The sequence below is a fragment of the Leptodactylus fuscus genome, chromosome 3 (genome assembly GCF_031893055.1).
Source record: "Leptodactylus fuscus isolate aLepFus1 chromosome 3, aLepFus1.hap2, whole genome shotgun sequence".
NCBI classification, from domain to species: domain Eukaryota; kingdom Metazoa; phylum Chordata; class Amphibia; order Anura; family Leptodactylidae; genus Leptodactylus; species Leptodactylus fuscus.
Window position 1 is genome coordinate 90,385,755 of NC_134267.1, and position 144,179 is coordinate 90,529,933.

The 144,179-nt window shown below is 42.0% G+C and overlaps 2 protein-coding genes across 3 annotated transcripts; both read left to right on the top strand.

The window, feature by feature from the left end:
• Nucleotides 1-16,422: 16,422 nt before the first annotated feature.
• Nucleotides 16,423-83,292, top strand: HBS1L (HBS1 like translational GTPase). 2 transcript variants are annotated; one of them, XM_075267936.1, is made up of 18 exons: nt 16,423-16,607; nt 20,199-20,264; nt 21,987-22,118; nt 22,219-22,413; nt 55,019-55,121; nt 60,352-60,602; nt 61,289-61,454; nt 62,464-62,581; nt 65,313-65,459; nt 66,204-66,278; nt 66,371-66,488; nt 66,743-66,811; nt 68,009-68,113; nt 73,338-73,428; nt 78,445-78,553; nt 78,689-78,789; nt 81,084-81,228; nt 82,694-83,292. In XM_075267936.1, exons 1-18 carry the CDS (start codon nt 16,565-16,567, stop codon nt 82,703-82,705), a joined length of 2,046 nt encoding a protein of 681 aa, XP_075124037.1. In that variant the 5' UTR covers nt 16,423-16,564; the 3' UTR covers nt 82,706-83,292. The 2 variants fall into 2 exon arrangements, with proteins under 2 accessions (XP_075124037.1, XP_075124038.1); XM_075267937.1 differs by lacking the exons at nt 55,019-55,121; nt 60,352-60,602; nt 61,289-61,454; ... (9 more) ...; nt 81,084-81,228; nt 82,694-83,292 and adding an exon at nt 23,402-24,734.
• Nucleotides 83,293-100,481: 17,189 nt separating this feature from the next.
• On the top strand, nt 100,482-114,047 carry ALDH8A1 (aldehyde dehydrogenase 8 family member A1). Its single transcript, XM_075267951.1, has 7 exons — nt 100,482-100,619; nt 102,715-102,862; nt 105,202-105,357; nt 105,438-105,587; nt 107,221-107,477; nt 112,610-112,771; nt 113,595-114,047. Exons 1-7 carry the CDS (start codon nt 100,482-100,484, stop codon nt 114,045-114,047), a joined length of 1,464 nt encoding a protein of 487 aa, XP_075124052.1.
• The last annotated feature ends 30,132 nt before the right edge of the window (nt 114,048-144,179 follow it).

The window sequence follows — 144,179 nt, forward strand, 5'->3', positions numbered from 1 at the left end:
CTAGAGTGAGCTATGGTATTCCTGATGGCTTTGGGTAGCAACTCTAGTCCAGGTATGGACCGGTCAACTTCCAGGCTGTCAAGTTGAACCTGTTGAGATCTTGGCATACTCTGGCACCCTGAGTGACCAGGTTGTGCCGTGGGGGGAGCCTCCAATATATCCCTCGACTCATCTGAATGAGCTGGGTAAACCATGCCCTCTTTGGCCAAAATTGAATTATTGCAATCACAGATGCCTGCTCCTGTCTGACTTTCATCAATACCCTTGGTATAATGGAAAGCGGAGGGAAGATGTACACCAGCCTGAACCTCCATGGAATTGACAGGGCACCCACTGCCAAGGGATTGTCCTCCAGATAGAGGGAGCAGAATTTCTCTACCTTGGCATTGTATCTGGTGGCCATCAGGTCCACTTCCGGAATTCCCCACATCTCGGTTATTTGGTGAAATACCTCTTTGTTCAGGGACCACTCGCCTGACACCGTCAGACCCCGGCTCAACTGGTCCGCTATCACATTCAAGGCTCCCTTGATGTGAACTGCTATGAGATGGGTAACATTCTTTTCTGCCCAGGAGAAAATGAGCTCTGTCTCTCTCAGAAGGGCGAGTGACCGGGTACCTCCCTGCTTGTTCAGGTAGAGGACTGCGGTTGAATTGTCTGAATGTATCTTCACTGCCTTGCCCCAAAGGGAGGGGGCAAAATGTAGAAGTGCTAGGTAGATGGCTCTGATTTCATGCCAATTGGAAGACCTGGTCCTTTCTGACCGATTCCAAACCCCTCTTGCATACATCTCGCCTAGATGGGCTCCCCAACCGGTAAGAGATGCATCTGTTGTCAACAGGATCCAGACCGGCTGAATCGTGGACCTTCCATCTTTCAGATGGGCCCACCACCTGAGTGACTGACTGGTATTGAGGGATAGATGGATACGTGAATCCAGACTCAGAGGGCTGTGGTTCCACTTCTTGAGGACCTCTGAAGAGGGCGCATATGCCACATTGCCCATGCAACTGCCTCCGCAGAGGCGGACATAAGACCCAGCACTGTCATGGCCGTTTGGATCGACACCTGGCGTCTCTGATAGGTCTGACAGCTACTCTGATCTTCTCCTTCCTCTGGTGAGGAAGAGATACTGTCATCTGGACAGAATCCAACACGAACCCCAGAAAATTTTTCTTTGTAGAGGGTTCCACGTTTGACTTGCCCCAATTTATTATCCAGCCGAGGCTTTGTAAGAGGCCGGTGGTGACGTGCAGGTGACTTCTTAGCAACTCCTCTGAGTGCGCCTTTAGCAGCCAATCGTCCAAGTACGGGACTATAAACAGCCCTTGGAGCCTGAGACAGGCGGCGATCGGAGCTATGACCTTCGTGAAGATATAGGGTGCCGTGGTGATACCGAACGGTAGAGTCGCAAACTGGAAGTGACACAGTCGACCGTACATTAAAACGGCTATCCTCAGATATTTCTTGTGAGCCTGAGTGGCTGCTTCGATACAGAGCTCCAAGCTGGGAGCAACCTTTATCTTTCCTTTTCACTCTTTTTGTCTGTATCTTCAAGAATCCTCTAACTAAGCAAACTAGCACTATAAATTAGCAACTATAAATTGAATGGAAGCCACTGTGGAGTATTTTGTTCCTTTTGTTAAAGCAAGGACAATGACTCAAGACCTGGAGTTTTCCTGTGTGCACATGTGCCTGTTACCATCCCCCCAGAGCTAAGGACAGCATGTCTCACCATGCGGCATGGAGGAGAGACCTGCAGGAAAGTGTGGACTTCTTCTTTCAAGGAGATGATTTTTGGTGTCTGTTTCTGATGCAGGCATCTACTCACAATGGCTAGGTGCTAGTAGGTGTTGAACCCCCTAATTGAGCTATCTCCATACAATTGTATTTACTTGTCCAGGCTGCCGTTTTATCAGTGTCTGTTCACATTAGTCAACCTGATTTGCAGACATGTACTCACAATGGCTAGGTGCTAACAGGTTCAACCCCCTAATTAAGCTATCTCGATACAATTGTATTTACTTGTTCCAGACTGCCGTTTTCTCAGTGTGTGTTCACACTAGTCAACCTGATCTGCAGAAAACTACTCACAATGGCTAGGTGCTAGTAGGTGTTCAACTCAGTTAGGGAGTTGAACACCTACTAGCACCTAGCCATTGTGAGTAGATGCCTGCAGATTAGGTCGACTAATGTGAACACACACTGATAAGATGGCAGTCTGGAACAAGTAAATACAATTGTGCTAAGCTACCCTGTCCTATGCAAACTAGCTCTGGCAGTGAATCCCTATGGTAACTGTTATTGACTAAATATCATGGAGTAAGAGTTAGTAGTTGATACAAAGAAGCCTTATAGTTATACAAGCACTCTGTGAAGGAAGCAGAGTCTCCTATGAGTCTATAGCATGATAAATTGAGTTCCAAGTGGCTTTGAAGGTATTTTAATGTACCACTGGCGCTAATGTTTTGAGCACCACTGATATAAATGACAAATCAGATGGTGGGAAACTTGATATTTTAGGATAAACTGTAGAGTGGGAAAAACCTGGGACAATTGAAGAATAAACAAAAATAATAAAGTACCCAATGAATACATTTCATACGTGCCCACAAAAATTTATCCATGACACATTACACTTATTTTAAAGTGATATTTATTAAAAGTTATGTTTTAGCTCACACACCTTATTTATTCTGAAATTGTGCAACCAGTGAGAGCAAACACTATCATCTTTCTGAAATTTACTAAGATACCGAACTATCAGCTGTGAGCATGAGATCTCACTACCTACCAAAGGAACTGCCACATGTTATCATGATAGCTGCATATGTCCCCCACCTCTGCAAAAAACATTTTTTTTGCCTGTTATATCTACATGCTGTGACCCCCCTCCTCATGTCTTCCAACCACATTTGGCTGTATTATTAACATCACTTCACACAGAGAACTAAATGATCCTGCAGTGTGTCTGTGTTTCTTTCTTTTTTAGTTGCTATGATTCCTAGGATTTCTCTATCTGCCATGAGCTTGTATGTGTTTCTCTCCTGTTATATACTACTGTACCATCTATGAAACTGTATCACTGAAATTTCCCCATTGTGGGACTATTAAAGGATTATTTTATCTTATCTTAAGCATCCTTGAGGTCCAAAGTGGCGAGAACGTCGCCGGACTGGAGAAAGGAGATCACAGACTTTATCGTTTCCATCCGGAAGTGCAGGTTGCGGATAAACTGGTTCAGAAACCTGAGGTTGATTATCATCCTCCAGCCTCCTGATGCTATTGGCACCAGGAAGACTGGAGAATATACGCCTGTGCCTCTCTCTTCCATCGGGACTGGTTCCAGGGCCACTTTGTCCAGATATTCTTGAATCATTCCTTCCAGACTTGCTTGCTTTTGCCTTGAAAAAGAGCAGGTTGCGATATACCTGGCAGGGGGGAACAGACAAGAAATCTATGTGATAACCGTGTTGAATTAGTTGTAGGACCAAAGGGTCCTGGATGTTTTGACGCCAGGCTGGAAGGAACTTTTGTACGTGCCCTCCAACAGGTGGGGATCTCTCCCTTGGAGGGATACCATAATTGTCAAAAGGAGGGCTTCTTTGGCCCCTCCTTGGAAAAACGGCGGCCAGATGCTCTGGACTGAAAGCCTGACCTTCTATATTGTGGCCTGGATGATGATTGGCGCTGGGAGCCTCTGCCACTGGATGATGTTCCTGGTCTGCTTCCATAAGACTGCGGAAGGGATTTCCCCTTACTGTCCGCCAGCCCATCCATAATTTCATCCAGCTGTTTCCCAAACAGTCTTCCTGGTTCAAAAGGGAGGGCACAGATGTTGTACTTGGAAGCATTATCGACCTTCCACAGTTTTAGCCAGAGAGGTCTTCTGGCAGCTGCCGATAAGGTTATCCCTTTTGTGGCCGCCTTCACCTGGTAAGTGGCTGCCTCAGCCAGGAACTTAGAAGCCAGAGATGAAAAAGATTTCAGGAAGTCATCCCTAGGAACTCCGTCATCAATGTCTCGCTGTAACCTCGCCAGATTTGCTTGCAGTTGGTTACAGACCTCAGAGGAGGCTATGCCAATGGAAGTCTGCAAGGCCGCGACTGTGTGAATGCGCCTCAGGATGCATTCGGCGCGTCTGTCCATGGTGTCCGGCAGATTTGATCCATCCTCCGATGGAACTACAGTGTGTCGGGAAAGCTTGGCTACTGCGAAATCAACCTTCGGCTGGTTTGGGCACTTCCCTCCAGGGGAAACATTTGCTTAAATCTTTTTGATTGAAAAAACGCCTTTTGAGGACGCTTCCATTCAGCTTTCATAGCTTTGGCCAGGGCGGGCTCCACTTGGAAGGTCCTGGACTTTCTATAGGTGGAGTCTGAGGCTTCCCCCTCGTCAACATCACGCCCGCCTGGGTGGATGGACCTGAGGAGTTTAGGCAATTTTTTCCACAGGAAAAGCGGTTCTGGGAATGTCAGAATCTTCGTCAGAAGAGGCATCCACGGTATTAGAACCTTCCCTCGAAGGATATGAAAAGGCCTGACAAAGGCCTCCTTCATCTCCAGCATGGAGTCAGTGACGAATTCTTTTACCCAAGAGACCATGTCGCGGAGAGCAGGTTCTTCAGGCGGAGGGGCACGACACTGGCGACATCTGTTGAACTCGTACCCATCAGGCAGTGGGATGTCGCAATCCCTGCAAGCAAGATGCCTGCGTTTAGATGACCCTTTACGCCTGGGAGGCTCATCCTCTTTGGGAGAGGAAGACATCTGCAAAAAAGAAGAAATAAACTAAGTATTTCCGGAAAAACCACCATAGCCTAGCTAGGGTTAATAGTACCGTAGTGAATAAGCGCTAGTCCTTAGAACAAGGGAACAAGGCAACACACAAGGATGCTAGAAGCAGCGGAGCTTGGTCCGACCAAGCAGAGCAAGCATTGTAACCTTGAGCTGTCAAGGTTTATATACCTTAGGTGGAAGAGGAGGGACCACAAACTCCTCCCACCCTTCCTCCTCAAACTTTTTTTTTTTTCTCCCCAAGGGGAGAGCTCAACCCCCTCTGGGGTCTTTAAAATTCTTTAGTTCCCTTGTTCCCCTCTCCAGGAGGGAGAGGGTTAAGTGTTTGGCCGGGAGCAAGAAAGGCCGAACAGCCGGAATCCCCGCTGTCTACTGCGCATGCGTCAAGCAGAGAAGCCGCGCATGCGCAGAGGGGGAAGACACCGGCCGGAGACGCGAGTCTACAGGAGTGCCGGCAGGAGAAGCGCAGGAGGGAAGCGCCGCACCGACCGGCCTGAGCAAGAGCGAAGAACAGGTAGGGACGCTCCTAACCACAGAAAAGGAGAGCAAGGAGGTAAGAGCAACCTCCTTCCATCTGTCCTGCACACAGGACAGAAAAAAACACAAGGGGAGGAGGTTCCTATTACCTTCTTATAGGAGGGGGTCAGTGTGAATTTAATTAATTAATTAAAAATCCACCTGTCCTAAACCACGCACAGGGGTAGGAATACCGCATCTGTTGTGCCGCGGTTTGGATGTGGGGGAACCAGTTATTTCTGGAAGTGTTCCTGAGCCCATGCAGTGATTAGTATTACTGATTCATGTCTGTTTTTAAGGCAGTGACACCTGAGGGTCTGTAGATCACAATCATCTTTTGATGACATTATGTACTGTAGGTGGTGGGAAAATTTTTCTGAAACTATTCCAAAATTTCGTATAAACAGTTTTTCACAGATTGGCGAACATATGACCATGTTAGTTGAGTTCAGTCTGGGAAATTCAGCCCATACACTGACCATTTTCCATGAACGGAACTCAGTTGTGTGAAAGAGCCCTAAGACTATATAGTCCAGGGGTCAGAACCTTTGTCACGCCAGCTGCTGTGAAACTACAACTCCCGACATGCTCTATTCACTTCCATGGGAGTTCCAAGAACAACAGAGCAAGTATGCATGCTGGGTATTGTAGCTGTACAACAGCTGGAGTGCTGAAGGTTGCCTACCCCTGATCTAGTCTAAGATTAGATTAACTATTAGGCGGGGGCCCCACGAGCCGAATATGCCGCAATTTGTCTGCAGTGGAAACATTGCAGGAAAAATCACATCATTTTACAGTAACTGCAAAATGGATGGGATTCGCGGTAAAAACAGGGGTGCGGACATGCTGCGATTTCCAAAGCCTGCGCGGTTTTGGAAATCGTAGCATGAAAATTATATCTATGGAAACACCGACGGCTTCCCCATAGATATAATTGTAACAGAAAGTTTGCAGAGGAAAATCCCGCAGACTTTCTGTTTAAAGTGCTGCGGGAAGAACAGCGATGCGTTCCTGCCACGGTTTTTCCCGAAGCGCTTTATAGATGCGGGTTGTCCCGTGGGGCCTTAGATTAAAGCTGTATTCACACATGAGTATTTTGGTTAGTGATTTGAATCTGTGATTGTGTGTCAAATCCAAGAGTGGAGACGATATAGAGAAAAGAAATGCACCTTTTCTGTAATTCTGACCCTTACCTGGCTATAACTTACAATTATTGATACAAATGACTGACAAGCTGAAGAATGAATAAGGCCTCATAGATGATCTTAGTGCTTCAATGTTTTGGGGGTTTTAGAAAAAAAAAGGTAAATTTTTTTCATTTGTAACATTTCTTGTAGTGTTTAGTGGCTTGCTTTTTTGTGAGTCAGTGGCTCAACATGAGTATGGCATTTTTCTCTGCCTTTTTATTCAGCAGGCTCCTCTATAGAACATGAAATACACCAGGAAAAGGTGTCTTATAAATGTTTAAAAAAATAAACAGTACCAAGAACGTTTAACAAAACACAATAAGAAATGCGTTTCTTAACATGTCGTTTGTTTTTTAATTCAAAGAAGCCTAGCACACTCTATAAACATTGCCAAGAGTGACCTGAAAAGAATGACAAGGCAAATTGCATGTAAAAACATTAAAGCAGGGGCCCCACATGGGGTAAACGCCACAGAAAAAAGTGCAGTGTTTTACAGGCACAGCAAAGTGGATGAGATTCCAGCGAATCCCATCCACACTTTAAAAAAAAAAAAAAAATGCAGTATGTCAATTATGCCTACGGAAACGTTTCCCTATAGGTATAATTGAAACTTAAAGTCCACAGAGGAAACCTTTGTGACTTTTCTGTGAAAAGCACTGTGGGAAAAAATGTAAAGTGTTTTCGCCACGGTTTTTCCTGCAGTCCGCTATGTGATTTGCAGTTTCCCCCTACAGCAATTTTACATACTGTTCACACCTAGCTTTGAGGTGCTGGCCACTTTTGTCCATGCATCTTTGCCACAATCAAAGTGAGTAAATGTTATTAGAACTCCCCGCTACAACTTTTTTAACTTGCTGTTACTTGGTGTGAATTGGCCTAAAAGTGACTGTATACATTAGATCAGCGGTCCTCAAACTATGGCCCGCGGGCCACATGCGGCCCGCCGAGGACATTTATCCAGCCCGCCGCATGTGGCCCGTGCTGTCGTCTGGATCGCTCACTAACGGGGAATCCAATTCCCCGTTAGTGAGCGGATCGCCGCTTTCAGTTGTATGTGCATTTGCACATACAACTGAAAGCTGTCAGGGGCCACCCGACCGCGGCCTACACTGATGGCTGATGGCAGAGAGTGACCTCTGCCCCCGACGCAGGCGCGATGACGTCATCGCTCCTGCAGCCTGGAAGGAGGAGGACGCACCGTGGCGGCTCTTCATGGGTAAGTAGGACAGTGTGGGTGTGATTGTACTGATGAGCATATAATACGGGGGGGAGGGTACTCCCCCCACTGTATTATATGCTCATCAGTACCCCCCCCCCCCCTGTATTATATGCTCATCAGTACCCTCCCCCCACTGTATTATATGCTCATTAGTACCCTCCCCCCACTGTATTATATGCTCATCAGTACCCTCCCCCCACTGTATTATATGCTCATCAGTACCCTCCCCCCCACTGTATTATATGCTCATCAGTACCCTCCCCCCACTGTATTATATGCTCATCAGTACCCTCCCCCCCACTGTATTATATGCTCATCAGGCTGCATATGCACATGCAGCCTGTGTGTGGGCAAGAGGAGTATATCGGGTGTAGAGTTTGTGACGGGGGAATGTGGTGTTCAGCCTCTGATGGGGGAGAGCGGAGAACCAAATTTCAGCAACATCCATTCAGCCATTTCAAACACAGAAGCTGCTCAAACACCCACATAACCAAACCCCTGTAATCCAAATTGTCGGATGTAGCAGAGCTTAGGCAGTGCTGCAAAGATGTACATACAGCTGGGTATGCTGCGCATATGCAGCGATGTAGCAAAGCCGAGATGCGAGAGCAGGCGGATCGGACTGTGGCAAATTTCAGCAACATCCGTTCAGCCGTTTCTAACACAGAAGCTGCTCAGACACTGACATAAGAACACCACTGTAATCCAAATGGCCAGCTGTAGCAGAGCTTAGGCCACATTGTAGCACAGCTGAGTAGGCTCTCCATTTTTTTTTTTTTTTTTTGGCGCCGCCCCCCTGAGGGGCTTGGCTGCCTTGATGCAGTGCTCCAAGCTGGGAGCAAACTTTTTCTTTTTCACTCTTTTTCTCTGTATATTCAAGAATCCGGTAACCAAGCAATCTAGCACTATGAATTAGCAACTATAAATCGAATGGAAGACCCTGTGGAGTATTTTGTTCCTTTTGTTTTACATTGTAAAGCATGGACAATGACAAGACCTGGTTCAGCTGGTTTCCACATGTGCCTGTTACCATCCCCCCAGCTAGGACAGCATGGCTCACCATGCGGCATGGAGGAAAACCTACATGGAAGTGTGGACTTCTTCTTCAAGGAGATGATTTTTGGCGTCAATTGCTGATGTGTGAAGATGCTACAGCTGACTGGTATTTCTTTCTTTTTATTACTGTGGACACGTGGGACTCTGTTACAGCCTGGGAACCTACAATCACCCACCTACCCCAGGAGTTATGGAAGCTTGGCAAGAGAGCAGCACCATGTATACCTGGATGGTCTCTGACTTCCTTGGGGCAGTAGAACACAGTGGTAAGGAGGAGGAGGAGGGCTTGTGACAAAGGACATTTGGGGCATTTTTTTTTTTGTGGTTAAAAGGACAATAGTGCTGATACAAGATACCGAACTATCAGCTGTGAGCATGAGATCTCACTACCTACCAAGAACTACCACATGTTATCATAATAGCTGACTATGTCCCCCACCTCTGCAAAAATTTCTGCTTGTTATATCTACATGCTGTGACCCCCCCTCCTCGTGTCCTACAACCAAGTCGGCTGTATTATTATTATTAACATCAATCCGCACAGAGAACTAAATGATCCTGCAGTGTGTCTGTGTTTCTTTCTTTTTTAGTTGCTCTGATTCCTAGGATTTCTCTACCATGAGCTTGTATGTGTTGCTCTCCTGTTATATACTACTGTACCATCTATGAAACTGTATCACTGAAATTTCCCCATTGTGGGACTATTAAAGGAATATCTTATCTTATATGCAGAGATGTACATACAGCTGGGTATGCTGCGCATATGTAGCAGAGCTGAAACGCAGGACAAGGCAGATCATCAACAACAGCAATTGGCTAAATATAAGCGGCTCACCATCAACAAGTACACGAAGTCGCAGGCAGATGCTAATCTAATATATATATGGGGGTGCCCCACCTCCCCTTTAGTAATGTGGCACCATTCATCCCTCATACAATAATGTCAACTGCAATCTACATCAGCCTGAAAGAATTATGATCTCTGCGCATGTATTTATGGTGGAGAATTGGCCATAGACATTCACACATGCTGTTTTTGCTGTTGCTATTTTTAGTAGTTTTAGATTCTTTTTTAGAATACTGTAGAAAAATTACATAAAGACACAACAAAAATCTGCTAAAATCAGAACTGTTTCTGTGGAATATTCCATTCTGATAAGTACAAAAGGTGTGCATGTGTGTTGCAAACGCATTGTCTTTTGTGCTAGCTGTTTAACCATAAAGCTCAACATAGTATTTCAGTAACAAGTTATAAAAATTAATTTCCAGTAACATACATATATAGACTATCAATGAAAATCATTCTGATTGTTCCGGAGATATTAACCGTTACAACGTACAGCACAGATGGGTTAAACTCGCATATCACACTGCACTACTGTGATGCTAACATTGGATGGACACACAATCAGAACTGCAAGTGCTCCAGATCTACAAACACAGATTTTTTCAACTTTTTTATGCTGTTTTTTGCAAGCATTAATTTTTTTAAATTTTGTAACATTTATGTTTTTTTTTTTTTGAAGTTCTATAGAGAAGCATAGTGTGTTTTCTCACAAATGACACAAACCTTTAAACTTTACAAAACAAAAATCAGAAAATGTACTTATTTATTTAGCTTACAAAGTGCCATCATATTCCACAACACTTTACAGAGATACAGTATTGTCAACTCTGTCCCAAGTAGGGCTCACAATCTAAATGTGCTATTAGTATGTCTTTGGAGTGTTGGAAGAAATCAGAGTACCCAGAGGAAACATGCGAAGAACATACAATACCTGAGCCCACGCGGCTTCCGGCTGAAGATAGGGCAGGTCGCTTCTTTTCTCCGCTAGCAGCAGCCCGCCGCTAGCGGAAAAAAGAAGCCTGGCGGTCTGCATAGACCACCATTGTAAAGGGGCGGATTTTAAAGCGAAATCCGCTGTCAAAATCCGCCCCTTTGCTCACGTGTGAACTAGCCCTTAAATGGACAGCAGAAAACCAGTTGAAAAAAAACATGCATTTATGCCAAGCATGTAGCTCTACGTCCTCCCAGGGTGGCAATTGTCTAGCTGAGGACGTATCTACTACGTCCTTACTTCTAATGTGGATATCTCTGCACTCGTTTGGGCTATGACAGAAAATTTTAGATTCATTTTAAAGATGAGAATCTCATCTTTAAAATGATACCAAGTTCTTCATAATAACTCTTAGTATAAAGGGGTCCGTGTGCTTGGCGCATGGTCTCCGCAGGGAACATCCGGAGAGGAAAGTAGATTGGGCGCCAAGCACATGGACCCCATTACAGTCTATGGCTCCGTGTACTTTAACTGCACAGCACTTGCATTGGTATTCTGTTCGGGGAAGTTCTCATGTGGACTCCCCCGGACGGAATCCAAACACTAATGTGAACCAGGTGTAAAGGCTTTTTATTTGTGGGACAAGTTGTACTTTTAATTGGTACCAATGTTTAGAATGCATGAGATTTTTAACTACATTTATTGCCATTTTTTGGGGAAAATGAGGTGACCAAAATACATTATTTTGGGCATTGGGGTGGATGCATTTTTTTTTGGAGGCATTCACAGTATGAGATAAATAATAGAGATGAGCGAACAGTGTTCTATCGAACACATGTTCGATCGGATATCAGGGTGTTCGCCATGTTCGAATCGAATCGAACACCGCGTGGTAAAGTGCGCCAAAATTCGATTCCCCTCCCACCTTCCCTGGCGCCTTTTTTGCACCAATAACAGCGCAGGGGAGGTGGGACAGGAACTACGACACCGGGGGCATTGAAAAAAATTGGAAAAAGTCATTGGCTGCCGAAATCAGGTGACCTCCATTTTAGACGAATAGTGGATTTCAAATCCGGGTCATATGAGAATGTGAACTTTGTGACTATGAGACAGGGATAGCTGTACAGGCAGGGATAGCTAGGGATAACCTTTATTTAGGGGGGAATGTTATTAAAAATAACTTTTTGGGGCTCTATCGGGTGTGTAATTGTGATTTTTGTGAGATAAACTTTTTCCCATAGGGATGCATTGGCCAGCGCTGATTGGCCGAATTCCGTACTCTGGCCAATCAGTGCTGGCCAATGCATTCTATTAGCTTGATGAAGCAGAGTGTGCACAAGGGTTCAAGCGCACCCTCGGCTCTGATGTAGCAGAGCCGAGGCTGCACAAGGGTTCAAGCGCACCCTCGGCTCTGATGTAGGAGAGCCGAGGGTGCACTTGAACCCTTGTGCACCCTCAGCTCTGCTACATCAGAGCCGAGGGTGCGCTTGAACCCTTGTGCACACTCTGCTTCATCAAGCTAATAGAATGCATTGGCCAGCGCTGATTGGCCAATGTATTCTATTAGCCTGATGAAGTAGAGCTGAATGTGTGTGCTAAGCACACACATTCAGCACTGCTTCATCACGCCAATACAATGCATTAGCCAGTGCTGATTGGCCAGAGTACGGAATTCGGCCAATCAGCGCTGGCTCTGCTGGAGGAGGCGGAGTCTAAGGTCGGACCTGAATGGAGACTGGTGTGGAGCGATCTTAGACTCCGCCTCCTCCAGCAGAGCCAGCGCTGATTGGCCGAATTCCGTACTCTGGCCAATCAGCACTGGCTAATGCATTGTATTGGCGTGATGAAGCAGTGCTGAATGTGTGTGCTTAGCACACACATTCAGCTCTACTTCATCGGGCTAATAGAATGCATTGGCCAGCGCTGATTGGCCGAATTCCGTACTCTGGCCAATCAGCACTGGCTAATGCATTGTATTGGCGTGATGAAGCAGTGCTGAATGTGTGTGCTTAGCACACACATTCAGCTCTACTTCATCGGGCTAATAGAATGCATTGGCCAGCGCTGATTGGCCAGAGTACGGAATTCGGCCAATCAGCGCTGGCTTTGCTGGAGGAGGCGGAGTCTAAGATCGCTCCACACCAGTCTCCATTCAGGTCCGACCTTAGACTCCGCCTCCTCCAGCAGAGCCAGCGCTGATTGGCCGAATTCCGTACTCTGGCCAATCAGCACTGGCTAATGCATTGTATTGGCGTGATGAAGCAGTGCTGAATGAGTGTGCTTAACACACACATTCAGCTCTACTTCATCGGGCTAATAGAATGCATTGGCCAATCAGCGCTGGCCAATGCATTCTATTAGCGTGAACTGAGTTTGCACAGGGGTTCTAGTGCACCCTCGGCTCTGCTACATCAGATTGCTACATCTGATGTAGCAGTGCCGAGTGTGCATCAGATGTGTAGTTGAGCAAAACTGACTCAGCACTGCTAAGTCTCTGCATTCGCATAGGAATGCATTGGCCAGCCTTCGGCCAATCAGCGCTGGCTCTGCCGGAGGAGGCGGAGTCTAAGGTCGGACCTGAATGGAGACTGGTGTGGAGCGATCTTAGACTCCGCCTCCTCCAGCAGAGCCAGCGCTGATTGGTCGAGTTCCGTACTCTGGCCAATCAGCACTGGCCAATGCATTTCTATGGGGAAAGTTAGCTTGCGAAAATCGCAAACTGACAGGGATTTCCATGAAATAAAGTGACTTTTATGCCCCCAGACATGCTTCCCCTGCTGTCCCAGTGTCATTCCAGGGTGTTGGTATCATTTCCTGGGGTGTCATAGTGGACTTGGTGACCCTCCAGACACGAATTTGGGTTTCCCCCTTAACGAGTTTATGTTCCCCATAGACTATAATGGGGTTCGAAACCCATTCGAACACTCGAACAGTGAGCGGCTGTTCGAATCGAATTTCGAACCTCGAACATTTTAGGGCTAGTTCACACGTGAGTATAAGGGGAGGTTTTTGACAGCGGAATTCGCGTCCAAAACCTCCCCTTATAATGGTGGTCTATGGAGACCGCCGGGCTTCTGTTCTCCGCTAGCGGCGAGCTGCTGCTAGCAGAGAAAAGAAAGGACATGTCCTTTCTTCAGGCGGAAGCCGCGCAGTCTCAGCCGCGCGGCTTCCGCCCCCGGCAGCTCCCTCCTATGTCGGCTCATTCATTTGAGCCGACAGCAGAGGGTTAAGCCGCGACAGCGATGGTCGCGGCGGGCGGGTTTTTGACAAGAGAGAGACGCGGCTCGCCGCGTCTCTCTCTGTGTCAAAACCCGCGCGGGCAGTTCACGTGTGAACTAGCCCTTAGTGTTCGCTCATCTCTAATAAATAACACTATTTCCCTATACGCACATGGAGATACTGAACATGTTTGTTTATTTTATTTTTTTATGTAAAGGTGTTTTTAATTTTATATTGTTTATTTTTATACTTTGTTTTAAACTTTTTTTTCTTTATAATTTTTACTGTTCCACAAAGAGAATTGAACCTAGGATCTCTGATTGTCATTGCAAAGTACTCATCACAAATATTTTTTCAATGACTTTTCATTGGTTTTTGTTTTCTTCAGTGATAAGTTATCACACTGCAGCAGTTCGGGTAAACTCTGCTACAACAGTATATGAAACAGTATTGTGAAACCAGCATAACAGTAAAAAAAAAAAAAAAATAAGAAAAACTCGTGAAATTCATGGTTTTTGTGTTCTGTAGTCGCTTCAGGGTCTTCCATGCAGCTAATCCATTCTATTTGCTGCAGGACAGTAAATGATTTCAGTGCAAACTATAAGTTATAAGGTCCACCATAAAGCAACTCCTTTATAGATGTCTCACTGCTAGACTAACTCGAACAGAGTTACTGAAGGGAGATTCAGTTTCAGTGCATTCTGTAGTTGTTACATATAGGTCCTCCGTACAGTAACCCCATTCTAGACTGTAGTTGTATAAATTGGTCTTGCATACAGCAATTCTATCTATCTTCAAGAATTTCAGTCCATAACAGTCTGGAACAGTTAGTGCACACCTTCTCTAGAGTGGTGGGATCTGTGAGGGAGGGGGATGCTCAGGAGACCAGGGGGCCGTAGTTGTGGAGGTTATGGCAGACACACAGTCAGGTCGCCAATGGTAGAATTTGGCATTGTGCATGGCCAATGGGACTGAGCAGGATGACTTGCCATTGGATTTTGACAAGATGGACCAAAGAGTGAAAGGGACTCCAGCTGCAAAACATCCTGCCAGATGGGTGCACCAACAGGCTGAGGGAGCTGGGGCAGGTATGCTTGACCAGGAGAGAAGACTGTGAAAATAACAGTCCAGATACAATGTTTGGGAAGAGCCCAGAAATTTGTGGTACAGAAGCACAGCCATTGGCTGGAGAAGAATTAGAAGTCTAAGGCGTCTGATAGGCTAAGGGAAGAGAAACAAGTGAAACCTCTGCCCAGCATCCAGTCACATGTAGTAGGACACAGAGGCTGGGGAGTAAGGCTGTATGGCTTTGTGACAATATGGCACAGACAACAAATGGATGTATTTGTCCTCTACACACCCACGCATTTCTTTTAATGGGCCTGGACCACAAAACATACAGAAATAAGTTCCTGTCCAGACCTGTTCCGGGTTTTGTCCCCCAGCTTTCAGTCCCCACATTCACCTAGGATAACACTCAGTCGTGTGTAAGGGGCCATAAGAAAATATATCAGTGTACTCTCTCATAAAAACTGGATAGCACATGTAGCCACCTGTGTGAAAGGGTGCTATGGGGGCAGGGAAGATGGCAGCGGTGTCTGTGTATGCATTAGGCAGGCATAGGGAGGCTAGAGAGCCCCCTTGTTGACAAGGTGGCGGCCAAAATAACCAAAGGTGGCAAGTAAGGGGAAGAAAGGGATAAAGTCCTGAGAAGGTGCCACAGCCCTCAATAAAAAAGAGGATACTTTTCCTACAGATTCCCTTCATATTTCCTTAAGGAATAGGCAGCATCACTCCTTCAGAAACTACCATGGAGTTGTGGGAGTATGGTGACAAGGATACAAGCGGGCACGAAGATGAGGGCTACCACATGGCTGGTGGGCAACAGAGGACCAGGTGCAAACTTTGTCCCACTCAAGATGTAGAAAAGAATAGACTAAAGGGCCCCTTCACACGGAGTATACACTTGATGATTCTGAACGTGTAAATGTCCGAATCTGCGGCGTTAAAACAGATCCCATTGCTTTTTATGGGAGCCGGCATACGTGCGCTCCCCATAGAAATGAATGGGCTGCTTTTTTCTCTATAGCTTTCAATGTGATATGCGCGTATGCCGGCATCCATAGAAATCAATGTGATCTGTTTTAGCGCCGCTGATACGGAACATGTTACACGTTCAGAATCAGCGAGCGTATACTCCATATGAAGGGGCCCTAAAACTAATCTAAGAAAAAATCCCTGGGGTAGGTGTGTGGTGTGCCCCCTACAGGCACCAAAGTGGATCTGCCCATTGATACTTTTTGGCCTAGTGTCGCCTTCTAGTGGTAGCAGCTATACCATATGGTCTCCAAGTCCCCCAATGACACAAGAACTCACTCCCTTCAGCCTCCACTAACACACAGCCCCATCCAAATGCATTCTCATATAAACAACTTCTTCCTTCAGTCCCATCCAAGTGCATTCTCATGTACACATCATCCTTTCCCTTCAGTCCCACACAAAACACACGAGTCCTGTCGATTCACACCTATCTACCGTGCAATCCCATACACACACATACACGTCCATAGTTCCTACTTCCTGTATCTCGCACATAGCTGTCCTGCAGGATATCCCGCCCTCCTGTGACAGGCTCCGCCCCTTCCCGTGGCATCATCCATAGTAGGAACAACTCCATTCTAGGCACGAGTGTACGGTGACGTTGCTGCAGTGTTAGGGTTTCGGCGCCGGCGCGGTAGATTAAGAAAATGTGGAGGTGGTGAGGGCACGAAAGGAGAGCGAGCAGCACCCGCCATGGCCAGGCATCGCAACGTGCGCGGGTACAACTATGACGACGGTGAGAGACTGAGCGGCCTTTAAGTGGGAGGAGCTAAGGGCAGACCGATAAGCTCCCGGTGCCGTGTGTGCTGCGGCCGGACATATGTCACTGAGCTGTAGGGCTTGTGCTGGGCTTGCCGGGTGCTCGGAGCATAGGATGAGCCTGCTTAGTGACTACTGTGTGTACGTGGACCTGTATTATAGGTGTGACCTGACACTAGTAACTTTACTCAGCTTTCTTACCACAGAACACAGCGGGCGCGTTAAAGTTCTGCAATGCCCGTCCAAAACTCAGTGTGTGTCTATGGTAAAGATAGCAGCTGGTCGTTGGGGTTCCTGGTGTCAGACCCCATTGATCTGACAGCCATGGAGCATAGGCCAGCCATTCAGCAACCTATTTAGGCTTTGACCCCATATTGGGGAAAATCTGCATTTTGTTGTGAGTTTCACAGTTTGGTTTTAAGCCAAAGCCAGGAGTGAATTTAGCAGATGGGAGAAGCACAGGCCTTATTCACCTGCCGTATGTCCATCAATATGGGCAAAGATAGAGCATGTCTGTTTTTGACATTTTTTTTTTCTGTCCAAATAAAATGGAGATGTGAATACACCCGTTCAGTCTTATCATAGTTAGAGATGAGCGAGTACTGTTTGGATCAGCCGATCCGAACAGCACGCTCCATAGAAATGAATGGATGCACCTGGTACTTCCGCTTTGACGGCTGCTGGCCGCTTAACCCCCCGCATGCCGGCTACGTCCATTCATTTCTATGCGATCCGAACACTACTCGCTCATCTCTAACCATATTTAAAATGACTGTTCAATAAATGGTTGTCGCATAGCTGCTTTTCACTATCACGTGAATAAGGCTGGATTCACACAAGCAATCACACTCCGTTCCGGGATTCCGTCCCCGATTACCCTTGAAAAATATGGTACCCTTGAAAAATATGGAGAGAAATGTCCTGTAAGCAAGGACTTTTCTCTCCCCATTTTTCGGTGGAAACCTAGTGGACCCCATTATAATCTATTGGGCTCACGGGTTTCCTCAAGTAACTGCTTTCTAAGTAGACTGGAATACCAAGCAGATCTGATGAACATAAATCCGAACATTAGTGTGGACCTAGCGATAGGCTTAAAGGGCTATTCCCATGACCATAATCATATCTATATTTGTAGATAATTAAAAGCTAAGCATTTTTGCAAATCTAAGTAGTTAAAAATTCTGCAGAGTTTTAAAGATTTTCTTTAACTTTCAAAGCGGTGAGAGTCTGTTGTCTTGATCGGTTTGCCAATGGATATGACCACAAATGCAGAAACTTCTTATGGTCGGGGACTTGACAGGAGCTCCGCCATGACTTTCTTATTGTAGCTGGATCATCAGATCATACACTACATGTATCAGAAGATATTCCGGCCACAATAAGGAAATCATGGCTGATTTTATGACCTTAGAAAGTTTTTGCTTTCATGGTCGTATCCACTGGCATCAATTTGCGACCACAAAATGTTTACTTATATTTTCAAAAATGTTTAACTTTTAATTCTCTACAAACTTTAAAAATTATTATGTTTGTGGGAGTACCCCTTTAAAGAGGACCTTTCATGGTTTGGGGCACCGGCAGTTCTATATACTGCTGGAAAGCCGACAGTGCGCTGAATTCAGCGCACTATCGGCTTTCCCGATCTGTGCCCTGGGTGAAGAGCTATCGGTACCTTAGCGCTTTACAGTCAGAAGGGCGTTCCTGACAGTCAGCCAGGAACGTCCTTCTCCACAGCAGCGCCTATCGCGTTGTACAGCGTGAGCGGGGAGGAACGCCTCCCTCCCCTCTTGATAATACTCGTCTATGGACGAGCACTGTGAGCATAGGGAGGAGGCTTTCCTCTCCGCTCGCACTGTACAGCGCGATAGGCGCTGCTGTGGAGAAGGATGTTCTTGACAGACTGTCAGGAACGCCCTTCTGACTGTAAAGAGGACCGGGACCGATAGCGCTTTACCTGGGGCACAGATCGGGAAAGCCAACAGTGCGCTGAATTCAGCGCACTGTCAGCTTTCCGGCAGTATATAGAACTGCCTGAATGGTCCTCTTTAAGTGCTATTTCCCATTCCTTTTGACATAACTCTTGGCTTTGCCTCAAACATAAAAAAACACAGCAAAATCTGCAATAAAAAATACAGCTTTTCCAGCCTTAGGATAACCCAAGTAATGAAACCTTGCCGCAGAAAACTTAACCGCGGTGGCTCAGTGGTTACTGGGGTCCATATTTTCAAATCCAGCCAAGGACAAAATCTGTGAGTTTATGTTCTCCTCTTGTTTGCATGGGTTTCCTCCTATACTCTAAAGACACACTGATAGGGAATTTAGATTATGAGCCCTACTTGGGACAGTGTTGACAATATCTCTAAAGCATTGCAGAATATGATGGCGCCATATAAGTAGAATAACATGCTGTCATTTGCATAATTGAATGTGCGTTCTGCAAATTTTCTTTCCTGCAATATGTGGATGAGAAATTAAATCTTTCACTTTACTTGTATTGTGAAATGCAGTGGTTTTTTCCCCAAAAAAATGCTGCATTTCCACAACGTGGGGCTTTAGTATTGAAGGGACTTTCTGGGACTAAAATATTCACAAGATTTCTTTAGAATATGTTCTTCAAATTAGATTTACACCTGGGACCTCTGCTGATCAGCAGAGCATTTGCCATGCTTGAGAGAGCCTCATGGCCTGTTTCCATCTTATTAAAGTGAGCAGGACTGGGCTGTTGTGCTTCGTAAGCAGTGGATCCCTTCTATCTTCTATGGTTGAGCTATCCTTATTAACCCTGAAAAACCCCTTTAGGCCGGGGGGCCCACGGACAGGAAACGCCGTAGGGAAAATCGTGGCGTTTTACAGTACTTGCAAAGTGGATAGGACTCATGCGAATCCCATGCTCACTTTGCAGAAAAAATCGCAGCGTGGACACGGACCGATGCGGTTTTGAAAATAGCAGCATGTCAATTATATGTACGGAAACGCCAGCGGCTTTCCCATAGATATAATTGTAACAAAGTCTGCGGAGGAAAACTCTGTGAACTTTCTGTCTAAAGCGCTGCAGGAAGAACCGCAATGCGTCACGCCACGATTGTTCCTGCAGCGATTTAGCGCATTTTCATGTTGTGAAAATGCAGCATTTTTGCTTTGGCAGTAACACTGCAACAAAAATCACTGCATTTTACAGTACCTGAAAAGTGAATGGGGTTCTGACTAATCCCATCCACACATTGCAGGAAAAAAATCTGCAGTTGAAAAGCTGTGTTTTCAAAAATACAGGCGTTTTTGTAAATCTCACCATGTCAATTGTAATAATGAGGGGAAAAAGTCTGCAGAGGAAAACTGTCAAAATGCAGTGAAAACTGCTGAATGAAAAACCGTGCTGCATTTTACCGTGTTTTTTTGCTGCACTTTGCTACGTGGGGCCTTAGACTTAATCAATCTGAAATGGTAAAATCTCCCAATGTAGAAATGTGTTTGAGATTCTGCCGTACTAACACTACACTAGGTAAATATGTTTTTAACATTAACTTCTGATTTCACTAAATTTTTCCTGACTTTTTTTTCTTTGTTACAGATTTTGATGATGATGATATGTATGGACAGTCTGTAGAGGATGACTACTGTATCTCACCAGCAACAGGTATACTTCAGCATTGTGAAAGGCTTTACAAGTTGTTTGGTAATCCAGTTTATAACAGATATTTTCCTTCGACAATGTTGCTCATGTAGCATAATCTGGGAATAATTGTGATGGTATCACAACAGGCGAATGGTGGTAATTGGGGCTGGATGATTATGACCTAAATCAAAATCATGATTAATTGATCATTTTACGTGGATTACAATTAGTGGCGATTTTTATTTTTTTAGGTCACACCCCTTTTAAACCATGTCCCTTTCACAGTCCTGGGTGAACTAAACTGCTAAGTTCACTTAGCAGTTTAGTTCTGATCGAATGCGGCCAAACCAAAATTGCTATTATTAAAATGTGAGGATTATATGCGGAGGGTGAGTAGAATTGAGAAAACATTAAAAAAAAAAAAAAAATGTGCTGCTCACCTCCCCTGGGCTCCGCCCCACTCCCTACACTCTTTGGCGCTTCTGGCTAACGCCAGGGACCACTGATTGGGTGTTGCGATGTAAGAGCACATTTCATGGACTGAATATGGACCCATTCTAATCAGTTAAGCGATCCTCACATTTGCTTTCTTCATACTCACTAAATCGTAGTATTCACTGCTTTGATCCGTTTTGCATCCTAGACTCGTTCTGTCACTTTTACGGGGGCGAAAAATTAGACAAAAATAGAATGCGAATGAACACTATCCATGTGCCGTCTGTTATTCGGATCTCTTTGGTGACAAGAAAGCTACTAACAAAGCAGGAATTTCACACAAAGTTGTTTGCCAATCCTTAACTAATGTAGATTGTTTGTAGGGATGTGTTGTCATTAATATTTATTACTTATTCAGTGTACTGTTGCTGCATATTAACTATGTGTTGTGAAGGGTTTATAGACTGGAGTTTGGTTAAAAAACAGATTGTTAAAAATGCAATGCTGGATGATCTTTAGTCTTAAGAAAGAACAATTGGGGGCCATTATCCCTGTCAGTGTTGTAGAGATTAAGGCAGTGCCTGCTAGGCTAAGGCCCCACGTTGCGGTAAAGCAGCTTTTTTATGTTGCAGATTGTGCTGAGTTTTTTTGAGCCAAACCTAGGAGTGGCTACAAAAGGAATGGGAAATGTATAGGAAGCATTTATAGTTCTCTTTTCTGCTCAACCCACTCCTGGCCTTAGCTCAAAAAACTGCAGCAAAATCTGCAACAAGAAAAGCTGCGTTTCTGCAACATGGGGCCTTAGCCTTAAAGGGGTTGTTCTGGAATCCAGGAATTGGAGGGAGCTGGAGAAGGTGGAGAAGCATACTAGCTTGTCCATGGTGCTCCGTTGTCTGGATGTCGCAAGTTCTGTGCCTCATGTGACTGCTGAAACCAATCGGTGGCAGACTTCGCTGCTCCCCCTCCACCGACCACTGAGGCATTCAGGGACTAGCGAGTGTGCTTTTTTAATTTGACACATTCCCCTTTCGTCCAATTCTTTAATGGATACAAAGGTGTGGGAGTGGCAAAAGGTCCCCTTTAAATGTTTCCGAAGCAGTGTGATTTTCAGGTGACATTGCTACAGTGAATTCCCATAAGAATAAGCTAATGGTAGTAATAAGATGCAGGAGTTACTTGGGCTTATGATGTCAAATCTCTTGTTCTTTTCCACTTATTTGTGAAATAATTCTTATTAATATACTGTGACCACAGTAGAACTTTGTGTAATGTGAGAGAAATTTTAGTTTACCGTGTTCTTATTTGCAGCTGCTCAGTTCATATATTCTAAACGGGGCAGACATCAAAGCTTTTCTGAGCCTTTGGAAGAGGAGGAAGATGAATATGAAGATGACGACAAATTTAAAGCTTCCTGTACTTCCCTGAGTTCTGTTGACCAAGGTACTATACAATCATTTCTCAGATCCTTCATTTACAATATTTGGGAAGCATTTGACATATTTCTTCTATTTTTTATTTTATTTTATATTTTTTTTTTTAGCTCGCTTGTATTCCTGCCTTGATCAAATGAGAGAAGTTTTAGGAGAATCAGTATCAGAGCAAACAATGATTGATGCAGTATTGCAGTGCAGCTTTGATGTGGCGAAGGCTCTAGACCAAGTCTTCAAGCAGGACAGCAACACCAGCAAGAAGCCTGTTACCCAAGATGCTCCCTCAACTGAAAGACCAGGAAAAGGTAGGCTCATTTTATACTTGTTCTCTTATATTCATGACATCATGATTTTACAACCTTACCTCATCGGTGTTGAATAAGGTCAGAAGCTTTGGGGTTATGGAGCTTTAAAGTGTTGTTTTTTTGTTTTTTTTTTGTTTTTTTTTTATATGGGCCAAATAACATGTTGCATCAATAGCTGTGTTGTTTTGTTTGCAAGCTCACTACTCATCGCTTTTGAGAAATGCAGGCAGCAAACCAAACCTTACAGCAGCACAGGCCCCCCACTTGCCCCTGGAAGCCACTAATGAGTTATTTATTGCCTGCTCAGTTATGCTGCATGGGCTGAAGAAGTGAGACACAAGACAGACCCTACAGCAGGGTGGAAATTTGTTCACAGGGGAAAAGGTACACAGAGTGAGAGCAGGCAGATGAATTTATGGGAAATGTAGTCTGTCTATAGTTTTGTGTAAATAAGGCTAGGTTCACACTTGCATTTTGTGACTATTGATTGATTCTGTCCCCCATTGTGCTTGAAATTTGTGTCCACTATGTTTTGCACTTTATGGGAAGAAACCTGGTGGACTACATTGTAGTCTATGGGGTCCATGTCTAAATACTTTTTTAATCGGATTGTGTTTCCGTTTTCTGGTCCCCAAGTGGATCCGAGGAACACAAACCCCAATGCAGATGTGAACCTAGCCTTAGAGTTATACAAGGATCAGTTAGTAAAATACAGCCAAGCTGGACAAGGGAACAGTGAGTATTTAGCACTACACCCCTTTAATAAATATAGTTAGAATTCATAATAGAAGACTGAATTCATTTTATGTGTTCAAGAAATGTTTTTGACAAATCTTTTATAAAATCATTTTATTCTGACATTTAGCAAATAAATGCCTTTTCGTGTCTTTTTTTTTTCTTTTTCATTTTTGCATTGTTCCTACTGACTTCACGTATGGATTCTGCCTTTTTTAAACAACCTGAATATTATTGGCCACGGTAAGGTAAGAAGCCTTATTTACTTCTTTACAGCACTTAACCAACAATCAGTCTTTGTTACTTCCAAACCATACAAAATGTACTGACAGTTCAGAGTTGGGCTTTAATAACCCAGCCAATAGACAGCCAGCAAGTAACCTTTCGTCTAGTGATTCCTTAGCTGGTAGGGAGAACATTGTACCCGATTTCACTCCTAGTTTGTCTTTATCTGCTCTCATAAATGAAAGCTCACAAAAGAACTTGGGTAATGAACAGCCTGTTGCACTGTCTACAATGAGTCTACTGGATTTAATGAATCCTTCGACTGCTGCCTTCAGTACCTTGAATGACTTGGATCCGTCTGCACCTATGAATTGCTCAAATCATTTAGCCCAGATTCCCGATTTGATGCAGATAGGTACATCTGCAAGTGTAGAAGGGTCTAAAGATATGTCTATTAGTGGCCTACGTGGTTCTCAAGTAATTTCATTTCCAAAAAAGAGAGAACCAGAAAATCACATCTTGCGTGAAAAGGCCACTTTATTTGGAAGCCTAAGTTCAGTCTTGCAATCAGAGGATAGTATGTCCTCTGATGGAGAAAATTTGTCTTTACCAAAGTATGGAAGTCCATCGCTAGCTGATCTAATCCAGGAGCACAAAGAGAGGAACCCTTCACAGAACCTCATGATTGATTCTCCTCAGAAGAATCTGTGTAATACAGACTTGCAGACTGGATCTGGGTCTAATGCAGCTTTTGATTTACCCTCACTGACAACATCTCTGTCATCCCTTGCTGTTTCTCAAAGCACCGATCAGAGAGACTTTCAAGTTTCCTTGTCTGATCTTATTGCTGAAACCAGTAACAAACCTCATGATAACCTTCACAATTTGTTTCAGTCCAGTGGGGTTACCTTGAACGAGACCAATAGCAACATTGATCTCCGCTTTCTCATCAGTGAGCCTCTTGGTGGTCATAGTCCTTTAACTCTTGATGTCAAGCCTACTGCCCTTGACCACTTAGAACTCAAACCCTCCAGTGACAGACGTTTAGTTTCTGAGAAATTGCTAGTTTCTAAACATCGCAAGAAATCCAGCCATTGGGTTAAGTCATTGAAAGCCAAACCTTCTACATTTGCTTTAAGTTTATGTTTTGCCTACATTCCAAAAGCACGCAGAAAATCTTTATTGCTATCTCAACTACCAGGCTCTCAAATCAATGAATTAAAGCTGAATAATCCCATGGGCCACCCAGATATCGTACCATTTGATTTCCAGACTCCCTCCCCCGATGACATTGTAAAAGAGAGCCAGAAGAAGGCTTTTATGAGATAAAGTAGAACTTTTTCTGCATCCTATTATGTATAGTTGGCATAAATGACGCTATATATTTAGTTGTATTTTAGAAAAAATTTTATTTTTATATTTCATTAGATAGACTGAGGATTTTTAATACTTTTAGATTCCAGCAGTATCTTATTTCCCTTGACAGTATTTTTGACCGTGAAGTATGGGTTTAAGTGGTCTCTCAATTCTTAAAACTTCACTCATCTAGGAGATAAAGGAGTGTGCACTAACTTTTAACTTCAAATTAAATTTCTTTTTTAAATTAGTAATGTTATAAATGACTCTTTTGGTGACTACAACACTTTTTTTTTTTATACTTTATATTAATTTATTATTGTTTGTATCAAATGCTTTTTCCTACAAATGAATTGCTACCGAAAGCTAGCATGTTACACAATGACTTTTTTTTTTTTTTTTTTTACCCTTCTTGAGCTAATTCTTCATTTTTCTAAATGCTATTAATCTCTCAGGATTACTTATAACACATAGGCTTGCAAATATGAAGTTTGTTAGGTATATCATTTACGAATGTGGATTGGTTATTACTACTTTATAGAAATTTTCTTTATGGGAAGATATTAGGGCATGTGGAAGATTTGTTGCAAAATATGTAAAATCTGACCCACGCATTTGACTGAACACGTTCGTAGATTTCTACATGCGACGTTTAAAATGTCGGCAATTGTAGACATTTCCTTAAGGCTGAGGCCTCACATTGCGGAAAAGCAGCTACTTTTGTTGCAGATTTTGCTGCGTTTTTTTTGACCCAAACCTAAGGGTGCATGCACACTACGGAACGCCGGGCGTGTATGAGAGCCGTACACGCCGGCGTTACAGCAGGGCTGCCGAACACTTCCCATTCACTTCAATTGGAGCGCTCGTAAACGCCGCTGTTACGAGCGCTCCCATTGAAGTGAATGGGAAGTGTTCGGCAGTCTGCTGTAATGCCGGCGTGTACGGCTCTCATACACGCCCGGCGTTACTCAGTGTGCATGCACCCTAAGAGTGGCGACAAACTGAATGGGAAATATATAGGAAGTTCTCATACTTCTACCTTCTTCTACATTCGGCTCAATCCACTCCTGACTTTGGCTCAAAAGAACGCAACAATATCTGCAACAAAAAAAGCTGTGTTTCCGCAACGTGGGGCTTCAGCCTAAAGGAGTTATTTTGTTTTTGTTTATGTAGATTGTGAACCCCACATAGAGCTCACAATGTACATTTTTTCCCTATCAGTATGTCTTTTTGGAATATGGGATGGAAATCCATGCAAACACGGGGAGAACATACAGACTCCTTGCTGATGGTTTTTTTGCCCTTGGCGGGATTTGAACACCAGGACTCCAGCACTGCAAGGCTGCAGTGCTAACCACTGAGCCACCGTGTGGCCCCCCCCCATCCCCCCCGAGTTATCCCGTTTCTATCAATGATGGCCTATCCTAAGGATATTAGATCTGCGTGGTCAGACTGCACAGCTCTCAGTATGGTTTACATACCGCGAGCCATGCTTCTCACTTGCCATACAAACTGTAGCAGTGAGTGCAGGTTTAGAATAGCTGTCCCATTGAAATCTATGTTAAAAACCATATATCCCCTTATCAAATCTGATGCCTGAATGTACCTTTTGGGTATGTTCACACACCAGCTTTTGGAGAGGATTTTGTCTTCTGACTAATATTACTCTCCCAACTTGCCCTGTCTAACTGGCAGCAGAGAGCAGAAGCTGAGCCCTCTTTCTTTTTCTTTTATCATATTGAAAAAAGAAGCATCTGTCACTGCGTCCTATTGAAAATAATGAGATGCAGAATAGGTAGCGTTTATGGAGAGGATTTTTAGGCAGAAGATCATCTCATTGCTCTCTCTAGAAGCTGCTGTGTGAACATACCCTTAAGGGTGTTGTACAAGGATAAGAAATTCATGTCTGTTTTACTCTAGAAACAATGCCACTTGTTGAAGAGTTGTCTGGTATTGCAGATGAATCTATTCCACTGTTTCTGTTATAAAGCAGCCATGAATTTCTTACCCTGATACTACTTTATTGCTTAAATTAAGTTGACGCACTTGAAATTTTTTTTCTTAGTAAATGTATATAATGACATGTACAGGGTCTAATTGTGTCAGACGATCTTTCTGTTCAGGTCAATTTTTTTTTTTTCTATTATTATAAAACATTTTAAACATTGAGAGGGTAGTGGGTTTTTTTCTTTTTTTTTTTTTTTTTTATTTTTTTTTTAGGTAGCGTATTGTTGCTTGTATATGATATACTGTAGATAGATGTATAATAAAGGAGAAAACTGGGAAACCCTTGCTTATCTGTCTGCAAATTACCTTATTTATCATGTCTAGTGTGTATTTTTTATTTACATATTGTTGCATTTCCGGCATGGATTTTTTTTTTTTTAAATTCTTTTTGGTTTTATATATTTTTTTGCTATATAGCACTTTTTTTTTTGCGATGGGGGCATTAAGGAGCATTGTGCTGTGTAGAAAGCACTAAAAAGGAATTACCGTATATTCTCGAGTATAAGCCGACTTTTTCAGCACATTTTTCATGCTGAAAAAGCTCTCCTCGGCTTATACACGAGTCAGGGTCCACGGAGCACAGAAAACTGGAAGGCAGAGGTCCTTTAGTGCTACTGCTCTGTGATTGGCTTATCATGAGGTCACGTGACTGTGATGTCATCAAAGGTCCTGTAGCCACTGGTATGTAACATCTGCAGATAAGGTTGAGTCTAAATCCTAGTAGCTCCGCCCACACCAGATTCTGATCACATGGTCATAACGTCATCAGAGGTCCTTTAGCACACTAGGATTTAGCATCTACCCTGCAGATGAGTGGCCAGGATTCATTGTGTCTTATGGAAGATGTCTGTTGTATGGAGGAGAGGAAGCTACAGTAAAGTGACACACACAGGTACCTTCCTTTAGTTACTCTGCCTATTAATGTCAGGCATTTGGGGTTATTAATTTAGTTTCAGTAACTCCATGTGTCTCACATTAATAACAGTTAACCCCATCATATCCCTCATTTTAACCCGTGTGCCCCATATAAGGGTTACTATTATGTGAACACATGAGGGTACTAATGAAGGACCTTAATTATGAAAATACCTAATTATTACCTCCATATGTCCCACACATCAGTAACTCTTATGTGAGTCACACAGGGGGTTAATGTGAGGGACATGATGGGGCTAAACACCCCCCCCCCCCCCCCCCCCCTCGGCTTATACTCGAGTCAATAAGATTTCACAGTTTTTTGTGGTAAAATTAGGGGCCTCGGCTTATATTCGGGTCGGCTTATATTCGGGTCGGCTTATACTCGAGTATATACGATATACTGTGTGTTGGGGCCATTAAAGAGCATTATATTGTGTTGGCCTCTTTGAACTTTAACACACAGACTTTTTAGTAAGGTTTTTCCTTGCTAAAAAGTGCGTCTTAGAGTCCGAAAAATACAGTAAATTCAACACTTTCAGGACCCAGCGTCATTGATGTCCCAATGCTCAGGCCAAATTTAACACTTTGGTATGCATTGCTTTACACTACAATATCTCTTTAATGGATTTGCATATGTCAATTATTTTTTACCATGTATTTTTCAGGACACGACACATAAGGCTTAAAATAAGTAGTATTTATTTGTTAACCAAGTTGATTTTTTTTTTCTCTAGAAGTGGAAGAATGTTATAAAATGTGAAAAAATGGAAATTTTTCTTTTTACCTAAAACAAAATAGATTTTATATATACTATTGCATATAAACATATTCAAATTAGACTTAGTAATTCTTCTCATCACAGGGGCTACACATTTATATAGTTTTTCAACAAAAAATTAGGTTTTATATGGTTTTATGTTCAGCATGACTTATTTTCTGGACCCCTGGTCCATGTCTAAATTAGTCAGTAGTTCAGTATAGTAGAGGGCTGTAAACTGCTTGTGTTATTTCTAGCTAGGCTCCCTGATGAGGCAGAGCAAATATCCAGGAAGGTGATGGTGGGGGCTGGAAGATCTGCACACACAATGTGAATGCAAAGACAGTTACATTTTACAGTGATCACTATAAAGGGTTAAACTTAGTTGCTTAAAGTGATAATAAAAGTCCTAAAAGCTTTTCCGTCTTTATGCAAATGAATCATCTTCTTGCCTGGTTTTCAGTCTTCTACGCATGCGCAGTCGGCTCTGCCAGCAGGCCTCTGGCAGAGCTGACTGCACCTGCGCGCAACCATTTTTTTGTGGCCACTTCCTACAAGAGCTTGGTTTCATGAAAATGGAGCTGCAATGCTGAAGAAGAAAGACATCTCTGGGAAGTGTAGAAGCAGCTCTACAAGGTAGTGTCTTTAGTTATTATCAAATTTCCTGCTGACAGACTCCCTTTAGATGATGTCCTCCTTATAGTAATGAAGGTTATATACATTTATGCTATATGTTATAGTTGTGACAACCAACAATATATCACAAAATATCATATAAAATATACTACATGTTATAGCACTGTATACAACAGTGTGCGATTATCCCATTAAATACTGTGGGTAAAACAGTTGACAGTGGAGCTGACAAATGTTCTGGTTAGGTTCAGGGGGTGATGAGATGTACCGCTGCTCAGCCCTTTAACTATGACTGCAGGAGAACATATATAGTCTCTGGTTAGTATGGTTGGGTGGATGGCTTGGCAAACGTTCATGTATGACGGCCCATACTCACCAGTGCAGTAATGACAGATGCTGCGCAAAAGTATTATGTAATAGGTAATGAGACGCCTCAGAAAGTATGTGTTTTGTTTTTTGTTTTGTTTTTTAGCCCCTTCTTCCCGCAGATTCTGCCTTTTATGGACTTTTGCTGTTTAACACCGGTAGTACAAATTATCTAGCAATGTAAAAGCTTGTGGAAGAATTACCTACTGTGAAACTTTCACATAGTATAGTGTAGTACATTTACTTTTATTCTGCACACTATCCAAACTGGTATGGCGACAATGGGGTTCATGTTAGGTTTGTGCCAGTGCAAATGCTTCCCCACAGTGGTGTTTTGCTTCGTATCCTTCGGTACAAAGGATGTGGCTTCTATTACAACAAAACATGGTGCGAAAAGTGAACAGTTCAAACACATCAATTTTATTGTATTTTATTTTTTGTTTTACCTGCACGCCCACACTGGAAAGTCTGAGACTCTCCAGCTTTTTTTCATGGTTTTCTTTCATGTAAACATGTATAACTATATTGAGTAGCCCATAAGTGAATGCTGGTTAATTGACAAACATCTGCTGATCAATATCTCTCTTCTCTTGTAGCTGTTTTCCATGTAATGCAGTTTGCTGTATTCTATCATTTTGTGATCCTTGTCTATACTATTGCCTCCATATATGCATGCATTTCTTAATATTGTAGTAAGAGCACTAGACACTCATTTCTGTTGGTATCTTCTTGCATTTTTCCATAGACCAGCAAAAATGCCTATATGTGTATTTTAGGTCTCGTTCACGTCTACGTTGGCAATCTGTTTGGGGTAGTCCGCATGAGGAGCCCCCCCCCCCCGATCAGACTACCGAACTCATTTGCAAGTGGTGTGCAGTGAAAGCACATGGACCCCATCGACTATAATAGGGTCCATATGCTTGCCGAGAGATGCATGCGGAGAGGAAAGTAGATTGTGAAGTACTTTCTTGTCCGAATGTTCCCTGTGGAGATCTGGTGGCGACCACAGGGACCCCATTTCACTGCACACCGCTTGCAAATACGTTCGGTATTCTGTTCCCATGCGGACTCCCCTGAATGGATTACCGACGCAGATGTGAACGAGGCCTTAGAGACAGGCTGCTTAATCAGATCACTTCTATGAGAAAACCCAGTGCTAGAGATGCTTGTCTGAAGCTAAATATAAGAGTATGGAGTTAGAAGGCTCACCATTAGACAACTATTAAATAAAGTCATTTATTGATCCTAGTCGCCCTCATGCTAGATGCATCTGAACATGGTGCCTGCACAAATACTGTACATCTTTAAGACTGAATTTACATGCTGCTTTTCTTCATCAAGAAATGCATGTAGTTTGTATTGGCAGTAATGGATCACACATTGCCATACCTTTCATCTGTATGCTACTGGCCATTAAATAGAGAACCTCTGGCCTACTGGCACAGTAGCAATGTACCACTCATAACTGCTAAGCAGCCTAATATAGCACTAATATGAGTAAGGCATTGCTTTCAGAAGTGTACTTGTTACTATTTCTGAGATGGTGATTAATAATGAATCCTTATGTGCTTGAAATGGATCTGAAAGATGCCCTTTAGGCATCTGTTACTTATAGTTTTCAAAGTAGATATAACAATTTTGTATGAGGGTGACTCAGGCAGATAACATTAGTCAGTTAAAAATCACCAAATCTAAAATATATGCTTAGAGAGAAAAAAAAAAAAAAAGCATTTAGATGTAACAGTGAAAATAATTACATGGTACTTGGCAAAGGGTGGTGTTAAGTGTACACATTTGCAAAGGTTGTCTTGTGAGGATACGTTTTCACAAGTAGACAACTTCTCTAAATCTGGCTTGATATATAAGATGGGTGTCAACTGAGTAAATGCGATCTGATCTCTTCATATGCATGCATGCTCAGCTTGACCGAGGAGAGCAAGTGTACTGAACAGTAGAAGAGAGAAGCTGCCAGTCTCTTCTGGTAGAAGCTCATCTCACTGAAAACAAATGGATCAGGCAGTTGAATTCACCAACATTTCACACTGAGAGAGTCGGAAGGACCCTATACCCGTTAGATTGTCAGCTGCTCTTGTTTGAAATAGGTGGGTTCAGCCAACACTCTTCTAAGGGTCCGTTCACACGATGTAATGCGCCGTTGATTCTGACACGTAAACTCGTGTCAGAGTCAGCGCCGCAAAACAAAATCCCATTGACTTCAATGGGTTTCGTTTTGCGCTCGTAACACATTGAAATCAATGGGTTAAAAAGCCTCCCATTGATTTGAATGTGTTACGCGCGCTAAACGGAGCTTACGTGTCAGAATCAACGGCGCGTTACATCGTGTGAATGGACCCTAACATGCATGGCTAGCTTCACACCAAAAGATCAGCTGTTACCACCATTTTCCAAAGGGACCTATTCTCATCATTAGCCTTAATCTGTTTGCTTCTTATCGGCAACTTATTTTAATCTAAATCTTCATACCATCCTTTGGTTAACCACTATCTTAGTTTTTTTCTTTGTTTAATCATAATGTTTACAATTCACTGTTGGTTGTATGTTTTAAACATTAGGGCTAGTTCACACGTGAACTGCGCGCGCGGGTTTTGACACCGAGAGAGACGCGGCTCGCCGCGTCTCTCTCTGGTCAAAACCTTCCTGCCGCGACCATCACGGTCGCGGCTTTCCCCTCCACTGTCGGCTCAAATGAATGAGCCGACATAGGAGGGTGCTGCCGGGAGCAGAAGCCGCGCGGCTTCCGCCTGAAGATAGGGCAGGTTGCTTCTTTTCTCCGCTAGCAGCAGCCCGCCGCTAGTGGAAAAAAGAAGCCTGGCGGTCTGCATAGACCACCATTGTAAGGGGAGGTTTTTGACGCGAAATCCACTGTCAAAAACCTCCCCTGGGTTCACGTGTGAACGAGCCCTTAGAGTAGTTGTGTCTGCATTGTTAGAGGTCAGTTTCACATACTGAGGTATACCTAATAATGTATTCACTCTCCCGGATTATTCCCTGTATCCAACCTTAAAATGGCTCCCTTGGCTGGGCATGTTATTAGCAGACTGATCAACTGGTGGTCCCTGTTTTCTTAAAGGGGTTGTCCCTATCTATACTAGCAGCTTATATAAACTGAAGACTTTTCCTGAATATATTGCTTTAGAAATTCTGCTTTGTTCTCCTGCTATGTGACCTTATTCTTCCCATTGTTTATACAGTGTTGCTACAACCATGAACCTATAGGACAAGTGACGTCACTCAATCACTGCTCTTACCGGCAGTACTATCAGCTCAACTAATTGCAGTTTGCTGATAAAGCCTGGTCTCTTATCTCTCTATGTAAACACACAGAAAACACGGATTCCATTCTGTACAAGCATCTGCATATTATCTGATCTGTATAAGTGTTGTGTGTCCTGTTCAGCAGGGGGGAGGGAGAGAAATGCAGGAAGTCAGCAGAAGACACTGCAGGTAGACTGCTGAAACACTGAGATGGAAAAACCCCTTTAACGTCTTAACAATGACACTCACTAGAAGGATTCCTACAGGAGACTGTTTTGCATTAGGTTCCCAGTTCCTTGTCCCTCTCTCTTGCATTGTATGTGTGCAGATGTACATAGTTGTCTCTACATAGTCTCTCATGTGTTTCTTAAGTCATATCCTACATGCACGTTTCTTTATAAAATCTATTAAAAACTGATACTGTGCTACATCTAGTGTAAGGTGGTGGACGACAGTGGGATCTAAGGATAACCAAAGAGGGTATATCTGCCAAGTACCACTCGTTTTAAATTGGATGAATTGTCTGTTTTCTTCTTTATTATCAGGGTATAATAGAAGGACATGTTACCTTGGTTTTGCATTATTGAGGGCATGCAGCAATACTATTCAATCAGCATTTATGTATACATGTAATATGCAAGTGACAAGATTAAGGGAGACCCCTTGTATTTCTGTTTTTGGGTCCTGGGACAACCTCTTTGAATGTTTTTAGCTTAAATAGTGAGTCCTTTTTTGTTTCACATCCATTTTAATACACTAAAAAAAGAACCTGCTTCAAACTCCCAGACTACAAAAGGTTATCTTACATACCCTTTACATCCACTAGTTAGAAGTAGACCAGTTTACATGTGATGGCTTCACTCTCTCCCCTACTAAATTTCGATAGTATGAAGAGTTTTGAGTTGAAAAATGGGTTAAACCCAGCCACTAAAATTTTCTTTTTAATCTAAAGGACTGGAAATGACAGTGGTTATTCATGGGATAGTGAGTGGGCTACGTGGAAATCACTGACCGCTAAAATCTAGATTATATTCCTAAGTATTTAAACCCATATGTACAACTATGTAATCATAAACCAGAATAGAGTTCCTCACATTATCAGTGTTTATTTCACAATAACCAGGGCAAAAAGAGTGTATGCCATGACCAAATAGTGGCCAGCAAGTTCAAAAGGGAGAATGTAGGTCTTATTATGTGGGGTTATTTCCATTTATGTGACGGGATATATGATTAATGGCGATCCGACTTCTGGAACATTCACTTATTGTTATAAAAATAAGGCAGCGTATATCGACATGGAAACCTTGAATTTGCTCTAGAGGTTAGGTTTAATTATCTACAGTCCCTGACAAAAGTTCTGTTGCTTATCCATGTTGTGGAATCAAAATCTTATATTGGTTTTAGAAATGGCTCATATGAAAGCTGAAGCCCTCCCAAATGTTTTTTTTGTTAAGAAAATAAATTTATTTATTTATTTATTGATCATTTAATTAATGAACACAGGTCAGATTTTGGCAAGACAAAAGTTTTGTCACTCACATAAAGTAATGGGAAAATCACACCAATAATTCAGTTCAAATACAAAGATATGTTTCATAACATTGGTGAATGAAGTTGTGGTGCTATTAGAGCCATATTTAATATTTTTTGTGGCTTCCATGAGCTTAAAGGACTACATCCATGTAATTCATACAATTTATTGTTGATTCTTTGGTTTTGTCTGCCAAGCTTCCTCAATGATGTTCATGTCTGGTGACTGGGCTGACCAGTCCTGGAGCACCTTCATCTTCTTTGCCTTCAGGAGCTTTAATGTAGAGATGGATGTATGAGATGGAGCTCCAGCCTGCAAACTGTTCTAGTTGACACAGGGACTTGAGGTGACAGGCCTGTTGGAGCTCTTCTGCAGTGGAAGAGGGGCTGGTTTTGATTTTCTAACCAACAAACGTTCCTCCTGAGCAGTTGTCTTGCGGGGTCTGCCGGACCTGGGCTTGTTAAAAACATCTCCAGTCTGTTCAAATCTTTTTTTTAATTCTTTGTACTTGACGCTGAGACACATTAAAGGTGCAGCCACCTCTGCAGTGGATCTGGTCTTCAGCTTCTTGATACTCAAGGCTTTGGTCGCAGGGTTGATTTTTGGCATGTTGTCAGAGGTGAAGTTGCAGTTGAACTGAAGGTCCTGGGGCGCTGGAGTTCTTCTTATACACCCCCACTAATTAACCGATCAATTAGTGAGCACTGGGGAGGCTGTACACTAGGATTGGGGGCATTATATGACAAGGCGACAAAACTTTTGTCTTGCCAAATCTGACCTTTCTGTGTTCATTAAATGATCAATATTTCGCCATTGAAGCCAATTTATTTTCTTAATAAAGAACACATTTGGGAGGTTTTCAGCTTTCATAGGAGTCATTTCTTAAACCAATAGATGAATTTATAGTCAGGTTATAAGGTTTTGATTCCACAACATGGATAAGCGACAGAACTTTAGTCAGGGACTGTACTTTGCTTCTACCTTACATTATATCTCACATGATGAGATGGTCAGTGTGTGCATAATTTTCCTGAAGACCAATTTGCTTTTGCTAACTATTTTAATACTATTGTCTTACAGTAAATACTTCTATAAACATCCAATAATATAATTTATGGTTTCTTTATGAGTTTTCTGTTTTAGCCATCCTCAAGTCTGTGCATATATATATATATATATATATATATATATATATATATATATATGTATATATTTTGTACAGTGCATAGATCTGGTGTACCCCACTTACCAACCACTTTATTCTGCTTTATACTGTATGTATATCTTTGCATTTGAGTTTTTAACATGTGCGAATAAAAGACGGCACCTTGTTTTAGTAACAGGGATACTAGATCTAGTTTAGGATACCACTGACCATGGCTTGACTTTATATGACCTTCCATTTCTATAATTTTCAATGATAGCCTTATTACTTGTATACACTGAAAAGTTTGTAAAAAAAAACCCCAAAAAAAACAACCGTATTTTTCGGACTATAAGACGCACCCAGGTTTTAGAGGAGAAAAATAGGGAAAAAAAATTTTCAGGCAAAAAATGGTAAAATATTTAATATATGGGAGTTGTAGTTTTGGAACAGCTGCAAGGCCACATTGACAGGTGACCCTGCAGCTGTACGGGGATGTATAGGGCGTTTTTTTTGTGGGGCCAGGTGTAGACCGGGCATTTTCAGACACAGGGATACCTAATGTATATGTTTCACAGTAATGTTATACTTTTATATATGTATTCTAGGGAAAGGAGGTGAACTTTTATTTATTTTATTTTTTATTATATTTTTAAGTGGTTTTTTTTTTTTATTTTTTTTTTTACTATTTTAATATCCCCCGCCTAGGGGGCTTGAACCTGCAATCATTTGATTGCAAGTCCCATAGACGGCAATACAACCTGCGGAGGAGCAGTGGGTTTGCAGCATGGCCGCGCTACTGCCACCGCTGGTTTTCTTCAGCGGCAGTAGCGCGGCAATCCGCAGGCCCCGGCAGCTAAGACAGTCCCCGGCATCTGCTGTAATAGACCGGCGGATGCCGGGGAGTGTCTTAGCTGCCGGGGCCTGCAGTATTGTCACACTCCTGCCGCTGAAGAAAACCAGCGGTGGCAGTAGCGCGGCAATCTGCAGGCCCCGGCAGCTAAGACACTCCCCGGCATCCGCCGGTCTATTACAGCAGATGCCGGGGACTGTCTTAGCTGCCGGGGCCTGCGGATTGCCGCGCTACTGCCGCTGAAGAAAACCAGCGGTGGCAGTAGGGCGGCCATGCTTCAAACCCACATTCAGACTATAAGACGCACCCTCATTTTCCTCCGAAATTTTGGGGAAAAAAAAGTGCGTCTTATAGTCCGAAAAATACGGTATGTGAATTTTTAAGCCCACTAGCTCCCTCACCTGGTAAATATTATTCACTTGTACTTTTAAAGAAAACAAGAAAAAACACAGGAAAGACTGCGTAGTCTTTAGTTTTTCACATGTTTATTGTCACTATCAATATAGAAGACAACATACCGTATTTTCCGGACTATAAGGCGCACATAAAAACCTACGATTTCCTCAGAAATCGTAAGTGCGGCTTATAGTCCGGTGCGCCTTATATATGGATGGAAGCGGCGGCAAAGTCTGCGTGCCGCTTCCATACATACATAAAAGGCACCGTAAGGGTGCATTCACAGTACGGAACGCCAGCGTGTATCACAGCAGTACACGCCGGCGTTACAGCAGGGCTGCCGGACACTTCCTATTCATTTCTATGGGAGCCGGCATGCGAGCGCTCCCCATAGAAATGAATGGACAGACACTTCCCATTCATTTCTATGGGAGCCGGCATGCGAGCGCTCTATGAATGGAAAAAAGCAGTCCATTCATTTCTATGGGGAGCGCTGGCATGCCGGCTCCCATAGAAATGAATGGGAAGTGTCCGGCAACCCTGCTGTCACGCTGAAACAGAACGTGAAACTTACCGAGCGGTGCAGGGCGGGCGGGCGGGCATTCAGGCCTCCTATTCCTCTGATGTTCCGTCCTTCTCCGGCGCTCGCTGATAATGGCCGGGGCGCATGCGCAATATCATAAGGCTTCTACTACTGCGCATGCGCCCAGGCCATTATCAGCGAGCGGCGGAGGAGGAGGACGGAACATCGGAGGAAGAGGAGGCCTGAATGCCCGCCCACCCTGCACCGCTCGGTTTGTTTCACAACATTACGGTTGGGCTCTATCAGCATGATTTTGCTGATAGAGCCCCTCCTTGCCTGCCGAGCGCTTCCAATAGAAGCGGCTGGCACGCGGGGGGTTAAGCGGCCGCTGGCAAAGTCTGCCTGCCGCCGCTTTCAAGAACATATAATGCGCACCGGACTGCGGCTTATAGTCCGGTGCGCCTTATATATGAACCGAGACGGACTATAAGGCGCTCATGGGCAATGCGGCTTATAGTCCAGTGCGCCTTATAGTCCGTAAAATACGGTAATGGTAAAAGTGCCATTATAGATACTCGGCCAATGCACAGGATGTCCTTTTTGCGCCATATCTTACTCATACCGTTAGTTTTATTCATACATTCATTGTTAGTTATGTTTATCCTCCTTTAACTTTCAATCCAGTTTCAGCACTCTTGCCTTTAAACCTGTTAAATAACAAATTGTATAAAATGTTGCAAATTGATAGTAAAAAGAATCTTCTGTACAATTTTAACAGTGAGCCTAATATAATGGGAAGAAGTTAACGCTTTGTCTTGTGTTTTCATTCAAGCTACCAAAGGATCCCAAGATCTCATCTCTAGATCAGAGCCAGTACATGTGGCAGAAGTAGTGCGTCTGTCTCTCTGGCCAAGAATGTGTAAAATCTTTACTTGAGCATTACTCTATGTTTATACCAACAAGTTCATGTAAGAGTAGAACACAGACTGGCAGTGGATGTGCCTGTTTCATTACAGGGTTTGTGTCACGCCATGAATCTGGGGAATCCTTTGTTGTCACAGAATTATAAAGCCCGGCGTCTAGTGATACAAAGAAGCAAGCAGGAGTTTGGGCAAACTTGACTGTAAGGGCTAGTTCACACGTAGGCAAAGGGGCGGATTTTGACAGCGGATTTTGCTTCAAAATCCGCCCCTTTACAATGGTGGTCTATGTAGACCACCGGGCTTTTTTTTTCCGCTAGCGGCGGGCTGCCGCTAGCGGAGAAAAGAAAGGACATGCCCTTTCTTCATGCGGAAGCCGCGCGGCTTCCGCCCCCGGCAGCTCCCTCCTATGTCAGCTCATTCATTTGAGCCGACAGCGGAGGGGAAAGCCGCGACCGCGATGGTCGCGGCAGGCGGGTTTTGACAAGAGAGAGACGCGGCTCACCGCGTCTCTCTCAGTGTCAAAACCCGCGCAGGCAGTTCACGTGTGAACTGACCCTAACTGTGAGTGAAATTACAGGCGCAGTTAGGGAGTGAGGAGACTGATGTGGGGAAACTTACCAGTCACATCCACAAGTGCAAAATAACTGGCTGCCTGCATGACTAGCAAGCTGAAATGCCCACCCACCATGACTAGTTCAGGTCAGTTTGTATATGCCAAAGAAGTTTTAAAAGGTTATAACTGTTTTTTGCAATCTGAAAACTGTCTTAGGCACTGAAGTGCTGTGGGAAGAACCGCTGCGTGAACGCATTGCGGTTCTTTCCGCAGCGCTTTTAAAAGAAAGTTCACAGATTTTTCCTCTGCGGACTTTCTCTTAACATTATATCTATGGGAAAGCCGCCGACGTTTCCGTAGATATAATTGACATGCTGCAATTTGCAAAGCCGCAACGGCTTTGCAAATCACAGCGTGTCTGCGCTGCGATGTTTTCCGCAAAGTGGGGATGGGATTTGCATGAATCGCGGCGTTTCCGGACCGTGGGGCCCCGGCCTTAAAGACATGTTGAGAATGTGCAGAACGTGATGCAGCAGCTGCTGATGTTGTGGTTGAGAAAGGATTGACAAGTTCCCTTTAATTACCTATCCTATAGGTCATCCATAGTAGATCAGTGGGCTTCCGATTCCTGGAACCTCTACAACTAGCTGATTTCAGAGACTGCTACACCTTGGAACCATATAGAATTCCTTAAATATTGTAATGGCTAAAAGCACAGCCCTGTACACTATGTAGTGGCTGCATCTGGTTACTACTGCACAGTGAGTGGGAGAGAGCTGCAATAACTAACATGGTCACTACGGGGTTTATGGTCCTGTATTTCCAGCTAGTACACTTTGTAACTGGCTTAAGTGTGTTATGGGCCATCAGTGGACGTCCATCTTCCAGCAACCTCACGGATCTTACAAGCTATTAGTTGCATATCCTTATAGTGAGTTCCTGGAAAATCCCTTTACTGAGGTTATTTCGGAATCAGCAAAAAATGACTTTACTTGAATAGGACCAAGCTGCAGTGTTACACATAGCCCATTTGCAAGGGTGGCGCTATCTAATCCTGGTCAGTCCCAATAAAGTAACTAGTTTGTTATAATCTCAATATCTTTTTTTATTGGTATCTGTCGGCTTTTGCATTTGCTTTATGAAAACTTTCACCGCGCTTGTAAGTGGGCTTGTTTTTTAACTAGTGAATATTTGTTTTGTGTATGGTGAGCTTTCTTCTTTGAAAAACCCAGATGTTCTTTGAATATGTATGTAGAAGTATTCTGAGTATCGTGTACAGACAGACTGAAACCGTTTGCAAGTAAATGTGCAGTGTGTCAGGAAAGCCCCAGTCGGGGTACCTTAATAACATTAGCTTTTCTGTATCACAACTGTAATTAACGTGTATGGCAATTTATACCCAAAGACCTACTCGGACCCATGTTCATGCTCTTCCATTATCTTTATTCCCCAATAGTTATGAAGATATACCTCATAGTGCAGCATGACAACGATAGTAGAAATTTAAAATCTGCAGACCCATCAGATTCTCTCCTTGCCAGGGGTTTACCCAAATATGTGTTTTATGAATTGTTGAAGTGGGGATCTATTCTTATAAGGCCCCCTGTACATGGTTAAATATGGTCCATAAAATTCAGACCATATCGCGTGCATTTTTTGATAGTGTATGCCTCCTCGCTCTACTATCCTTTACCATATACAGTATGGAATAGAGAAATTGTGGGGAGGCAGGGATGTCCAGCATCACACATCACTATCATGCTTGGATTCCGGGTCCCCAGACTGGATTTTGCAGGCTGTATTTACCCATCTGCGTGAGTCCTTACACCTGTAGAAATCTTGAGAATAGGCTGCTATTCTTACTGTCCAGGGATAGGTGGTTGCACAAGCATGGTTTATTCAATGAATACTGAGCATGCTAGCACATTCCAAGCTACACAACCACCTTATAGTAGTAGGAGTAGTTTCACAAAGTGAATGGGGTTGAGCTGCAGTACCAATCACAGCCTGTGTACGGGTGTGGCACTGTTTTGTGAAGAAAACAGCCATGTTTTCTAAGTTTCAACCATGTTAAACACATGATTTCATCAATTAAAAAAAAAAAGTTGCTTAATTATATATTATTAAAAAATGTTGCTTAATTATATATAAATAATTAGGGCATAGCTTGTTGCAATCTTAATTTCATAGGAATTCAAGCAATGTCAGTCTTTTCATCCTTTTTGCTGATTTTTATGATGTTGCTCTGTGTCTTCATGATTAGAAGGGTTCATCCTCCCTTTCTGTAAGGCATGTCCTGCATGCTCAAAAGCAGCCCAATATTGCCACCTGCTTTTCATGCTGTTTAGGGGACAGCGACAACCTACAGCAAGATTCTTGTGGTTATTGCTCGTCTGACAGTTGAAATCGAACATTGGTAATCTTTGGTTCCTTTGCTTGTCTACCACCAGGATGAAAGTCTGGGGGCTTCCTGTAATACATTAGATTGGGTGCAGGTTCTTCCATTGGTTATCTAAGACCCCTATTACACCTGTGGACGCAGGCAGAGAACAAGTGCAGATTAAGGGCGGGTTCACACCTGCACCCGGTCTCCGCGTTAGACAGTCTGACGGGTTTCCATCTTCTGCCTAGAGAAACTGGACAGGGGACGGAAACCTGGTGGTCAGTTTTCAAACCTATTCACTTGAATTGGTTTGCAAAGTGACCGCCCCTGTGCGTCTTCTGCCTCTCTGCAGTGAAACTGTTTTTTTTAGCTGGACACAATGTCGGACATGCAGGACTTTTTTTATGAGTATCAAAAATATAATAAAATAGATTTTGTTAAAAAATTGATTGTATAGTCACAAAACTTCAGATAAAATCTGGGGCGGTGTATATCACCTGTGTGTGAGAATGAATCATATAAACTCAAAACAACTAAACCTACCCTTCTTTCCCAGATAACTGTGACTGTACCCAAATTGTAAGCGTATATCCCACTGGGATACTAATATATATTCTGTTTAAATTTGGCACAGTTAATTAGATTTATTTTCAGGTCATTGACCTCAGCTGTGACGTTTAATTTGCAAGTTCACTATCTCTCCCTGTGAGCAGTTCAGCCAGCGATTCTAGCGAAGCCCATCCCCAAGTTGGGGTAAAATACATGCAGCGGACACGCAGCAGTTTCCGAAACCTTTGTGGTCTTGGAAATCGCAACATGTAAATTTTACCTATAGAAATGCTGGTAGTTTCCCTATAAGTATAATTGAAGCAGAAAGGTCGCAGAGGTTTCTTTTGCGGACTTTCTGTTCACAGAGCTGTGGGAAGAACCACAATCGGTTGAAGAGGACTTTTCACAACTTCCTCCAAGTCCAAGCCTTTGTATCATTTAATAGTCACTGCCACACTGATTCCAGTGCAGTTGAAATTTTTGCTTTAGCCTCAACTGTTCCTGATCAAAAAATGTTGTTGGTTTTGGTGCTCGAACTGCTATTTAGATTCTATACTGTCAGGGGGGCGGTGTCGGGCAGGAGCAAGCAAGGAGTTTGATTCTGACCTCTGACACTGGCTGCCTCTTATTGGAGCTCAGAATCACAATCCAGAGGTTTGCTCTGTTTTACATGTGTTTTACTATTATATCAAAATCTGTGTGTTCTGCGTTCCAATGTATACCTCTATAGCTGGATATGTTGCAGTCTTCTGTTAAAGCAGAAAATCTTTACTCTGCAGATTACCAGTAGGTGTCAGTCAACTAATGTTATGTATTGGCATTCACTGTGTACAATACATTCAGATGCTAGTGCCACCATTGTCTAGTATTATTGGTGTGGGTTCATAAACGCTTGTGTATTTTCTTACTGACTGGGCCACGATGCTTTACTGAAAAACCAAAACACCTTTTCTTTCTCTGAGCAGAGTTGGAGAGCTCAGTGGAAATAGCTGAATGTTAAAACGTGTCCGTATGCAAACTGCTTTAGAAATACCATCCAAATTAATAGGGAACAACCCCTGGTAAATTGGACTCTTTACGTTAGGAAAAGTACATGATGTCTTTAGTGTGGAATCCCAGCCAGAAAGCAAGCCAGTCATTATGTAATAGCACTTCGCTATACCATTAGCTGTTACTATGAAGCCCCAAAGTATCTTAAAAAGAATACTGATCAGTCTGGAAAAGCTTACATGGTCATTTGGTACAGTTTAGAACAGGGGTCAACAACCTTTGGTTCTCCAGCTGCTGTGAAACTACAACTCCCAACATGTTCCATTCACTTACATGGGAGTACCAAGAACAGCAGAGCAAGTGTGCATGCTGGGAGTTGTCGTTTTACAACAGCTGGAGTGTCTGGTGAAGGTCGGACATTACAGAAACGGAAATTGCTGCTGCTAATAAATCTATATAACTTCAATTTTCCAAGGTGTGTGAGGTTCTTTCTCTATTGCATAACTGGTTGGAACCCTACCTCAGCACCTTGACCACAGGAGTGCTGAGGTAGGGTTGCTGAGGTTTTAAAGATTTTCTGAGGTCCGGTTCACATCTACGTTCGGTATTACATTTGGGAAGTCTGCATGGGGACTTCCCGAACGAAATACCAAACACATTGACAAGCGGTGAGTAAAGAAAGCATATGGACCCCATAGACTATAATGGGGTCTGTGTGTTTTTCAAACCATGTCTGCACGAATCATGCAAAGAGGAAAGTAGTGCCTGAAGGGCTTTTCTCTCCGCATGACTCGTGCAGACACCACGCGGAAAGCACAAGGACCCCATTATAGTCTATGGGGGGGGTCGTGTACTTTCATTGCTCACTGCTTGTCAGCGCATTTGGTATTCCGTTCGGAGAATACTGAATGCAGATGTGAACCAGGCCTTACTCTATCCATTTTATGGTGCACTTTTTTCTTGTATTCTTATTCTATACTATTTTATATAGTCAGTGGGTGATATATAATAATGTGCATAAAATTGTGCTTTATATGTAGAATACAGTATAGAGGCTAGTTCACACAGTTTTTTGCCTGCGGATTTTGATGCAGAATCCGCCTCAAAATCCGCTTGCAAAACCGCCTCCCATTCATTTCAATGGGAGCCGCTAGCTTTTTTTTTTTTTCCACTAGCATTTTTTTTAAGCTAGCGGGAAAAAAAAAGCGACATGACCTATCTTCAGGCAGATTCCGCCTGGAAAAAAACATTAAAGTCAATGGGAGGTGAAAAAACCGCGATGCGGTTTTTGCAAAAACCGCTGGCGTTTTTCAAAGAGAAGTTTCCAGGTCCATATACTGTGCTGGAGCTAAAAACTAAAAAATGCCCTAAAAAAAAAAAAAAAGCGTCAAAAATCCATTTCCTAATTCCAGAAGCAGATTTTTTCCGCTGCCAAAAATCTCTGTGTGGACATACCCTAAGCAAGCCATAGCCACTCGCTGACAGAGTATGAAGGAGTGCAGGGTTGTGACTTCCATTATACATCTAAAAAACCTAAATCTGACATGTTAGGTGAGATAAGGGAAGAGAATGATCAGCTACAGGGGATTATGCAGACATAATCACTTACAGCTTCAATTTAGACCCAATATAAGCATGCGAACACTCCTGTTCAGTAACTGACAGCCTTCACTGTATAACACAATGCACATTATCATATTTCCACATTATCCATATGCTAATGATAACATTTGGGCTCATTCATTTGTACGGCCCTATGCACACATCTGGGTCATAAGACTGAGCCAAAAAATATTGAGCTGTCCATTATTGTGGCTCGGCCATGTCTATAGGATCCCTGAAAAATATGGACTGCATATGGACACAATGAAATAGAACCTGCAAAATCTGAACTCGGTAGCATTGGCCTAGTAATAAGTGTTTGCATGTAGCATGTCACTCTTGACAGATGTAGCCCATGTGCGAATTTTAGAGTGTCTAAAATGAGTTTATCACATACCTAAGATGTGGGCCTACATTATTTTAGAGATACTACCTGTGTAAGATGCGATCTATTTTCCACAGACTTGCATGCGAGTACAGTCTTGTGAGTGGGACTTACGACTGTCACGGTCTAGGAGTGGCCACATGACTCCCTAAGCATACAAGGAACAGGGAATTAAATGAATGGAATACAATTGATATTGAATCTTTGCCAACAATCTGCTTGGCTCCTCTTGCTCTATAACATGGTGCCTGCAGATCAGGTGCCATGTTCAATGAGATGAGTTCCCTTTGAATAGAAAATATAGGAACTAAGTGCATTCCAGGCTGACTTTTCAGGAGATGTAGGTTTTATGGCTTCTCTTCGATAGCGTGCTCAATGAATCGTGCACTTATAGTTTATCTATTTTTGCATTAGTCCACTGATAGCAAACTTGTGGTTTGCTGCTTCCTTACCTGAAGCAAGTGTGTAACATCTGTAACCACAGAATGTAACCTAAGCAGCGATTGATAATGTGGTATGTAAATGACACTGGTCTAGTCAAAAAGGACTCCAGATGAATTACATTTTGTTTTATTAGTATTGCCTGTGTCATGTCAATGATTACAATCATTGTCCCTATACAGTATACGGCTATTATATAGAGTTATTTTAGAATGGTTTTCTTAGCTTTTAACTTCATTTGAGAACCTCATTGCAGTATTACTATCTTAGCTAACAAGATGGATGAAAAGCGTATTTTTAGATTTCGTATATTGCAGTACCTGCTATACCTGACATAGTCCTTGGAGCTATGTCACGTTGTTTCCAGAAATACAATTCTATACAACCCCTTTGAATAAAATTTAATCTACCACATATTTGTCCCTGTGCTGTGTAGGGTGATGCATTAATGTTGTAAATATACATTCCCTGTTCTTCAGTTGTACATCATAGCAGAAATAAAAAGCTTTTATCCCCCATGAATATGAGCTAAATGGTGCACCAGGGGTATGCCAGAGTCTCCTTATACATAGGGCATGATTGACTTGCTTTTAAAGAGGACCTTTCATGTCCTCCGGTACATGTGGTTTTATATACAGCTAGAAAGCCGACAGTGTGCTGAATTCAGCACACTGTCGACTTTCCCAGTATGTGCCTCTGGACTGGTGATATTGGTGCCAGTCGTTTCAGCACTGACCTCTGCCCACTCTCAGAAGGGTGTTCTTGACAGTCTTACTGGGCTATGAGGAATGCCCCCTTCCCGACAGTACTCGTCCATAGACTTGCACTTGGGGGGGAGAGGGGCGTTCTTCCCAGCTCAGCGTCATTCTTGGGCGGTAAGGAACGCCCCCTCTAACAGTACAGGGCTACGGAAAGGACTCTCTATATATGAGAAATACCAGCTGTCACAAACTGCCACGCTCCGTTCCGGTGCCAATCGTTACTGTTAACCCTTTAGATGCTGCAAAACGCTACCGCAGCATCTTAAGTGTGCAGGTGACCTCATATGGATTATCACTGTTTGTCCCCCTTATAGAAATGCCATGACAGCTGGAAGCCTATTGAAAGTCCCAGACATGTCATTACTAATAGTTCTATTAGTATTGCAGTGTGTTGTATGAGCTATCGGACCCTCTATAGTTCAAGGTGTCTAGGGCAGTGGTTCTCAACCTTTCTAATGCCGTGACCCCGCAATATAGTTCCTCATGTTGCGGTGACCCCATTCAGTTTGGAACACACGTCCATAACGGCGTGTGTTGCAGCTGAATAGCGCTGCTGCAGACAGTAGCGCGGTTTCTCAGTGGCTAAAGTCATCAGAAATATGTATTTTCTGATGGCTTTAGGCATACCTCGCAACTTTTGAAGATTATAAAGAGGGAGAAAATATGCTGCAAATTTAGCTCCGCCCACTTTTATGTTGACTCCACCCATTCTCATTCATTTTTCATGTGCTCCCACACAGTATAATCCTCCTACAGTCGCCTGTACATTATATGTCCCCCCGCCATCTCTCCCCCAGTTTCATATAACCCCTTCATCTGCCCCCAGTTTCATGTCCCCCTCCATCTCTGCCCCCAGTTTCATGTTCCTCATCTCTTCCCCAGTTTCATGTCCCCCCCCCCCAGTTTCATGTCCCCATATGTTCCCCAGTTTCATGCTCCCCCATCTCTGCCCAGAGCTTCATGTCCCTCCATCTCTGCCCCCAGTGTCATGCCGTCCCCCCTTTCATCTGCCCCTTCATTATGTTCCACCTTAATGTTTAAAACAAACAAAAAAAAACACTCACCTTCCAACGCTCCCCCGCCGCCGGCTCACTCATATAGTTGTAGCCGCGATGTGACGTCATCACATCGCGGCTACACATACAGAAGCCGCAGCACAGCGTTAAAGCAGGAGCTGGCTGTGTCAGCTCCTGCTTTAATCGCCTGTGTTTTCAACTCATCGGCATCCTCCGGGCGGCGATCAGTTGAAACCGGGGCATACCTCCCACCGACTGGGGCGGTTGGGAGGTATGTGGCGACCCCTGTCTTTTGGTCGTTCAACCCCCGCCGGGGTCGTGACCCACAGGTTGAGAATCGCTGGTCTAGGGGGTCTGAAAATAAAAAGCAAAAAAGTATTAAAAACACACGAAATATCAAAATGCAATCTTTTTTTTTTTTTATGCTAAGAACACAGATGAAAATGCTCGAACTATTAAAATATAAAAATATTTATCCCATATGGTGAATACTATAGCAAGAGAGAAAAACTCAAAATGGATGTTTTTTTAAATTACTTAAAGAATAAAAACTAATAAAAAGAGATCAATCAATCAGATACCAAAATGGTATCAATAAATGACATCTTGTCCTACCTAAAAAGATGTTGTATCCGGCTCCATGCACGTAAATATGAAAAAGTTAATTGGCATTGCCATGATCATACTGACCAACAGAATACAGGTAAAGTAATTTTTTACTACATGGGGAATACCGTAAAAATTAAACTCAAGACTGTGGTGCAAATGTGTTTTGTTTTTGTTTTTTTACCTAATTCCACGCGCCGACAGTCAAAGAAGTGGAGGAGCCGTCCTGCAGAAGGAAGACATGGAAGTATGAGGGGGCGGGCTGAGTTACTTGGGAAGGGCATGTAGTGGGCAGGATAGCTAAGGAGACAGGGAGGGGGTGTGAGAGAGGGAGGGAGTGAGAGGGAGGTAGTGTGAGTCAAGCTACAACTACCATGATGCATTTCATTAGCTACGACAGTATGAAGCTACACCTGATAAATGCAGAGAAACCCAGAAATCACTCAAAAATTTTCTAAAGGTATTTAGGTGCACCTATTAAAGGGGTATTCCCACGTCGCATACTCACCAGTCTTCGTTGCTGAAAAATCTTCTGTCTTCTGACTTTGTTGCGTCATTGGTGGGCGGGGTCACATATGCAAAGCCAAGCGGCGAGATGCAGAAGCATAGTGATGTTTCTGGCATCTGTGCTGGCGTCTAACCGTCCCCGGCATCCGCCTCTCTATTACAGTGGATGCTGGGTCTGTATTGGCGGCCCCTTCCCCCCCAAAGGGTAAACTACCCCCCCCCTCTCCAGGCTCGCTCCCGTGCACTTAGCCCCTCCTCCCTCCCCCCTCAGAGCAGCAGATACATCACTTGACTTATGAGCAGATAAATCAAGGGATGTGTCCCAAAAAAATGAATAAAGTAAGATAGTGGACAAACAAAGCAGTTTTGCTGAAGCAATGTATTTAGGAAAAGTCTTACATCCACATTAACAAGCAGTATAGATAGGATCCTTGTGATGGGACAACCCCTTTAACCCATTAATAGCTTTAACAGACCTTTTTATATAAAAAACTTTTTTTGCCCAGAAAACTCCATTAACCCCAGTTACAGGAGGAATGCAGCTTCCTATCACTTATTGCATATCTGATATAAGTCTTCTAGACCCCAACTGCTTGTGCAGTTTCCGGCATATAGTGGTCATGCAACCGCAGGGCTGTAAGTGAAGCCTCATCATGGTGAGCTTGTCTCTAAAACAGTGGTTACCTGTGTACTCCATAGACTATAATGGGGTCCAGTGGGTTTACTCCAGTTTAATACTGAAAGAGTTTGTGCAAGACTTTTCTTTTCAATTTTCGATGGAATTTGTGACTGTCTCTCTTATGAAGACTCCAATCCAAAGTGAATGAAGCCTCAGGGACATTGTCTTAGGCTTCGTTCATACTTGCGCCCGTCAAGTGTTTGCCATTCTGCTGCTTTCCATCCTCAGCCCTGGCGAAAGGGAATGGAAACAATGCGGTCAGCTTTAAAACCCATTCACTTGAATGGGTTTGTAAAGGTGACCGCCGGTGTCCGCATGCGGCCTGTCCAGTTGGTTGGGGAGCTTTTGTTGAAATGAGTACAGCTAGTGTCTGCTATGTTATATCTTAATTTTTTGCAAAGGATGTACTTTGACTTGACATACTCCACTGCTACAGTACATCTTCATTGTGGCCAGACTTTATGAAAAGGTAAAGCTTGTGTGTGAACAGCCAAGCCCCAGACGTTTGTGGTTCAGAAGATAAAAGTTATTAACTAGGCAGTCTTTCTAACCTTAAAACCAATTGTGGTTACAATCACAACTAATATACACAACTGAAATGTTCTCAAGAGAACGAGTATGCCCTCATTTCTGCTACAGACGTCACTTATGGGGGTGCTTTTTTTTTTTTTTTCAACTTTTAAATGATTTTTTTTTAATAAATTGATGAATGTGCAAGTATTATAGATTTACTGTTATTAGGCCCTTCAATAAATGTATTGTTGTGATGTAGGCTTGATTAAAGGGGCTGAATCTAACCCAGGGAAAAAATACTATTAAAGAAAAAAAAATTAAAAATTGTTACCCGGTGAATCCTCTGCCATTTGAGCAGTGCCTCTCTGGTCCTCCCTTCCAGTCTTTTGCAGGCAGATTTTGACGCAGAATCCACCTCAACATCCGCCTGCACAAAAGGCTCCCATTCATTTGAATGGGAATTGCTTGTTTTTTTTTCCCAATACCTAATTTTTTTTTCTGCCAGTGGGAAAAAGAAGCGACATGCCCCTTCTTCCCGCGGATCCTGCGGCTTAGACTCCCTCCAGATTATGCCCATTCATTTGTGCCTAATCAGGATCAGGATGCCACAATGTAATGCCGGTACACAGCACTGGCATCCTGTCACAGCTAGCCGCGTGGAGGGTTCACCTGGCGGAAAAGGTTTCCGCCGTGTGAACATACCCTTAGGGTGCATTCACACTACGGAACGCCAGCGTGTATCACAGCCGTACACGCCGGCGTTACAGCAGGGCTGCCGGACACTTCCCATTCATTTCTATGGGAGCCGGCATGCGAGCGCTCCCCATAGAAATGAATGGAAAAAAGCAGTCCATTCATTTCTATGGGGAGCGCTCGCATGCCGGATCCCATAGAAATGAATGGGAAGTGTCCGGCAGCCCTGCTGTAACTCCGGCATGTACGGCTGTGATACACGCTGGCGTTCCGTAGTGTGAATGCACCCTTAGACTGCGTTCAAAAATGTAGTGTGTGTCTGCTTTAGTAGTGTACCATGTGACCTGTGACTGCCTAATCCTATCAATGGCAGGTGTTTCCGAGGTGGAGATTATATTGTGTCCAGTCTTGGAGAACCCCCTTAACCCCTTCCTTCTGTGCAGTGTACCGCTACATTGGGCTGAGAGTGTTCCTAATGCTCAGTGGACATTTCAGATCTGGAGCGGGCACAGGGGGTGTGCCAGATAGATTGCTTCCTGGTACTACTGTAGTGTGCAGCCGGGACCCGGAAATAGTTGCTTTAGTTGGAAAATGCTCAGACTTTAAAATATTAAATTCTCAGATGCCATGATCAGTAGCGATCACAGCATCTGGGTGGTTATAGGAGGGGGGCGATCCTTCTTTTGAGTGGTTGTCATGGCAGCCAGGATGCCTAATAGACATGGACAATAATGTACTATATTTTGCAAGAATCCCAAGTTTAAGTACACACAAAAAAAAAGTACTATAATATGCAAATGGATGTGTCTTGGTCACCTTTTGGTCACTCGGGGGAAAAAAAGCAATAAATAGTACATCTTGCAAAAAACTGCACTCTGCCAAATCATTTTTTTTGCATTTTGTTTAGGGTAGGTTCAGACTACTGTTATGGGATTCAGTTGCTGTCATCTGTCATAGGATGAGAGCAATAACATTAATGGTTGTAGGGTAATGGAGGCTGCACCAAGTAAACAAATGCAGGAGATACCAGGAGCTCCCAGAGACTCCTTGTCTGCATCTGTTCCAATTGTCTGTAATGCAAAAAAATAAAAAATAGACATTTATTTTTGTAATGGAAGAAAAAGTTTTGCATGTAGGTTTTTTCTTCCCTTTCCAAAGAAAAACCAAGATGGAAGAAAGCTTCTTTAATATACTGTATATATAAAAAAAATTTGTACTTGTTTGTGAATGCACACCATCTGTCATTGTAATGTCTGATGGATAAGAAGAAGGGACTTTACATGATGGTAGTGTGTACCCACCCTTAGTAAAAGTGGTAAAACATAATAAAACCAATAGGCATATGGTATAGCCGCGATTGTAATGACCTGCCGGTCAAAGTTAACATGTGAGTTTTAATGCAGTGTGAATGCCATAAAAGCAAACAAAACACAATTAATATGAATCCCCATATTAATAAAAGCTAGTCAAAATATTGTACGACTTGTCATGCAAAGATTAAAGGGATTCTATCATTGGGAAATCCAATTTCCACTAAAAGCACGTTGAAATAGCCTTTAGAAAGGCTATTATCCTACCTTTATTTTTCTGCTCCACGCCGCCATTTTGGAGAATTTTCTTATTTCTTCTTTAATTTAATGAGTCTCCAGAAAGCACATGGGGTGTCCCTGTGCTGAAAGCACACACTCTTTCGAAGATCCATGCCGCCTCTGTCTTCTTGTGTTGATGCCTCTCTGCAGCGTTGGCACCCGCCGAGTGGCCGACTGGAAATGCACAGTTGGCTCTGTCCAACGCAAAATGGCAGAACCAACTGAGCATGCGTAGGATTTGAATCCTGAACACAGACTCAGTAGGTGCTGATGCTGCGGAGAGGCGTCGGCGCAAGAAGAAAGAGGCGGTGTAGATCTTCGGAAGAGCGAGTGCTTTGAAAGTCCCTGTGCTTTCTGAAGACATTTGAATAAAAATGAGATAAGAAAATTCTCCTAAACGGTGATGCGGAGCAAAAAAGTAAAGGTTGGAGAAGAATAGCCGCGCGCAAAGGGTCTCTTTGCGCACAAAGACGCGCGTTATGCAAAAAAGTAATTAAACTCAATGACTAACTGCATTTTACAAGTGTATTTTTACACGTGTAAAATGGAAAGAATACACAGAGCGGAAACTCTGTGTGAAGGCACCCTAACTCTGTGTCCAGGCACCTTCTGCATCTTAACTGACACGACTGGTGACGGCTCATACAGTCTTATGTTTGTGTAATGATAGTAACCTTTATTACAAAATTGTCTGACCCCTGCATAAGCAATGCTACCTCTAATGCCGCCCCTGCTACCTCTTGTATCACCCCGTCTACCTCATAGATTGTAAGCTCTTGTGAGCAGGGTTCTCAGTCCCATTGTGTGAAGTGACTATTTCTTTGTAATGTATCTTTCTGTCTGCACTTGGACCCTAATTGTACATTGCTGCTGAATGTTGGTGCTATTTAAATACAATGTATTATTATTGTTCCGACAGGCTGTTAGTGACAATAGGGTTTCCCAATCACAGAATCCCTTTAAGTCACCATATGGCAATGTCAATAGAAAAAAGGTTTTTGCATATTGAATGGTGAAGATAATGAAAAAATAGCTAAATTATGTGTCCTTAAAGGGTTAATTACTTATTAAAATGGTATAGAGCAGTGGTTCTCAACTGGTGGTACATGTACCACATGGAGTATGCACCACGGTCCCTGTTACTAACCATGGCTGTGAACCACTGATCCACTCCACCCAGTGTCCACGCCCAAGCATAGCCTATGGTTCCTACATTTCTTTAGGAGCACATTGAGCACTTCCAACAGTACTAAGGAACAGTTACAGGAACCTTGGAGAGTAAGTAGTGAGCGGCATTCATTATTCACTGACATCACAGCAGGCCCTGGAGCAGAGTAGTATTGAAAGCAGCTCGCCATACACTCTGGGGGTGTGAAAGCGTTTATACTACATGTGGGAGCACTGAGGGGGCCATTATACTACATCTGGAGGCACTGAGGGGGCCATTATACTACATGTGGGAGCACTGAGGGGGCCATTATACTACATGTGGGAGCACTGAGGGGGCCATTATACTAAATGTGGAGACACTGATGGAGCCATTATACTACATGTGGGAGCACTGAGGGGGCCATTATACTACATGTGGGAGCACTGAGGGGGCCATTATACTACATGTGGAAGCACTGAGGGGGCCATTATACTACATGTGGGAGCCATTATACTACATGTGGGAGCACTGAGGGGGGCCATTATACTACATGTGGGAGCACTGAGGGGGCCATTATACTACATGTGGGAGCACTGAAGGGGCCATTATACTACATCTGGAGGCACTGAGGGGGCCATTATACTACATGTGGGAGCACTGAGGGGGCCATTATACTACATGTGGAAGCACTGAGGGGGCCATTATACTACATGTGGGAGCCATTATACTACATGTGGGAGCACTGAGGGGGCCATTATACTACATGTGGGAGCACTGAGGGGGCCATTATACTACATGTGGGTGCACTGAGGGGGCCATTATACTACATGTGGGAGCACTGAAGGGGCCATTATACTAAATGTGGAGACACTGATGGAGCCATTATACTACATGTGGGAGCACTGAGGGGCCATTATACTACATGTGGGAGCACTGAGGGGGCCATTATACTACATGTGGGAGCACTGAGGGGGCCATTATACTACATGTGGGAGCACTGAGGGGGCCATTATACTACATGTGGAAGCACTGAGGGGGCCATTATACTACATGTGGGAGCCATTATACTACATGTGGGAGCACTGAGGGGGACATTATACTACGTGGGAGCACTGAGGGGGCCATTATACTACATGTGGGAGCACTGAGGGGGCCATTATACTACATGTGGGAGCACTGAGGGAGCCATCATACTACATGTGGGAGCACTGAGGGGGCCATTATACTACATGTGGAAGCACTGAGGGGGCCATTATACTACATGTGGAAGCACTGAGGGGGCCATTATACTACATGTGGGAGCACTGAGGGAGCCATTATACTACATGTTGGAGCACTGAGGGGGCCATTATACTACATGTTGGAGCACTGAGGGGGCCATTATACTACATGTGGGAGCACTGAGGGAGCCATTATACTACATCTGGAGGCACTGAAAGGACCATTATATTACTTGTGGAGGCACTGAAGGCGCCATTATATAGAGTGGGAGCACTGAGGGGACATTACAGAATTGTTGATAGAGGTTCCAAACCAAGCTTTGTTTTGTTAGCACGCTATAAGTGATTGCTACTATGTAGGTACTTTTTCCTCAGAAAGGGGTACTTTGCTTGAGTAACATTAGTATAGGTAATGGAGAACTCCACTCCTTAGTAAAATTTCCATACATTCCCAACTTGTACTGTACTTGGCAAGAGAGGCAGGCAAGTGTATGTAATGATCTTGGAGCAAAGCATTTTCAGCATATAGATGGGGTAATGTTTCTCATTAAAGAGAGATAGAGGTACAGGGACTTATTAGACCATGTATGCCCTGCTAAAAATTGGGTGGAAAGGAATATGCAAATAAGATAAGGATTGGTGAAATCAAGGAATTTGCTCCTAGCTCCACCTATTGGAAGGAAGTTCCCTGGTATTCAAAGAAACTTAAAGTCACAACCTGGGAATAATAGCCAAACAGTATAAGGAAGAGGTTCCCATCCACAGACAGCTAAGTGGTTCCTTTTCACTTGTATAAGCTAAGTTCTTAGGGGAGTCTTTGCGCACTGGTTAATACTTATTCCACCTGAACTTGGATAAATAAATGGACAATAGGGAATTGGCCAGTTATTTGTACATTTTCACGGCAAACTGAATGCCTGAATGCACTATTGTTCATGGGGAATGTAAGGGTTTAATGAAACACACATAAGGAGATTGTACTAGTCTATAACTGAATTATCACATTTGGGTGGTCTGTGCTTTTAAAGGTCAATGTATTGACCATTTTTCTTTGCCTTTTTGCACAAGTAAGATGTATGGGGTTTTCTTTCCTGTCCTTGTATCTCACTAGCACTATTTCTATTCTGCATAGGATCCTACTGGGCTATATTCAGGCTGCCCAGATTAGCAATTTAAGCTATGGCTGCTTCAATCACCTTTCCTCTCTGACCACGCTAAGCTTGGACCTTGTGTATTGAAAACTTTGGGGGGGCTGAAATTTTATATAACTGAAACTTAATTGCAGACCATTGAATGCCTTTTCATTTTGTTTTCTGCTATAGGCAAAGCAAGGGAACTGCCTTCTTCAGATACCCATATCGTTCCTAAAATTGCCAAGTTGACAGTCTCTGGAAATAAGCAGACGATGGGATTTGCCGTTCCAAGGTGTGTGTGATAAAGTATATGGATGAAAGCAACCTATTAAATGGAAAATGTGTAGTTTTGTTCTGTGTAAAACTAGGACCATGGATTCCTATTACATCCTATAACACTGGCTTCACTTTCACATTGTAGTATAGTAGTTCAGAACACCAAAATTCAATGTATGAAAAACTTTATTCCATAATCTTCATATAAAGAAATTAAACACACAGCCAATCAAAAATAGAGCATCTGGATATTCGATGTCACAGTCCGAACGTTTCGGTCTCAAGGACCTTCATCTGCATGACGCCTGATGTGGCATATCATATAGAGCAAAAACATATGAAGATTATCGAATAAAGTTTTTCATACATTGAATTTTGGTGTGCTGAAGTATTATACTATAATTTGTGATGGGACTCCCCAAATACTTCTTGGGACCCATTTATGGGAATAATTTGTTCCCTTGTAAGGAGTGCATACCTTTTGTATACATTGGCTTCTCTTTCGAAGACTGGAGCCTCATAGCCCGTGTCCTATATACATGTATGAGCAGCATGTAAGTGATTTTGGAGAGTCCATCACTATATTTTTTTTTCTACATATATTTGGATACACTTAAAAGCAAGATCTCAACCTGAGGGATTCTTGGACATGGCATGCAAACACATCATATCTGCTCGGTTTAAAAACATACTTTAGGCTGAATATATACAAGTATGCTCAACATGAAACTCTATATCACTAATAGAAACATCAGCATGGCAGTGGTCATGATAGTCTATACAGTTTCTTCCGTCTTCCCCCCTTTATTCATGCTGTTCTTCGTACTAAGTAGTATCGTTGACTTGTCATCTGGAACAGGATATGAGACTAACTGCTGAAGAAGGATAGGCCTTTATTTCACTTGGACAGGTGGGGTGAATTGAGTCAAACTTGAGAGACAAGCAAATAAAGTGAGATTAGTTACAGCAGGAAGATTCTGTAGGTAACAAGTGCAAAGATGACTAATATCTGTGTCCGTTACTTAAATCATTTGGGGTTTTGCATTTTTCTGTCTGCGAATGGCCGTTAAAGTCCCAACTAGGTTGCACTTGTAGCTGTCTGCAGACTTTTTTTGATCTGCATCTTAAATCCTGTTTCTTCAAGTTTTGTTTGTTTATATGGGTGAAACAGGCTTGCAGAGTTTACACCTATTGAAATGTGTTATAATACATTGAATTGATTTATAGTAAAATAGCAATGGCACAATAGGGTTATATAACATAATTATGACCTGGTTGCAATACAAAGTTTAAGGCTGTGGGCACCTCTGAGTGGGTTTTAGGGTTTCACTTCTGCTGTATTCTGTCTATCATCATCATCATCATCATCATCATCAATCTGCAGAATGCCATTCACTAACATATCCATGTGGGAATCACAACTCTGACAGCCCATGTGTTCTCCTGGCTGATCATCTCGGCTCAATGCTGAGCAAATCAAATGGAGCTTAGATACCTGCAGTTAGAAAAAAAAATAAAAAAATCTTCCAAATATGTCCATAGCCTAAAGGGACAAAGATAGGGAACTTAAATGGGTATTCCCATGTATATAATTATTTTTTAATTAGTAGATAATTAAAAGTTAAACATTTTTGCAAATATAAGTAAATATTTTTCAGAGTGTTAAAGATTTTCTCTAAATATCTCGTGGTCACAGTCTTGTTGTCTTCATCAGTTGCCAGTGGACACGACCATGAATGCAGGAACTTTCTAAGGTCAGAAAATCAGCCATGATTTCTTTATTGTGGCCGGGATATCTTCTGATACATGTAGTGTCCCTGCCTGATAACACAGGTACAATAAGAAATCAGAGCTGGGTTCCTGACAAGACCCAGACCATAGAAAATTTCTGCATTAGTGGTTGTAACCATTGGCAACCGATCAAGACAACAGACTGTCACCACTAAGAAAGTTACAGAAAATCTTTAAAACTTTGCAGAATTTTTAATTACTTATATTTGCAAAAATGTTTAACTTTTAATTATCTACAAATATAGATATGATTATGTACATGGAAATACCCCTTAACGCTATATGGCTGCATTCACACTGTAGTAATTTCTGTTCATCTGCAGAAGTAGGAAAGGATACCTTTACATAAGAGTGAAAAAAAAATCTTTTACTCTAATTTAATGGAATCTTTTACTTGCCAATTTTCTTCTGTCTCTTCGAAATGTGATCTGTCAGCTATATCTAGCTATGTAAGATGATAGAAATATCCGAACAGCACGCTCCCATAGAAATGAATGGAAGCAGCTGGCACGTACACTTTGCCGGCGGCCGGTCGCTTAACCCCCCGTGTGCCGGCTACGTCCATTCATTTGTATGGGAGCGTGCTGTTCGGAACGGCTGTGCCGAACAGTGTTCGCTCATCTCTAAGAAATATCTTCTATGAGAAAATTCCTGCTCTCATCCAAGAAGACTTGTCTATGTTTTGTATAACAGTTTCTAACACCAATAACTGTGTTCTGATATCTTTGGTTTGGAGGACTGGGAAACTGATGCTAGTAAATATTTTCCATAGTTATAGGGTAATTTCAACTGTAGTTAAAGATTTCTGAGAAAGGGAATGTCCCATAACAGTAGCACAAGGCAACAGACAACTCATTTAAACTACTGTACTTTTCAGACTATGAGACAGACTTTTTAGCACGGAAAAACTGTGCCAAAAAGTCCCTGCATCTTATAGTCCAAAGTAAGGAGGATCCAGCAGTGTCCGATCCCTCTGACCACTTGCATAATGATTGGGAGAAGCACCGATAAAACGCTTTTCTGATCCTTGAGACCGCTGTGTGCCTGCAGGGCAGGAGAGAGGAAGCTGCCTTCTCCATAGTACATCCAAACATGGACCGTGGTCCCCATCTCAAGACTGTGGAGTCAGTCATGAAGTTGGGGTCAATTTTGGGTGAAATCTGAGTCTAAATCTAAGTAGGGGAAAAAACAAGTTTCTGAGCCAGTTATGAAGGAATCAGAGTTGGAGTTCAAGTCGGGCTGTGGAAAAACAGGGGATTTGTAGTCTGTGGTCTGGCCTACAGACTCCACAACCCAACGGCAGCTGTCCAGACTCCTCACTTCCTTGATAATGATGTGATCAGATGAAACTCTGAACTCGCACTGTTATACATTACAATGATGGCAGCAAGGATCAGTAACTTGTGTTTTCTTCCAACTACAGTAAATAGTAAAGAGGGATAGTAGTATACTGTGTGAGGTATTCGGTAGCATTTTACCGGGTGGGCGGCCCAGTGTAATGCTCCATTAGTGCCCCCCCCCCTACATATTATAATGCTCTTTAGAGCCCTCCCACATACAGTATAATACCCCATAAGTGTCTGTTATAAAGTTTAATGCTCTTTATTCAGACACTCACATACAGTATAATGCCTTATTATCAGTGCTCCCTTCATAATTTAATGTTTCTGAATCCTTAGTGCTCCAACACAGTATAATGCTCCACTATATAGGACGTTATACCATGTGGGGGCCACTAATGGAGCTTTGTGTACTATTGCGTGCGTTATTGTGTATGCTTAACGGTTAACAAATAACCTCCTTTATTTTCCCTACCATACCATTTAGTAATATTGAACCCATTACTCCCATTTCACCACCAGAGAATATTTAAATATGAAATATTTTTTCTTCAAATTTTTCTTGCCTAAACCTGGGGTGTGTCTTATATTCATGAGTTATCATCTGAAAATTACAGATGTATCCATGACTAATAAAATGGTCTAGTAAGAGCTGTGACCTAAATCCAAACCCCATTCACCCTCACTCCCATTAAGGACACTGACACGTTAGTTGGAAGTAAAGGCCACAGCGGCCAATTTTATTAAGACCATTAACAAATATCCTTGACTAAATTCGAAAATAACAATAACATTATGCATAACATCACCATAATCCTCCCCCACGATAACTCCACCCCGACATAAGGAGGGGTCTCTGAAGGCAATATTTTTACCCCCATAAGAACTACAACAAATTCCGGCTATTACCCCTGGCCGTGCACTCCTAGCCCAAGGGCACCCACACCGGAGTGTAAACCCGTCCTGGGTACCCTGCCTCAGGACTTATCAACCCTTAAATTTCAAACTATCATCCCTACATAAAGTGGGTGGAGCTAACCCCCCCTTTTGGTCCTCCACCCGCGCTTTGCCTACAAAGACCCCTCCTGACCATGCCGCCGTGACAAAGAACCGAAAGTAAGGGCGGGCGGGCGGGCGGGACAACTTCACCCCACGATTCTCCTAGAGATAATGAGCCCTTCACTAAGCTACCATATTTACAAAATATCTAACCTTGACCCACCCCCTTGTCCCTAGTTTCACCCCTTCACCTTAACTTGCCCTAACTGCTCTCATACCATTTCTAGTCATGTGCTACACTCCACTACCCCTTCAGGTCCGTTACGTTCTGCCATCTGAATTAGTGCTGTTAAGATCTGGTATTGCTAAGTTTCCTGTGAAACAACAAATGATCTGTCATGTCCACCACCACTTTGTCCTCTGTAGTACAACATTGGCGCACCACAGAAATAATGGATAACCTAAAGCTTAACGATAATTATCGGTTATGTATATGTGCGTGCATGTAACCAACATAAATGTGACTTTTGGGATTGCTGAAAAAATGTGTTGCTTTGCATATACGAAACAGATTTGATTATGATCTACTTTCATGAGTATTGGGATCCTTATTGACCTGCATTCTCATTTTTTCTTTAACTTTTTTTTTTCTCTTTTCAGCTTAAGTGATCATCTTTGTTTTTGTTATATGCACACTCCTTTTACATGTAAATAATTGATATAAAATGTAATAAAAATAATTGAAATAAAAATATGTGCTTGGTTAGTCAAGATTACAATTGTGTTGTATCGTTGCATCGGTCATATTCATTTGCACTATGTACAAATGTATGAATTGCCAGTGATGCTTGGTATGTTGATGGTTGGATTGACTTATAATACAAATGCTCTCAAGGTCATTGGATCAGTCACATTCTTGCCATGTATGGCCTTTCAGCTTTTTTGGCAAAGCATATATGGTTTTCCATGATGTATATGCTAATGACCTATGCTTAAGATATGTCCTCAGTAAGAGAGAGCACTCATAGCACTTAGTTTGTTTGATCTATAGATTGCATTGAAGCATTGTTAGTATAAATTGTATATAAATGTATACTGCATTTATACTTGTAACAGTGCATCACCTGAACTAAATGGCCAGAGTGTTACTGCATCTACCAAAGACCAGGCTATGGACGACACCATAGAAGAAACCGACAACACTGCGCTGTCTTCCGATTTATCCAACACATCTCAATTCCCAGATGACCTGAACGCTACCCCATCTCAAGGGAAAAGTTCTGGGAAATCCAAGCAAAAAATAAATGTTAAAGAGGAACTGGAGAAAAGACAAGGCGGAAAGCAGCTACTCAATCTTGTTGTCATAGGTACAATGCTTGTACTTCACATACTGTATAGCAGAGTGAAGATTTTGCCACGTTTTTAACATCATATCTTATGCGAAGCATAAAGGGACCCCCCAGTTAAAACTTAAAATTTAACTATACATGACATTCTGTTTTTTTTTGGTGCCCTCCATTTCTCCCATTCTACCCCCTTCTGGCCATGCACAGATTCCTATCAAGATGGCTACAGCAGTCTTCATCTATACTACAGCACTCTCCATGGGGAAGTCTGAGACAGTGGTGGCTATCTTAAAAGGAATCTGGTAGGACTTTGGAATGGAGGCAGCATGGGAGAAACAGTGGGCATCATGCATGTTTTCTATACTTTTGTCATGTATACTCCAAATTTTAGTTTTGGGCTGGATGGTCGCTTTAAAGAGGGTAGAGAGTATACAAGATTTTATATAATGTGCTCAGAGCCATAATAGTATTTTTAAAAAAACCGGGTAAACTGAGATCCCATGTTTTAGCTTTTGATCTGTTTTTTCTTTTGAACATTTTTTAGTACTTGCTGAAAATCTTAGTTATCATTGTCATGTGGATAAAAATCTAAAATGTCATTCATCAGCATGGCAAACTTATGCTTTGCATGAATGTAGTAGTGATGGGTGGAGGTCTAGCTGTATATATGCTTTGTTTTCTGTCTAACAAAAACTTTCTCCATTTAGGTCATGTTGATGCCGGTAAAAGCACCCTTATGGGCCATGTATTATATCTCTTGGGACATGTGAACAAAAGAACTATGCACAAATATGAACAGGAGTCCAAGAAAGCAGGAAAAGCATCATTTGCATATGCGTGGGTGCTAGATGAGACGGGAGAAGAAAGGCAAAGGTATTTTTTCTACTACATAAATGTATTTGGCGTCACTGGGTTATTTCCCATGGTCAAATTAAACATTGTTTCTCGGTTAGTATTTACGGTACTGAGATAAAACTGTGGCCTTACAGTGAATTGTACAAAAAAGGGGAACCCAGATGCAGAAATATCGTAATGGAATTTAGGCCATCCATAGTCTTAGTCTGAGTGATATTGTTGTAATACTGTATTAAAAGGGTTTTTCGATATCAGATTGGTGGGAGTCTGACACCTTGCCCCCTGACTGATCAGCTCTATGAAGGGACTGCATTGTTCATATGAGCTATGTGGCCTCTTCACGGTTTACAAAGTGCAGCATCTCATGTTGTATAGCCACTTGTATTGAAGCTCAGCCTCATTCACTAGAATGAAACGGAGCTACAGGCTATATAACTGATGGACATAACTTTATATGACCTAAGGATATAATGGAATTTATGAAACTCCTAGCAGTCTTGTAATACTCACAGGACTTTATCTCTTAATATAAAAGATGTGGCTCAGCTGCCTGGTTGTTTCAATGAATGTTATACATGGACAGACTGTGGGAAATGTTTCTTGCATCTACTTCTATGCTCTGGCACATAAATGAGGACACCTCCTCAGTGGCTTCAGTAAGCCGTAAGGGGCCATTCACACAAGGGAAATGGATGATAAATCTGAAGTGAACTTCTTCCTCTCTACTTTTGCCCCTCCGATTTTCCTATGCGGATGTCACCCACCGATTAGATGCAGATGAATGGGCCCACGTGTCTGCAGCAAGGTTCAGCAGAATGTTTATTATATCAGCGTCCTGGTCCAATCTCTGCCTCAAAATCAGCACCAAGTTCCTCTGTGTGAATTTATCCTTATAGAGCATATGTAAAGTGTTAGTCTACGTGAGACAAATCCTGGGTGTATATAAACATAATACAACTGTATTTCTTATACTGGCATCTGCTGCACACCTTTTAATTATTTTCTATTGCTTTTTCTCTTGCGGTAGAGGAGTAACTATGGATGTTGGCATGACCAAATTTGAAACAAAGACTAAAATCATTACTCTGATGGATGCCCCCGGGCACAAAGATTTCATCCCAAACATGATAACTGGAGCTGCACAAGTAAGTTGTGATTCCACACTATCCTATATGGAAAGAATCTGAAAATCCTGGCAGAAGTCATAGGAGACAGTGACAGTGCTGCTATCCCCACTAATCTTCACTGTACACACACTGATACGGGGACAGCTCAATCACGGTGTGTCACCTGGGAGAACAATAATACGGTCACCACTGAGTAAATGGATAGATATAGAATACAAGCTTGACTTTTGCTGTTAGTCTAACTAAATGACATCTAGCTGCCCAATAGTGTTTAAAAGTGATCGAAGAAAGAAAAAAAATGTCACTGTAGAATACTGTAAACCTGAGATGTGCATGCGGTATAGCTTTGCGTACACATTAGGTGTCTGTTGGATGAACAGCTATTCCTTCTAATGTCTGTAACCTTGAGCATGCGTATGTGTTCTTAACAGAGAAGGGGGTATATGTCCCATGACACTGGTGCAAAGTATAGGCCCTCTTCATACATATTATTTTATATCATGAGGTCATCTGGTCCCACCAAAATCTGCAGATTTGTTTCTCATTCATCTAATCTGCATGGCCATGTAAAGGCATACTTTAACCTTTAAACGAACTTTGCATAAATCAGTAATACAGTTTACATATGGGTTAACACTTAAGTGACTTTTATAGGTCTTATAGTCTGCAATACTTAGCAGTTTTCAGCTCCGCCATTTTGCATTTACTGGTGAGTGAGAACTAGCAGCCATACATTATTTACAGTAAGTAATGGGGAATCTGCTCCATAAGGCTAGCTTCACACTTGTGTTTTTTTATTTTTTTTTTATTTCATTAACAACATTTTTTGTGGCAGTCTTGCATTCTGTTTTTTAGGAGAGTCATGGAAGATTTAGGTTATGGAATCTGCAGTCGATCGCAAGGCAGATGTAGCAGAATTTTCTGAGTGAAAGTCAGTTTAGCAAAGAGAAGGTGAAACGGCATGAAGCCTTTTTCTCTGATGCGATACATTGTGTTTATTTTATTGCGTGTATTTATTTCTGCCCAGATTGTTGAATTGTTAGTGGCAGTTTACAACTTCATGGTCTGATGGTTCATGCCATCAGGGTATTGAAACTGTTTCAGAAAAGAAGATCAGATCAGAAAAAACTTTTTTTTTTTTTTTTTTTGTTAAAGATTATTTTGTTTTAGAAAGGTTTCCTGATCCCCTAGGAAGCAGTCAGTCCGATTCTCCTGCACAGAGCTGCTGTAAATTTGGAATCTTTGAAAATAACAGAGAGCAATATTCATGTAACTAAACAAAGCAATTTTGAGACCTCTCCCTTCACCCATGAGATAAGCATGGTGGTGGATCAGTGCAGGTTTGGAGCACATTTGGAGATGGTGAATTGATTTTGATTGCCGGGAGGAAACTGTTCTTTTCCAGAGCACATTCCTGGATGTATGGTTACTTTTGGCAAAATAAAAATGCATGATTTGGTGTTCTGACAAATTTAATTCAGCCTCATTTTAATATCATTGAATACACTTAGAATGTCTTGCATTCTGAAAACCAGAAAAAGCTCCCAACATTTTCCACTTGTTATATCAATAATAATCTGTATCGATATCCTTACAATGGTTAGGATGGGTCAACAATTAAAGATGGGCAAGGGTCCAACACCCAGGCCCTGAACAATCAGTTGTTTGAACAAACACATAAGTGCTTCAGCCTCTTCAAACAGCTGACACACAGGGTAATGGGTGTCAAACCCCCATTCATCTTTAATTTCTGATTTGTCCTAAGAATAGATCATCAGTTTAAAAGTCCAAAAAAACTCCATTAATCTAGTGCAGATAGCTTTACATTCGCATTTTTATGGTAACTGGTAGCTGTAGCAGTGGCGTAAATACCGCCATAGCAGCAGAGGCAGCTGCCACAGGGCCCGGGACATTAGGGGCCCGGTGACGGCCACTTCCGCTGCTATCATTATACTCGGGGGTCTTTTTGGACCGCCAAGTATAATGATCGGAGGCCCGGGAGAGGAAAGAAACATAAAAAACACTGTTACTTACCTCTCCACGATCCGGGCAGGCTTTGGCCTAGTCGTCTGACGTCTCATGACCCCGGGCTGCGTCCCGGGTCATGGGACTTCTGACGTCATTGAAGATGGACTACTTTGGAGGCTGACGGCGTAGGAGTCGGGAGATAGGTGAGTAAACAGAGTGTTTTTTAATGTTTTTCTGAAAAGACCCCAGAGTATAATAATTGTTTATGGGTGTCCACAGTGGACATAATACTGTCTGCAGGAGCCACTATGAGGGATAATACTGTGTGCAGGGGCCACTATGGGGGATAATACTGTGTGCAGGGGCCACTATGGGGGATAATACTGTGTGCAGGGGCCACTATGGGGGATAATACTGTGTGCAGGGGCCACTATGGGGGATAATACTGTGTGGAGGGGCCACTATGGGGGATAATACTGTGTGGAGGGGCCACTATGGGGGATAATACTGTGTGGAGGGGCCACTGAGGGACATAATACTGTGTGCAGGGGCCACTATGGGGAATAATACTGTGTGCAGGGGACACTATGGGGCATAATAGAGGGCGCAGGAATGCGTAGGAGGGGGTCGGTCGAGGTCTTCGGTGTCTTTCGGGGGAGGGGGGGGGGTTTATGTCAAAAGTTCTCCACTCCTAATTACGCCACTGAACTGTAGCATATTTTGTATATTGCTCTTGCATTGTTTGACTTTATTGTATATACTTTGTGCTTCTGTCTTTTAGGCTGACGTGGCCATTTTGGTTGTAGATGCCAGTCGGGGAGAGTTTGAAGCTGGTTTTGAGGCTGGTGGGCAGACACGTGAACATGCCATTTTGGTTCGATCTCTTGGAGTGACACAGTTAGCAGTGGTAGTCAATAAAATGGATCAGGTATTTTTTCTTTTTTTTCAATAATTATTTCAATGTATATTTAATGACTTTGGTGGTGGATATGGGATTATCCATGTTTTATGCTTCCATTTTTGCTTTTAATCCCCCGTCCTCTTTGGTTTTCATATTATATTCCATGACACTATTGTAAAAAATCTTCAGATCATCTCATCTCATATATCGTCCTTTTATTTAGTTTGTGGCCTTCATCTCCTCCACTCTGACCCGTCTCATCCATGCATTACATGGCTGACGTGTAATGCTTCATTTCTCTGCAGTAGCCACTGATGGACAAACCAGTGGATAAATGCAGCTTTCCCTGGTGGTAGCAGCTGCTCACTGGAGCTACAGAGGATGCGACCATGTCAACTTCAAATTAAAAAGTGATGATCTTAGTCCTGAGTATCTTAGTTGAGGTCTGGCCAAAAATTCAGTAGGGTTGGTTTACGTTTTGCTGATAAACATTGCGAGATTGACTCCTAAAAGATGAACAGTATTGAAGTACCGCTTAGAACAAGCACTAGTGCAAGAATCCTCTTTCACTAACAAGGTCTACTCAAAGGGAGTCTGTCAGCAGTAAATTGTCTATAAACCTAATCCCAGTGCCTTGTAGAAGTTATTCTACAGTTTCCAAATATGCCTCTGTTCAGCTTTGGGAGACATAGTAACCCATCTGAGTTATTGTATTGTGTTCTATACTTGATAGAAACATTTTCTATGTTTTCAACATTCTGCTTTTGGCAGGTTAACTGGCAGGAGGAAAGATTTCGTGAAGTAACTAGTAAGCTTGGTCACTTCCTAAAGCAAGCTGGTTTCAAGGTAATCTAGTCATTTGTTGACTTTTCTGTTATAATGTGTGGCATGTGAGAACTTCTGTGTTACTACTGTTACTATCTCTTCACCTCTTGTAGGACAGTGATGTTTCTTACATTCCTACCAGTGGTCTAAGTGGTGAAAATTTGGTGAAAAAGAGTGAAATAAGTGAACTGACAAGTTGGTACAAAGGACCATGCCTTATTGACCAAATAGGTGCAAATTAATTTTTGTGTAGTTTTGTACACTCATTTAGTTTTTAACATTGTGCAGCATATAGTAGATTTTATGCTCCATTGTAGAGAATCACCTTAGGTGGTACAACGTAAAATACTGGATTTGACTGACACAACTATGTCACTAGATATTCAGCTAGCGAATATGATTATTTTTTAGCTGATTTTTTTTTTCTATACACTTATTAAAATACGTTATGTTCTGACTAAATCAGTATGTTTTGTTCTATATAGATTTGTTCAAAGCTCCACAACGTTCAGTAGACAAACCATTCAGGTTGTGTGCGTCTGACGTTTTCAAAGGTAAAAATTTCATTTTAGATTCTTTGCTGCCAGTATTTCTGCATTTAAAAAAAATGCCTTTGGTACAGTTTTGTTTGTATTTTTAATATGAGGCGACAGTGGGGTAAAGGAGGTAGAAAAGCTCAAAGTTCGCTTTAAACTAGGATTCAGGTGTACAAACAGTTATGCGACATTAATTTCTGGATATGGCAATTGGTTATGGCTGAAAAAAAAAAATCATCAAATGCTTATGTCCTTTGAACTTATTTATAGAGAATCAGCTTTCATAAGAATTAGAATTTTTGTTCTGTAATAACATTGCTTTTCTTGTTTTATACTGAACCCTAGTTACAGCCTGTTTTATACCCCAGAACTGCATTCACGATTATGCTGGTTATCTTTGTAAACAGCAAACTTAACAGACACAGCCTTAAAGGGGATTTCTAGGACTTAATAATTGATGGGAAATATGCAATACAGCAAAAACCATTCCCGGTATTAAAACATAACTTTTAATTAGTCAAACATCTTATGAAAAGAAAAAAAAAGGGACACCCCCCCCCCCCCTTATGTACATGTACAGCACCTGGCTGATGCATTTCAGAGATGATCTCCTTAGTCATAGATTTAGCCATAGCCAACCTCTGTAAAATGTGCAGGGCAAGTACTGACAAGGCTGCCGTGCTCACCTGAATTCTGAAACCTCTTCAGACTGGCTGATCGACCTGGGTGTCGGACCTATGCTAGGGATAATTCATCAATTATTTTGCCTGTAAGAACACCTTTAGTATGTGAAAATGTTTGTGCTGAGAAAACTTCCTATGTAAGTTCACTAAAGTTAGTGATTGGTCCATACTGTTGCCGAGGGAAGCCACATATACAGTGGAAATTGTAAGGGGTATACATTGGGGAGTGCTCTTGAGGTACAGCTCCAAAGTGAACTAACAGCATAACGGCGTCATTGCTTAAATTTAATTTCAGAATGTACAGTGCCTTGTATAAAGACTGCACAGGAAGCTCCGTGCAGACATCCAGCCCACAAGTAATACCGGGAGACACATGCTCTGAAGTCATTATAATAGCGGATGTATCCCTAGTCTATAATACAGAGTCTAACCCATCAGCATAGCACATCACAAGATTTCTAATTCAGAATATTTACACTAAACGTCTTAAGTAAATTGTGTTTTATTTGCTGATTTGTTTTTATTTGTCCAGATCAAGGCTCTGGATTTTGCGTCACTGGCAAAATAGAAGCCGGGTATGTCCAAGCTGGAGACCGCTTACTAGTGATGCCTCCTAATGAGACATGTACAGTAAAAGGTAAGTACACAGACATCGCTGGTGTCTGCTATCGAAGGATGCTCTATCTCATTTCATAGCATCTGTTTTGGGAGAACTTCTGAAAGCCCTCTCGTCACCTGAAACTGGAACGTGCTGTCAAACTGATACTGACTGTTGAATATTTTATCCAAAATCTTGAAACGAATTTCCTCACAGGTGACTGCGTCTGAACATTTCTGGGGCTAGATGTGTGTGAGACATTTCACTTGAGTTCGAGGCTTCTTTTTCTCACGCCGCCAGATGATTCCCACATTGTTCTATTAGTCATCTTGTTTGTACACTGTACTTTGCTTTGTACCCCTTTGCATCACTGTATTCAGACTGTTAAGACAAGTGAGAGGGGTTATGTTTTGAGGTCCTAAAAATAAAATGTATGCTGTTGTATTATATAATTTTGAAAGTCTGATGTTTCTTACGTCAGCAACATACGGTAAGTGAAAGCTTGTCAGGCATTGGTTCCACAGCTTTGCTGAGAGATAGAAGTGACGATTTTTCTAAATAGCAATTCATAGAAGGGCAGGGTGTTGTTTTTTCATTGTAGACCATCCTAGGCTTAGAATCTGACCCAGAATTAATGTTGTTTTCTTATTATGTGAACACATTGTAGATTCTGCTGTTCATCAGTAAATACTTTAAAGATAATCTGTGTTTGGGACAATATGCTACAATCAGGTTCTTATGGACTAGTCATCTAGTGTCTATAATTTTGCAGTGTGTGTCTGCATGTTTTTTTTTAATCTTTTTTAATAAAGATAATACCCACCAGGCACCGGGAGTGTCCTTGTACAAATGCAGTTGGAGCTGGGACTTCACTGCACATGCATGCCATTCATTTAGATGGGAACCTCCAGAGACAGTTAAAATACAATACAGTACTTCAGCAGTTCACATTGAGATGAATAGTGTGGCCTACATATTTGACCAGCAGGTCCATTAAATCTGGGGTGCATAACACCCAAGTTCCCATGATTGGTGGGAGTCCCAGTAGTCACACCCCCACCAACCAGCAGGTAATCCCTGTCCTCTTGATAGGGGGTAACGTTTTTAATTTTTTTTTTGTAGCCAAAGACCCCCTTCAGAGGGTCACGTAATAGTTATTCGGTGTGTACCACTGTGATACACATGCTTCTCTTTCTGAGGTCATTCTGAAGCTTTTGTTTTTTTTCAGTCATTGTTCTATATACGCATATCACGGTGTCATGAAAATGACTAAACATTGTCCTCTGCTTCTACAAAGCAGGTTTAAAGGGGTATTCCCATGACGCATGTTCACTAACCTGCAGGCTGTTATGCTCTCTTCACTTCCTGCTTTTCTCGGCACATTGGTGGGCGGGGTTTCACTTGCACGGGATTGGTTGTAAATGAATTACCACAGTGTGAAGGTGATGTAGCAGAACTGGATTTGAGTCAGTTTGCATTACATACAGAGGTAACGGACTCCCTATCTCAGCTCTTATCAGCCAAATTCAATTAAACCGACTGATAAGAGCTCAGAAATCCCGGAGTGCTCTGAGAAGCTCCGCTACTTAAGATACAAACATCTCAGAGCTGCTCCCAGCTCCTCCCTCCCCCTCTGAGAGCAGGCAGCTACATCACTTGACAAATGAGCAGATAATCCCAAGGGCCATAGAAACAGAGTGTAAACAATGAAGTGAATAAATTAAGATAGTGGCCAAACAAAGCAGTATTGATAAAGCAATGCATTTAGGAAAAGTCTTAAATCCACATAAACTAGCCGTATAGATAGGATCCTTGTGATGGGACAACTCTTTAATGTCTAGTGCACTTCCAGGTGAGAGTGCAGGCACTCCCAAGTCGGAGAGGTACACGCTACCACATTATTCCACTATTCCGAATATAGGCAATTTGTCATTGTATGGTAGCACTGCACAACAAGCAGCTATGTGAAATAGGTACTTTCTACAGTGGAAAATAAACTACAAAGTACCTAAACAAAGATGAGCAGAGAGAAACTGAACTGATACGTTGGAGTGAAAAGTGGCAAAAAAATCACCCAGTACCAGGTACTTTCTCAAACTCATATTCAAGAAAAAGCACAAAGTAGGTCAAGAAGTACTTAAGCGATCCAGTACCATGCAGTGGGAAAAGGGATTATGTGTGTCAGGAAAAGAGATGCCCAAAGTAACCATTCACAGAACTACATGATTTTTTAAATGATTCCCAGTGTTTTTGACTGCATGGTAGATGTGAGAGATGGAGAAGATGACAAACAGCTAATATGGCGGACATTGATAATTTTAGGTCAGTTACTTGGCCTCAAAGAAACTAAAGAATGAAGGAGTGTAAACTGCTGATCGTATAAGAAACAAATATTTATAATGATGATTTTCCTTAGGGAGAAGACCCACACCAGGCCAGGTGTTGTACCATAATCTGTCAACTAATAGCAGGGCTTGTGGGGCTTATTAGTAGGAACAGCGTAGCAACCCCTTCCACTACATAGCTTAGTGCAGCATCACTCCTGTCACTTAATAGGCACTGCCACAGATCACATACTGAGGGCAGGTCAGCTGTATGAAAAATCGATTTAAAGCCAGAAAACCTCTTTTAAGACCCCACATTGCTAAAATACATTTTTGGCCTCAGCGTTTTACATTGCCTAAAAAGTGGATGGAATTCTGGTTAATCCCATCCACACATTGCAGAAAAATATCTGCAGCACAAATGCTTTGATTTAAAAAAAAGTTGCGTTTCTGTAAATTGCTGCATGTCAATTATACCTACGGAAACGCTGGCATTTTCTGTATAGGTATAATATGGGCAGAAAGTCTGCAGAGGAAAACTCAGCACTGTGGGGAAAAAAGTGGTCTTTTCTGTAGCGCTTTTTGGCTGTAAGCTGGGTACGTGGGGCCTTAGTCTAAAGGGTTCAGGAGCACATTCAAGCTTTTATTTTTTTCTAAATTCCTTCTTATTATAACACTTGTTCTTCATTTTGTTTATTATAATTTTTTTTTCCGTCTGGAGGAATCCTTTGTATGGGTAAAATCCAATGGAGGGTTAAGGGCTAGTTCACACGTGGGCAAAGGGGAGGTTTTTGACAGCGGAATTCGCTTCAAAAACCTCTCCTTTAACATGGTGGTCTATGTAGACCACTAGCTTTTTTTTTCCTCCTAGCGTTTTCCGCCTGAAGAAGCGACATGACCTTTCTTCAGGCGGAAAACGCCTGAAGAATTGCATAGAAGTGAATGGGAGGCGAAAACCGCGCGGTAAAAAACCGCGCGGTTTTTTGCACACAAAACCGCGCGGTTTTTTGCAAAAAAACGCGCGGTTTTCGCCTGCAGTTTCTATAGCACATATAGGAAAAAAAAACCCTAGCGAAAACCGCTAGCGAAAACCGCGTCAAAAACCTCGTCAAAAACCGCGCGGAATGCAAAAAACAGCGTCAAAAAAACTCCTCGAGGTTTTTTACCTCGCACAAATAAGCTAGGCGGTTTTCACGTGTGAACTGACCCTAAAGGGATTTTAATTCATGTACAACATGTTCACATTTAGTACCTTTTTGGTCTAAATGTCTTAATCATATGCCTTTAGTGCCACCTATTGAAAGCAGTTGTAATAGCAGTTAGAAAAGTTGTCTCACCATTGAATGGACAAATTATTTTTGAGACGGGACTATGCTAAATTGTTTAATGTTTAGATGAAGGGGGAGAATTGCATGCTGTTCAGTTACTTTATATATTAATAAGTCGAGGATGTGGAGCATCTCTGCTAGTCCAGGATGCATATTACAGTGAGATGATGTAAAATAGTCATTGTATATGGCATGGCTTGTGCAGCTTGTGTAGTTTGTGTCTCAGTTTCTAACCATTTTCAAGATTACTGCTCACAGTCAGAGAATGAATACCCAGCCAGGAGACTGGTATATTTTGCTCCATTGTGATCCACGATCCTAGGGGTCCCCTGTCTTCTCGTTGCTGTACTGTCCTGTACTGTATATAGTGTGGAGTAGTGAAGGCGAGGAATCTTGGCATAATAGATTACAATGATGCAGGGAATCCTAGACTCCAGTCGAAGTACAGACCAGATTTTGTGTACAGATATGTGCATGAGGTCTTTAAATAAAAAATATAAAAATTGGAAATTGTAACAAATTATATAAGAATAATTTGACATAATGTTATATAATATAATAGATATCATTCGATAATAATAGAATAGTAGACTTGCAAGTTAATAGAGTTACTCCAAAAAGCTGGAAGACTGACATTGGGCTACATGTGTGATGCTCAAAGAAGAACTGAAATGAATAGCATGTAGGTTTATGGTTTACAAAACAATACATTAGACTGAAAAACGCCAATGCACAGAGAAACTGCCCATATGAGTGTGCTGAAGGGTTTCCCCCTACTTGTCACCCCAGTTTCTGTTGCAACGAAAAATGGTCTTCGAGGGTCTCACACTTCCCAAGTAACATTTATATGCAGGGGCTTGTAGAGCACTTTATGACAACTGCAAATATATCTTTATTTTTTTACAGAATTTGTTGTTTCCCAGCTAATTCACTTAATATGTTAATGAAGTTTTTGGTGTACCAGGGGTGTGGCCATCCAGTGCCGCCCCTTATTGAAAACTCCACATTCGCCACCGTCACCAATCCCCTACAAAAACATTTCACATATCCAAATCAAGTAACACACATAAAGTATTGTGTTGAAGCCAGAAGATAGGGACAATACTGCTCATGAACTTCACTTTATGTAAGATTTTAGAAGGGGAGACATGAGTATGGCACTGTGCAGCCAAGGTGGCGCATGATATAGGGGACAATGGCTATAAATGTGTGCAGGGACGAAATTTCTTCTATGGGTGCCATGAAAAAAAAATCATTCTGCCGTAGATGTATTGATAGCAAAAATAACCATATAAACCATATAACAACATGGTAACCATGTTGGCATATATATCCCTCTACAATAAAATGTAATCTGTTACATATAGGAGCACTATGAGAATACAGATGCAGGGATGTTTGTCTGTACCCTGTAGAAAGATGAATACGATATGAAGCTACTTGCTACCTTCAGTGTAGACTCCATCTTCTGTGGCACTAGTGCTGTTATGTAGGTTTTTGCCTATAACCATTCGTAACTGAAATCTAATGACTCATGTATCACATTTGGCCCAGAGAACACGTTATGCTTCTTGCATCCAGCAATAAGGTTCTGATCTTACTCATTTCCAGGAATCACATTACATGATGAAGCCGTCGATTGGGCCGCCGCCGGAGATCACGTTAGTCTCACTTTGACCGGTGTGGATATCATCAAAATCAAGTAAGTGCTCATCAATCAGTGTCTGACTCAGCAGCAGTTTCAGGAGCGCGTGAACAGGGTGTAGTCTCTGAGAGTCAAGTGGTTTTATTTTTAGACAGAATTGACTGTTACTTGAAATTTGTCAATTATTAATGAAACCGGGTCTGAAACTAATCTCCCGTAAACAGAAACGTATTACTCTGCAGTTTGTAACTTTTATATAGTGTCTGTTCTCAGCCAAAAGACATCAGTTGTCACCACATTGCAACCTTTGCAAAACTCTGCACCTGGGTGTGGTATTCCTCTCTCGGAGCTTTTCAGTCACGTTAGTGGCTTATTCTTTTGCATAGGGGTTATGAGTGAACTGGACGCTGATTTTGGAATCGCTTTGCGGCCAAATTATGTTTTGCCTAAGTTAAAGGCATTGATGTCACCTTTAAATACTGGTTTAGGGAATGTGGAGTTTTGTAGCATGTAAAACCACCATGTGAAAACCACTTGACTATACACAGTTTTAGCATATTTCCTCTTCTCATCCTTTCTCCGTACTTACGGTACTTTCTCAGTTAGGTATTTTACATCATTGGGTGTCATTTCTTCTGAAATCAAGAAATAGCGGACCAGCCTCCTCACAGGATTCGGCCAAAGACATACAGCGCTCGCCGGTGGTAATGGATGAAAAACTTCTTTATTATGAACAGATACACAACGCCCCTCCATGGGTACCATGCTTCAGGCCCACTGTGGAAGGAAATTTATACACTTGAGAAAGGGCTTCCTAGCCAGAAACGCGTTGTGTATCTGTTAATAATAAAGAAGTTTTTCATCCATTACCACCGGCGAGCGCTGTGCGTCTTTGACCGAATCCTGTGACGAGGCTGGTCCGCTATTTCTTGGTTACTTCACGTCTGCGTGACGGTTATAGCTGCTGCTCTGTTCTGGGCCCCCACCAACAAGCATCTAGGGTGTTGTGCCTGTACACAACCCCTCCAGGTGAGGGGGCATTTGTCTTATTTAATTACAACCTGACCCATTATTGTGGGTAATGCACGATGGTCTGCTCGGTGTGGCTTTTTTTATCTTTTTCGATTTCTTCTGAAATGTCTTCATTTTACTTTTTACATTTTACATGACTAGGTGCATATTGTAGGACGTGTTTCTAAATAATATACACTGATTCCCAGCACAGTGACTCTCCTTGACAAATGCAGTGCTTGGGAATACACTCCATATTCATTCATTCAGGATTGGTAGACTCGCCTGTTTCCCTGACCGTCATAATAGTTAATATTAAGGGCCAAGGACATGAGCTGATACCCCCGCCATTTATTCTCCACCTGAATGTGGTCTTGGGGGACCAGCTATCTGGAAATAGGTTAAAGTGGGAATAACCCTTTAAGGCTAGGAAGAAGATGAATACGCTTCCTAAACCTTCGTCCTGTGGCAAATAAAAGTGTGTGCCACAGATTACAAATGTAAAGTAGTTGTGAAATTTCATATTGTGGAAATGTATGGATGTCTGATGTAAAATAGTTACCGTGTACTGAAAGCAAACTCTTCTTCAAAGCCCGTGACTGTGAGGAGCCCTGGGATAGATAATATATGTAAATGACAGACGTCTTTGATTCAGGCCTCAACTGTAAAGAATTACTACAGCGGAGTACTAAACTAATGTCTCTGTACTATACATACAACATTGTCACTAGTGGTAACCAGATACCACAGCACAGAGCACAGAATACCTGGAGCAACACCAAATACCACACTATAGCATGGAATACCTACCCCAGCAGCGCCAAATACAAGCATCCAGCAAAAAATACCTCTTCAGATGTGCCAAACACCACAGTGCAGTACAACTCTTCACCCTAGCGGTCCCAAATAAATACCACCATAATGGACAAAATAACTCCAAAGACCACAGTAGATCATCACTGGTAGCACCATTGCCCCCCAGCTTTCCCATCTCCTAATGGCAGGTACAGTCTACGCCTTTCAACCTCTGACCCATTGGTGGCAGCATTTTCCCCAAATAAAATTTGAATCAAATCCTTCCCGAATCCCATAGTAGAGAAAGGGCCTGCTTCTAACAGAAAATGACTGCTTTACACCTCATTTTCTATGTATTTTAGACCCAGTTTCTGTGCCAAAATTTTGTTGCAAACTAAGCCAAGTAATAAGTGGTGTAAAGTAAGATTAAGCAGTCTAAAAGTACGCAGCATTAGACAAGATGGAAAATCTAGTGCAGTATAAGGCTCTATTCAGATCATGTTTTTTTTTTTACATCCGTTTAGAACATATGTTTAATAGATGCAAACGGATGGTCTTCATTTACATAGACGTCACTGTCAATGTAACAACAGGTTTGTTTCTGTCCATATAACACAGAACCCTAACAGAAGTTATAACAAATAGGTGACAGTAATATTTCCTCATATATATCCCCGAACTCTTTACTTAGTGTAGCTAATAGGTGGCAGTAAGAAGTTATGGCATAATAACATATTAATAATACTATATATTATCGCCACCTATAAGCTGCACGTTCCCTAAAGGGTTTAGTGATATATATCAGGACATATTCCTGTCACCTATTTGTTACAAGTTCTCTGCCTACAACAGGTGTATACAGACTCTTACAGGTGTATACAGACTCAACAGGTGCTGTTGATGTCACTTAGTTATCAGTATCAGGTATTACATCTGTTGCGGTATTTTTGCTATATTGCTGGTCTGTTATTTTGTATGTCAATCTGATCAATAAATTATTATATTTGCATAATAGATTTTTTTGACTAAGTCGTCTTTTTCCAGTATGATACGTAATTTTTTTATGTGGTCATGGTAATGCAGAGGTAAATGTGTATGTTATTTATTACTCATTTATTTACATAAACATCAGTGTTTACAAAAAAATCTCCATTGCTTTTTTTTTTTTTTTTGAACACTGATGTCTGTATAAACAGATGACCTTCTATTGTTTGCATCCGTTAAACAGATGTAAGCATGATCTGAATAGAGCCTAATACTGTCTGTCCGTCCCACTCCTTTGTTGAATTGTCCTCACAGAACTGTAAGTGTTAAATGACATTTTTGCAGTGCCATTTTACACAGGCTTTTAAAGAGTTTGTTCAGGCATTTTTTCCTAACGCCTGGATAACCGGCGGAGTTGAAAAAAAAAATGCTTCTTGCCTGATCCCGAAGCTTGGTTGTCCTCCCGGTGTGTTCTGGTCCTGCTGCTCCGGCGTCTTTTCACTGGTAGTGACATTGCAGGCCCTTTGCTGAGTCCGTGATGTCCAGCTGAGAAGGCAGGATGGCGCTGGGAGGCACCGGAGCACAGTGGATTGGTGAGTAATTTATTTCATTTTTGTTCACTGCCCCCGTTCGATTTAAACTTAAACGGTTTGTCAATTGTTTTTGGCTGGACAACTTTTTTAAGCATTTTATGTTCTAGTTAAGATGGACATGTTCTCCCTATTCAAGGGAATTAATTTCTGCCTTTCAAACTTTCTTACACCTTTATTACAAACCTATGTACATGGGTGTTTTGGGCCTATTGTTATGCTCCACACCAGCTATGGTGCAGTGAAAGAAGGAAAGTAAGGATCTAACACACATATTACCTATCACAATACACATCAAAATAACATTTCAACCACAGGTATAGTAATAAAAGGTGATATAATTTTCTGAACTCGGTGCATCACACTACATTTCAGGAAGCCCCATATGCCAGGCTTCTAACTGCTGCACTAGGTGGCACTCTTTGAAGTGGCAAGCTGGTGTCTTTCTAAAAGCCCATGAAGTGCGTCTGTGTTGTGGTTCACCTTCCTGTATGCTTGTGCTCAGGTCAGCAATGTCATCACACCATCATTAGTTATGTGTTCTGTTAAAAAGGCACTTGGATCAGCACATAAAAGGACACTGACTGGTGAGCGCGTTATATAGTTTTACTTATTTTTATCATTATAGTAATTATTTTATTTATTTTTTAAATAAAAAAAAAAAGGCTTATCTGCTGTATAAGTACTTCTTCCTCTGATGTTACTTTCTACCACATAGATTGTAAGCTCTTGTGAGCAGGGCCCTCGCTCTTATGTGAATTGGTTTATTGGAAGGAAAGGGCTCCATCTACTGTGTAGTGGCAGCTAGTTGTTACTGAAGCTTAGCTTCTATTGATTTCTATTGGGATCTGAACAACAGTACTAACTGCCACTATACGATGGATTCCGCTATCTGTGTACCTCTCTGTGCGTTATGTTGATGTATGTCTCTGGTAATAATATAGATAGCACTGGATCTTATTGTCACATGAAAGAAGCGAATCTCCTCTTTCATATCACACCAAAAGCAAGTTTGTACATTATTCAATGTCTGAAACAAGAAAGAAGGCAAATTCTGTTAATAAAGTATATTACAAAATGTATTACTCACACAAATATTGCCAGAAAATCAAAAGTTGTCTTAAAGATTAGTTATGCTTTAAGGAAAGTTCACAAATTACTTCTGCCTGGCAAGTCTCTCTTTAAAGAAGCCTTTTCATGTCTTTGGGCACATTCAGTTTTATATACTGCTAGAAAGCCGACAGTACGCAGAATTTAGCACACTGTCAGCTTTCTCGTTATGTGCCCCGGGGCAAGAGATATCTGTGCCATTATCAATAGCTTTTCACTGTCAGAAGGGCGTTCCTGACAGTCTAGCTGGAAACACCCCGCCTCACAGTCTGTCCGTAGTGCAATATTGTCAGAGGGGGCGCTCCTTACCACTCAGACATGACGCTGAGCGGTGAGGAACGTCCCCTCCCCGACAGTACACATCCGTAGATCCCCTCTGACAGTACACTGCTATGGACAATACTGTCAGGAGGGGCGTTCCAGCTACACTGTCAGGAACACCCTTCTAACAGTGAAGAGATATTGGTAATGGCACTGTACAACTTAATATGTAAGTTGTACAGCCATTGTAGTCATGCTCCTAGGCCTGTGTGACTGCGTCTGTCTGTGACAGCCTGACAGTGAATATTATTCTCTATTTCAGTGTTGGCTGTACATTTTGCAGTCTTGGTGAACCTATCAAAGCCTGCACACGTTTCCGAGCCAGAGTTCTTATCTTTAACTTTGAAGTTCCTATAACACAGGGATTTCCAGTAAGTAATATCTTCTCCTCTGTTTAGTCCTTGACGAAGATCACATAATGACTTTTACTGATTATTACAGACATGTATTTTATGCTTCTTACCAGCTGCTTCTTAGTGTGCATTTAATTTTTTTCTTTAATGTAGGTTATTATACACTACCAAACTGTAAGTGAGCCTGCCACCATAAGGAAGCTGATCAGTGTGCTACACAAGAGCACAGGAGAAGTGGTGAAGAAAAAGCCAAAGTAAGTATATTCAGAGGAGAATATAAGTATATTCAGAGGAGGAACCAGGAGTGTGAGAGGGAGCCCTTCTGGGAGAGGAGAGGAATCGTGCGGAAAACCAATATATAAAGGAATATCATACTGGTGACTAGAAATGAGAATTTGAGCAATGCTAGTAGCTAGGAACAATAGAAAAGTAATACTGAGTGTCAAGAATGATGAAGCTATCTTGATCTAGGAAATGGGCATTTCACCAGGGAATTGACGGGGTTGGCCACTTTCAGAGCAATATTGAGAGACAAATGTTTGTATAATAAAACACTGTACAATTTTCCAATATACTTTCTGAATCCATTCCTCAGTTTTCTAGATTTTTCTTTGCTTTCATTCATTATGCTTTCTTCTAGTGGATAAACATCTGTCCATGGTCATGTCCATCACATCACAGGGGTGCACAGCTCGTTATAGTCACAGCAAAGTATTCAGACAGCTGCTGGTAACGAGCTGTGCACCTGTGTACATCACATGACCATGGACTGTACATCACATGACCATGGACTGTACATCACATGACCATGGACTGTACATCACATGACCATGGACTGTACAGCACATGACCATGGACTGTACAGCACATGACCATGGACTGTACAGCACATGACCATGGACTGTACAGCACATGACCATGGACTGTACAGCACATGACCATGGACTGTACAGCACATGACCATGGACTTGAACATAACATGACCATGGACTTGTACATCACATGACCATGGACTGTACATCACATGACCATGGACTGATTTTTATCCACTGGGTGTAAAGATAATAAATGACAGCAAACAGAAGTTTTAGATAACTGTGAGGAATTTATACAGAAAGTTATATTGGAAAATTGTCCTTTTTTTTTTTTTATTAAACAAAAGTAACATTGGTCTCTCAATTTTGGTCTGAAAGAGGCCAACCCCTTTCAGAAAGGTTATGTGTATAGATTGTAGTGCATTCTATACAGAACCCTGGCTATTTTATTAGCTCAATTCAGGGGGAAACTTCGCCTCTCTGCCTCCTTAGGTGAACTATAGAAAGACACACACACACACTACCCAGCTATTTATGGCTGCATGCCCACCTAATTAAAATTCTAGGACACGTCCTCCATTTATAGATTTAAAAAAATCCCTGTATTAGTCCCCACATGGTACACAACCACTTTTTTTTTAAGGCACCCCGCTCAGTATATATGGCTACCACACCATTTATGACCCCTTTTTTGCTCACCCCCACAATATATGATCACTTTTTTTTTTAGGTCTCCACAGTATATAACCCCCTTATTTGCCGCCCCCACCCCAACAGTATATGACCCATTTATATATGCCTCCACCACCCCCAGTATTTGACCCTCTTATTTTGGCTCCCCACAGTGAGATGTTAACAAAATAAACTGGGGGAGTGGCATTCTTTTTTTTTAATTGGCGATACTTATTAAAAAAAAGCCTCCCATTGATTTCAATGGATGCCTCTAGCTTTTTTTCCATTAGCGGAATTTTCCGCTAGTGGAAAATTCTGCTAGTGGAAAAAAAAAAAAAAACTAGCAGAACCCAATGAAATCAATAAGAGGCTTTTTTTTTCAGCGTGGAAAATTCCACACCAGTTTCCTCCGTGTGAATGGACCTTTAGGTTCTCTCTACGTCGGTCATTTTATGTGTATTGACCAATATCAACAAGTTCTGCAAACTGTATAATGTACATGGGTAGGTAGCGGGCAGTAGGTAGCGGGTGATAATTTTTATATTTGTCCAACCACACTTTTGTTCCAGCGATCTCCGCTGCCGCTTCCAGGGTGCGCTGTAGCTGATGCTGAAAAATGTCAGGACGCTGGAGGTAGTGTGTAGCACCGCCTTGGGGTGGCAGTGGATGCTGGTCTGCACAAGAGCATGGATGGGTCAATAAAAATAGGCCGCTATCTACTGCCATAATACAATAAGTAGCAGCTAATGCCACCCCTATTTATTCCTGAGGCACCACCTGAGGGAATCGCCTCACGAAAAATGTGCCCCTGGTTCCAGTCTTTAGCCTGGCTCTGTGTAATATACTGAAGCATAAATTACATGATTTCTGGCTCTTCCATCATTATTTAGGGTTGTGGGGGGACTATACACACTTGCTGACACTTTAACCTGCATTATGTATACTTTATTTGAGAGGACCACCCCTGTAAAAGACCATTTTTCTGTGCAAATTTGGGTAGTCAGCTCAAAGAGATTTCACAGTATTATTGTTTTCATGTGGTTTTCTGAATTATCTTTTAGATGTCTTACAAAAGGAATGAACGCCATAATAGAGCTGCAGACACAGAGACCTATTGCTTTAGAATTATATAAAGACTTTAAAGAACTTGGCAGGTTCATGCTCCGATACAGTGGCTCATCTATAGCGGCTGGAGTTGTTACAGAGGTAGGTTTCCCTGGATGCCTGGGTTAGGTTATTTGGGTTATGTTTCACTTGCTGCATGTTTATACCATCTCACCATACGTTGTCCCATTCTTAACAAGTGACATACATCACAACATGAGATCTGGCCATTTACGTGATATTTATGTAACTGAATGCTTTCTTTTTCCAAATACAATTTTTTTTTTTTCAACACACAATTTTGGCACAGTTGGATTTTTTTCTCTAGTCGTCACCATTCCCAAACAAGCAGTGTCAATTTCTGTCAGGAGGGCGGGGTGAGGCAGGAGCAGACAAGGGGTGTGATTCTGCAACACTGGCTGACTGTGATTGGAGCTCTGAGTGACTCCCCCTTTCCAGCTCCTAACAATACAAAGCCTATGTAGCATAACAGGCACTGAAACCAACAGCATTGATTGCTCAGGAAAGCAGGAGGCTAGAGAGAAAATTCCAAGTGACCTGAAATCAGTGGAACACCGCCTATTAACAGATGCTAAGAACTGGAGTTGATGGAGGTGGTGTTAGGGTCCAGTCACACAGAGGAAAATGGTGAGGAATTTTGGTGTGGAATTTTCCACACTGAAAAAAAAAAAAAAGCCTCCCATTGATTTCAATGGATGCCTCTAGCTTTTTTTCCATTAGCGGAATTTTCCGCTAGTGGAAAATTCTGCTAGTGGAAAAAAAAAACAAAAAACTAGCAGAACCCAATGAAATCAATGAGAGGCTTTTTTTTTTCAGCGTGGAAAATTCCACACCAGTTTCCTCCGTGTGAATGGACCTTTAGGTTCTCTCTACGTCGGTCATTTTATGTGTATTGACCAATATCAACAAGTTCTGCAAACTGTATAATGTACATGGGGGGTTAGGTAGTTAGATTTCAATTGAGCCCCATTTCCCAGACCAACCAAGGGCATGTTTATGGAATCCATAGTGAGTTATGATGCTCTCAAATGGCCACTGCTTCATAACTCTATCCATACCATTTACATATCTGTGGTCAGTCCAATAAATGTGGTTGGGACATGGCCTGTGTTTGCCAGATGGAACATGGTCATGTGAAAGCAGACTTCTATGTAGAATTTCTGTCACCCTGCCTGATAGGCCCTGGTTACAAAAAGTGAACTTGATGATATAACTGGTGTAATTTTGCCAGCCTTAATAAAGGAGTTAGTTAATTGGTTAGCGCCAAATGTATTAAATGGCGCACACCCGTTATTAATTTGCCAATAAGCATGAATTTGCATCATTTTGACAAGATTTTTACAACATGGTATTAAGTTAATAGGTCTAGTCTAAAGCCTCCTTCAAAAACCATGTTTACTTTTCTCATCACTTTCTAAATCTGGCAAGTGACATGAAATTTCTTGAGACATTTTAGTAGCAGAGCTGAGCCAGATTTTCTTCTTTATTAAAATCTGCTGTAGCTGATATGATATATTAATTATATGATTTCTTTTCTCATTTTCAGATTAAAGAATAACACTTAACCTATTATGGAGACTTTTGCAACCAGTTGAGTACATACAACTTGGCCTCTCTACCAAAAGTTCTGTACCACAGAATGCCTGGCTGAAGACAAAAGTGCAATTATAAGACAGAGAACAGAGGGAGCCATTGTGGACAACGTCTCAGTCTCACCGTGTCACAGAACAAAGAGCCTCATCCTGGATCACAAAGAACACAAGTGTCTCCTCCGTCCTATATCATTAATGACTTGCAGCAGCTTCTCGTACAAAATGCTAAATTAATTTATATTAATATTTTTTTGGGACTTGTCATCTGAAACTGGCAGACATGTTTACAGCTCTCTAATCTGAATTGTCTGCAGTCATTTCCTTTTTTTCTTTATAGTAATGAGATTTGGTTTAAAATGTTTAGTGCTGAATATAATTTGCTTATTTGCAACGGAACAAAACTGAAGGATAATTTGTTTTTTTTTTAAGTTTTAGAGCATGGCTCACCATTGAACAGTGAGGCGAATGGGGAATTGCTGCGTGTGCCAATTTTATTAAGTGATTGACATGAATTTAAAGTAGATTAATTAAACAGCCTTGGTTTGAGCATAACCTACACATTGTCTGTGGCTTTGTTTCATTTCACATGAATATGTTTTCATTCTTGACTGAAAATATATATTGAAATACCAGCTATTTCACCATAGAAGTTGAGAGCAGTTTTACATCTTTATAGCAAAGGGGCATGACATTGCAACACAGTTCGGTGCCTGGAGACATCCAGTGGAATCATTGGACAGCAAAATGATAAAGGAACTGGCCTGAATTATCCTGCATGTGTGTAATATGACAGGGGAATCAGGCCCAGCACTCTTGACATGCACTGTAATTTTAGCAGTGCGCAGACGGTAGACATAACCCTTGACAGGAAAAAAGGAGTTTTAGTACATCTCACCAAAACATCACCAATAAAGTTCAACTTCAATGTAAAGCAATACAAAGGAAGAAAAAGGAATTCCCGACTTCAAAGGATAGATACTCAGTGTGCAAAAAGGGATAAATTTTCCAGTATCCCAAAAAATATGTAAAAAATAACTTTTAATCCATGTATATTAAAAATAAAACTCCAAACACTATCACGGATCCATGAATAAAAGCAGACAATTTGCCTATGCGTTTAAGGGCAACGGACCCCTTACTCATAAGTTAACCATGTGTTCAAAGTGGCTGAATATAAACACCAGAGAGGCACGTGATTGGTAACATTATCATTAACCCCACCTATATCAGTGTATACACAAAATAATAATGAAATGCAGCATATGATACAATGAATAAGAAAAGACAAAACATCCAAAAAATACACAAGGAACAACTAAAAAAGAAAAATAAGAAAGACATGAAGTGTTACCACTAATGAATCACCATGTACAGATATAGCCTCCATTTTGACACGAAGAAGACATAGATCACATAAGCGAAGTCACGTGAACCGCTTTCAGTTCCCAATATAGGGATATTATATCCAAGATGGCACCGTGTGAGTGGCTGCCTGTTACAGAAGTTCCAGGCTGAGAGCGACCTTCATCTTTACTATTTCATTCTTTTCTGTCTGTACATACAAAATCCTCTACTCAAGTATGTTTGCACTATGAGTAGCTATCTATCTGGACTAAAAAAAAAAAAAACTTGTGAACTATTTCAAAGGTATCTTTTTTTGACTATTGTTTATGCTTGGAAGATACCTGCAGCCGACGGACTGGAATTTTCTGTGTACACATGCAGACTTTCTTACAGCCTAGGAAACTACCATCCCTCCACAAGCTATGGGAAGCATGGACAAGAGAAATAGATAGAGGAGGAGAAACTTGCAGACTCTCTTTCAAAGGATCTTTCTTTCAACTTTTTTTTTTTTTTTTTTTGTCTATTGTTTATGCTTGGCAGATGCCTGCATCCAGCAGGCTGTGTGCACGTAGAATGCTTTGTTACAACCTAGGAACCTACCATCTCCCCACGAATTAAGGGAAGCATGGACAAGAGAGGCAGATAAAGTACGGAGGAATAATCAGCAACTTTGCCTGGATGGCTTCAGACTTCTTCGGGTGGATAGAACATATGACAATGGTAAGAAGAAAGGAGGGGGCTTGCGATGAAAGATGGTGCATATTGGGACATATTTTACTTAAGGGATAATGGCGCTGATGCAAGAATATCGAACTATTAGCTGTGAGCACGAGATCCTATTACCTTCCAAGGATTGTCACGTTATCATGATAGCTGCATATGTCCCCAACCTCTGCAAAGCTGATTCTGCCTGTAATGTCTACATCTGTGCCCTGCTCCTCATGTCCACCAACTGCGGTCGGACTGTATAATCAACATCACTTCACACAGAGAACTGAATGATCCTGAAATTTTTTTCTTTTCATTTAGTTGCTATGACTCCTATCTTTTCTATCTGCTATTCTGAGCTTGTATGTGTTCTTTCTTGTAATATATTATTGTATTATCTATGCTGCTGTAACACACTGAATTTCCCCATTGGAGGACTATTAAAGGATTATCTTATTCACATCATTCAGAAAAATCTTCCCATTTTGCAAGCTGATCTTATTATGAATCAGATGCAAGGTACTGGAATTAATTCTGTTTAATGTCTTTTCTTATTCATTGATGATGATGATTTTGTATCTTATGCTGTACAAGGGGCTGTGGCTCAAAACTCCAATCAGACGCAGATAGTGTTTGAACTTAATCAAAACTCCTTACCTGCTCCTGCCTGATGACTTAACATTAAAGTGTTTAGTTAATATACCAGGCACCAAAACTGACTGTATTAATTACTCAGGAAAGGTGGGGGCAAGAGAGAAAATTCCAAATACACTGGAATTGGTGTAGTGATGGCTAATAAAGGATACAAAAGAGCTTGAGTGGTTGAGGTGGTAAAAGATCTTACTTAAAAAGGAGTTGTCCACTTTCAGACCAATATTGAGAGACAATGTTATTGTTTGTATAATAAAAAGTTGTGCAAATTTCCAATATACTTTCTATATCAATTTCTCACGATTTTCTAGATGGTTTCATTCTGTTACTTCTAGTGGATGAAATTCTGACCATTGTCATGTGATACACACAAAGGTGCACAGTTCGTTACAGTCACAACACAGTAATTAGACATCTGCCTGTTAATAAGTAGTAAACCTGTGTGCTCATCACATGACCATGGACCGTAGATCACATGACCATGGTCAGAGTTTCATTCACTGCAAGTAACTGACAGCAAGCAGAGATCTAATGACATCTGTGAGGCATTGATACAGAAAGTATATTGGAATATTGTTTACCTTTGTTTGTTATACAAACAATAACATTGGTCTCTCAATATTGGTCTGGTCTGAAAGTGGACAACCCCTTTAAGCCACCAGGCCTTTCTGGACTGTTTGCACATCTGGTACTGGAACAAATGAAAAGTCATTGAAAAAATGTTTTCCCAATGACTTTCATCCTGCAGTAGATTAACCAATTGCAGAACTTCGGGTTAACTCTGCTGTATCTGTGTCTGGAATAATAAAATGCATTAAAACTTTTGACTAAAATTTCAGTTTAAGTAAAGATCTTCGCTAAAGCAATGTAAAAATAAACTCTGAGTTTAACCTTAAAATGCGTGAAAAGGAGGCCAGTGCAGTGTAACACTAAAACCCTCCAAAATGTAACTAGGTCAGGCCGTAGGACATGTCTTACTGATGAGTGGTGGTGGTAGTAGTAGTGGAGTAATAACCAGCATCAGCAGTAAAGTGGTACCATTGGGAGACATCAGCCAGATGTGTGTGAAAATTCTCATGGATCCATGAGCCATCCATGGTGATACTTTCTAGAGCAGGGATAGGGAACCTTTGGCTCTCCAGCTGCTGTGAAACTACAATGCCCAACATGCTCCATTCACTTACATGGGAGTTCCAAGAACAGCAGAACAAGTGTGCATGCTGGGAGTTGTAGTTTTGCAACAGCTGGAGAGCCGTACGTTCCCTACCCCTGTTCTAGAGGATACAGCTAAGCACCTCCTCCACGTTGTGTCTCGTCTGATCCAGGCTCATTAACTGTAAAACCTTACACCTATGAATGGAAGATTATGTAGATAATCTGTTTTCCCTTAGCCCAAACAGCAGCACAAGATGGGGTATTCCTGCCCCTGTGTACTGTTAGGACAGGTGGAACTTTTAATAAACTAACAAGTTGCCCTCCCATAAAAGGTCCAGGAGACCTCCCCCTCCCTGTGTTAGTCTACAAGTACCATACAGAATATAATCAACTTATCCTTTACTAAGCAAAAAAAGGGAGGGAGCTTTGTGCTGCTGTTTGGGCTAAGGGAAAACAGATTATCTACATAATCTTCCATTCCCCCTACGCCCAAACAGCAGCACAAGATGGGGATTTAACAAGTAATACCCCTTCTAGGGAGGGCGATCCTGACAAGCAGAGGTCAGGATAGAGTAACCAAAGGACTTCGCCTTGGAGGTATGCCAGTCCAATCTATAGTGCCTGGCGAAAGTCAAGTGGGAAGACCAAGATGCAGCCGCACAGATCTGGTCTACTGAGAGGGACTGCCTCTCTGCCCAGGACGCAGCTACCGCCCTGGTAGCGTGGGCTCGCAAAAATTCTGGGACCGGCAGCCCCTGTGTCTGAAGGGCCACTGAGATGGCTTCTCTGATCCACCTTGACAGAGTAGCTTTGGACGCCTTATTACCTCTGTTGTGACCAAAAAAATTGATAAGTAGGTTCTCTGACCTGCGGAATGGGCCTATCCGGTCCAGGTATATCTGCAGTGTTCGCACAAGATCCAAACTGTGCATCTTCTCCTCCCACTCCGAGGAAGGAGAGGGGAAGAAGGTAGGCAAGGTTATAGTCTGGTTTATGTTTTCCACTGAGGGAACCTTGGGCAGAAAGCCTTGAATAAACCTGACATACAAAACAAAGTTTCACCACAGCCACCGCAATCATTGATTTTATATATATTCATTCAGGTGCACGAATCTGCCCTCCGGGTCGGGCAATAGAATAGTATTCACAAGAGAAAGAGATCCAGCACCAAAATTTGTTTTTGTTGAATTTAAAACATGTATTTTAATTATTAATTTCTAAAAAACATTGCGTTAACACCAAAGTGCTTAGAGAATATATAAAAAATAAATTGTATAATTCATACCAGTCCACGAAGACAAAAAAACATCAGACAAGACCTACATCAAACATGGCTGCCGCTGACGCGTTTCGAGGTAGTGTTACCTCTTAGTCATAGCGATAGCAAACTGAACATAAACCCCCATTATATACCTGAAACAGTCTGAGCATAATTAGACGAAAATATGCAACACATGAAACCACAATTAGACATTGAATACAAAAAACTTTAACGTAAGTGTGAACACTGGACTGAAATGAACATATAAGTAAATAAATCCGATCATATAAATAAACTATATACATAAGAGATTCATGAATAGCGAAGTTAGCATGTATTGTAAAGAATATTAGCAAAGGCTTACCGTAGCGAAAGGAAGTTATCATCACATAATGGGTAGCCCCCGTGAACAGGAAAACTTCAAGGTAAGTGTATCAAAAAAATCCCATGGAGTTATGTCCCCGTTCACATGCCAAAGAATTCCAATCTAAGGAACACATATAGCCGCACCATGCGGATGAAAGCTGCAGATGAAAGCAGCCCCCGTGAACAGGAAAACTTCAAGGTAAGTGTATCAAAAAAATCCCATAGAGTTATGTCCCCGTTCACATGTCAAAGAATTCCAATCTAAGGAACACATATAGCCGCACCATGCGGATGAAAGCTGCAACCCGGAAGTGGAGATTCAGTAGCAGAGACCCGATCACGTGATGTAACACGTGATGGAAAACACTAGTTTACAATGCGTTGCCAGGACCACGGATACAATAGGTAAGTGTGCGATATGTTACATAATATCAATTGCTGTACTATGCAATATTATCTTTGTCAAAAGACATAATAGCTGTTATATAAATAAGGTGAAACTACTTAAAGGTTATAAAAACCATGTATCCCCAATGCGAATAAGGGGACAATGAACCTTAGTCTAACCCTATGGACTGGAGATGTTACCCAAGAGGATAACTGGAGCTGATATATGAAAAAACACAATGTTGAAAAATATGTGTACCATAAATGTAAACGAGCAATCTAATAAAAATATATAAGATCGGTCTTAAAATTAAGGCCATCCGGATACCGAGTAATTAGCTCGAATATCCAGAATGCCTCACGTTTACGTAGTTTTCTGCTCCAGTCACCTCCCCTGACTGGCCTGTCCACTTTCTCTATGGCAAAAAATTGAAAAGAAACTGTACTGCCACCATGTACCTGGACAAAATGTCGGGAAGCTCCCGACATATTGACCGACAAATCTTTCGCACAGTCTCTCAAATGTTCTGAAATACGTGTTCTAAGATACCTGGTGGTACAACCCACGTAATATACATCACATAGTGAGCACCAGATTAAATAAATCACATATCTGGAGCTACAGTTCAGATGACTTTTAATGCGATATTGTTTGCCATTTTTCTTGTTGTTGAAATTAGATGTGTTGTGTGCATATTTGCAAACTGAACATCTTGTGGTGCCACATTTATGGAAGCCTTGGTATGTCAGCCATGATTTTCTGACATTACCATGATCATCCTTGAGCATACTGGGAGATAACATGTTGCCTAGTGTTTTTCCTCTTGGAGAAATAAAACGGCACCCTGGATCAAGGATTTTGGATGTTGCATCATCCTGTAATAATGTGGGAATGTGTTTTTTAATGATGTTAATGATTTGATTATAATTTGCACTGTAATTTGTACAAAAATAAACATTATTATTATCCTTGTTTGACTGGATCTTCATTGTTTTATCTGTAGAATCCAATAAAAGTACAGATCTGTCCTTTTGAGTAACTAATTTGTCCGCTCTCTGGAGAGACCAATGGGGATATCCCCTTGATCTTAGTCTGTCAAATGCCTGTTCTTTTTGAACCTTAAAGTCTCCCTCCCTGGAACAAGCTCTTTTCGTCCTAGTGATCTCTCCTAAGGGTATCGACTTAATGGTATGTGCTGGATGGCAACTGGATGCGTGGAGAATTGTGTTACCAGCAGTAACTTTGCGATGCAATGATGTGATAACTTTATGTGAAGATATATCTCCTTTTAATGTTAGATCCAAAAATTGAATGAAATTTTCGTTCACAACATGGGTGAACTCTAAGTTCATATCATTATTGTTAAGATATTCCAAAAATAAAGGTACGGCCGATATATCGACCGACCAAACTATGAGAAGGTCGTCGATATATCGACCGTACCAGTGAATGTAGTTTTTGTATGGGTTATGAATGGAATAAATATGCCTCTCCTCCCACCAAGACATATAGAGGTTTGCTAGTGACGGTGAAAAACGGGCCCCCATGGGGGCACCGCATACCTGTAAATAATAAACATTGTTGAAAATGAAAAAATTGTGTTGAAGTAAGTATTCTGTAATCATAATGATAAACTCACAGAATTCTTCTGTGTAATCAGAATAATTGTACAAATGGTGGGAGAGGGCAATAAGGGCTTTATCGTGTGGAATACATGAATAAAGCGATTTGACATCGCAAGATACCCAAGAAAACGTGTTATGCCAAACAAATCCATCAAAAGTTTGTAGCACCTGTTTTGTATCTCTAAGATATCCGGGTGTACGTAAAACCAATGGTTGCAGAATTCCATCTAACCAATCACATGTGCGCTCGTTAAGGGAACCGATGCCCGATATTATCGGACGTAAGGGTGGCGAGACGGAATTTTTATGCAATTTGGGTAACCCGTGGAATATAGCTGTTGTTGGTTTATCCACGAGCAAGTATTCCAAATCCCCAGCACTTAAGATGCCTAATTCTAATCCCTCATTAAGAATTTTCTTGAGGATGTTATAAAATTCTGTAGTGGGGTCTGAACTCAACACTCTGTATGTATCAGTGTCCTGTAGAATTACCATAGCGGATTGTATATATTGATCTTTATCCATTACCACTACTCTTCCTCCCTTATCTGCCATTCTTATTGTTAAAGATTGATCCTGCATAAGTGTTGTAAGAGCCAATCTTTCCTTACGAGTTAGATTGTCCCTAATATGGGCTGGTGATGTCTTAGAATGTAGGGATTTGAGATCACGTTCAACAGCATGTTGAAAGGAATCAAATGCAGGGACTCTGGAATGGACTGGATAGAAATAAGGGTTTTTGGAATGTACTTTGGTGGAGTGTACAGTACGTGGTGGTGTGGAACTCTCCAGATGTAATCTAGTGAGTTCCATTACACTAAGTTGTTCCTGAAAGTTAAGCGATGTAAATTCATTGGAAACAATGTTATTCGTATCCCTTGAAAATGTCTCTCTTTCAGCCTCCTCAGCACAAACAAAATGTCTCTTAACAGTAAGAGAGCGCATAAAGCGATTAACATCCAATAACGTTTCAAATAAATTGAACCGTTCCACTGGGACAAAATTCAAACCCCTGCTTAGTAATGATATCATATCCGAAGACAAACTCTTGGAAGACAAATTAGTAACACTGGAAGAACTCTCTGTATTATGCAAAGATACATCAGCAGAATCACTATATTCAATGTCATAATGCTTATTGAAAACAACACTCGAATGTAAATTGAGAGGAGAGAGGACAGAACATGATGAACCGTTGTCCATTGATTTCAAAAGTTGCTGGGCAGGAAACATTATTGTCGATTGGATCTTGTTTTCCTGGTGGAAAATCTTGGATGCTTTTGAATGTTTTCGTCCTGCCCTGTGCGTGCGTTTTTTGACCGCACAGATGAAGTATTAAAGCTGGAGGATCCATTAGAACCATTAGTATCCTGTGGGTCATCCATGGTACTTTCTCTGTCCGAGATTTCAAACTCCGATGAACTAAAGGATACTCTCCGTGATGCAAGATTGGATTGGTCACGTGAGTATTTATGAGCATTTCTCTCTCTAGAACGTTTCAAGATGGAACGTGGAGTTGAAAAACCAAATTTTTGTTGTTTCCATTTGTAAACCCGATCTTGATCATAATCCTGTTTGTCACGAACAAACTTCCTCTTTTTGATGGAAATGATATTATTTTCTAATTCTCCAATTCTGGTTTGAATTTTAGGGAGAATTTCCTTATAGGATTTGGTATGTTCATACTGGATCAGATCAAGTTTATTTTTGTCCAGATCCTCCTTGAATTTTGCCAATTTAATTTCTTCCTCAGAGATGATCAATTCCATGAGTTTGAATGAACACTGAGTCAGTATGTCCTCCCATTTGGTTTGGAAGTTGTCATTATAGATGGTAGTAGCAGTTTTGTTCATTCGTAAACCACGTGGTATCATCTTTTTACTGAGGTAAGACTTAAGGGAATTGTGATCCCACCATGTTTTAATCTCAGATGTACATGTTTACTTAGAGTTCACCCATGTTGTGAACGAAAATTTCATTCAATTTTTGGATCTAACATTAAAAGGAGATATATCTTCACATAAAGTTATCACATCATTGCATCGCAAAGTTACTGCTGGTAACACAATTCTCCATGCATCCAGTTGCCATCCAGCACATACCATTAAGTCGATACCCTTAGGAGAGATCACTAGGACGAAAAGAGCTTGTTCCAGGGAGGGAGACTTTAAGGTTAAAAAAGAACAGGCATTTGACAGACTAAGATCAAGGGGATATCCCCATTGGTCTCTCCAGAGGGCGGACAAATTAGTTACTCAAAAGGACAGATCTGTACTTTTATTGGATTCTACAGATAAAACAATGAAGATCCAGTCAAACAAGGATAATAATAATGTTTATTTTTGTACAAATTACAGTGCAAATTATAATCAAATCATTAACATCATTAAAAAACACATTCCCACATTATTACGGGATGATGCAACATCCAAAATCCTTGATCCAGGGTGCCGTTTTATTTCTCCAAGAGGAAAAACACTAGGCAACATGTTATCTCCCAGTATGCTCAAGGATGATCATGGTAATGTCAGAAAATCATGGCTGACATACCAAGGCTTCCATAAATGTGGCACCACAAGATGTTCAGTTTGCAAATATGCACACAACACATCTAATTTCAACAACAAGAAAAATGGCAAACAATATCGCATTAAAAGTCATCTGAACTGTAGCTCCAGATATGTGATTTATTTAATCTGGTGCTCACTATGTGATGTATATTACGTGGGTTGTACCACCAGGTATCTTAGAACACGTATTTCAGAACATTTGAGAGACTGTGCGAAAGATTTGTCGGTCAATATGTCGGGAGCTTCCCGACATTTTGTCCAGGTACATGGTGGCAGTACAGTTTCTTTTCAATTTTTTGCCATAGAGAAAGTGGACAGGCCAGTCAGGGGAGGTGACTGGAGCAGAAAACTACGTAAACGTGAGGCATTCTGGATATTCAAGCTAATTACTCGGTATCCGGATGGCCTTAATTTTAAGACCGATCTTATATATTTTTATTAGATTGCTCGTTTACATTTATGGTACACATATTTTTCAACATTGTGTTTTTTCATATATCAGCTCCAGTTATCCTCTTGGGTAACATCTCCAGTCCATAGGGTTAGACTAAGGTTCATTGTCCCCTTATTCGCATTGGGGATACATGGTTTTTATAACCTTTAAGTAGTTTCACCTTATTTATATAACAGCTATTATGTCTTTTGACAAAGATAATATTGCATAGTACAGCAATTGATATTATGTAACATATCGCACACTTACCTATTGTATCCGTGGTCCTGGCAACGCATTGTAAACTAGTGTTTTCCATCACGTGTTACATCACGTGATCAGGTCTCTGCTACTGAATCTCCACTTCCGGGTTGCAGCTTTCATCCGCATGGTGCGGCTATATGTGTTCCTTAGATTGGAATTCTTTGACATGTGAACGGGGACATAACTCTATGGGATTTTTTTGATACACTTACCTTGAAGTTTTCCTGTTCACGGGGGCTGCTTTCATCTGCAGCTTTCATCCGCATGGTGCGGCTATATGTGTTCCTTAGATTGGAATTCTTTGGCATGTGAACGGGGACATAACTCCATGGGATTTTTTTGATACACTTACCTTGAAGTTTTCCTGTTCACGGGGGCTACCCATTATGTGATGATAACTCCCTTTCGCTACGGTAAGCCTTTGCTAATATTCTTTACAATACATGCTAACTTCGCTATTCATGAATCTCTTATGTATATAGTTTATTTATATGATCGGATTTATTTACTTATATGTTCATTTCAGTCCAGTGTTCACACTTATGTTAAAGTTTTTTGTATTCAATGTCTAATTGTGGTTTCATGTGTTGCATATTTTCGTCTAATTATGCTCAGACTGTTTCAGGTATATAATGGGGGTTTATGTTCAGTTTGCTATCGCTATGAGTAAGAGGTAACACTACCTCGAAACGCGTCAGCGGCAGCCATGTTTGATGTAGGTCTTGTCTGATGTTTTTTTGTCTTCGTGGACTGGTATGAATTATACAATTTATTTTTTATATATTCTCTAAGCACTTTGGTGTTAACGCAATGTTTTTTTAGAAATTAATAATTAAAATACATGTTTTAAATTCAACAAAAACAAATTTTGGTGCTGGATCTCTTTTTCTCGTTTGAATAAACCTGAGCTGGACTCTGTCCGGAAAAAAGGTTGTGTATGGCTCTGATGCCGCCAAGGCCTGGAGCTCTCCTACTCGCTTGGCATATGTGATTGCCAGCAAAAAGGTTACTTTCCATGAGAGGTATTTGAAGTCCACCTCTGTTAAGGGCTCAAATGGAGGGCCACATAGCCCTTGTAGGACCGCAGCTAAGTCCCACTGGGGGGCCGGGGGCCGTACCGGGGGTCGGAGCCTAGAGGCCCCTTTCTGGAATTGCCTTATGAGAGGATTCTGAGACAGTCTAGTCCCCAATAGAGCGGATAAAGCCGAGACATGCACTCTCAAGGTGGCTGGGGACAATCCTTTGTCCAACCCTTCTTGTAAGAACTCCAGGACTGATTCAATGGATGATGTATCACACTGTCTCCTGGCCCCCCAATCCTTAAATACTTGAGCGATCCTCTGGTAACTGCGATTGGTTGAGTCCGCTCTAGAGTGGGCCAATGTCCTTAAGACGGCCTGGGACAATCCTCTGTCTCCACGTACGGTGCGGTCAACCTCCAGGCAGTGAGGTTGAACCTGTCCAGATCCTGGCAGAGCTGACTGTTTAGAGTTACCAGGTTTTGAATACACGGAAGCCTCCAGTAGGTCCCTCGACTCATTAACATGAGGTGGGTAAACCATGCCCTTTTCGGCCAGAACGGCATGATGACAATGGCCGATGTCTGGTCCTGCCTGAGTTTCGCCAACACCCTGGGAATCATTGGAATCGGAGGGAAAACGTATGCTAGTTTGAAGCTCCAGGGTATTGACAGGGTATCGATCACCAAGGGATTGCCGTCCCGGTACAGGGAGCAGAATCGTCCCACCTTGGCATTGTGTTGGGTGGCCATCAGATCCACCTCGGGGAGACCCCACATCCTGGTGAGCTGTTGGAAAACTTCCGGGGACAGAGACCATTCGGCTGTTGTTACTAGTCCCCTGCTTAGTTGGTCTGCCAGGACGTTGAGGTGGCCTTTGATATGCACCGCTGACAGCCGGGACAAATTCTTCTCCGCCCAGGAGAATATCAGGTCGGTCACCCTCATCAGGGAGGGAGACCTGGTGCCTCCTTGTTTGTTGATATATTGAACGGCCGTTGAATTGTCTGTCCTTATTCTGACAGCCCTCCCTTGAAGGTGGGGAGTCAGAGTCCGTAGTGCCAGATAAACTGCCGTAAGCTCTCGCCAATTGGAGGAGCGAGTTTTCTCTTGCTGGTTCCAGGTTCCTCGTATTAGGGTCTCCCCCAGATGCGCTCCCCAGCCTGTAAGGGAGGCATCTGTGGTCAACAGGGTCCAGGAGGTCTGGACCGTGGACCTCCCGTCCTTGAGTTGAGACCACCATACCGACTACGTCACGGACCGAAGTGTCTTCTGAGGGGGGACCTCGACACCCGCGACAACACTGGTAGGCGTAGCCATCTGGTAAGGGCACCTCGCACTTAACACAGGCTAGGTGGCGGCGTTTGCTGGAAGCCTTCCTTTTAGGGTTATCAGCCACAGAGGAGGAGGATGACATATAGGGAGAAACATATTACTCATTATTTTCCTTACCTTACTGCTTCTACCCTCAGAGCCCACCAGGGGGCATACATCACCTTAGATAGGATTTCAGAACACTTCAAGTGTCTAGGAATTTCTACTTTCTGGTTGCCCAGGGAACAGTAGGAACCTGCAAGCTAAGCAGACAGGCAACCTACTCTGGGCAGACTAGAGCTAAATAAGGCGAGAGGGGGGCGGAGATATGTTAGCTCCGCCCCCTCCACCTCCTCTGCCCGAGTCAAGGCTGAGGGGCACTAATTTCTTTTAGCCTAACATGGCTATCAAGGCTGGGGAAGAAGGGGAACACTGTCCCCTTAAAACCCTCCTAAAAAGGAGGCTAAAAACGCCGAGAAGCGCTCCCAAACCATGCACGCACGGGAACGCCGGACCGCGCATGCGCGAAAAGGATTCCCGCGCATGCGCGGAGAGAGCGGAAGTCCGCGGAGCACCCGAACAGTGCCCGCGGCGGAAACCAAGGACGCGCCACAACGTTCCTCCCCCGGCCGCCGGAGCATCTCCCCCCAGGCGGCGGGGGAGCGCGCAGAGCACCAGCGCCGAAGACATCAGCAGAGATGCCGCCTCGCTCTCCCTCTCCCCCCCCCCCGGACGCCGGAGCATCTCTACCCAGGATGGGGGAGAGGCCGCACAGATGCCGGGAAAGAAACCCCAAACCCCCAGGTAAGACCAAAGGGAGAAGGGGACCTAGATAAAGATTCCAAAGGATTTTAAATCTGTGGGAGAGGAGGAGACCTCTCCCTCCACCTGTCCTGGTAACAGGACAGAAAAAAACACAGGGAGGGGGAGGTCTCCTGGACCTTTTATGGGAGGGCAACTTGTTAGTTTATTAAAAGTTCCACTTGTCCTAACAGTACACAGGGGCAGGAATACCCCATCTTGTGCTGCTGTTTGGGCATAGGGGGAAACAAGGGTGGACAGGAAGGAGTGGAAGCAATGCGTTGCACAGGTGAAGATGGTGACAGGGCATGGAACAGAGGAGGATCCAAAAGAGATGGATGATGTTGGAACAGTGTTGGTACAAACAGGGTGGAACTAGCACCTGGCCTTGTTGCGTTTCTGGACTGTGGCCGCTGCTCAACAGAACATTGATTCAGTGTACCGTGAAAACCATGTATTGTCCTTGTCCAGACGTGACATATCCAAGGAAAGGCAGACATTCTCTGACACAAGAGCGATATAAGTAGGGACAGAGAAACAATGGCAGCTAGGTACCTTCCATCGAGGTTGAGAACATGCCATCAGTTGGTAAAACAAACTGAATTCTACTAAATGGCGCGGCAGCAAGTACAGTCATGGCCAAAAGTTTTCAGAATGATACAAATATTAATTGTTACAAAGTCTACTGCTTCAGTTGTTCTAATGGCAATTTGCATATACTCCAGAATGTTATCAAGAGTGATCAGCTTAACAGCAATTACTTGCAATGTCAATATTTGCATAGAAAATTAACTTTATCCCCCAAAACACATTTCAACATCATTGCAGCCCTGCCTTAAAAAGACCAGCTAACATCGTTTCAGTGATTGCTCCATAAACACAGGTGTGGGTGTTGATGAGGACAGGGCTGGAGATCAATCTGTCATGATTAAGTAAGAATGACACCACTGGATACTTTAAAAGGAGGCTGTTGCTTGGCATCATTGTTTCTCTTCTGTTAACCATGGTTATCTCTAAAGAAACATGTGCAGTCATCATTGCACTGCACAAAAATGGCCTAACAGGGAAGATTATCACAGCTAGAAAGATTGCACCTCAGTCAACAATCTATCGCATCAGAACTTCAAGGAGAGAGGTTCCATTGTTGGCAAAAAGGCTCCAGGGCGCCCAAGAAAGACCAGCAAGCGCCAGGACCGTCTCTTAAAAGTGTTTCAGCTGTGGGATCGGGCTACCAGCAGTGCAGAGCTTGCTCAGGAATGGCAGCAGGCAGGTGTGAGTGCATCTGCACGCACTGTGAGGTGGAGACTCTTGGAGCAAGGCCTGGTCTCAAGGAGGGCAGCAAAGAAGCCACTTCTCTCCAGAAAAAACATCAGGGACAGACTGATATTCTGCAAAAGGTACAGGGAGTGGACTGCTGAGGACTGGGGTAAAGTCATTTTCTCTGATGATTCCCCTTTTCGATTGTTTGGGACATCTGGAAAACGGCTTATTCGGAGAAGACAAGGTGAGCGCTACCACCAGTCTTGTCTCATGCCAACTGTAAAGCATCCTGAAACCATTCATGTGTGTGGTTGCTTCTCAGCCAAGGGAATCGGCTCTCTCACAGTCTTGCCTAAAAACACAGCCATGAATAAAGAATGGTACCAGAATGTCCTCCAAGATCAACTTCTCCCAACCGTCCAAGAGCAGTTTGGCGATCAACAATGCCTTTTCCAGCATGATGGAGCACCTTGCCATAAAGCAAAGGTGATAACTAAATGGCTCAGGGAACAAAACATAGAGATTTTGGGTCTATGGCCTGGAAACTCCCCAGATCTTAATCCCATTGAGAACTTGTGGTCAATCATCAAGAGACGGGTGGACAAACAAAAACCTACAAATTCTGACAAAATGCAAGCATTGATTGTGCAATAATGGACTGCTATCAGTCAGGATTTGGTCCAGAAGTTGATTGAGAGCATGCCAGGGAGAATTGCAGAGGTGCTGAAGAAGAAGGGTCAACACTGCAAATATTGACTTGCTGCATTAACTCATTCTGTCAATATAAGCTTTTATTACTCATAATATGATTGCAATTATATTTCTGTATGTGATAAAAACATCTGACAAACACACATAAAAACCAGAGGGCAGCAGATCATGTGAAAATATAAGATTTGTGTCATTCTCAAAACTTTTGGCCATGACTGTACAGCGGCACCAGATTGGCCAGGAACGAGTTAAGCTGCAAAACTGTGGGATGACTGGGCCCATATTGCTGCTTCCTGGACACACACTTCCTTATGGACAACTGACGGAGTGGAAGAGGAGGAAGAGAAAGCGGTGATGATGATGATGATAAAAGCGACGACTATGTGCTTGATGTAGATGTGGCCTGTCTACAAGCAAGAGTACAAAGAGAATAAGTAGAACAGTCTTGCTCCTTTGCTCTGCCAGTGCAACTGTCAAGTCTATTTTGCCAAATAAGATGATGGTACATCATGCGAGTACATGGAGTTGTTAAACCTACATTTGTTCCTGCGTGGCCATAGATAAGTTTCTGCTTGCAGATCTTGCACATTGCCATGGATTTATTGTTTGGCAATATACAAAAAAGCTGCTAGCGCCAACAACAGCAGTATCAAAAACATGTCTGCCGCTACCACCATAAGTGCCACCACCCCTCACCCACTGTGATTTTACCCCCAGGCACACTTTGTGGATGTTGGGCCTGCACATTGGCTGGAATCATTAGTGTCAGCAGTGCCACCACCCCATTCACCTGTTATCATCTTCTCACCCTGACCTGGTTGCCAGGTCCTATCTGCAAAAGAATCATCATCGGCAATATCATCATCCCTGCTTTTTTTATGACACGTTATGTTCATGGGATACCTGCATACCCTCATAATTTCCCCCTTCAGATTTCTCTCTAGCTACCCTACCAGACCACTACTACTTCCATCACTAACAGTCATGTCTTCCTCCTCTGCTTGTTTTCATCCAGCTCATCAGAAAAAGTAGAAAGACTGCTGATTTCTCAGCAAAGGCCTCATGACTTCCAGGGATCTATGTCAGTGAAAGCCCTGTGGTAAATTATATGTTATATAGGAGGAGGAAGACACAGAAACCTGACTCAAGATCATATCACACTTGGATGCAATATCTTACTGTGGCTCAGATGAGCACCTAAGTAATTCGAAAACATAATCTTCATTCTGAGGAAGTACAACAATCCTGCGGGTAATAGCTGTGCCACCATAACCAGAAGTAGTGTTGCTGTTGACAATCACATTCTTATTGGTAGCACTTGCACAAAGGTTTCCTAGTTCCACTTCTCTTGCTTGTCCACTGCCCAATCCAGTAGCAGCAATATTTCAAGATTTTAGGAGTTTTCTTGGCAAACACATTACTGATGGTTTATAAGATGGTAATATTCATTGTGCTAATTTAACCATTTTATTAGACCTACTGTTTGATTATATAAAAAAAAACCCAGATACTGTTTGCATGCTTATGTTATTTTTTTAATATTTGCACTTAGCTGTCAAAAAGTTATGGTATACAGCAAGCTATGAAACAATCTAAAATGCATACTACCTTCATTATACATCATATATCAGTATAATATAACTACCAATTGCAATGTTACAATTCCAGGTCTTCAGGCTCTATGACACCTAGACCGTTATGTATTTTTTGCTTACTCTATGGCTGGAATAGGTGAAGGTGCAGTTACTATTTCCCAGCTGTATATTTGCTGAGCGGGGAGGAGTTTCTCCTGCTGAACTTTACAGATCAAATTCCAGAGTTATTAACCTGTTTTCTAAACCTTGGGCATAGGACTTGTCTCTTTCCTGTTAACATGGAGACTAAACAGGCTTTTCTGCAGCTGCAAAACTACATTGGTGGAAAATTTGTCTCAACTAAATCCTACATCAATTCATATGATCCTTCTACAGGTGAAGTCTACTGCAAAGTGCCTGACAGTGACAAGGAGGAGGTGAGGAGCCTGGCTGCAATAATATTAGTTGTTTAATGTGATACACTAGGGCAATGTGCACACTATTAACTTTAGTTATCAAAGTTACATTGCCTTTTTCTGTTTTGTAAGCAAATGTCATGTATACAATAACATAAAGAAAAAACAATCTTGTTCTTCATATCATATCAATTCCACAAAATAAGGTGTTAAAGAGGACCTTTCACCATATCCGGGCACAGGCAGTTCTATATACTGCCAGAAAGCTGACAGTGCGCTGAATTCAGCGCACTGTCGGCTTTCCCGATCTGTGCCTGGTGTGAAGAGCTTACGGTCCGGTACCGTAGCTCTTCTATGGTCAGAAGGGCGTTTCTGACCATTAGCCAGAGACGTCGTTCTGCCTCGCGGCGCCAATCGCGCTGTGCTGTGGAGCCGGAACGCCCCCTCCCTCTGCTCACACAGCTTGTCCGTAGACTAGCATTATCAGGAGAGGGAGGGGGCGTTCCTCCCGGCTCCACAGAACAGCGCGATAGGCGCCGCGAGGCAGAAGGACGTCTCTGGCTAATGGTCAGAAACGCCCTTCTGACTGTAAAGCGCTACGGTACCGGGACCGATAGCGCTTTACACCGGGCACGGATCGGGAAAGCCGACAGTGCGCTGAATTCAGCGCACTGTCAGCTTTCTGGCAGTATATAACACTGCCTGTGCCCAGATATGGTGAAAGGTCCTCTTTAAGGTATTAACAGGTTAATTCCCATTTCTTATATAGCACTAGCATACACCACAGCACTGCAATGGCTCACAGGCTTATTTCACCTTTTTAGACCCTGAGGACTAGAGATGAGCGAGTAGTACTCAATTGAGTAGATATTCAATCGAATACTACGGTATTCGAAATACTCATACTCGATCGAGTACCACTCGCTATTCGAATGTAAAAGTTTGATGCAGAACCAGCATGCTGGAATGCTATACAGTCGGCCAATCAACGCTGGTTCTTCTCCTACCTTTAGAAGTCTTCTCTGCGCAGTGTCCCCGCGGCGTCTTCCGGCTCTGAATTCACTCTGTCAGGCATCGGGCCTGGGCAGAGCCGACTGCGCATGTCTGCTTGTAGTGTGGACATGCGCAGTCGGCTCTGCCCAGGCCCGATGCCTGGCAGAGTGAATTCAGAGCCGGAAGACGCCGCGGGGTCGCTGCACGGAGAAGATTTCTCGGAGGATCCAGCCCGACCCTCACTCGTGGACTTGGTAAGTATAATTTGATCGAACGTTGCCTACCCCTGAAACGAGCATTTTCCCCCCATAGAGTATAATAGGATTCGATATTCGATTCGAGTAGTCGAATATTGAGGGGCTACTCGAAACGAATATCGAACATTTTACTGTTCGCTCATCTCTACTGAGAACAATTAGAAACCGTTAACTTAAAGGGGTTGTCCAGTCTTTTAACCTACCCTTAAGACAGGACTTCCATATCAGATTGGTGAGGATCCGACATACTGCACCCCCATGATCAGCTATTTAGGAGAAGATAAGTCATCAACGTCAACATTCTGGACACCTGTTTTAAGTTTGTCTTGTGATATGTGTGAAACCAATGTCAAAGGTCTAGGGCCTCGGTGTAAGGGATAAGTGTAGCAATTGTTATATGTGTTTACTCATTGTTCTGGTATATGCCCTATGTGCATGGTAGGTTAGGTCCAAACGATGAGCAAAGGATCATTAAATGGCCTATGTTATGGCTGGAGAGTAAGGCCTTTCAGAACCAAACAAGAACTCTCAATTTGAAGCAGTCAGACCCCTCAAACATTCATTATCTAGATAATATAAGTGAATATGAATTTAGAAAACAGTTTGCAATAGTAAGGCTAGGTTCACACTAGCATTGAGGTTTCCGTCCCTGACTGCGCTTGAAAACATTTTCAAGCGGAAACCCAGCAGACTCCGTCATAAGTCTGTGGGGTCTACAGGTAATCGCTTTTTAATCAGATTAGGTTTCCGTTCTTCAGGTTCCCAAACTAAGCTGAAGAACGGAAAGTCCAATGTAGGTGTGAGCCTAGTGTGAATTAATAACTTCTGGCAACAATGTATGACCTAATGTGTCTTCTCCTGAACAGGTTGGTGCTGCAGTCAGTGCTGCTAAAACTGCATTCCCTATCTGGTCTTCTTGGAGACCCCAGGACAGATCAAGAGTCATGAACAAGCTCGCAGACCTTATTGAAAACCACTTGGAGGAGTTTGCACAAGCAGAATCTAAAGACCAAGGTGAAAGAGGATATTTTTTATGTATACATCTTCCTGTCTCTAGCTATGTAAAGCCTCTTACTTCAAAGTATGAGACCCTCTGGTGCTAGGACTACATGGACAAGTTTCTAGCACTGCTCATTGCTACCATGGAAGACTAAGGACTAGTTTACACGTGATTATGCGTGTGCATATTCCGTTGCGGCCTCCTCACCGGGATGCCGGTGCAGTGCACGGCATCCCGCCACGGCTTTCCGCTGCACATTAGGCCCAAATGAATGGGCCTAGTCTGAAGGCGAGAGGCGGACACCGCTGCTGATTCAGCCTTGTAATCCGCCTGAAGAAAGGGCAGCTCGTTTCCTTTTTCTGCTATCGGCAACATGCCACTAGTGGAAAAAAGAACGCTAGCGGTCTACATAGACCACCATCGTGAGGGGGTGGATAATGACATGGATTCCGTGCCAAAATCTGCCCCTTCTTGCCCCGTGTGAACAGGGCTTAAAGTCCATTGATGTTTAGAATTCTTCATTCCTATAAGACTATAAGGCCTTCACATGATGATACAATATTGCTTAGTCCACTATGGTATTGAGTCAGCAGCCATGTAACGTGGGTGGGGGCAGTAGGAGAAAATTAATCTCAAAAGTGGTACAGAGTGATACAGTTATTATCACACGTACAGTGAGTATGTACAGTTAGCATCGTCCTATGTGATGACTTTATCCAAGTGCAGCATTTCCTATTAACATGACAACCATATAACATATAAGCATTATGCCATGTGTTACTGGAATCTAATGTTAAAGCTCATTGTATATCACTATAGACCCCCATGCTTAATAAAACAAATGCTGTAAGCCTAAGCCATCACACAAGGTAAAAACCACTTTATTTGCAAGCACATTTAAAGGTGTTGCATTAATGGGTCAGAAATGAGTCACAAAAGAATTCTTTATGCCTGCAAAATCCCAAACAGGGAAAGTTACTTGTATGCTAAAGGAAATGAGTTTGCATAAAATCTAAGTTGGTGTGCACTAAATCTACTAAAATAAAATGTGCATGGGTATTTCCTAAAAAAGCAGCCTACACGCCTCTGCCTGTACGCTACATCAAACATTTCCTCTCAAAGGTATCTGCAGCAAATGTAGAATGTGCTCCTAAATGCTTCACCCATGTATGAAAAGACATGTCATTCTGGTTAGCTACATTTCCCAGAAACTACATGCAATAAACTGATGTCAAGTTCTCAAAAATATTATTGTACTTGGTTTATTACTTCACTTTATTATTTCACATTTCCCTTATACATACCACCCAACCGTCCCGCAGGACACTCGCGCTTTCCTACCCCTGTCCTGCTGTCCCGCGCCGCTCCCTACATGTCCCGCTATGTCCCTTTAATGATTTACTGATCAATCATTCCTCCCATCACCGCCTATTCTTATAACAGATAAGAGGCTGGGGTGATCGGAGGAACGCTTTACTTTGGTTCAAGGACCTTGTGTGACATCACACGGTCACATGACTAGGTGGGCGTGTCAGTGTCCCGTGCATTGAAGAGAGAAGAGATCTGTGTAAGATACTGAGAAGGGAGGGGGAAGGGGGATCTGAGATGCAGGATGGAGAGAGAGAGAGAGAGAGTGTGTGTGTGTGTGTGTCTGTTTGTCATTATACTGGGGGCAGAGATGGAGGGGGGACATTAAACTGGGAGCAGATGAAAGGGGATATGAAACTGAGGGAGAAATGGAGAGGGGAGATGAAACCAGGGGCAGAGATGGAGGAGGGGATATGAAATGGAGCAGATAAAGGGGGCACTTAAACTGGGGGACAACTTGAGAGGGCATTGAACCGCAGGAAGAGCTGGAAGGGGACCTGTCTGCCTCTAGTTGCCCCCAGTTTAATGTCACCCTCCAGCTACCCCTACGGTTTAATGTCTGCTTCTAGTTGCCCACTGTTTAATGTCCCACTTCATCTGCCATTTATTTATTGCCCCCTCCAACTACCCCCATTGCTATGTCGCCCTCCAGCTGATACAGTTTCATGTTTAAACTGGGGCACCAGGAGAGGGACTTAATACTGTGGGGCAGTTGGAAGGGAACATTACAATGTGGAGACATATAATGTACGGGTGACTGTAGGAGGATTATACTGTGTTGGGGTACATGAAAAATGAAAGAGAATGGGCGGAGTCAACATAAAAGTGGGTGGGGTAAATTTGCTGCTGCACGCTATGCGCACCACACATTTTGTCCCTCTTTCTGTTCAAAAGTTGGGAGGTATGCCTGGTGGTAATGTCTGAAATTATACCAATGTCCTTCAGATCTTTTTTTTTAAAGTAAACCCATTTTCTTACTTTTCAGGTAAAACTGTTACGTTTGCACGTACTGTGGATATACCACGTTCTGTGTACAACTTGCGGTTCTTTGCCTCCTCCATCCTGCATCACACCACAGAGTGCACACACATGGACCACCTGAACTGCATGAACTACACTATGCGCACCCCCATTGGAGTTGGTAATATTCATAAACTACAGGTTGGCTGGGTTCTTCATTACTTTACACTGGTCTTCCTTACCTGTGATTCTTTCTGGCAGCCGGACTCATCAGTCCGTGGAACCTTCCCCTATACTTGCTGACCTGGAAGATTGCCCCAGCTATAGCATGCGGAAATACAGTGGTGGCAAAGCCAAGTGAGATGACCTCAGTCACTGCATGGATGATGTGCCAATATCTGAGTGAAGCAGGTATTTGTATATAAGGAATTGTTACAAAGACATCTGTGAGAAGCGATAGACACTTGTAAGGATTAAGTGCTTAAGTGAAAGCGAGTATTGGTGCCCCTTGTGGGCTTGTCGCTGACCCACTGTACAGACACTTACTAAAGTCCACTTCCCTCTTATTATATCCATTATCTTAAATAAAAATACCCCTGATTTGGGGCAAAAAGGGGTCAGCCACAGCTTTACTGACAAGTTAATAACCATATGTAGAACCTTGTTCACACTAAACCTAACATAACGTGCCACTAGATGCCAGTCACAGCCTCCGTGGTGGGCATATATTAGTTGTTCCACCAGGTGACACATCTGTACTTCTCCATACCGTTGAAATGGAACAAGGTCCTGCCATATGCCGCTTTGCCACCTAATAACAAGATCAAATGAAAATAAATTAATAAATAAATACATACAGTAGTCACATAAATAACCAAACTAACAATAAAGTGCAAACATTCAATAAGAATCATAGCTAGGAATTCAGCATGGGGGGCAAACATGTCCAAGTGGGCCCCCACCTTAGTTATACCAACCGACCAACACTTTTAGTCAAACACCGCTCAACATTCTTACGATTGGAAATTGCGGTTGTGACACACTAGGTATTGTAATGCAACTCCTTTCATCAATATTAGTGGATTGAGTGTCAGGGTGAATCAGTAATTGTTGCATGATGGGTTCCCCTTAAAATTTTAGGACATACCCCCCTCCTAACTTCACTGCCCTCTATTTGCAGTTCACAAAAATCCCCTTACTTGGCCCAGACACAGTATAATGCCCCCTTTACTGACCCACACACAGTATAATGCACACTTTATTGGTCCCACTGTATATTGCTCACTTTATTGCGACCCACACAGTATATTGTCCCCTTTACTGAATCCACAAAATATAATTCCCCTTTTTAATGCTCAACATATAATATTACCCCACACAGTGATATGTTAGTTTGGAATGAGCAAACCGATGCAGATCAAACTAAATTCTCCAACTCTCCAGTTGTTCTCCAACTCAAAACTTTTGGGTTGGAGTCCAGCACTATAATAAGTAGAAACCCAGGAGAGGTGAGCAAAAATGACAAACAGTTATATTCACCTTCTCTCACCTCTCCATGGCATACTCAAGGTGTCCAGGGCTCCCTTGGTATCCTGTTTAGACCTCTGGCGGAGACTCTGTGGTGAGTGACATCAGGGCTCACCACAGAAGGCCCAAAGAGGATGTCAGGGGACCATCAGACGCTGCAAGGATGCTCAGGAGAGGTGAGGTAAGGTGAGTATAACTGTTATTGTTACTCACTTCCTCTGGCCCGCTACTTATTATAGTGTTTTGTGGGTGACAAGTAATAATAACACTTCTAGTTCAGGCCAAACATCTTTAATGTTAGGCTGCTACTTATTGGATTATTCCAATAGGTAACGGCTGATGTCTTACTCTCTGTACCCCACTCCTGTCCAGTCCATCCCCCACTTCTCTGTCCAGGGAGTGCTACACAGCATCTGAAGTAGATATATAAATATGATAAGGACTACTGTCCCAGGAGGAAAGGTTGACTAGGACGTAATGGTGATTACTTTGCAGTTGATCTTTTACATTGTTCTAGGTGTCCCACCAGGAGTTGTTAACATAGTGTTCGGCACAGGCCCAAGAGCAGGAGAGGCTCTTGTGTGTCATCCTGATGTGCCCATTATCTCCTTTACTGGAAGTACTGTGACTGCTCAGCGCATAATAGAAAAGAGCGCCCCCTATTGCAAGAAGCTGTCATTAGAACTTGGAGGCAAGAACCCAGCTATAGTCTTTGAAGATGCAAACCTAGAAGACTGTGTTACTACCACTGTACGGTCAAGTTTTTCTAACCAGGTGAGTGGTTTGTATATTGATCAATCAAAACATATCACTTCTGTTTCTGTTGTTTAGGACCATATCATTTTCAAAGATAAAGAAATGTGCACATAAGGCCATCAGGCCAGTTTAATCTGATGAGAATTTATGCTCTTTCATGGGTTTTGATCAAACTAAAACATTTTTACCAAGAAAAAAATAATAATAATAATAATAAAGCAAATTAAAATATGCAGTATCATCAATGGCCACCAGATGGCAGATATCTTACATTCTCAACTCAGAAGTGTTTATAGACATCAGTGTTTGCAACCTTTTCATATAGGGAACCTGGAAGGCAAGTAACTAACTAGTCCCTGCATGTAGTGTTTCCTGAGGTCACCATCATATAGGTGGGTTACCTGAGTTATCGCTTGGACATCTTTATATCACATGACTTGGTCATTCAGCTCTTAAAGGGGATTTTCCACAAAGCAGGTTATTCCCTATGCTTAGTATAGGGGATAACTTGCAGATCAGTGAGGGTCTGACTAATCTGAATGGAGTGGTGGTTGGGAAGCGTGTGCTCTGCTCCATTCATTTTAATGGGAGTACTGGAGATAGCCAAGTGCTGTACTATTATCTCTGGCACTCCCATTGAAATGAATGGAGTGGTGTGCATGAATGGGAGACACGGGGTCCTCGTTCTCCTAATCAGTGGTCGTCTGAGCAGTTGGGGAAAACCCCTTTAAGGGCCCCACATTTCAGAAATCCTTCTTTTTTTGACCGAAGATTATGCTGCGTTTTTTGTAGCCAAACCTAGTAGTGTCTACAGATGGAATGGGAAATATCTAAGAAGCCATTAGACTTCTGCTTTCTGCTCAAAAACGCAGCACAATCTGAAACAAAAAAGGAGCTTTTCTGTGCTGTAGGGCCTCAGCCTAAAGTGGTATTTAGGGGTATATAGCAATTATTCCACTATGTTAAAAGAATTGGTTACTGTGACAGTAGAATTTCTGTTCTCTGATAATTATTTTATATTTGGTGTCCAGTTTTATTCTCAGTAGACAGAAGTGGCTGTGGCCTCTAACATATTTATGTTGTCTCTGGCTAATGAATGGCCTTCTGGTTCAGCAGAGTCTGTTTGGTGGGATCCCTGGTCACTACATACATGACCTCATGATTTTGGGGTCATATATGCTGACCATACCAAGCTTTGTATCAGTGGCGTAACTAGGAATGGCGGGGCCCCGTGGCGAACTTTTGACATGGGGCCCCCTGACTGACGCCCACCGAAGATGCCGACCGCCCCTCCCCCACACACATTCCTGCGCTATTATTCCCCATAGTGGCCCCTGTACACACTATTATGGCCCACTCTGGACGCCCATGAACAATTATTATACTCTGGCGTCTTTTGAGACCCCAGAGTATAATAATCGGAGACCAAGAGGGGATACCACCATAAAAAAAAACACTGTTTGGCTTTATGTACCAAGAGAAAGCCGACAGTGTGCTGAATTCAGCGCACTGGCTGCTTTCTAGTGGTATATAAAACTACACATGCCCTGGTTCCCTGAACAACTCCTTTATTGAAATACCCCTTTAAGAACTGTAATAAGTTTACTGCTTGGGGAAAAAGAAGATAAGTTCCACATTCAGTGTCAGTGAAGAGTGTTCTCACTTAAAACACTCTTCACAGGTACTGAATGTGGAACTTGTTCTCTTTTTTCCCCAGGCAGTACACTTATTATAATTGTAATGAAGACAGGAGCAGGGCAGGGAGCTGCAGCACAGCTGTACATCCTGTCCTGCATGAAAAGGTGACCGTCATTCACTTTCACCTCTCCATTCTGGACGCACGCTCTGTCTTCACAAGCCAGTCAGCGCTGCCTTCACAAGCGCTCAGTGCTGCTGCTGGCTTCTAAAAATGAACTCCCCTGGGCCCTTCGTCTTTCTGCAAACTAAGTCTCCGCCCCCTAGCGTTAGGACGCACGCTGAGGGAGGAGACACTGTGGAAGGTCCTGCACAGTCTTCTGCCTATGCAGGGTGAAAAACGAACACCCCACATAGGCTAAAAAATAGGTCACCAGACCGCCGGTCAGACTGTCCCCCCCTCCACCCACCGGAGAGGAGGTGGGGGGAGGGGGGGGGGGGTCGAGAAGTTGAAGAAGTAAAAAAAAATAAAAAAATTTTGCATATTGACACGTCAGGGGGCCCGGGCCCCGTGAAGTGTCGGGCCCTGTGGCAGCTGCCTCTGCTGCCTCTGCAGTAGTTACGCCACTGCTTTGTGTCCTATTTAACAACCCATATAGCTTTCACTTTACTGCAGACAAAAGTAGTGCTCCTTGATCTTAATATTAAACCTATTTTGGGAATATTACACTTCATGCAGGATCATGTCATCATTGGCAGTTCCTGTAGTTCCAGTAAATCCTCAACATTGGAATTGCAACACCAAGAAGGAAGAGCCTAGGAATTCAAAGGCTATCATAGAATCGATAGACATGTTAATGGAAGCCAAATATCCATAACATCTCAATTTATTCAAACTCAAGTATGGCCATGTGTAGAAATACACCCACTTGCACGCTATCATTGAGGTTAATAATGGTTGTCATGCTGAATGCTTGATAGCCTCTGATAACAGTACATGAGGTCAGTGGACACCTGTAGCAGGATGTCTGGCTCAAAGCCCAATGTCGTGCAAACGCCTTTTGATAGTTTGTGTGAACACTGTTTGACGCCCTAGATTTGGGATGCGTCATTCAATTTCACTTACAGAATAGATCACAATGTGCTATTCTTACTATAAGGCGTTCAGTCCATGCGGAGGTTCACTCCCATGTTGTCATTCCAGTTTGTCATTGATCGCCCAACCACTAGGACACACAATGTAGAACAATCCTGATATCTTGACACATAAAGATCTGCCATAGTGAAAAATTCTGAGTCCCTCTCAGTTTGTGACAATTGGTGATAACTGGCCCGCCGATGAACAGGAGGCATCGCACAGTCCTCTCACAGCACTGACTTTTATCAAACAATATCTACTTTCCACATGTCACAGTTTGACGGTAGGTGCATGAACATGTGATTGTTTTGCAGATCTTAGTGTAGCAAGTTCAGTGCAGAGGAGAATAATAATAAAGTCAAGTTAGTCAAAGGATCTTATTTAACATTTAATTTATCCATCAGTCTTTATTACTACTGGAAGTTTTTTATATAGGGATTGTCAATTTTTTAAATTTGTCATTAAAGTGATTGTCTGGGATAAAATAAAAATTGATCCCTAAACTAAACCCCTTCCTCCCTCCTAAATTCGAATTTGCTTAGTTTAAAAAAAATAAATAAAAAAAATTACCTAGATCGCTATAGCGGTCATGTGACTGCCCCAGGCACACTTTCTGATAATCCAGTGATGTTCGGTTTCCCCGTTTCCAGAAACATAATGTCACCAATACTCCCCCTGGCCCCAGTCCCCTTCATACTTACCTGTCTTCATGAAACATCAGTTCCTTCCAGCACCTGCACAATAGAGCCAGTGATTCTAGCTCTATTGCGCAATTGCTAGCAGAAGTGAAGAGCTGAAGGATCCTGCCTATCACAAATGTGCAAGAAGTCCACAGAAGAAGAAGCCAGAAGAAACTCATCTCCAGGACACAGAAGACAGATAAGTATCATGCGGTGTGACGAGGGGCTGAGTTAGGTAGATAGGTAAGTAGGGTTAGTAGTCCGCAGGAAAACAGGGAGGGGGTCTGAGCAGGGGTGTAACTACCGTAGAGGCAGCGGAGGTGTCTGCCACAGGGCCCGGGCCATTAGGGGGCCCGGTGACAGCCGCTACCGCTGCGTTTTTTTTTTTTTTTTAATAGGCCGTTACGGGCCCTATTTACTTGCCGATCCTGGCAGGGCCGGGATCGGCAAGTGACACTGCGGGCCCCACAAATACTATCATTATACTTGGGGGTCTGCAAAAATCGGCGGACTGGGAGAGGTAAGGGAATGTAAAAAATACTGTTACTTACCTCTCCACGATCCTGCCAGGCCTCCTTCCTGCGTCCCAGGTCATGTGACGTCTGACGTCATTTCAAAAGGACGGCAGCGGAGAAGACAGCGTAGGAGCCGAAGAAACAGTAGTTTTTTATGTTTTTATTCCCCCGGGTCACCGATTATTATACTCTGGGGTCTGAAAAGACCTCAGAGTATAATAATTGTTTATGGGTGTCCACTATGGGGGATAATACTGTGTGCAGGGGCCAGTAAGGGACAAAATACTGTGTGCAGGGGCCACTATGGGGGATAATACTGTGTGCAGGGGCCACTATGGGGGATAATACTGTGTGCAGGGGCCACTATGTGGGATAATACTGTGTGCAGGGGCCACTATGGGGGATAATACTGTGTGCAGGGGCCACTATGGGGGATAATACTGTGTGCGGGGACCACTAAGGGACATAATACTGTGTGCAGGGGCCACTATGGGGCATAATACTGTGTGCAGGGGCCACTAAGGGACATAATACTGTGTGCAGGGGCCACTAAGGGACATAATAAAGTGCGGAGGAGGGTGTCGGTCAAGGTCTTCGACGTCGGTGTCGTTTGGGCGGGAGGGGGGGCCATGTCAAAAGTTTGCCACGGGGCCCCGCCATTCCTAGTTACGCCACTGAGTCTGAGAGAGGGAGAGTTAGGGAGAGATAGGAGGATCTGAGGCTAAGACAACAGGAAGCTACCCATGTAAACAATTGCAGAGGTGCCAGGAACTCCAACAGAACCCCAGAAATCACCACTAAATGTATTTTGATGCACTTATTAACTAATAGCACTAAAATACCTTCTTTTAAAAAAAAAAAAGAAAAAAAGAAGCTTTTTTGCCCAAAAAAACCCTTTAAGGTCAAAGCGTGACAAATTGTGATAAGTTCAGATCAAATACATTGCATGTTCTGAATTTATCCCAAATTACCTTCTGCATGTGCTAATTTCTACCACAAGATGGCGCTAATCTGCATGAAATCATATCCACTGCTACCCTCAGAAATATTAGGATATTTATAGATTGTGGTATTGCTGAATATAAATGAACAATTAAAATAAATAAGTCATATTAGATATGTAATAACTTTTATCATGCTCCTCTAACATATTTTGAATTTATTCTAAATACTGTTTTGCAGGGGGAGATTTGTCTTTGCACAAGCAGGATATATGTTCAGAGATCAGTTTATGATAAGTTTCTGCAGATGTTTGTGGAAGCTACAAGAAAATGGAAGGTGTCCATTCCCTCTGACCCCACAGCTAGTATGGGAGCTCTGATTAGTGAGACGCATTTAGCAAAGGTAAGTTTATCTTGTACACTGAAGCTAGAATATAAATGTGACTAAAACACGTCATTATTCCTAATATCAGATGGCAAGGCTCAAGAACTTGAAGTAGAAAACAAAAAAGCTGCATATTACAGTCGCCAGCTATAAAAACAGGGTATGGCGAGAATGAGCGATGACAATAGCCCCACTAGATTTATTAACATTTACATCAGAAATAAGTAGTAAATGATATGGGAAATATACGCTAGCTATGAGCTGGTATACAGATATCCTCCAAGCACATGTGGTTCATTTCTTAGGAGGCGCACGATGGCGGAGAGGCCATGAAGACTGGCATGAGGAATGCCAGTCTTCATAGATCTGGGTCAATTATTTTTTTCCCTCTAGACCTAAGAAATAAGAATATTTGCAGAAGTGTAACTATAAACTTCTGGGCAAAATATGTATAATAACAGCTCCCTTACTCATCTTGTGTCATTTACCAATGTGATCAGTGTGGCTTTTCATACACTAAGACCTGGATATAGCTGCTACTTCTGCACCCCATATAGCTGCGACCCATTATATTTGCCCGCTTTAGGCTAGGTTCACATGAAGGAATATCAAGAGGAATTTGATATTTGCTCACGGCTCCAGTCACAATGAACCCGAGCCTCGCACTGCGTATTCATGGCCGAATCAGCCTCGCACTGCGGATTCTGTGGTTGGATGGAATTTGGGACTGATTTTGAGGCGATATAAATTCAGTCATTTGAACCTAGCTTCAGAAGCCATACTTCTGTTACCCCTCCTCTCCCAAAACTAAAGCTAACATTATACCATGATCTGTCTCCAGGTAAAGGGCTACATTAAGAAGGCATTGGCAGAAGGAGCTACTATCAATTGTGGAGAATATGTGGACCCCCTCCACATCCCACCCAATAACCAGGGGGGTTATTTCATGCTGCCTACAGTTATCACTGGATTGAAGGAAGAATCCTGCTGCATGCAAGAAGAGATTTTTGGCCCTGTGACATGTGTGGTTCCATTTGATACAGAAGAGGAAGTGATTGACAAGGCTAATGGTGTCAAATATGGCCTGGCTGCGACTATCTGGACAAGAGATGTCGGCCTCTCTCACCGTGTTGCAAAGAGACTTCAGGCAGGTTTAGTATGGACCAACTGCTGGTTAGTGAGGGACCTAAATTTACCATTTGGTGGTATGAAGGCATCAGGCCTGGGTAGAGAGGGGGCAAAGGATTCATATGAATTCTTCACTGAAGTCAAAACTGTTACAATAAAACATTAAATGTGTCTCATTGCAAATAAAAAATAAAAAAGCTCAGAACTAATATATTTACTAACTGTGTTTTCATATATATTTGCTATATAGTAGAGATGAGCGAACACTGTTAGATTGAGTAGCTATTCGATCGAATATCAGGCCGTTCGAGGTATTCGATTCCAATCGAATACCAGGCCGCAAACGCAGTAAAAATTTGTATCCCCTCCCACCTTCCCTGGCGCTTTTTTGCACCAATAACGGCGCAGGGGAGGTGGGACAGGAACTACGACAACGGAGGGAGTGAAAAAAAAAATTGGAAAAACCCATTGGCTGCCGAAAACATGTGACCTCTGATTCATAAGAAAAGTGTCGGCCATCTTCGTCTCATTTTCGTTTTGGAGTGATAGGGAGAGCTTGTTCTCAGTGTGAGAAACAGATTGTAGTGTTTTATAGGCAGGAAAAAACAGCTCTTTTCAGAGCTACACTGCAGGAACACTGTATACATACAGTGAAACTGCAAATCATGCATCAGGGTAGCATGAGATGTGGGCGAGGACATGGACGTGGATATCCAGCTGGGTATCCAGTCCACAGTCGAGGTACTGGAGAGGGGCTGCCAGCAGTGCCCTCATCAGTAGCAGCAGGGGACGTGGGCGGGGACGTGGACGTGGATATCCAGCTGGGTACTGGAGAGGGGCTGCCAGCACCCAATTCACTCATCCTCCTCCAACCCCAGCCCCTTCACCATTATGAATTGTTAAAAAACAATTTTAATTAATTTTTCATGGATACCCCTCAAGGGCCTGCAAATCAATTTTTAGGGCTCCAGCCCAAGGGCCTGCAAAATAATGTTTTAGGAATTTAATTTTTTTAGGGGTCACCCCAAGGACCAAAAAAAATAAAACACTGCTGCTATAAGGCTCTAGTCACCCCAAGGGCCAAAAAATAAAACACTGCTGCTACATGGCTCTAGTCACCCCAAGGGCCAAAACATAAAACACTGCTGCTACAAGGCTCTCGTCACCCCAATTAAAACACTGCTGCTGCATGGAATAGAAATACTAGTTTGGCAATAAACCCCACATCATGTCAGTCGGCTTATTAACTGAGTCATGCATGATGTTAAGGGGGCTGCCCCTAGAGGGCAGCAGGCAGAGGCACTGTTCTCCTAATTACATCCTGGAGAATAGATTTGCATATTTTTTACTCTTAAATATGAAGACTTAACTGAAATAACTTAACTTCCTATATATCCTGGTCTTGTATTATCTTTTGCTCCGAAAGACACATTAGGGCTTATTTTCAGGATACAGAGCACTAGTCCCTTACACTCCTCAATAGTGGTGGTGCTTGTGAAAGGGATCTATGCAGTGGTAGAAAGTCTCAGCACACACTTGAAAGCTAAATCAGATGATATTCTTTCATTTCAAGATATACGTAATTGGGAAATAGTTACATCACAGCGCCAAACAGTGAAGTATAAATCTGAACAAGCTGAAATGCAGATCAGAATATAATGTAAGGTTTCTGTCCAATCATAATCACCTTCCGAGTGGATCTGAACCAGGAGGTTAATAGGGATAACCCCCATCTCTTTAATAATCTACATGTGAACCCTCTCCTTCTTGGGATATACATCCATTCATGTGTTTCGGCGCTCTGAACAATGGGCCACAAATACCTATTTATTGTCATTGGTACAAATAAACTCTGAAACATTTTAAGAGCAACAAGTTTGAGATTGTGAATATAATATAATATATCATATCATATCATATATAATACACACACAGCCATTAGCTGCAACAGTGAAACCAACAGCCTAGTATTGTATAAGTCCTCATTTTGCCACTAAAAAAGCTCTCAGGACCTCTAAAGGTTAAAGGTGTCCTTGGATATCTGGTACCAAGGTATTGGCAGCATATCCTTTAAGTTGCTACGTGGAGCCTGTATGAATCGGACTTGTTTTCCCAGCACATGTTACAAATACTTTATTGTATTGAGACCTATAAACATGGATATAAATGCCAGAACCTAATTTTTCCCAGCAAGATGAAAGAAAAAGTCCTGTAGGTATGACTTTTTCTTTGGTCGCAAAAGTAAATGAACATGAGGGAAGAAAGCTTTATGTGTTATAGTAAATGGGAACAGATACAGATGGAGGGGGCTCTGTCTATATCAGTCACTATTGCCTAGGTGAGAGCAGTGGACCTTAAAGGGAGTCTGTCAGCTGGAAATTGGTTATGAACCTAATCCCGATACCTTGTAAAAGTGAGTCTATAATTTCCAAATATTCCTGTTATTCCGCTTCAGAGCCCCACTTTCATGCCAATTGCTGTTTTATTTTTATGCAAATTAATCCTAAAGTGCTTTTGTTTGGGAATCTAGATCTGACACCAAAGCAAGGCAAAGATAAAGTATGTCCGCAAAGTACCTTCTCATTTACACATGAACAAAATGGTGATTTACATAAAAGTGGAGTGCCAAGGTAGATAATAACAGAGGCATATTAGGAAAGCGTTGCTTCACCTCTACAAGGTACAGGGATTTGGTTTATAACCAATGTACTGCTGACAGACTCCCTTTAATAGCCGTCGTGTGAACCTTCTCTTAAGTAAAAGCTGTGTCTCTTCTCATGACAGGCTCCAAAATAGCTTTACACCCTGCTTCTATATTAAGTATACCATTGACAACTGTATTCCTGTGTCATATTACAGTACTGTATTATTAACTCTTACAGTGTAACAGGTGCTTATAAATGGATTCCCCCATTAACATCCAGGCTTGTAATCTTAAGTGTGTTGGTAAATGAAGAGCTTTTAGCACTTATGCAACATCCAGCCTTCTGCATCATATATTCCAGCACTGTCAGTAAGGGCTTTGTATATTATATTTCCTGTCCAAGTACATTGACCTGGCAATAGACCCCTATCTCTTGGCACGCTCCTGTAAGTGAGATCACTTGGTGGACTGCTGATCAGCCATCATTCTCATGACAATACCTCTCTTATCTTATAACATGGAGCTATGACCCTGCACAGGAAGATACTCCTTTATCTATTCATGGGATGGGTGGGTAAGTAAAGGAAACTCATGAAGTGATGCCAGGAATCAAACTTTTGGAAACACAAGTAGAAATGTTTATGGGATCTATGCTCATGTGTATAATGGGAATTGAGAAAAGAAAATATATTCCATGTTCCATAAATGTTCTTGAATGTATTCCAATGTTTGTTTTCAGAAGAACCTCTAAGTGTAAACCTCCATCTGCAAAAATTTTCTTTCCTCATTTTCCTCATAAGGAAAATGACAAATGCAAAAACGCTTTGCACCTCTCCAAGAGCAGATTCTATCCTATTAATATTATAAAGGTGAACGTTTGTGAGTTTGGATGTTTGTGGGTTTGTGTGTTTGGATGTTTGTTCCTCAATCACGCAAAACCCGCTCCACCGATTTGGCTGAAATTTTCCACAAACATAGTTACTACACAGGATTGCGCAATAGACTACTTTTCATCACAATAGCGCACATATGTTTTTCCCAGGACCCTCACAAAACCCAAACTCACATCACTATCTCTGCAATCTCACACACTTTGGACCATAACAAGCCACAAAATTCATATTACCCTCTACAGCAGAAGTTGGCAACCTCTGGCACACGTGCCAAGAGTGGCACTCCTGCCATATTTCACTGGCACGCCAGCAGCACAGGACCTGCAAGAGTTAAATGAAGTCGGAACATCCCTTCAGTGCTCTGCTAGAGCTGAGGCATAAGGACACTCCCCTTCTCTCACTGCCCTACAATGAGAGGGGTGCAGGAAACCCAGGGGGTGGAGCTTAATCGCTCAGGTCTCTGCCTGCTATAGTGATAGCTCCTGCCGTCTGTATCCTGCAAAGGTTCCCCGAGGAGGAGAGGAAGCTGCTAGCAAAGTGAAAGTAAAAAGCACACAGGTCCCTTCCTTTAGTTCCTATTCTCATTAATGTCAGGCATTTGAGGATATTAGTTTAGTGTTAGTAACTCCATGTGCCTCACATTAATAGGAATAATCCCCATCATGTCCCTCACATTAACCCCTGTGTGCCTCATATAAAGATTACTAATATGTGAGACATATGGAGGTACTAATAAAATACCTCAATAATGAAGATACTTAATTATTACCTCCAAGTCTCTCACATATCAGTAACTCTTACACAAGGGTTAATGTGAGGGACATGATGGGGTTAATTGCTATTAATAAGAGGCACATGGAGTTACTAAACTGTCATGCACAGGGCCAGACTTATCTACAATTGTGGATACAACTATGGTCCTGTACATTTCAATGGGCCCATACACATAAATCCTGCTTTTGCGTCTGTGTGTCTGGGACAAATTGAGCTGTAAAATATAGAGCAGCATTCAACACAAAAGTCTCATGTATTCTCAGAATTACAGCAAAAACAAGATACAAAGTTACATTTCATATCCCATAACTTATACACAGTACGAAAACCTTACCCGCGCCTGTATTTACCCACTTCTACAATCACCGAAGACGAAGTCGCGGGTACCAGCTAGTATTATATATGTAGCCATTTGCTAAAACACATGGATGATATATGTACATTATTGGAAATATGTATATGTATATGATATATACATTTTTGGAAAACTTTACACAAATGTATTTTAGGCCGGGGCCCAACGTCGTACAGTATCTGCAAAATGGAAGGAATTCTGGCGATTCCCATCCACACATTGCAGAAATAATTCTGAAGCAGAAAAGCTACATGTTCAAAAACGTTTTTGGAAGTGACAGCATGTCAATTATCCTTATGGAAATGCTGGCGTTTTCCGTTTAGGTTTAATAGAGGCAGAAAGTCCATAGAAGAAAATTCTGTGGACTTTCTGTGAAAAATGATGTGGAAAAGAAAACCTACATCGAATTTTCGTAAGGTCATCAGTATCTACAATGGTCTGATACCCAAACCCATCATAGACCATCTATGCTGGATGTAGCTGGTCGACAGGCGCACATGCAGTGCCACTCTTATTCATGTGATAGGAGTGGTGCAGAAGCCCCGTCCACAGCGTCAGCATGGCAGTAGTTCTAGTGAACTACAGAGCTGTTCCTAATATCTGAAACTCCAATAGCTGTAACCGGAAGCTGCTAGAGAAACTGATCTGTGCAAGGTCAGGGTGTTGGTCCCTAACAGATCACATACTGATGGCCTATCCTGTGGATTAGGATTTCGATCTGGGGTTGGAAAACCCCTTTAAGGATGAGAAGTTGTCCAACCCCTTTTTATTAATGACCTACCCTCAGAATAGGTCATCGATAAGAGATTAGTATGGATCCTACAAACAGAACTCATATTGAACAGGTGTAATCTTCTCATGCAGGGACTATAAAATGGAGCAGTGCTCACATACAGCAAGCAAACTGCACTTCCATTCAGTGTCTCTGGGAGTAATGGAGACAAGGGCAGCGCAACAAAGTATGCAGTGATAAAACATACATGCTTGTTTACCCCTCTCTCTTTTTTTATTTTAACCCTCTCTATTTCGATTTTAGTGATGGGATTCATAACAGCCAAGGCTAAAGGCGGGGGTGGATTAAAAGCGAAATCTGTTATTGCCCAGGGCTGCAAGGGGAACCACTGCAAAGTAATTTCCCAGTTGCCCCCATTATAATGATTTTGAAAACAACTGTATTACGATCCACTGATATAGGTGATTACTGTGGCGGGCACAAGAGTCTACTGGAGGGGAGTATTTGTTGAGCGAACATCACAAGGTTAATCTTACAAATGTGTCCGAACCAGAACTATTGTAGTCTAGGCTCTCTTCAAACTCAGTTATCATTGGCCCAGGGTAAACATACTAAACAGTGTTACTCACCTTCCTTGGACTTCAGCAGAAGGGCCCTGTTCTCTTAGAGTGTCATGATGGCCCAATCACAGCACAGCTCAGGGGAAAGTCCAAATATATAGCACAATATACTAACTCTGACATAATGACACCATGAACATCACATAAAAATAAATAACATACATAGAATTTAGATAAATAGAAAATATGTAATTCACTTAAAGTGTATCCAATTCATATAAATACAATAGAGTCACAATAACTGTGCCAGTATAACAAGGTAATAAATAAATAGCAGTCTAAGTGCATAAACAGGGCAGCAAAATAGTGTATATCAGTAGCTCCTTATATGATAAATACATTACCCATAAACATGGTCAAAATGGACCCGCAGAGGTTCTTGTTGGAACCTCGATGTAACAAAGGTTTCGTCAGGAGATAGGTACCTGTATCTTATTGAATTTATTTATACATATGTGCTGTTCATGGTGTCTTTGTGTTTGAGTTAGTATATTGTGTGCTATTTGGACTATTCCCCTTAGTTGATTGCCTGCATATTATTTATATTTTATGTTATAGATCAATAATTATGATTTGTGTATTATTTATTGTGTTTTTGGTTATAATGCTGTTATTCTTTCTGAGTCCACCTCTGAATGGCTGAGAAAAACAAAATGATATTTTTGGCATGGCCTAGTCAAAGACTGGACTTAAATCCTATTGAAATGTGGTATGGTATTTTTTACTTCCTGCTGCAGGCATTTTTCGATTTTCATGTTTGACCCCCAGCCTTCCAAATCCTATAACTATTTAATTTTCCCATTCACAGATCTGTATGAGTACTTAATGTTTGCAGGACAAATTTTGCTTCATATTAGTACCATTTAATATTCCATATTCCATACGATGTACTGGGAAACTGTAAAAAAAATTCAGAATGGGGTGGAATTGGAGAAGAACTGCATGTGTGACTTTTTAGGGGCTTTATTTTTACAGCGTACACTGTGCAGCCCAAATGACATAACAACTGGATTCTATGGGTTCTATGATTCTGGGAATACCAAATTTATATAGTTTCTTTTATATTTTGACTCCTTAAAAAAATCCAAAATTTGCAAAAGAAAAATTCTCAGACCCACCATATTTTGACACCCCTAACTTTTTTATATTTCTGTGTACAGGGATGAATAAAGCATCTTTTTTTGTCAGATGTACTTTTTAGTTATATTATTTTGGGAAATATATGAAGGTTTGGCTCTTTTGATCTTTTTTCCTGTTACGGTATTTGCCGTATGGGGAAAAATAACTTATATGTTTGTAAACCAGGCATTTCCAGATGTGGGGATATATCTTTTTTTTTTTTTTTTAATGTAGATTATGAGCCCCACATAGAGCTCACAATGTACATTTTTCCCTATCAGTATGTCTTTTTTTTTTTTTGGAATATGGGTTGGAATCCATGCAAACACGGGGAGAACATACAAACTCCTTGCAGATGGTTTTATGCCCTTGGCGGGATTTGAACACCAGGACTCCAGCGCTGCAAGGCTGCAGTGCTAACCACTGAGCCACCGTGTGGCCCCTGGATATATAATTTCTTATGCTTATTTTTGTTTATTTTTTTTATTTCAAATCTAAAGAAAGTGGGGAGATTTGAATTTGTAGTTTTTTTTGTTTTTTTTAATTTTTTTAAGTTTTTACAGTTTTTAAACTATGTTATTAGCTTCTCTAGGGGGCTTGAACCTTCAATCTTTTGAATGCAAGCCTCATAGACTGCAATACAACTGTATTGCAATCTGAGGAGATTTGATACATACCGTAATTATAAATGTACATTATATTTCCATAACAGGCCTGGGAGCCTTCATTAGGAACAGGTAACATCCTGCAACAGTAAAAGTATAGGACAGTCCCATCTAAGCTCTTTTCCACTTTCGGGGGTCCATAATAGAATGCAATGCTTATGATCAGAGTGCATTGTGGTTGTGGATATTAGCTCCAGGTCTCCACTGTGCATTACAGCAGAGACCCAGTGGCTATGGTGGCTGATCTGCTTGACTATAATGGCAAATGCCAGGAAGGGTTTTGAACAGGTTGTTCCAGCATGACTACCCTGCAAAAACTTTGACTAGGTTCACATCTTCTAGAGATACTCCACTGCAGATCTCACCTAAAATCGGAGAAGAGAAAAGTCCTGCACTGAGAATTTTTCTCTCCACAAATTTCAGTATAAAACTATCGGAAATCTGGCAGACCACATTATAGTCTATGGGGCCCATGGATGTCTGCAAGTAACTGATTTTTAACCCTTTCCCGACATCCCGTAATAGTACGGCGCAGGCCAGATGTGTAACTATGGCAGACCGATCGGAGGCATTAACTCTTCCGGCACCTCACTGCCATTTTCTTGGTGATCGCCAGCACCCGGGGTAAGCCTTGTGAAGGCTCCACGGCTTGTCATTACATTGCTTCTATTGCAGGCTATACTACATAGCCTGCAATAGAAGTGCCGATATTTTGCAATGCATTGCAAAGCATTAGAATTGTAATGCATTGCATTAGTGATCAGACCCCCTGGGGTTCAAGACCCCTAGGGGGTCTAATAAATGCAAAAAAATAAATTAAAAAAAAAGTAAAAAAAAAATTAAAAAAAGTAAAAAATTTTTTAAAGTATTAAAAATTCAAATCACCCCCCTTTCCCTAGTACATATATAAAAGTAGTTAAATACTGTAAAACACATACATGCTCAACAAATCTATAAAAGTATATTTTTCCTGTACGGTAAACACTGTAGCGGGAAAAATAGTCAAAAGCGCCAAATCGCTGTTTTGATTCTGATAAAAATTTGAATAAAAAGGGATCAAAGCAATAACATTTCCCGAAAATGGTAGAACTAAAAAGTACACCCAGCCCCGCAAAAAAGACGCCCTATGCATCCCCGTACATGGACGTATATAAAAAAAGTTACGGCTGTCAGAATATGGCGACTTTTAGAAAAAAGTTTTTTAACACAGTTTTGGATTTTTTTTAAGGGGCTAAAATGTAAATAAAACCATATAAATTTGGTATCCCCAGAATCATACCGAATCACAGAATACAGGGACATGTCATTTTGGCTGCACAGTGAGCGCTGTAAAACCGAAGCCCATAAGAATGTCGCAGAAATGCATTTTTCTTCAAATCCACCCCATTCTGAATTTTTTTCCAGCTTCCCAGTACATTATACAGAATAATTAATGGTGGCATCATGAAGAAAAATTTGTCCCGCAAAGATTAATACCTCATAGGGCTCTAGGAGTGGAGAAATAAAAAAGTTATGGGGTTTAGAAGGAGGGGAGTCAAAAATGTAAAACGAAAATCAAAAAATGCCATAGACGGGAAGGAGTTAAGCGGATAGGGTCTCCATCTTTCAGGTCCCCATGCGGACCCCAATGACCGAGACCTGAACGCTAGTGTGAATTAAAACAATTCTTTAAGAAGAAGAGTGGGCCAAAATTCCTCTATAGAGATGTGACAGTCTCATTGCCAGTTATTGCAAACACTTTATTGCAGCTGTTGCCTCCAAGGTTGGCCCAACCAGTTATTAGGGTTAGGGAGCAATTGCTTTTTAACATAGGGTCAGGTGGACTTGGACAGCATTTTTTCCTTCATAAGTGAAATCATCATTAGAAAATTGCATTTTGTATTCACTCAGGTTATCTTTGATATTGAAATGTGTTTGATAATCTGAAAAATGCAAGTATGACAAAAAACAAAAACAAGAAATCTGTAAGGGGGCAAATACTTTTTCATAGCACTGTATGTATATTTTTGCAACTTATGAATGTAATCCAGTGTGTTCCTATGTACCGACAGCAAACAAATAGCTTGAAACTGTTGAGGTAAGGACGTACATAGACGACCATTGATTGATTTTTTTTTTATAATTCTTCCCCCTTTATAAGTTTTATGCTACATATACAAGATTTATCACGTGTCTGCTGTGATTTTGAAGGCTTTTACATAAGACTTTTGGATTCACTTTTTTGTCAGGGACAGTGGGCATGGTTTATTTGTAGTTGCTTTTCACAATGCATTTATGACATGTCCATTTTTGATTAAAAAAAAAGACACAAAAAGCGGTGACATTTCCATGTTTACATGGTTGTAGGAGTTAAGACTAGATGATGTGCTCGACCGAGGAACAAAACAGCCACGAAAAACATAAATTTTTCATGACTGTCTTGCAGCGGAGGGGCACCTGTTATCATAGATCCCCAATACATTTCACTGTATGGAGGGATTCATGAAAACGGACAAAAATAGGCCATGGCCTATATTTTGATGGTCTGTGACGGTGAAATAAATCCTACAGTGTGACATCCGTTAACAAAACAGACGTCACAAGGCCAGTTTTCACTGTGAATGTAGCCTAAGTAGAAGATTCCTTAGAACTGACAAGATCTAACGTGGCTTTTGTTCAGGTAAGGAACACTGAAAGCAATTAGATTGGAGGAGATTAGATTAGAGCTGAGTGGGAGAGAAGGCATCTGGCTTTTATTACGCCTGGCAACAGTGAATCATTCCTTGGCACAAAACTGCGCAGACATTGGACTTCTGGGGAACACTTTAGTGCAGTACCCACCTTGTCTAGTGTAGCATTCTGGGATGTCTTTTATAGCTCCAAATGCTGCTTACTTCCCTGTATGAGTTTTTCATGTTAGTAGAAACATTCTTTAAATCATAGTACAACATGAAGAGAATAAATTTGCAAAATGTTAGTCTATACTGTATATAGTGCACTTGCAGGACCTTATTCACTATCCTCTACCTATTCTCTCCAGTTCGACCTTTGATTCTTCCTCCAGAAGGCGCTGTAGCATCCTTTATCAATCACATCTTGGAGTCAGAAGTGGAGGCCAAACACTACAGGAGCTACAATTATACTTACCTCTCCTGGTCGTCCACTGGTGTCCTTTTCAGGTCTCTTCCAGCCTGTGTCTAACATTACGCTGTTTGGGGTCACCATTGGGTCCCAATTGCAGGCCTCAGTGTTTACTCTCGCTATGCATGACGTCAGATGAAGGCCTGAAGAGGACATCGGGTACTACCGACTCCGAAGATGCCCAGGAGATGTGAGGCAAGGTGAGTATAAGTGTTTTTTTATTTTTCCTCACCTTATTAAACTCTAGGATCTGAGGAAACCTCAGAGTATCATAGTATTTTGTGAGTTATGAACCTCAAAATTTCCGATTCTGAAACTTTTTGAAAGTTTGGGTTGAATCTAAGGTTAACATATTACTGTGTGAGGCCAAAAGGGGGCAATGTACTGTGTGAAGGCCAGAAAGAAGAGGGCAATATTATGTGTGGGGGCATAAAGAGGAACAATATGTTGTGTGGGAACCAGTAAAGGGGGCAATATACTGTGCTATGTGCAAAATGAAGGGGGAGGGGCATTTTCCTACCAATAGGCAATTAGATTCTGTGTCTGTGCTCAGTCTTTTAACATTAAGAATTTTATTGAAGAAATTTTTTTTGTACAGGTACATTCAATGGTAATTAAGGAATAAGGGAAAGGTAGAGTACGGGGAGATGGAGGGGAGGGAAAACAAGAAACGGGAGTGGGAAATGGAGGGGAGGGGAACAAGAACTCTGATGCAGCAGAGTCACATCATTATTTCAAAATATGAATAAAAAACAAATGAAGACACAATCCAATGTCATGAGAAAACTAAGCTAACAACCTGTATAAAGAAGAGGCAAGTCGATGTTAAAAAAGAGAAGGGAAGAGAGAAGAGGAGGTCATGGGGACATGGAAGGAAAGGTAGGGAGGAGATCAGCGGAATAGTAAAAATGGTTCCACAAGAGCCACGTACGCTGGTGTACACTGTCATCACATTGCAGTTCTATATAAATATATACACACACATTTTTTTTTTTTTAAATGGGGTGGAAAGTCTTGTGCCGCTGTTAGGACTAAGGGAAACAAGATTATCTTCATAATCCCTTGTTCCCTGTCATCCCTACCAGCGGCACAACTGGGGAGATACCAAGTAATCCCTTAGGGTGGGACTTCATCGCAAACCGAGCTCAATACAGCTCGACCGAAAGCAGTAGCTTCCGCAGAGCGAGAGCTCAAACAATAATGGCTTACAAAAGTAGATTCCGAAGACCAGGAGGCAGCTGCACATATCTGGTCAAGGGACAAAGCTCGATATTCCGCCCAGGATGTAGACACAGCCCTTGTTGAATGAGCCCTAAGAAGGACAGGAGGTGGTAAACCTCTGGACCTGATCCCTTAGGAGGACACACGTCCTCTCCTCCCGTTGTAGTTCTCACACAGGACAGAAAAAAAACACACACAGGAGGGAGGAAGCTGTGTCCTTTTAAGGGATCTAGCCATGGAAATTAATACTGGCTAATTAAAAATCCGCTTTTTCTACCGGCACACAGGGTAGAAAAACACCTCAGTTGTGCCGCTGGTAGGGACGACAGGGAACATATATTAGAGGCAATTTGGTGAGGAAAAGTTTGCAAGAGTAGGCTTCTCTAGTCAGGACAATTGATATCACCTCCTCTAAGGAATAAGTGTGAAGGCTTTTGGGGAGTTCATATTCAATATTCTTCAGGTCAGATAGGCAGGCATCATGTCTGATCACAAATACATGTCTGCTTGTTTCTTGACCTATATTGAAGAGTGAAAAATATATTAAAATGGCTGTACACGATTAGAGAAACTACTTTCATCCAGAAAGGGTACCTATACTTATTGCGGTGTTTGTGAGTGTTAGTGGAGTGTGAAGTTTTAACTTCAGTAATATGCTCATGTTAAATATTTCCACAAGGTTTCCACAAGACCGAACATTGTTCTTGTGGAGTTCCATCTATGAAATGTTCTTCAATTACTCCTTGGGACTTTGCCAGTGAAAGGTTTCTGTGCAAGGACGGACTTACTGTAGGTTAGAGGTTATGTAAATGAATGAAGAACATTCCTATAACCATCTGATGAGAGACACGGGTGAGGACTGAGGTCTTTGTTTTAATCTTTCCATCGGTCATACTAAAAGTCAGAAAGCTGGGTTAAAGCAGGAAATCACATGGCGGCCTCATAGTCCTCTTTCCCTCCTCGAGTAATATGACTTCTATTTTAAGAATCACGTGGGTAGAGAAACGGGAGATAATAGAAAAACTTCCCAGTTAAATTTCCTGGCATGTGTGATCAATCTCTGTAGTGTGATGAACAGAATGTCAGCTACAAAAGGGTGTTGTTTGCAAGGCTGGGTTCATATACCTAAGGCTCCAGTTTAATATCATAGATGCAAATTACACAGCGAGGGTCCATGACAGACAGAAGATATACACTTATGAACAGAAATAAAGCTTTTAGCCTTTTTATGCAAATTAGCTAAATGGTGCAAAAGGAGCGTATCAACCGCAAGAACTGCCTTCACAGTCTAACTGTAAAAGCAAGGTGTCAGGAGCATGGCTGGAGCCTCTGCAGTGCTGTGCAGGGGCTGCCGGCCCTCTCCTTCCTGTACTTCTGAGTCCCCTGTTTCTGGGTCTTGGGAGGCAGGCCGGAACCTCCTCAGCGTTGTGTGAGGATTGCCGATTTCCTCCTGAGCTGGACGATGGACTTCCGGTTTTCGGCCTAGCCGCCGGAGCCCGGTTAAGGAGGTCTCTGGCTCCAGTATGCCGCTGGCTATTCAGTTCTACTTAATTGTCCTGGTAGTAAGCATTCTCCTGTCCTGTTTGCCTGTACTCTGACACTCTTGCCTTGACCTCTCACCCTGCCTTTTGCCTCTTAATTTTTGTACTGTGCCTTTAGACCTCTGCTTCCTGAATACCGTTTGTACTACTCCACCTATCCTGTTACCAACTCATTACCTTTGGATTTTCCACTGTACTGCATTGCCCTTTTGTTGATGACCCAAAACGTATGACTACGCTTTAATTCTCTGCTGCCACCTGCTGACCACCCACCTCAGCCTTCTGGATTCTTGGACCTGCATCGCTACCCAAAACATCTGCTGATTCTTAGTGCCTGGTTTACTGTGATTTGTGGTGCTCTGTGTGTTTGCCGCTTCCTGGCCCGTACCACCGCTCTGCCCAGCAGTGCAGCCAAGTCCATCCCCAACATTTGAGGCTCTGGTGAACATCATTGTTGGGTTGGAGTTGGTGGGGTGTTGGCCACACAGCGCCGTATACCATTTTGATCAGTGTATCTAGTACTGGTTCTCACTATTGGCTCAGATCTGCTTTTGTTATCCTAACAAAAGGCACGTTAGAATTTACAAAACAAGATATAAAATGCATAACCAGCTCACATATTGTGATCTACTCATGACTTGTCAAAGATCTACCAGTAGTTCCAGATGGTTGCTTATCTACACCCTATCTGCAAATATTTAGCTATATAAAAAGGCACCGGTCACAGATAAAATGTCCGTGACCTAACAGACAGTATCATAAAACTGGACTGACAGATATCAAAAGAGATTAAAGTTTTGTGAGAGGGACCTGTAGGCACCCACCCTGTATGGATGCCATAGCAATTGCCTTTTTTGTCTCCATTGTAGGTACACCATTGAATTTCACCCTGTGATTCCACACAGTACAATGTCCCGTTATGGCTCCCACACAGTACAATGTCCCTCTTGGGTCCCACATGCATTATAATGCCTCCACCTTGTGGCCCCCACATATTATAAAGCCCCACCTTCTACCCCCCACAAAAATTGCCCCCGTTATTAAGCCTTGGAGCTGGGGATATCAATTAGGACAGAGAGACAGCACCTAAAATCTGGGACTGTCCTGATGAATTGGAGATGAGTGGAGGTATACAGATTATTCTGGGCTTCATACATGAAAGCTATCAATAACACTTTAGAAATGACATTTATGGCTGATAATGTGTTTCTCTGGTAAACTCTAACATGATTTCAGGAGAGTACATATGTTTATAACACTGGTTACTTCTGCTTATTTCCTTCTAAACAGTACAAAACAATAAAATGAGTAGCACAGTATGTACCTTTCATTGAGCAGAAAAGGGGAAGGACAGGTTATAACCTTTACGCAAGCTACTTAACTGCTTCAAGTGAAATGTGACAAGTGTTTCTACAGTATGTCACCCGAAGCACATGCTACATGCTTTTCAGCTGTTATTTAAAAGATCAATGGGGATTTATTAAGACTGCCGTTTTTATGCTGTTCTAAATCTGTGGTCCATCTGTGCCAGCACCATCACTGCGCCATAATACACTCATTGACGAAAAAAAGTGCACCCAGATAGAAATTTCAGATTGCTGCAAAACTTAGAATACTTCCCTATGGTGTGGTTAGCACTGCTGCCTTGCAGCACTGGGCTCCTGGGTTCAATTCCAGCAAAGATCAACGTTTGGAGTTTGAGTCAGTTTTCTCCCACACAAACTCCAAGACATATTGATAGGGAATTTAGTTTGTGAACATGACATGGAGCAGTGTCGACAATATCTGTAAACTACTGTGGAATATGCTGGTTCTATATAAGTCAGCAAACATAAATAGATAATACTGTACAGAACCTCTGGGTGAGAGAATGTTGACTGGAAGACAACTGGAATCACTCAAAGAGATTGTGCTCAGTTGACAGAATTTGAGACGGGGTGCATTAATGAACTGAGAAATGCAGGATGGTTGTTTTGATTTATTGCACGCAGTCTAGTTTATTCTGATATAGCTGCTAGGAGTCATTATATAGGGGCACGTACACATGGCGAACAGGCTCCAGATGGCCCAGACAGATCATCAGTAGAGAGGATTGTTTAATCCACTGATGAGAAACTCCCACAATTTCCTTGTCTACCATCCAGACATGAGACACCTCCATTACACAATATTACACAACCAGGCATTTAACAGAAAGAAATTTGGTGGTGTTACAGTGCCCATTACATGTCCAGCCATTGACAGTCACCATTGCCTTTGTTTGCAGTGGTGTCTTTTTTTCCCCCCTATCAATTTGTCTTTGGAGTGAGGGAGGAAACCCATGCAAACACAGGGAGAACATACAAACTCTTTGCAGATGTTGTCCTTGGCAGGATTTGAACCCAAAATTCCATTGCTGCATGAAGGACATACCTGGAGTGCTTCAAATGGACCCCCTATCATATTTAGTGTTGAATTCAGGTTCCGTTTGGGATCCAACAATGTAGGGTTAGAGTATAGAAGTCTTGTGAGCGCTTCAATCCTGCCTCTGGTGTGGAGCCATCCAACTATTAGTGTCAAGATAAGGGAAACCATTGCATACGACAGTCCGTCACTCCTAGTGATATAATGGACAACCTACAGATTAGCAGGGCTTCCACCTCTCATTAATAAGCAGTATAATGATCACCAAGATTTAACAGGGGTTTCCCAGGAATGTCTCTGCCATATTTCAGCACTTTCTGTCTCCTAAACTTTTTACATCTACTAAGTTTATTTTAAACAGACATTTTATTCATTTCTGTTTGATAAAGGTGGAGAGAAGTGCTCCTCCTGAAAAATATGAAAGATGCAAATCTGTGGGAAACATAAGGGCAGATTTAAAGGGAGTCTATCCTTGGATCAATACAATTTTTACCAAGCATATGTTGGAATAGCCTTTAGAAACGATATTCTAGTCTTACCTTTCTTCTTCTTTTCTTGTAAGACGTTCTTGAATAAAACTCTTTTTTTCTGATATGCAAATTCTGTCCTCGGAGGACAGAGGACTTTACCCCTGTGCTCCAAGTACAGCATTGTCACCAGCAGCATTCCGCCTCCTCTTGCTTTCAGATACACCCCCTTCTATCAAAAAGAGTCCTCCTCCTTCCCTACATCACCAGTATCTTCTGTGGAGATCCAAATCCTGCGCAGGCGCAGTGTGCTCCTGTGATTCTAAGGAGCACCTCTGTCTTAGTGTAAAATAGTCACCATTGGAATGTTTTATGCCAGTCTCAAAGTAGATAGGGCAGTTGGTGGGGTAGGTTTGGTGCCAATGTCTGCTCCATATTTACTAATATTTGCACTGCATTCATGGTGTAAAGGTGTGAATGTCAACAAAAATCTACAGTAGCTATGAGGTGATGTTGGTTTCTGCAAAGGCACATGGCCTGGTGGAAGAAGTTCCTATACTAAATGCTTCCCCATTGATTCTGGCACAGTTGGAATGTTCCAAATCAATCAATGCTGTTAGTTTTGGTGCCGGATGTGCTAATTTGGTTCTGTACTGTCAATTGAGTGGCTGAGTGATTTGAGGGTGGTGAATAGTCATTTTTAAGGCACTAAGTTCCAGTGACCACAGCTGTGGATGTACCAGGCCAAGTATTGTTGTGATGCTAATATTTGACAGAACTCATATGACTTTTGTTCAGTTTCTGTGCTAGAAAATTCAGGTTCAGTTTACAATAAATCAAACAGATTGTTTTATGCAAGTCAATGACCTAGAAAGAATTCAGAGCTGAGGACAGACATTGAATTTAACAAGTGTTATTCTGGTTGTCATCAGGAGTCAAATGTTGGGAGACATGCTGTACTCTGCGGTCCTATAAATCTGTACTTTCCTTATAATAAAGCATATCAAACACATTTTATATGTAATATCTGCTAGGTGAGTAGCCCAACACAAGACCAAACAATCATAAATTGTCTGACCTTTCATCATGCAATTGTATTATGTGGAAGTTATTGTAGTCCATCCAAATCCAAGAGAGCTTGGAAAAATCAAGTTTCTCTGTCACTAACAACAACTAGTAAAAGGAAAATGTTTGTTTTGGTACCGTGTTAGCCAGTGGTTATAAAATATAAAAAACAGAACCAGGGATCTGGCAATTGATTGTTTGTTGTTATAAGTATATAGTAATAAGCCTCTTCCCCCCTCCCTTCTGTAATTCTAGCCCTGTGTCCAGTCATAAATATGCAGCCTCTACAGAGTGTTTTTTAGTTATATCTGAAGAAGAAGCTCAGAGGAAGCTTCGAAACGTCATATTCTGTCATCATTATGAGTTAGCCATTAAAAAAGGTATCACCTACTGAAGACTTGCAAAGTTTTTTTGTTTTTTATATTTAACAACAACTAGTAAAAGAAGTATGAAGATGTGTACTAGAAGGAGAGATATTTCGAGGTTTCACCAGCCACAATGTAGAACATTTATTTTAACTTTATAAAGAGAGAATTCTCATGTAAAGGTCAAAATGACTATCAAAGTAGGGGTGCAGTGACGAAAATAGCAATAAAAAATTCTCATTGCTTATATGTTGCAGTATACATAGAAATAATCACCCCTCCTCAAGGGCACTCTCCATCTGTGTGGGTCTGACGACCAAGACCCCTGTAGATCAGCTGTACCAAGACAGGCAATAACACATCCATTTCCTTACCTACCATATGATGTGCATCACTGCATTATCTAAACCCACCTCTATACATTGTATGGTGAGCAAGCAAAGTGGCTCCTGGAATTGTTAGTGTTACTGTAGTCTTGCTGTCCTGGAAAAGTCCTGATCTGCAAGGATCTCATCTATCGGACTCCCACCAGCATAATATTGATAGCCTAAGGACAAGAGGATAGGCTATCAATGTTAGAAAGGTAGATAAACCCTCAAAAGAATATGGCCAGGAATTGGAGCAGACTTTGTGGAAGCTGTGGGAATTGTAAAATGAAAAAAGACTCACCTGTCCCTAGTGGTCTGCTGGCCATCACCATTGTCCATCAGTCTCATGCTGACCACTTTTTTTTTTTTTTTTTTTTTTTAATGTAGATTGTGAGCCCCACATAGAGCACACAATGTACATTTTTCCCTATCAGTCTGTCTTTTTGGAATATGGGATGGAAATCCATGCAAACATGGGGAGAATATACCAACTTCTTGCAGATGTTTTTTTGCCCTTGGCAGGATTTGAACACCAGGACTTCAGCGCTGCAAGGCTGCAGTGCTAACCACTGAGCCGCTGTGTGGCCCCACTTCTTGCCTGGAGTCTTGTGCCTCTCACTGGTATGGCACTGGTGACGTATGTAAGTGATGTCACCAGTCTATCTCCAGCAACCCCTTGAGGCTACTGATTGGTCTCAGAGGTCACATGGGATGCAGGACTTCCATCAATGAGGAGCCGTTACAAGGCAATGGACACTGACAGCAGCGAATGGGGTGCTGGGGATCAGTGAGTACATTTTTTATTTTCCTTGGCCACCAATTCATGGACAACCCTTTTAGTATTACCACCTAATGCCCCACACTTTAATATTCTCTCACAGAAAATTGGTCCCCATCACTTCCCCCATACCAAATAATGACCTCATCAATGATACATCATACAGTGGCTCCAACACTGGTTCCTCATACAGTGGCCCTATCACTGATTAATAATATAGTAACCCCATCACGGGTCCCCACATATTATCCCTGTTTAAGCCTGTCTGTTCCACATAATAAAAATAGCAATGGAACAGCCCAAGACTGACTTCTAACATAAGACAAGGACACTTATTTTTTCAGCACCTTGCTACAATCTCTGTTTCCCATTGAATATAATGGAAGGCAGAATCAGGGTGGAATCTGCCAATAAATTTGGGTTGAAAATCACTGCCAGATTCCGTCATGTGAACTGGCCCTAAAATGTTGCAGATTATTTACTATTGGACTAAAGTATGAACTAAAGCCACCTGGGGGCAGTATGCACATACTAATAATACTGTCTGAGAAATGTTATATAGCTTATTGCATGATCCCCAGGTAATTTACAGGCAAGAACCAAAAAAACAGTATTTGGCCTAATAACAAAGATACTGGTATTAAGTAATATATGCAATGTAAATGATAGGATTTTTTATATTGATACTTAAGGTAGATCATCAGTATCAGATTTATGACTTGGAGCTGAGCTGTAGAAATCAGGTCTGGTTTGATTTAGACTCCATACACTGTAGAGTACTGGCGCTGATGGCTGCCAAAAACAGCCAATTTGTGATGATGTCAGGCGTCGAAACCCACTGATCTGATATTGATGGCTAAGGATTGTATGGGTCATTGACATCAACTTTTCCCCAAGTCCAAAAAACCCCCCAGTTAAAAACTAAAGCCTTAAACCCACATAACATTGCAGCATTTATGCCAAGTGTGGCCTCAGTATAATATAAACTAATATAAAACCAGCACTCATGTCCCACCCCTGAGGTCTCTAAAGTCTTGTTCACAGAAGGAAGTTTGGAGCTGTTTTTGATTAAACAAATTTTGGTTTTGATATTGAATATAACTTTTACTGTTTTACATCAAACTGCCTTCAGGTGGAGCCGTCAGACTGTAATAGCGGACATGTTAATAAATTCCATATGTAAATGCAATCACTACAAGCCCAGATATTATTGACATTATTATACAGTATACTAATTACACAGATGAGTATCTCATTGCCACATATAGATCAGCATAAAGCCCCCCTGATGTCATCAGCCTAATCTGTTTGGTTATATATCTGAATACTATACCTATGAGGTCAGCAAAAAACATCACTAGGCCATGTTCTTGATCTAGGTTCAGAACCCCACAAATTTCTGAGGGATCCCCAATATTCCAGTATATGTTGGTAATTGTTAGACCTTAAAAGGAGCGTAAAACCAGATAATGAAATAGATCACTTTTTTTTCTAATTTGTTTTTTTTTTCAACTTGTAGATTTTATAGTCCATATTCTGTACATGATTATGGTGGCTGCCATCTTGTCTGAACTTCTCCTTTGCTCTGCTTACAGTGTTTAGTGACACGCTATATGCACTGCAGCAAATTTAGCTCTGCCCACTTCTATGTTGACTCCACCCATTCTCATCCATTTTTTTTCCATGTGATTCCACACAGTATAATCCTCCTACAGTCACCCTAACGGTATATGCCCCCACATTATAATGTTCCCCTCCAATTGCCCCTCAGTAAGAATACAGTAAAAAGTTATCAAAATGATCCAAAATTCAGTTTAACATAAAAATTTGGCTTAAAAGGTAGGTCATTTTTGGTGACACATTCCCTTTAGCCAATAACTGGGGAAGGGGGGAGGGTAGGAAAGGAGGAATACATTGCACACACTATATTATGTTTCAGGAATGTGCATCCCCCCTCTTCCTAGTGAAAAGGACTATAGATGCAGAGACACATAGTGGGATCTGTGTTTCAATGAAGTCCATGCACCCCCTGGTTAAGTATGTTACAGTGTTTTCATTTTAGATGTATAATATTTGTAATATATAACCAGCGTATGCATGACTGCTTTGTCCTTAGTTCAGTCTACTTTATTTTCTCCAACCATGTCTTTAAGATCACATGTTGACTTTTCTTAGAAGGCATAGTTAGAATTTTCTAGTCGGGCCATTAGTTGAATATAGTTACAGTTTACCTTGTGGCTGTTATTACTCACTGTGTCAGACCGCTCAGAGATATAGTTACATATACCATGTAACATTGTGCCTGTGAACTTCTATATCCCTATTAAGTGACAAACCCTATTCCAAGAACTTTAGCCAATGGACATGCTGACTTGTAGTCCCTTATGAGCAGTTTTCCTCTGGAAGATTTGTGATTAAAAAAGATGTGGAAAAGAAAGTGGTAATGTTTAGTGCATGTAGACCCTACCACTCCAAGGTCACTTCATCACATGCCCCCTAATTGTCTATTTTTTACCCCCTGTGTTAGTGTTACTATTACGCAGAATAGCTATTTCAATCTTATTACATAAGTGGTTTTGTTGTGTCCTTTACTATAATCCTGCAATATACTGTACAGTAGAAAAGTCACATATTAGTGCTCTTCATCTTGCTTAGTAATAAGGTCATAAGTCATACCATATGTCAAAGCAATGCCTGTTTTGGGTTTCAGGTCCTCAGGTCACCAATAATCACTATAACATATAGGTTACTCCGATGTCAGCATGGCATAACTTGAGCGAGTGCAGAGAGTGCAATAACACAGGGAACTAGGAGCCTTAGGGGGCCCATATGCACTGGTATCAGTATTGAGATTGCCCTAACCACACTAAGGTTGATTTAACTTCTTCACTATCAAGAATTCACTGTAGGGATGAGGTAGGGGGCCCCGGACAAAAGATTGCACCCGGGGCCCACAAGACTTTAATTACGCCACTGGACCTTTAGAGTATAATGAGCTGATGCACAGGAAAAGTGACAAAACATAAAAAACAGTGTTTCGCACCTGTCCTGGGCTCCAGTGCAGGTCTTCGGACCTCTTCAATGATGTCACAGGCTTGAGTCACACCCGCATCATTATGTGTCGTCATGCCAGCCTGACCTATGTAATGTTTGTGACGTCATTGAAAAGGCCTGTAGACCCCACCTCCAGTGATTTGATACCCTCAGAATAGAAGGAGACTTCTTGCTACTGCAGGAACCCTGTTACCGTCTCTTTGGCTGCATTATCATCAGGAAATCGATGTCCGTGCAGAAATTCCTTGAGGTTATAAAAGAGAGAGTAATCTCTGGCAATATATGGTGGATGTTTAAATTCTATGAAGCCGCTTTCCCTGATAGCAGGTTGTGATTTGTGAGACTTGTGATGTTAGGTATTGTCATGAAGCAGAAACATACCTACCAACAACTTCCAATGGCGTTTCTCTTTGCCTCACGTAATGCCTTCATCGTTGAAGCATACAGTAGGTGTCTCCAGTAATTGCTGTCGTGTGTGGCAAGAAGTGTATAATAGGTGTAATTGTATAATAGGTGGAGGCTCAGGGGAAGTGAAAAAAATTAAAAAATTCATAATTACCTTCCTCTTTGGGCCTCCTCAAGGTGTCTGGCACTCTTCTGGTGATGTCCAGTGCTTTTTCTGTGACATTAGTGGCTCAGGCTCAGCACTGAGGCCTGGGATTGGGTCTTAATTGTGACCTGGGCACGCAAATCATTATGACGTCATGACACTTTGTGTGCCCATGTGACTGCTGGTGGCTCAATCACAAGGATCAGAGGTGACATCTGTGACACCACTGGAGAGAGCTGGATGCCACAAGGAGAGCCAATTTATGGCGTGGTTTGTACCAAACTTGTTTGACCCAAAACAGATCAAGAACCTGAGCTGCTGAACCCGAAAAATTTATTCAGAGGTTTGCCCATCTCTGGTAGGAAGGTGCATCATCACCATATACAACAATGAACCTTTCACAGATTTATTTAGGCTTCTTTCATTCTCTGTAAGGAATTTCATTGCAGAACAATACTGAAGTAAATTCTGATGACGAAAAATTGTCTTATGTGTTTCACAGTCATATGGATTCATTGGAGACAAATATTTAATCTATTTAGAGCAACTAAGAAGACATTGGGATTCCTTCTTATGTTTTTGTATTAGTGACGTGACCACTTACTTATTATATAAAGCCCTGGGCCTAGAAATCCACTTAGGTTAAGACAACTTTCTGGCCACATATTGTATCAACACATTCTGACTGAGTAGGTCTTTTCAATAGACATTTCGCTGTCCTTTCAAATGTATAAAGTGATATTATTTTTTCAGGGCTTTTAGAAGCTAAATCCTTGATGGCGTGTGGATGTTTTCACCAATGGACTGTTGACTTGTATTGCTTCATCTCCACAATGCAGTGTACACAAATTAGAAACCAGCAGAGCAAACCCAATGTGTACTATTCAAGTGCACTGAACAGAGCTGTCAGGCAGAAATAACATTCAGAGACCAATCTCACATGGAAAACAGGCAGAAGAAACCCATTCAGAGAAATCCAGAAAAAAATGGATTGCTGGCCTATTGTATTGAGATGTTTATGTAAATGAGCCATGAGGCTGTCTCAGTTATCTATCTATCTATCTATCTATCTATCTATCTATCTATCTATCTATCTATCTGTTATCTATAGATTTTGGGGAAGTTAGCTAGGTAGCAGCAGTCAACTCCACCAGTCAGAGACAGGAACACAATGTCTGGTGCTAACAGGTTTATTTGGAAAAACAGAAAAATAAATAAACCTTCACTTCAGGTACAGAATAAACAAAGTAATATACATCCTTAACTTCAGGCAAAAACGTCAAACAAAACCCTGCTCGTTCGAGCACTAACTAAACTAACTATATGTGTGGCTTACTACCAACCACACGAACAAACACAGTAGCAGTGTTCCAGTATGCCAGAATCTCAGTATTTGGTGAGACTCAGTAATTCAGGGCAGACCCAGATGCCTCCTCTTTCTTCCAGGATCTGCCCTGAAGTGCAGGCTCTGCAGTCTTTTGTGGCCCAGTAATGAGCCTCAGGACCCACACCTGGGCTGAGGCCTACACAAGATCCAAACTGGACCACACATAAGTCAGAAACCTGAGGGAGGTATACTGTGATTCCAGCACTCTGACTGCCACCTTCTCACTCTATCTATCTATCTATCTATCATGGTGCATTGTATAAAACTTTTATCTGAAATAGTATTTTAAGACATTAATGAATAAGTGTAACCTGTGTATCAATGAATCTCCTCTTCCTTATAAGGATCAGTATGTGAGGAAGGAGTTGTGTTTTCTGTCTGCATGTAGAGAATTTCTTACAGATTACAATGCTGTACATTAGGCTTGGAGGAATATACATGGCTTCTAAAACTACTAATCCTACTACTAGACTATTTATGGATTACAGCGCCTATAGAAACCTGTACTTTCATAACATTTTTACTATTTTAAACACTGATAAATTCCAAATTTTATGCTGCTGGAATATTGAATAGTGTGTTGTATTAGGCATCTGAGACACAGACATGTTACAGATAAAGGTCCATGGGACTGAAACAGTTACATATATTTACATAGTAGATGAGGTTGGATGAAGACATCAGTCCATCAAGTCCAACCTATAACCCTACAATCTCCTACAGTGTTGATCAAAACCTCTGGGATCTGTTTAGTCTTGTTACTACTAATCTACTAAATAATTGTTAACAACATGTTATACTAATCAAGTTTTTTTTATACTGTAATTATCTACTATTTGAATGCAAGAGTTGAAGTTATTTACTATGAATTACCTTCATTCTGCCTACATTTGCCAACTCTCAGAAGGGATCTTCTTTTGATTCTACTGATACTGCAGAGTCCAATATCCATCTATTATTGTTCAACCTGAAATACAAGGTATAATAGCAGAGGTCTTTAATAGAGATGAGTGAACAGCGAAATATTCAAGATTCGATATTCGTTTCGAGCAGAACCTCAATATTCGACTACTCAATTGAATATGGAATCCCATTATAGTCTATGGGAAAAAATGTTCATTTCAGGGGAAACCACTATTCGACTAAAGGAGAGTCACCAAGTCCACGAATAGCAGGAGGAGAGTGTTTAGGAGGAGCACTGTGCAGTTAAAGTGCATGGACCCCATTATAGTCTATGGGGACCATGCGCTTTAACTGCACAGCGCTTGCAGTTGCTCTGATAAAAAGTAAGCTCCAGCAGGATGATCCTGCTGCAGAACCAGCGTTGATTTGCCGCAGGCTCGTCCTTGCTAGTCAGGAGAGCTGGCAGCTTGCTGTTATGAGGGAGCTTATTGTGTGATGTTCTGTTTGAATGGACCATTAATGCTCAGCCACTGATTGGTTTACACGCTCACATGCGGCAGAGATTCGCCGCTGCATCTCTGGCTGAACGGACGGGTGAGTATATAGTGTTTGCTATTGTGGATCACCCCTTCTCCATGGAACATATAATTTTCATTCACCCTTTTATATACAGGGAACATACAGTATAATTCTTATTTATTAAAGCAAGTACAGGTAACAAGTCAAGGAGATCCCGTGGCAGATTACTATCATAATGGGATATTTGGTTGCAGTTGCAATATCTTTATTTTTTGTGTCAACTAATTTTTTTCTACAAGAAATGGTTTGAAGGTATCCTGTGTATTTCTCCACATGTCTTAGGAGGATTAGACTGATAAATACTGCTCCGTATAATTAGTCTCACTTAGATAGCCACATTAATCATTATGATTCATTGAGTTCAGTACTCATATCCATTTTGCTTATTTCCTGCTAGGGTTGTGAACAGGCCGCTACTCCACTAGCTCTGAGGCTTAACATTTCTTCGTGGCGATAACAAGTGCTTGTAATTTAAAATGATCAGAAAGTGTGCACACAGCCAGATTGGCAGACAGCCGAGGAGTATTATTAGTGCCAGGGTAAGGTACTGAGTGGTATTGGGGGCCAGTAGGAGATTGTGGCCAGCACCAGGCCAGCACCAGGGAGCCAGAGACCCTCACATTCAGCAGGCAGATCTGTTAATACTGTTTATAATTGGTGCACATAGAGGAAAGGTGTACAATATGGTGCTCACCTGATTGTGACTTGTACCACAGTCCTCAGCAGCCAATGTGCAACTTGACTGGTTGAACCTAACAGAGCAGTTGCTTGACAACATCGCCCCTCCTTGTAAGTCACCTACCAGGGTCATAGCTCCCAATCATCCCAGATCAAGCTGGACATTTCCAGTTTTGCACTGCTGTCCCATGCTCCTGGACAGTTGTACACTTGTCCTGCTGTGCCCTTCTTTAGTTTCTTCCCTGAGGCACCGAAACTGAACGTTTCTATCCTCCTGAGTCTCCTTCCCACCACCTGTGAGACAGAACTTATGTGACGTAAACCCGTTTCCTTCTCCCATGCACATCTGCAGCCAGAGCAGGAAAGTTGGAAAAGTGCCAGTGTGGCATAGGGGAGGTTAGGATTGTCTGCCTGGAGAGTGCAAGGTCTGTGAGGGAATCTTCTCTTTCATGTCAAAGATCCATGTAACAGATTAATGTCTCATAGCGGCCCTCACACAATAAAATGTTCATATCATCCAAACACGCAGTATAATGTCCCATAGTGGCCATTTACATAGTATAATGTCTCATAGCGATCCTCCATGCAGGATAATGTTCCATAGTGATCACTCCACTAAGTATAATTTTCCATAGTGGACCTCCGCACAGCATAATGTCCCATAATGGCCCCTTCCTCAGTACAATGTCCCATTGTAGCCCCTACATAGGTAAAATAATATCCCACATACATACATTTTTTAACCAATTCAGGTTCAGCCTGAACCTGCATTTTCTGGGGTTCAGTCAAACTCGAATTTTTGCAAGTTTGTCACCCACAATCTACTATCATATATACCGTAAGTAGAGGCCCAGGGGAGGTGAATAAAAATAACAAACAATGTTATTCCCCCCTCTTCCAGCCTCCAGAGATGATATTAGGTGTCATAGCGTCATTACACTACGTGACCTACCTGGTATAATATCTGGAGGCCGGAAGAGCACAGGGAGAAGTATCGGAGCCCATGGGAGGTAAGTTACTGTTTGTTATTCTTATTTACTTACACTCTTTATTATGTTTATTCACATTCCATGGGCCTTTGCTCAATATTCTGATGCTTTGTGTTGAAATTGTTTCCCATCCTATGCTTGGAATGTGACGTCCAATTTTATTTGCACTACAGAATGGACCACTTTGCACCATTGTTCCAATCAGACGATCCATCTGTGCAGAGGTTCACTTCCGTTCCAACCACCAACACATACTACATTGAGCAGAACTGACATCACAGCCTAGACAATTAGCAATGTTCTGGAGTGATAACCCAAGGTTTCTCAATTCAAAGCTTCTGTCCCTTTCAGTTTGTGACGAGTGATGATAACTAGCACATCGATGAACACGTGGCGTTGCACAATCATCCAACACCAACTGATCTGATATTTGAGGTTTCTCGTGGATAAAAATTTTTGCTTTCAATCTGGCTATTATGCCAATCACACATTCCACAGATTGGAGCTTGGTGTTTGAAATCATGACTATTTAACAGATCTTAGTGACTTTGTAAGTTCTTGGTGTTGCAATTTCAGTGTTGAGGAGTGTATGTCATAGCATAATTCCCAACAAAAACAGAACTATAAAGCTTGGTTCACATCAGCGTTCGGTATTCCGTTCAGGGAGTCCGTTTGGGGACCCCCTGAACAGAATATCGAATGCATTAAAAAGTGTACTTTTGAAGTACTTTTGTCTCTGCATGATTCGTGCAGCCACCACGCAGAAAACACATGGACCCCATTATAGTCTATGGGGTCCGTGTGCTTTCATTGCTCACCGCTTTTTAATGTGTTCCCCGAACAGACTGCCAAATGGAATACCGAACACAAATGTGAACCAGGCCTAAGATCAAAATTTTATATTTTACTGCTATTTCACTGAAATAATATTAAACAAACCTACCATAAAACTAACATTAAAATATTACTTCATTAATTTAAGAAACAAAGTTATCTACAGCCAAAGTTAACACAGTGCCAGAGCTTTCAGCTGCTATGTGGTCCTTGGGAAGAGGGTGGCCAGTTGGTACCATCTTCATTGCTACTGGAGTAAGTGGTCTTGTCACAATAAATAAATAATAAAATAACATTTTCTATGACTACTCTGGTCATTTTAAAAACTCAATGAAGTCAATTAATCTTGGAGTGCTTATTCATGCTGAATGTCTGCCTACAGTCTCAGAAGTTGGGGCTGTAGAGAACAGTTGATCACTCGGAAGACTTTCAGACATTGTCCACATTGACTCAAATCATTGTTAACATCCGAATCTGTCAGGAAAAACGGAGTCATTCATTGCTTCCTGTATTGTGTCTATTGCATATTACTATTATACATGGAGCATAAATCCCAGCACTTCCTTACCTAATACTCATTCTTTCATTTGATCTTCATCTTTCTCATATTATATAATACATACTAAGAAATATATAGAGAACACAATAGTTGACTGCAGTGTTTCTCTCTGCTGGGACCCCCCATTTTCCTACTCTTTACATTTATACAAGTCCTTTTACATGACCGGGATCTTCTTTCCTTATAGTGCCAGATCGTCCAGAGGGAGAGATTATTTCTGTAGCTGCTCTCTTCTCTGACTAATAGATGAAGGTCTTTAAGGAGGGACTCTCTCCATTCTATTAAATGTCTCTAAGTGAAATAAATGTCTCTATATAAAGTTCTAAAGCTGAATGTATATTTAGCCCTCCATCCTTATATCTGTGCCGCTTGATATAAACACCTTGAAACTCCATAGCCTGACCTTGCTGAGCAAGCCAATGTACTACATAAATTATGATGATCTACTTGTGTCCATAGCTTAATAAAGTTTTATTTTACAATGTGCATCCACTTGTAACGCTCTTCGTAATAGTAGGATAAATCTCTCGGATTGCGAAGTATATTTTCATACACTGTCTATAATGTGACACTGATATGAAGAAATGGCAGTTCACAACTTTGCGTGTTTTATGCTTTACTGCAGCTCTTCAATGTGGGTTGACAATTTGAACTATTTCAGTGTTTGCATATGAGTTCTATTTCCAGACAACAAGCCTTTGTATTTTATGCAATCTTTAATCTGCATAGAAAACTTATGTTGTATGAAAGACTTCATTTTTGGTATTTTTAATTGTTCTAGACCTATATTAATTTTCTATTGGCGTTGTCTGTGTCAATATATACAGTATTTCGCAGCAATACAGATAGCTTTGTAATTAAAAAAAAAAAGAGTACGGAAACTAAAGTTAATCCTATATGAAGGTCATTTTAGTCACAGTCTTATCTGTCGTTCCAGAAAGTTAGTACCATCTGCTAACAAAGAGAGTCCACCAAGGACACAATCAAATTCTGGTAATATTTGTAGTTACAGCACTAATGCAAGTGAGGCTCACAGTGCAGGGATTGGTGGGGCTCTTAGCCAGGAACCAAACATTTATCACCAATCCAATAAATCATAATCTAGACCATGTACCGTAGCATTTGAATGTTTTGTGCAAAAAAATTATACAGACTCTTTTTAAGTGTGTGTCTAGTCCGAGTTTTGACTTTCCTTTACCTTTCCACGTTTAATGGTCCTCTTGTGACATACACTTAACATTGCTGAAACCAAGTCACTAGAGATGTACAGCGTAGATATGTACAGCTATAAACCAGTCTGAGCTAGGATCAGTATACTGTACACAGACATTTGGCTGGCAGTAGCGTTTAGTTTGTCATCACAAGACTGAAAATAAAGGCAAATCAGTAGTCAATATTTTACGATAAATTTCTAGACTGCGTAAATCAATCCACAAATAAATGAAGACTACATACAAACAGAAACTGCATAAGTGTAAATCCGTGACACATCGTGCATGTATACACTGGATTTAGTCTAGGTCATTGTACATAACATAACCAATAGCATAACATATAATGCTTAGTAAACTGTGTTTTCTAAGTGTAACTGGTTCAGTAGATAATACAGCAATGATGTACAACTTGCGGTGACT

Excerpts from the sequence above, each read along its gene's own strand:
- HBS1L (XM_075267936.1), top strand. The coding sequence starts at position 16,565 with ATGGCCAGGCATCGCAACGTGCGCGGGTACAACTATGACGACG. Across the intron at positions 20,265-21,986 it reads CTGTATCTCACCAGCAACAG|CTGCTCAGTTCATATATTCT; the intron begins GTATACTTCAGC and ends TCTTATTTGCAG. Across the intron at positions 78,790-81,083 it reads GTGGTGAAGAAAAAGCCAAA|ATGTCTTACAAAAGGAATGA; the intron begins GTAAGTATATTC and ends ATTATCTTTTAG.
- ALDH8A1 (XM_075267951.1), top strand. The coding sequence starts at position 100,482 with ATGGAGACTAAACAGGCTTTTCTGCAGCTGCAAAACTACATTGGTGGA. Across the intron at positions 100,620-102,714 it reads CTGACAGTGACAAGGAGGAG|GTTGGTGCTGCAGTCAGTGC; the intron begins GTGAGGAGCCTG and ends TCTCCTGAACAG. Across the intron at positions 112,772-113,594 it reads GTGAGACGCATTTAGCAAAG|GTAAAGGGCTACATTAAGAA; the intron begins GTAAGTTTATCT and ends ATCTGTCTCCAG.